Source organism: Petromyzon marinus, chromosome 37 (assembly GCF_048934315.1).
Source record: "Petromyzon marinus isolate PM22_M1 ecotype Great Lakes invasive population chromosome 37, UKy_Petmar_22M1.pri1.0, whole genome shotgun sequence".
Taxonomy (NCBI): Eukaryota; Metazoa; Chordata; class Hyperoartia; order Petromyzontiformes; family Petromyzontidae; genus Petromyzon; species Petromyzon marinus.
This window is the reverse complement of record NC_133703.1, coordinates 20,855,016-20,970,035: the sequence shown is the minus strand read 5'-3', so window position 1 is coordinate 20,970,035 and position 115,020 is coordinate 20,855,016. Positions and strand designations below refer to the sequence as shown.

The 115,020-nt window shown below is 46.4% G+C and overlaps 4 protein-coding genes and 86 non-coding genes across 93 annotated transcripts; 23 read left to right on the top strand and 67 right to left on the bottom strand.

Moving 5' to 3' along the window:
- Positions 1-9,735: 9,735 nt before the first annotated feature.
- On the top strand, positions 9,736-20,834 carry LOC116949641 (uncharacterized). Its single transcript, XM_032967183.2, has 5 exons — positions 9,736-11,068; positions 13,511-13,678; positions 14,422-14,546; positions 16,218-16,494; positions 17,777-20,834. The coding sequence occupies exons 1-5, from the start codon at positions 10,547-10,549 to the stop codon at positions 18,632-18,634; spliced, it is 1,950 nt and encodes a 649-aa protein (XP_032823074.1). The 5' UTR covers positions 9,736-10,546; the 3' UTR covers positions 18,635-20,834.
- Positions 20,835-26,271: 5,437 nt separating this feature from the next.
- On the top strand, positions 26,272-31,099 carry NDUFB10 (NADH:ubiquinone oxidoreductase subunit B10). Its single transcript, XM_032967185.2, has 4 exons — positions 26,272-26,541; positions 29,051-29,186; positions 29,801-29,940; positions 30,872-31,099. The coding sequence occupies exons 1-4, from the start codon at positions 26,394-26,396 to the stop codon at positions 30,967-30,969; spliced, it is 522 nt and encodes a 173-aa protein (XP_032823076.1). The 5' UTR covers positions 26,272-26,393; the 3' UTR covers positions 30,970-31,099.
- A 73-nt stretch (positions 31,100-31,172) lies between these two features.
- Positions 31,173-36,814, bottom strand: RPS2 (ribosomal protein S2). Its single transcript, XM_032967184.2, has 8 exons — positions 36,792-36,814; positions 34,717-34,854; positions 34,099-34,188; positions 33,849-33,956; positions 33,029-33,202; positions 31,925-32,084; positions 31,602-31,693; positions 31,173-31,323 (listed from the first exon to the last, which is right to left on the bottom strand). The coding sequence occupies exons 2-8, from the start codon at positions 34,849-34,851 to the stop codon at positions 31,261-31,263; spliced, it is 822 nt and encodes a 273-aa protein (XP_032823075.1). The 5' UTR covers positions 34,852-34,854; positions 36,792-36,814; the 3' UTR covers positions 31,173-31,260.
- A 3,297-nt stretch (positions 36,815-40,111) lies between these two features.
- Positions 40,112-40,183, top strand: TRNAA-CGC (transfer RNA alanine (anticodon CGC)). The gene has a single exon. It is a non-coding gene; the product is annotated as a tRNA-Ala (tRNA).
- A 1,607-nt stretch (positions 40,184-41,790) lies between these two features.
- Positions 41,791-41,862, bottom strand: TRNAA-CGC (transfer RNA alanine (anticodon CGC)). Its single transcript has one exon. It is a non-coding gene; the product is annotated as a tRNA-Ala (tRNA).
- Positions 41,863-42,658: 796 nt separating this feature from the next.
- TRNAA-UGC (transfer RNA alanine (anticodon UGC)) lies at positions 42,659-42,730 on the bottom strand. The gene has a single exon. It is a non-coding gene; the product is annotated as a tRNA-Ala (tRNA).
- A 636-nt stretch (positions 42,731-43,366) lies between these two features.
- TRNAA-UGC (transfer RNA alanine (anticodon UGC)) lies at positions 43,367-43,438 on the bottom strand. Its single transcript has one exon. It is a non-coding gene; the product is annotated as a tRNA-Ala (tRNA).
- A 797-nt stretch (positions 43,439-44,235) lies between these two features.
- On the bottom strand, positions 44,236-44,307 carry TRNAA-CGC (transfer RNA alanine (anticodon CGC)). The gene has a single exon. It is a non-coding gene; the product is annotated as a tRNA-Ala (tRNA).
- A 578-nt stretch (positions 44,308-44,885) lies between these two features.
- TRNAA-CGC (transfer RNA alanine (anticodon CGC)) lies at positions 44,886-44,957 on the bottom strand. Its single transcript has one exon. It is a non-coding gene; the product is annotated as a tRNA-Ala (tRNA).
- A 796-nt stretch (positions 44,958-45,753) lies between these two features.
- On the bottom strand, positions 45,754-45,825 carry TRNAA-UGC (transfer RNA alanine (anticodon UGC)). Its single transcript has one exon. It is a non-coding gene; the product is annotated as a tRNA-Ala (tRNA).
- Positions 45,826-46,619: 794 nt separating this feature from the next.
- TRNAA-UGC (transfer RNA alanine (anticodon UGC)) lies at positions 46,620-46,691 on the bottom strand. The gene has a single exon. It is a non-coding gene; the product is annotated as a tRNA-Ala (tRNA).
- A 1,243-nt stretch (positions 46,692-47,934) lies between these two features.
- Positions 47,935-48,006, bottom strand: TRNAA-UGC (transfer RNA alanine (anticodon UGC)). The gene has a single exon. It is a non-coding gene; the product is annotated as a tRNA-Ala (tRNA).
- A 235-nt stretch (positions 48,007-48,241) lies between these two features.
- On the top strand, positions 48,242-48,314 carry TRNAR-CCG (transfer RNA arginine (anticodon CCG)). The gene has a single exon. It is a non-coding gene; the product is annotated as a tRNA-Arg (tRNA).
- A 486-nt stretch (positions 48,315-48,800) lies between these two features.
- TRNAA-CGC (transfer RNA alanine (anticodon CGC)) lies at positions 48,801-48,872 on the bottom strand. Its single transcript has one exon. It is a non-coding gene; the product is annotated as a tRNA-Ala (tRNA).
- Positions 48,873-49,450: 578 nt separating this feature from the next.
- On the bottom strand, positions 49,451-49,522 carry TRNAA-CGC (transfer RNA alanine (anticodon CGC)). The gene has a single exon. It is a non-coding gene; the product is annotated as a tRNA-Ala (tRNA).
- A 796-nt stretch (positions 49,523-50,318) lies between these two features.
- On the bottom strand, positions 50,319-50,390 carry TRNAA-CGC (transfer RNA alanine (anticodon CGC)). The gene has a single exon. It is a non-coding gene; the product is annotated as a tRNA-Ala (tRNA).
- Positions 50,391-51,184: 794 nt separating this feature from the next.
- On the bottom strand, positions 51,185-51,256 carry TRNAA-UGC (transfer RNA alanine (anticodon UGC)). The gene has a single exon. It is a non-coding gene; the product is annotated as a tRNA-Ala (tRNA).
- A 636-nt stretch (positions 51,257-51,892) lies between these two features.
- Positions 51,893-51,964, bottom strand: TRNAA-CGC (transfer RNA alanine (anticodon CGC)). The gene has a single exon. It is a non-coding gene; the product is annotated as a tRNA-Ala (tRNA).
- Positions 51,965-52,199: 235 nt separating this feature from the next.
- TRNAQ-CUG (transfer RNA glutamine (anticodon CUG)) lies at positions 52,200-52,272 on the top strand. Its single transcript has one exon. It is a non-coding gene; the product is annotated as a tRNA-Gln (tRNA).
- A 474-nt stretch (positions 52,273-52,746) lies between these two features.
- On the bottom strand, positions 52,747-52,818 carry TRNAA-CGC (transfer RNA alanine (anticodon CGC)). The gene has a single exon. It is a non-coding gene; the product is annotated as a tRNA-Ala (tRNA).
- Positions 52,819-53,592: 774 nt separating this feature from the next.
- Positions 53,593-53,665, top strand: TRNAR-CCG (transfer RNA arginine (anticodon CCG)). The gene has a single exon. It is a non-coding gene; the product is annotated as a tRNA-Arg (tRNA).
- A 474-nt stretch (positions 53,666-54,139) lies between these two features.
- TRNAA-CGC (transfer RNA alanine (anticodon CGC)) lies at positions 54,140-54,211 on the bottom strand. Its single transcript has one exon. It is a non-coding gene; the product is annotated as a tRNA-Ala (tRNA).
- Positions 54,212-54,713: 502 nt separating this feature from the next.
- Positions 54,714-54,785, bottom strand: TRNAA-UGC (transfer RNA alanine (anticodon UGC)). The gene has a single exon. It is a non-coding gene; the product is annotated as a tRNA-Ala (tRNA).
- A 782-nt stretch (positions 54,786-55,567) lies between these two features.
- TRNAA-CGC (transfer RNA alanine (anticodon CGC)) lies at positions 55,568-55,639 on the bottom strand. The gene has a single exon. It is a non-coding gene; the product is annotated as a tRNA-Ala (tRNA).
- A 502-nt stretch (positions 55,640-56,141) lies between these two features.
- TRNAA-UGC (transfer RNA alanine (anticodon UGC)) lies at positions 56,142-56,213 on the bottom strand. The gene has a single exon. It is a non-coding gene; the product is annotated as a tRNA-Ala (tRNA).
- A 782-nt stretch (positions 56,214-56,995) lies between these two features.
- TRNAA-CGC (transfer RNA alanine (anticodon CGC)) lies at positions 56,996-57,067 on the bottom strand. Its single transcript has one exon. It is a non-coding gene; the product is annotated as a tRNA-Ala (tRNA).
- A 502-nt stretch (positions 57,068-57,569) lies between these two features.
- Positions 57,570-57,641, bottom strand: TRNAA-UGC (transfer RNA alanine (anticodon UGC)). The gene has a single exon. It is a non-coding gene; the product is annotated as a tRNA-Ala (tRNA).
- A 196-nt stretch (positions 57,642-57,837) lies between these two features.
- Positions 57,838-57,910, top strand: TRNAR-CCG (transfer RNA arginine (anticodon CCG)). The gene has a single exon. It is a non-coding gene; the product is annotated as a tRNA-Arg (tRNA).
- A 474-nt stretch (positions 57,911-58,384) lies between these two features.
- Positions 58,385-58,456, bottom strand: TRNAA-CGC (transfer RNA alanine (anticodon CGC)). The gene has a single exon. It is a non-coding gene; the product is annotated as a tRNA-Ala (tRNA).
- A 502-nt stretch (positions 58,457-58,958) lies between these two features.
- Positions 58,959-59,030, bottom strand: TRNAA-UGC (transfer RNA alanine (anticodon UGC)). Its single transcript has one exon. It is a non-coding gene; the product is annotated as a tRNA-Ala (tRNA).
- Positions 59,031-59,813: 783 nt separating this feature from the next.
- On the bottom strand, positions 59,814-59,885 carry TRNAA-CGC (transfer RNA alanine (anticodon CGC)). The gene has a single exon. It is a non-coding gene; the product is annotated as a tRNA-Ala (tRNA).
- A 502-nt stretch (positions 59,886-60,387) lies between these two features.
- On the bottom strand, positions 60,388-60,459 carry TRNAA-UGC (transfer RNA alanine (anticodon UGC)). The gene has a single exon. It is a non-coding gene; the product is annotated as a tRNA-Ala (tRNA).
- Positions 60,460-60,655: 196 nt separating this feature from the next.
- Positions 60,656-60,728, top strand: TRNAR-CCG (transfer RNA arginine (anticodon CCG)). Its single transcript has one exon. It is a non-coding gene; the product is annotated as a tRNA-Arg (tRNA).
- A 474-nt stretch (positions 60,729-61,202) lies between these two features.
- On the bottom strand, positions 61,203-61,274 carry TRNAA-CGC (transfer RNA alanine (anticodon CGC)). Its single transcript has one exon. It is a non-coding gene; the product is annotated as a tRNA-Ala (tRNA).
- Positions 61,275-61,776: 502 nt separating this feature from the next.
- Positions 61,777-61,848, bottom strand: TRNAA-UGC (transfer RNA alanine (anticodon UGC)). The gene has a single exon. It is a non-coding gene; the product is annotated as a tRNA-Ala (tRNA).
- A 783-nt stretch (positions 61,849-62,631) lies between these two features.
- TRNAA-CGC (transfer RNA alanine (anticodon CGC)) lies at positions 62,632-62,703 on the bottom strand. Its single transcript has one exon. It is a non-coding gene; the product is annotated as a tRNA-Ala (tRNA).
- A 502-nt stretch (positions 62,704-63,205) lies between these two features.
- TRNAA-UGC (transfer RNA alanine (anticodon UGC)) lies at positions 63,206-63,277 on the bottom strand. The gene has a single exon. It is a non-coding gene; the product is annotated as a tRNA-Ala (tRNA).
- A 782-nt stretch (positions 63,278-64,059) lies between these two features.
- On the bottom strand, positions 64,060-64,131 carry TRNAA-CGC (transfer RNA alanine (anticodon CGC)). The gene has a single exon. It is a non-coding gene; the product is annotated as a tRNA-Ala (tRNA).
- A 502-nt stretch (positions 64,132-64,633) lies between these two features.
- On the bottom strand, positions 64,634-64,705 carry TRNAA-UGC (transfer RNA alanine (anticodon UGC)). The gene has a single exon. It is a non-coding gene; the product is annotated as a tRNA-Ala (tRNA).
- A 234-nt stretch (positions 64,706-64,939) lies between these two features.
- On the top strand, positions 64,940-65,012 carry TRNAQ-CUG (transfer RNA glutamine (anticodon CUG)). Its single transcript has one exon. It is a non-coding gene; the product is annotated as a tRNA-Gln (tRNA).
- A 474-nt stretch (positions 65,013-65,486) lies between these two features.
- Positions 65,487-65,558, bottom strand: TRNAA-CGC (transfer RNA alanine (anticodon CGC)). Its single transcript has one exon. It is a non-coding gene; the product is annotated as a tRNA-Ala (tRNA).
- Positions 65,559-66,058: 500 nt separating this feature from the next.
- TRNAA-UGC (transfer RNA alanine (anticodon UGC)) lies at positions 66,059-66,130 on the bottom strand. The gene has a single exon. It is a non-coding gene; the product is annotated as a tRNA-Ala (tRNA).
- A 235-nt stretch (positions 66,131-66,365) lies between these two features.
- TRNAR-CCG (transfer RNA arginine (anticodon CCG)) lies at positions 66,366-66,439 on the top strand. Its single transcript has one exon. It is a non-coding gene; the product is annotated as a tRNA-Arg (tRNA).
- Positions 66,440-66,913: 474 nt separating this feature from the next.
- TRNAA-CGC (transfer RNA alanine (anticodon CGC)) lies at positions 66,914-66,985 on the bottom strand. Its single transcript has one exon. It is a non-coding gene; the product is annotated as a tRNA-Ala (tRNA).
- Positions 66,986-67,487: 502 nt separating this feature from the next.
- Positions 67,488-67,559, bottom strand: TRNAA-UGC (transfer RNA alanine (anticodon UGC)). Its single transcript has one exon. It is a non-coding gene; the product is annotated as a tRNA-Ala (tRNA).
- Positions 67,560-67,794: 235 nt separating this feature from the next.
- Positions 67,795-67,868, top strand: TRNAQ-CUG (transfer RNA glutamine (anticodon CUG)). The gene has a single exon. It is a non-coding gene; the product is annotated as a tRNA-Gln (tRNA).
- A 474-nt stretch (positions 67,869-68,342) lies between these two features.
- Positions 68,343-68,414, bottom strand: TRNAA-CGC (transfer RNA alanine (anticodon CGC)). Its single transcript has one exon. It is a non-coding gene; the product is annotated as a tRNA-Ala (tRNA).
- Positions 68,415-68,916: 502 nt separating this feature from the next.
- Positions 68,917-68,988, bottom strand: TRNAA-UGC (transfer RNA alanine (anticodon UGC)). The gene has a single exon. It is a non-coding gene; the product is annotated as a tRNA-Ala (tRNA).
- A 235-nt stretch (positions 68,989-69,223) lies between these two features.
- TRNAQ-CUG (transfer RNA glutamine (anticodon CUG)) lies at positions 69,224-69,296 on the top strand. Its single transcript has one exon. It is a non-coding gene; the product is annotated as a tRNA-Gln (tRNA).
- A 474-nt stretch (positions 69,297-69,770) lies between these two features.
- On the bottom strand, positions 69,771-69,842 carry TRNAA-CGC (transfer RNA alanine (anticodon CGC)). The gene has a single exon. It is a non-coding gene; the product is annotated as a tRNA-Ala (tRNA).
- A 502-nt stretch (positions 69,843-70,344) lies between these two features.
- Positions 70,345-70,416, bottom strand: TRNAA-UGC (transfer RNA alanine (anticodon UGC)). Its single transcript has one exon. It is a non-coding gene; the product is annotated as a tRNA-Ala (tRNA).
- Positions 70,417-70,651: 235 nt separating this feature from the next.
- Positions 70,652-70,724, top strand: TRNAQ-CUG (transfer RNA glutamine (anticodon CUG)). Its single transcript has one exon. It is a non-coding gene; the product is annotated as a tRNA-Gln (tRNA).
- Positions 70,725-71,198: 474 nt separating this feature from the next.
- On the bottom strand, positions 71,199-71,270 carry TRNAA-CGC (transfer RNA alanine (anticodon CGC)). Its single transcript has one exon. It is a non-coding gene; the product is annotated as a tRNA-Ala (tRNA).
- Positions 71,271-71,772: 502 nt separating this feature from the next.
- On the bottom strand, positions 71,773-71,844 carry TRNAA-UGC (transfer RNA alanine (anticodon UGC)). The gene has a single exon. It is a non-coding gene; the product is annotated as a tRNA-Ala (tRNA).
- A 235-nt stretch (positions 71,845-72,079) lies between these two features.
- Positions 72,080-72,152, top strand: TRNAQ-CUG (transfer RNA glutamine (anticodon CUG)). Its single transcript has one exon. It is a non-coding gene; the product is annotated as a tRNA-Gln (tRNA).
- Positions 72,153-72,626: 474 nt separating this feature from the next.
- Positions 72,627-72,698, bottom strand: TRNAA-CGC (transfer RNA alanine (anticodon CGC)). Its single transcript has one exon. It is a non-coding gene; the product is annotated as a tRNA-Ala (tRNA).
- Positions 72,699-73,200: 502 nt separating this feature from the next.
- On the bottom strand, positions 73,201-73,272 carry TRNAA-UGC (transfer RNA alanine (anticodon UGC)). Its single transcript has one exon. It is a non-coding gene; the product is annotated as a tRNA-Ala (tRNA).
- Positions 73,273-73,507: 235 nt separating this feature from the next.
- On the top strand, positions 73,508-73,580 carry TRNAR-CCG (transfer RNA arginine (anticodon CCG)). The gene has a single exon. It is a non-coding gene; the product is annotated as a tRNA-Arg (tRNA).
- A 474-nt stretch (positions 73,581-74,054) lies between these two features.
- Positions 74,055-74,126, bottom strand: TRNAA-CGC (transfer RNA alanine (anticodon CGC)). The gene has a single exon. It is a non-coding gene; the product is annotated as a tRNA-Ala (tRNA).
- Positions 74,127-74,628: 502 nt separating this feature from the next.
- TRNAA-UGC (transfer RNA alanine (anticodon UGC)) lies at positions 74,629-74,700 on the bottom strand. Its single transcript has one exon. It is a non-coding gene; the product is annotated as a tRNA-Ala (tRNA).
- Positions 74,701-74,935: 235 nt separating this feature from the next.
- On the top strand, positions 74,936-75,008 carry TRNAQ-CUG (transfer RNA glutamine (anticodon CUG)). Its single transcript has one exon. It is a non-coding gene; the product is annotated as a tRNA-Gln (tRNA).
- Positions 75,009-75,482: 474 nt separating this feature from the next.
- Positions 75,483-75,554, bottom strand: TRNAA-CGC (transfer RNA alanine (anticodon CGC)). The gene has a single exon. It is a non-coding gene; the product is annotated as a tRNA-Ala (tRNA).
- Positions 75,555-76,056: 502 nt separating this feature from the next.
- On the bottom strand, positions 76,057-76,128 carry TRNAA-UGC (transfer RNA alanine (anticodon UGC)). The gene has a single exon. It is a non-coding gene; the product is annotated as a tRNA-Ala (tRNA).
- A 235-nt stretch (positions 76,129-76,363) lies between these two features.
- On the top strand, positions 76,364-76,436 carry TRNAR-CCG (transfer RNA arginine (anticodon CCG)). The gene has a single exon. It is a non-coding gene; the product is annotated as a tRNA-Arg (tRNA).
- A 474-nt stretch (positions 76,437-76,910) lies between these two features.
- Positions 76,911-76,982, bottom strand: TRNAA-CGC (transfer RNA alanine (anticodon CGC)). The gene has a single exon. It is a non-coding gene; the product is annotated as a tRNA-Ala (tRNA).
- A 1,088-nt stretch (positions 76,983-78,070) lies between these two features.
- Positions 78,071-78,142, bottom strand: TRNAA-UGC (transfer RNA alanine (anticodon UGC)). Its single transcript has one exon. It is a non-coding gene; the product is annotated as a tRNA-Ala (tRNA).
- A 782-nt stretch (positions 78,143-78,924) lies between these two features.
- Positions 78,925-78,996, bottom strand: TRNAA-UGC (transfer RNA alanine (anticodon UGC)). Its single transcript has one exon. It is a non-coding gene; the product is annotated as a tRNA-Ala (tRNA).
- A 236-nt stretch (positions 78,997-79,232) lies between these two features.
- On the top strand, positions 79,233-79,305 carry TRNAR-CCG (transfer RNA arginine (anticodon CCG)). The gene has a single exon. It is a non-coding gene; the product is annotated as a tRNA-Arg (tRNA).
- A 474-nt stretch (positions 79,306-79,779) lies between these two features.
- TRNAA-CGC (transfer RNA alanine (anticodon CGC)) lies at positions 79,780-79,851 on the bottom strand. Its single transcript has one exon. It is a non-coding gene; the product is annotated as a tRNA-Ala (tRNA).
- Positions 79,852-80,353: 502 nt separating this feature from the next.
- Positions 80,354-80,425, bottom strand: TRNAA-UGC (transfer RNA alanine (anticodon UGC)). The gene has a single exon. It is a non-coding gene; the product is annotated as a tRNA-Ala (tRNA).
- A 638-nt stretch (positions 80,426-81,063) lies between these two features.
- TRNAA-CGC (transfer RNA alanine (anticodon CGC)) lies at positions 81,064-81,135 on the bottom strand. Its single transcript has one exon. It is a non-coding gene; the product is annotated as a tRNA-Ala (tRNA).
- Positions 81,136-81,929: 794 nt separating this feature from the next.
- Positions 81,930-82,001, bottom strand: TRNAA-UGC (transfer RNA alanine (anticodon UGC)). The gene has a single exon. It is a non-coding gene; the product is annotated as a tRNA-Ala (tRNA).
- A 935-nt stretch (positions 82,002-82,936) lies between these two features.
- Positions 82,937-83,009, top strand: TRNAR-CCG (transfer RNA arginine (anticodon CCG)). The gene has a single exon. It is a non-coding gene; the product is annotated as a tRNA-Arg (tRNA).
- Positions 83,010-83,483: 474 nt separating this feature from the next.
- Positions 83,484-83,555, bottom strand: TRNAA-UGC (transfer RNA alanine (anticodon UGC)). Its single transcript has one exon. It is a non-coding gene; the product is annotated as a tRNA-Ala (tRNA).
- A 1,088-nt stretch (positions 83,556-84,643) lies between these two features.
- Positions 84,644-84,715, bottom strand: TRNAA-UGC (transfer RNA alanine (anticodon UGC)). Its single transcript has one exon. It is a non-coding gene; the product is annotated as a tRNA-Ala (tRNA).
- A 782-nt stretch (positions 84,716-85,497) lies between these two features.
- Positions 85,498-85,569, bottom strand: TRNAA-UGC (transfer RNA alanine (anticodon UGC)). Its single transcript has one exon. It is a non-coding gene; the product is annotated as a tRNA-Ala (tRNA).
- A 236-nt stretch (positions 85,570-85,805) lies between these two features.
- Positions 85,806-85,878, top strand: TRNAR-CCG (transfer RNA arginine (anticodon CCG)). The gene has a single exon. It is a non-coding gene; the product is annotated as a tRNA-Arg (tRNA).
- A 474-nt stretch (positions 85,879-86,352) lies between these two features.
- Positions 86,353-86,424, bottom strand: TRNAA-CGC (transfer RNA alanine (anticodon CGC)). The gene has a single exon. It is a non-coding gene; the product is annotated as a tRNA-Ala (tRNA).
- Positions 86,425-86,926: 502 nt separating this feature from the next.
- TRNAA-UGC (transfer RNA alanine (anticodon UGC)) lies at positions 86,927-86,998 on the bottom strand. Its single transcript has one exon. It is a non-coding gene; the product is annotated as a tRNA-Ala (tRNA).
- A 638-nt stretch (positions 86,999-87,636) lies between these two features.
- Positions 87,637-87,708, bottom strand: TRNAA-CGC (transfer RNA alanine (anticodon CGC)). The gene has a single exon. It is a non-coding gene; the product is annotated as a tRNA-Ala (tRNA).
- A 794-nt stretch (positions 87,709-88,502) lies between these two features.
- TRNAA-UGC (transfer RNA alanine (anticodon UGC)) lies at positions 88,503-88,574 on the bottom strand. The gene has a single exon. It is a non-coding gene; the product is annotated as a tRNA-Ala (tRNA).
- A 935-nt stretch (positions 88,575-89,509) lies between these two features.
- Positions 89,510-89,582, top strand: TRNAR-CCG (transfer RNA arginine (anticodon CCG)). Its single transcript has one exon. It is a non-coding gene; the product is annotated as a tRNA-Arg (tRNA).
- Positions 89,583-90,056: 474 nt separating this feature from the next.
- Positions 90,057-90,128, bottom strand: TRNAA-UGC (transfer RNA alanine (anticodon UGC)). Its single transcript has one exon. It is a non-coding gene; the product is annotated as a tRNA-Ala (tRNA).
- Positions 90,129-90,630: 502 nt separating this feature from the next.
- Positions 90,631-90,702, bottom strand: TRNAA-UGC (transfer RNA alanine (anticodon UGC)). The gene has a single exon. It is a non-coding gene; the product is annotated as a tRNA-Ala (tRNA).
- Positions 90,703-91,484: 782 nt separating this feature from the next.
- TRNAA-CGC (transfer RNA alanine (anticodon CGC)) lies at positions 91,485-91,556 on the bottom strand. The gene has a single exon. It is a non-coding gene; the product is annotated as a tRNA-Ala (tRNA).
- Positions 91,557-92,058: 502 nt separating this feature from the next.
- TRNAA-UGC (transfer RNA alanine (anticodon UGC)) lies at positions 92,059-92,130 on the bottom strand. Its single transcript has one exon. It is a non-coding gene; the product is annotated as a tRNA-Ala (tRNA).
- Positions 92,131-92,925: 795 nt separating this feature from the next.
- TRNAA-CGC (transfer RNA alanine (anticodon CGC)) lies at positions 92,926-92,997 on the bottom strand. Its single transcript has one exon. It is a non-coding gene; the product is annotated as a tRNA-Ala (tRNA).
- A 745-nt stretch (positions 92,998-93,742) lies between these two features.
- Positions 93,743-93,814, top strand: TRNAA-CGC (transfer RNA alanine (anticodon CGC)). Its single transcript has one exon. It is a non-coding gene; the product is annotated as a tRNA-Ala (tRNA).
- A 1,554-nt stretch (positions 93,815-95,368) lies between these two features.
- Positions 95,369-95,441, bottom strand: TRNAR-CCG (transfer RNA arginine (anticodon CCG)). The gene has a single exon. It is a non-coding gene; the product is annotated as a tRNA-Arg (tRNA).
- Positions 95,442-98,037: 2,596 nt separating this feature from the next.
- On the top strand, positions 98,038-107,756 carry LOC116949643 (importin subunit alpha-1-like). Of its 4 annotated transcripts, none has more exons than XM_032967187.2 (11): positions 98,038-98,139; positions 99,234-99,396; positions 100,451-100,606; positions 100,941-101,029; positions 102,305-102,573; positions 102,681-102,775; positions 102,920-103,183; positions 104,490-104,723; positions 105,286-105,468; positions 106,142-106,288; positions 106,804-107,756. In XM_032967187.2, the coding sequence occupies exons 1-11, from the start codon at positions 98,084-98,086 to the stop codon at positions 106,900-106,902; spliced, it is 1,755 nt and encodes a 584-aa protein (XP_032823078.2). In that variant the 5' UTR covers positions 98,038-98,083; the 3' UTR covers positions 106,903-107,756. The 4 variants fall into 4 exon arrangements, with proteins under 4 accessions (XP_032823078.2, XP_075928541.1, XP_032823079.1 ...); XM_076072426.1 differs by having other exon boundaries at positions 98,059-98,139; positions 99,263-99,396; XM_032967188.2 differs by lacking the exon at positions 98,038-98,139 and adding an exon at positions 98,163-98,226.
- The last annotated feature ends 7,264 nt before the right edge of the window (positions 107,757-115,020 follow it).

Here is a 115,020-nt window from a genome sequence, read left to right as displayed (position 1 = left end):
TGTTTAGCAAAACCTCTTCCAATTCCAGAATAATTCAGAAATATGTCATTTCATGGGTGGCGTTATGCTATAAATGTCCAAATGATGGGGCCACTTTGTCATTGAGCTGTAATGTTGTGACCAGGTCGCTTCTGAAAAATAAATTGATACCTCAGTGGGTTTTACCTGGTAGGATGGGGATGGTTCAGCGTTGTATTTGGATGTGTGATTTGTTTACATTTCCTATACTTTGCACTCATATCGTGTTCTTTGTAATGTTTGTTGTTGTAACGCTCTTACCCGTCCCGACTGGACATCTGTGAAAAAGAGCTTTATAGCTCATCAGATTCCTCCTGCAGTATAAATATTCTGATTCATTATTGGTTTATTTTGGGTTAGGCCGTTTAAGAGTGTGTCATTAACCCGGCAAAAACAACCCCCTACCTCGTTGGTGCCGGGCGGCAACGCTGTGGTGGGCAATGCCGTGGGGGGGAGGGCTAATTTAGATTTGCCATTCTCCTCGTGGCGTTTGTAACCACCACAGCGGCCAAATGGGGGCTCTGTCCGGGTGCGAGGGGCTGGTAACCCCTCCACCTTTAATTAATTACCACCCAACCACAATTACAAGTTTTAATTAAGCTTGTCCTGGAGGCCCCGGGGGACAGGCGTCTTTGACTTCTCCTGGCCAAACCCCATTTGGCAGAACCAGGAGACTGAATCCTTACCCTCGGGGCTCCTCCAGAAACAACAAAGCCACTATGGGTGGCCACGTGGAATGTTCGAACGCTCAATGCGAAGAAGAGGCTGCCACTCCTCTGTTGGGAGCTGGACCGGTACCGCCTGGATCTCTGTGGTATTCAGGAGGTCCGGTGGACAGGCTCTGGCTCCTGCCACCATGAGGGGTGGACAGTCCTCTACTCGGGGCAGGAGACTGCCAAAAAACAGGAAGTGGCTCTTCTTCTGAACAAAATAATGAAGGGGGCGTGGGAGCGTGGCAGTGAGGTGTGGGAAGCTGTAAGCCCCAGCCTACTTTGGGCTCACCTTTCCATCAACCGGAGGCGAGGAGTGGTGGTCATGGTTACTTATGCCCCCACTGATGACGAACATCCGTGGAGGGATACAGGCAAAGCCGATCAGTCAGATGCCTTCTATGACCTGTCACAGGTGCTAGCTAAAGTGGCCCCTCGGGATAGAGTCATTTTGTTGGGAGACTTCAATGCCCGAGTTGGTCATGATGCTGGCACCTGGTCTGGAGTGATTGGAAGGCATGGGGCAGATCAGCTCAATAACAACGTCAGGAGGCTGCTAGATTTTTCTGCAGCCCATGGGCTTGTAATTACCAACACGCTGTTCCGGCATCGGCGCATCCACACAACATCATGGATGCATGCCGGGTCCAAGCAAGAAGATCTGCTGGACCACATAATGACGGAACAGCGGATGCGGGCCCATGTCCTTGACACCAGGACATACCGTGGAGCTGATCTGCCCACTGATCATCGACTTGTCATGTGTAAGATGCGCCTGCCATTCTTCCAATCCGGTGGTGGGTGTACACCCAGGACCCCATTCAAACCCATAGTGGCATGGTCTCATCTAGCTGATGAATGTTGCAAGCGAGAATTTCATCATCGCTTGCGGCTGGGGTTGGCATTGTTCCCCACTCCTTCTGATGTCGAGGGGAAATGGGCGAGGTTTAGGACTGTGGCTCATGCAGCTGCAATGGCTTCTTTGGGTACACGGTCAAGACTTCCCCAGAGACCCTTGCTGACAGAGGAAGTGTTCAGGCTGGTTCAGAAAAAGCGACAGGCCCACTCTCATCGTCTACAGCATCCAACTTCAGAGAATGAGGAGGTTTACCACAGCCTTCGCTCGGAGGTTCGGAGAGCCATGAGGCACTGCAAGGATGGGTGGTGGTCGCAGGTTTCTGAGGAGATGGAGTCTGCCTCAACGGCCCGCGATCACAAATCGCTCTTTAACTCCATTAAAAAAGTATCCTGCAGCGCCACACCTATTACCATCATTAGGGGAAAGAACGGTGATCCAATCTCTGACCCCCAGGAACAGATTTGCAAATTTGTTGAGTATTTCTGTGAGGTCCTGGGGGAGGGGGAATCCTTCAGCCTGGAAAACATCGTGGGACAAAGTGAAGATTACCCTGTTGAGGCTTCGGTGCCTCAAATATTGGAAGAAGTCGCCCCCTGTGAGTGGCAGGCTGAGGTGCCATCTGTTGAGGAAGTACTGAAGGCGATCTGGAGTCTGAGACTAGGAAAGGCACCGTGCAGAGATGATCTCCCAAGCGAAATGCTGAGGGAGGGTGGCGTTTGTGCACAGACTGCCCTACATGACATCATAACAACAGTCTGGACCACTGGACAGGTTCCGCAAGATTGGAAGTATGCCCTGGTGGTCCTCCTTTTTAAGAAGGGGGACCGCACAGACTGTAACAACTACAGGGGCATCTCACTCCTCAGTGTGCTAGAGAAGGTCCTGGCAAGGATTCATCAACATCGCCTTGCCAGGCATGCTGAGGAGAGGCTTGTGGAGCCCCAATGCGGTTTCAGGAAAGGGCAGTCCTGCACAGATGCCATATTTTTTGTCCGCCTGCTACAGCAGATGTGTAGGGAATTCCAACAAGCTCTACATCTCTGCTTTATTGACCTGGTCAATACCTATGATACCATTAGTAGTACTGGGCTCTTGGTTGTTCTTCGTGCTTTCGGTGTCCCTGACCCTCTGCTCATGATCATTAAGGACCTTCATGATGGTGAGCGGGCCCGGGTAAAACTACGTGGCCGGGAGTCGAAGCCATTCCCTGTTCACCTTGGGGTACGATAGGGATGTCCTCTGGCTCCCACATTATTTAACATCTATTTAGACCACGTAGTTTGTGAAGCCTTCAATAGCTGTACCGGAGGAATTTCCATCTGGTACAGATACAATGGGAGGCTGGTCGATGCCCGGGTGCAGTCACGGGATGGCTCCCTATTGCTCAACCATGTTATGTATGCCGATGATCTGGTAATTGATGCTCGCACAGAGGAGTTGGAGGTGCTACTGCTGAACCTGGAGCTTTCCACTAATTGGTGGGGCCTTACCATCAGCCCCACCAAAACTAAGCACATGGCTGGGTATTTTGTACCATCGGACACTCCACCCCCATAACTCATAATTGGTGATAGGGCAGTTGTGGAGAGAGTGGAGAGTTTCCCATACCTGGGCAGTGCGCTCATGACCGGCTCTGGTTTGACAGCAGAGATCTCACTCTGAATCAGTCGAGCGGCATTATCTTTTCACCGGTTGCGTAACGCTGTGTGGAAGCTCCCTGATCTGTCGCTCCGCACGAAGCTTCAGGTCTTCCAGACCACAGTCATTCCCTCCCTTCTCTACGCTTGCGAAACGTGGACCCCCCTAATGCAACATCTTCGCTGGTTAGAAACATTTAGGCTGGCCTGCCCACGATCCATCCTGGGTTTAACCAGGCTGGATTGTGTGAGGAGCTCACAAATCCTTGAAAGATCTGGACAAAGTCCCATCGGTGAGCTCCTCCGGCAGGCAAGTCTGCGTTGGCTGGGTCATGTAGCCCGCATGCCTAGCCACTGCATGCCTAAACAGCTTTTGTTTGGCCGGATCGAGGGGGTGAAACGGGTGTGGCTCAGGCTAGAGAAGAGATGGAGTGATGTGGTACAGGAGGACGTGGAGTTGAGTGAACTTGCCAAAGTCTGGTACCAGCGGTGTCAAGATCGGCCTGTGTGGAGGAGGCTCATGAAGGACGCTACTGGGCAGTTGGAGGCAGTCGCCCTACAACAACGGAGGGCGGAGGAGCAACGCTCACAACATCGTGTGGAGCGCCGGGTGGCTAAAGCACAGCAAGTTATCACATTAGGGGGCACAGGTGGTGCATCAGCCAGTCATCTCAGTCGACCCGTGGCACCTGGGTCTGTCCCGTGACCTCGTGCCAGAGGGCGTTCGACACTTCACGTGGCCTCAACGTGCACATAGCCTGGCACAAGCATCGTGGTGACGTCACCGCCACTTAGTGGCGAATGGCGGTTGATGTCGTTAACCCTCCTCCACCCGACACAAGTCGATTAATAAAAAGTGTCGCGGTAAACCAGACGTGCCCACATTTCTCTTTGCAGCAGCGGCACCACCGGTGTGTGTGAGGTTACTCTCCAACAAGTGACACTTTTATTAATTGGCTGTCCCGCGTCGGGGTGGCGGAGGGTTTAACAGACACGCGTTTTTACACGACCCAACCCAAAATAACACAATTATGAATAGGGGGAAATGTAACTTAAATGTAACTTATGTTCCCTGCAACGACGCTGATGATTATTCTGTCATGTATTTTTCGGTTTGTGTCAAACTCGGACCTATATCTAATAGAGCGCCATTGTCTCCGACTAGCACGGTTGGATGCGTCCGTAAGGGTGCGAAAAAAAGTTTTACACACATTGAGTACTTAAGCATCCAGCAGTTCTCCAGAATTGAATCAAGTGAGCCCTGACTCTGCTGATGAGACACTCAAGTGTCAAAACCGGTGAGTGATGGATTGCAGGCCACGTACAGTGAGGGAAAAAAGTATTTGATCCCCTGCTGATTTTGTACGTTTGCCCACTGACAAAGAAATGATCAGTCTATAATTTTAATGGTAGGTTTATTTGAACAGTGAGAGACAGAATAACAACAAAATAATCCAGAAAAACGCATGTCAAAAATGTTATAAATTGATTTTCATTTTAATGAGGGAAATAAGTATTTGACCCCCTCTCAATCAGAAAGATTTCTGGCTCCCAGGTGTTTTTATACAGGTAACGAGCTGAGATTAGGAGCACACTCTTAAAGGGAGTGCTCCTAATCTCAGCTTGTTACCTGTATAAAAGACACCTGTCCACAGAAGCTATCAATCAATCAGATTCCAAACTCTCCACCATGGCCAAGAACAAAGAGCTCTCCAAGGATGTCAGGGACAAGATTGTAGACCTACACAAGGCTCGAATGGGCTACAAGACCATTGCCAAGCAGCTTGGTGAGACGGTGACAACAGTTGGTGTGATTATTCGCAAATGGTAGAAACACAAAAGAACTGTCAATCTCCCTCGGCTTGGGGCTCCATGCAAGATCCCACCTCGTGGAGTTGCAATGATCATGAGAACGGTGAGGAATCAGCCCAGAACTACACGGGAGGATCTTGTCAATGATCTCAAGGCAGCTGGGACCATAGTCACCAAGAAAACAATTGGTAACATACTATGCCATGAAGGACTGAAATCCTGCACCGCCCGCAAGGTCCCCCTGCTCAAGAAAGCACATATACATGCCTGTCTGAAGTTTGCCAATGAACATCTGAATGATTCAGAAGACAACTGGGTGAAAGTGTTGTGGTCAGATGAGACCAAAATGGAGCTCTTTGGTATTAACTCAACTCGCCGTGTTTTGAGGAGGAAGAATGCTGCCTATGACCCCAAGAACACCATCCCCACCGTCAAACATGGAGGTGGAAACATTATGCTTTGGGGGTGTTTTTCTGCTAAGGGGACAGGACAACTTGACTGCATCAAAGGGACGATGGACGGGGCCATGTACCGTGAAATCTTGGGTGAGAACCTCCTTCCCTCAGCCAGGGCATTGAAAATGGGTCGTGGATGGGTATTCCAGTATGACAATGACCCAAAACACACGGCCAAGGCAACAAAGGAGTGGCTCAAGAAGAAGTACATTAAGGTTCTGGAGTGGCCTAGCCAGTCTCCAGACCTTAATCCCATATAAAATCTGTGGAGGGAGCTTAAGGTTCAAGTTGCCAAACGTCAGCCTCGAAACCTTAATGATTTGGAGAAGATCTGCAAAGAGGAGTAGGACAAAATCCCTCCTGAGATGTGTGCAAACTTGGTGGCCAACTACAAGAAACGTCTGACCTCTGTGATTGCCAACAAGGGTTTTGCCACCAAGTACTAAGTCATGTTTTGCAGAGGGGTCAAATACTTATTTCCCTCATTAAAATGAAATCAATTGATAACATTTTTGACATGCGTTTTTCTGGATGTTGTTGTTATTCTGTCTCTCACTGTTCAAATAAACCTACCATTAAAATTATAGACTGATCATTTCCTTGTCAGTGGGCAAACGTACAAAATCAGCAGGGGATCAAATACTTTTTTCCTTTACTGTACATAGCCACAGCTGCCCGGTTTGGACCAATGTTGCTGGAGTTATGCATTCACAGATGGCTGTATTTTTGATGGGTTGTGTAAATATATTTATATTATACATGCGGAGTGACAAATTACGTGAAGGAGGCGTGTTGTGTGTGATTATTTATTCAGTAGAGAAGATGCATTTACGTGGTTAATTAAATATCCTTCATGTATAACCAGTCTAAGAACTGGAATACATAAACCTGCAAGGTGAAAATAATACAAAAGCCATACGCATGCAACAAATTTGCGAAACACATTCTGGCTGGTCCCTCAATCCCTCTCAATATTTGCTGTGACTCCTGCCCTCCCTCAGAAAACATGCAAAGTTGTTGGGCCAACATTGGTTGTTGACGTTGAGCTGACGTCAGGAAACGTCGGGCCCCCAACGTTGCATGTTTACTGCGAAGTTTAAAATCGTAGTGCTTGTTTGGGTGACCACCAGGGCTCGCCAGGTGTTGTAGGTGTGTGGTTCTGACGTGTGGCGAAGAGAGAGTTCTGCAACTTTATTCTCCTCATGTGTGTGACGGGGTTTTCTCCGCGTACTCTGCCTCCTTTTTTTCTCCTCCCACACGAAGCCAAAACAACTCATTCATGGAACCGGCTAAACATCCCTAATCCAGCAGGACCTTTCCTGGGAGATACCCTTCATAATCTTCACCCCACCAGTAAACACGCAAAGGTTCGTTGGGCCAACGCATACCTGTCAACCCCTTATCAGTGCCTACCTTAGTACAACCAATACAGACTTTAAATACCCCTAAATACTACCAAATACAACTGTCAGCAGCAGAACACGCGTGCCAACAAGGACACTCAATTGATTTTGATAATACTCTCTGGTTCTATTGGGTACAGTCACGTAGGTAAAAAAAATACCTACGTGACTTTACCCAATAGAACCAGAGAGTATGGATCCTTGCAGTCACGAAAGCTTTAAATCTAGAATTAATTTTGATCATGTTGAAGTTCTGTGCAAAACTAGCTACGACTGGCCAAGACTAATTGGAGAATATATCGAAATTTAAAGAAGTAAAAATAACTTAACCGCTCGGATAGCTACCGCCTCAGTGCTGCGTGGAAGCGAATCATCAAATAATACATTGTTTAAATGCATGCCTATAAATGCCACCAAATTTCAATAGGGATTACTGTTGGTACGGCTATTTTAGTACACACAATGGACAGGAAGGACAAGATCAATGGGCACGCATAATGCGCGTGCATTATGCGTGCCCACGTTGACTCAGTAATCCCCCCCACCCCCCACCTTGCGCAAGATCGCAGAAGCGTGGTCACCACATCTACGCCTCTACGTAAGGAACGAAACGGGTGGACTTCTACACAAATCTGTCTGTCGCCTGATGAAGCTGGTTGTAATTACTTGCGAAACGCCGTACTCAGATTGTAAATGTTGTGGCTTGGCTCTCCAACACACCGGTTAGTGCTGTGCTAGTAACGAATTGGCCACGTTCTGTTTACGTGACAACCCTTACTAGTTGGCTACGTCGGGTGGTGGCGGGTTTTAACGACACATTTAAATAGTTACGCGCTCTAACCCAAAACAACCTCTATTATTATGAATTCAGACCTTATTGGTCACCCCGTGCCCTTATAAATCTCAACGTTCATCCTACAAAGTCCCATCACAAGGGAGAGACACAAACAAATCGACATTGTATTTTTGCCCGTATTAAAACGTCTGTACGCCGTGTGGACCTGAAAACTCAATTTCCCTGTTCAAGAACACGGGATGAACCCGAATGGCTTGACAACGATATGGTTGAAACAGTTGAACCCCCACCCCAAAGTTCCACGTTTACTGGGACGAACACGCAGAGCGACTGTGCACGTGGCCACCACCAACCCTGCCCCCAGGGCTTCAGAGTGTCCGGCTCCGCGTCGACCTTCGCGAGACGCGGGCACCCGAAGGCACCGGCAGTCGCGGCGCGGTGTGGAATGTGAAATGGGAGCCGTGCCCTGAAAAAACTTCACAGAAGCATCGGGCGAGTGGCATCCTGTCCGCCCCCCCCCCCCGACTGCTGTGGTTGCGGGGCGTTTGGGTGGTTCGCTGCTAGTTGCGGGACGGCGACGATCGGTCAGCCGTGTGGGAGGCATGCCACAACATCCATGGGGCTTCGTAGATTCAAACAGATAAATGTTTTCCGTTCCAAACGCACGCCCCCCCCCCCCCTCCAACAAACTCACCAAGTATATGAATAAAATGGCTCAGAAAATGCCATTAGCGTCGTTGTGGTGTGTATAAATAACTAAGTAAATATGGGGATACGTCTCCTTCCCATGTCCGTCCCTCCACTTACACAATATAAAATTATTTTTCTGCACGACCCATCATCAGACTCACGACCATGACTCTATAGGAGTGCATTATTTCAGCACGATTAATTCCAGACAAGCAAAGCTCTGGACCGGTTTCCCCTCACTGCCTCATCAACAATGCTGCTGAAATGATCCCGCATTATGGGTAATTTAAGAAATACTCTGATATTTTTTGGAGACACTGCTTATTGATTTGGTTGTTTCTAAACGACATTTTGACTTAAAGCTTTCGTGACTGCAGGAATTCATATTCTTTGGGTCTTTCGGTAAAGTGACGCAGATAGGTTGAAAGAAAATAACCAAAAACTACGTTTCGATCACAACACAAGCGATCGCCATCATGAGGACGATCGCTTGTGTTACGATCGAAACTTCGTAGTTTTTGTTATTTTCTTTCTGCCTATCTGCGTGACTTTACCGAAAGACCCAAAGAATCTACATTATTTACATGTTATTCAAATTATGTACTACTGTTCACCTACCTACTGTGACATATGGTTCAGAAACATGGCCATTTATGAAAACATCGACGCACAAATGGAAATGTGCGCAAATAACCACGCAGAGAGATGCATGCCATGACTTACATTGAGAGACAGATAGAGGAATGTGTGGATTAGAAAACATACATCTTTTAACAACATCATCCAAACTATGAGGGCAAGTGGGCCGAGACAAGACATGGCGATAGAAGGGATAACGGACAATGCTCAATTATAATATTAGAGTGGTATCGAATTAATATAACGCGAAAAAGGAAATAATTTCCTGCGCAGGTGCTAAGTGGACGATTACATTGCAAGATCGTGAAAGGTGGCAGCGGATTGGGTCTCTGTATTTCTCTCTCTCTCTCTGCGTCTCTGGGTTTACTGGTTTACGATATGGTCAAAAGTTTGGATTGCATGGCCACAATCGCACTCCGACTGGGGCTCGTCTGTAATTTTCCAGAATATAATTGTAATACTTACAATTTTCTCTGAAGTATAATACACACGTGTGTCACCGTGGACACCGGGCACATACTTGCAGTGCGTCTTATAATCGGGAGAATACGATGCACATTTTTTGTTACTGCAATCTACACAATGGACGAATGTATATCTTTACCGAAAGCCATTGTTGCATGTTACCCTACGCCCCAACTGTCATGCCGTTTGTTGCAGTATGCACCCGTGGTCTTAACATTTTTCATTTCTCAGCTCAGCCCGACATGCCCTGCAGTGCCTCCTCCACTCAAAACAGGTTATCCCGGAAATTGCCTTCACCTGTGTGTGTGTGCAGGGCTGGTGGGTGGTTTACAAAGATTGTTTGTTTGTCCTTCTTCACTCAACGAACCCCACGGCAAGGCACGGTTAACTTCATTAGTGTATCACACTGATTATTTAACATCTCTTACTCGCACACACACACACCCAGACACCTTTAGTCGTGTCACACAATTATTCAACAGCAGCAGCAGCAGAGGCGGACGCACTGTTCAATTAGTTTTTTTTTCATCTCCAAGATAGTTTGAAGACATTCGAGGAAGCTGCGTTAGTTGCCTCACAAACGAAGAAAAGGGAAAAAAATTGACATCGTTTTAGACACAACAACCATCGCAACAGACGCGCAGTTTACTTCTTCTTTACTCTAAAGCCAGGTCTGAAAGATAGTTTCAGTCGCGCTCATTATCTCACACTCGCACACACTCGCACACACCGAGAGGCATTTGACATTTTCGAGAGTAAAGTCACGGACGACGACGACGACTACTGAACAATCACGTAGGCGCGGTGTTTCGTGCCAAGTCGCATTGGAGAGGGGTGGAGGGGGGGTACAAACACTTAAATGTAGTGGCACACATAATTAATTACACTCTTCTCACACACACACATCGACAAACATTTGACATTTTATTCAGTCAACAGTCACAACAATTAAACAACAGGAGGCGCGCCGTTTTTTGGGAGGTGGTTGGTTGGTTGGTGGTAGTGGTTGTTGTTGTTGGTGGTGGTTGACATTTCTGGTGACGACTTTGGCTCCGGCGGGCGATGGCCGAGTCTCAGATCGCCTGTCTGGAGGACAATTTCGGCTGGCGTCCTGGCGAGACCCACAAGGAGACGAACCACAGCGAGGAGCAACGCCTGGCGCTGGAAGCTCTCCTCCGCGGTGGGACCTCGGAGTACCTCGGGTACACGAACACAGCCAAGGTGAAGCCATTCCTGTCTGACAAGGAACTCGCTCTGCTCCTGCACGAAGGCGACCCCACTCGAAGAAAGCAGCGAGGGGGTCACGGCCCCTCCTCCGTCGGATCGTCCGAGCGACGTCTGCCGGGGTCCGCGTTTGGTTCGCCGGCGGACGGCGGAGCAGCGGCGCTGTCCACCACGGGGTCGCTGACTTACTGGCCCGATCGCTCGGATGCCCCCACGCCTGACCTTGAGTTGGGATGGCCGGCGGCGGGCAGGTACCGCGGTGTGACCCGGGTCCAGGCCGTCCACGCTCAGCCTCCGCTGGGACCCAACTCGCCCAGCATCAAGGAGGCGGCGCGGGCTATGGTTCACGGTGCCCACCAGGTGAGGCCATGAAGACGTTTGGTAGTAGTGTGGGGTTTTTTGCAACCGTATTTTGCGGATTATTAAACGCGCTTCAATCCCTCCCCCCCCATGTAATTGAAGTAAACAATTGAGAGTGTCTTCTTTGGTTCTTTCGGTAAAGTAACGTAGAATGAGAATAAAATAATAAAATAAAACAATAAATTTTCACGACGTTTCAGTCACGAAAGCTTTAAATCGAAAAAATTGAGTGTATGTGTGTAACTTTGTTGATACACAATGCGCAAAAGTTTGGGGTGGCGTCTTATTTTCCGGAGCGTTTTATTACGGGAGGATACGGTGGTGAGTATACTCTTTGGTTCTTTCGGTAAAGTCACGTAGGTAGAAAAATAATAGATCACGAAGTTTCGATCGCAACACAAGCAATCGTCATCAGGTGGAACAACCACAGCAAGAAAAAAACTGCTGAAGTTAGTTTTTTTTTCTCTATGGTTGCCCCACCTGATGAAGATTGCTTGTGTTTTGATCGAAACTTCGTGATCTATTATTTTACTACCTACGTGACTTTACCGAAATAACCAAAGAGTATGGATTCCTGCAGTCACGAAAGCTTCAAATCAAGGTAGTGGGTATGTGTTTCTCTGTCCGTGTTTCTCTCCATCTTCGTCCATCCATCCGCCTTTCGGTTCGTGTCTTGCCTTTTCTGTCCGTTGATGTTTCTACATGTTCGTCTCTCTGTCCATCTGTGTGTCCGTATCTGCATCGTTTACTCTGTCCGTTCGTTCATCCGACTGTCCGTCAATAACGTTGTCCTAAAGTTATTCTGCACAACGTTCCGCGAGTCAATCTTGTTCATTATCCATCTTAAAATCTGTTTGCCGATCGTTCTGTAAGTCCTTCCGTTAAACCAATTTGTCCCTCCTTCCATAACTATGTCCACCTCTAATTTTATTGGTCTGTTCATCATTCTGTGAGTTAGTTGTCCGTCTGTTGTCCTTCTCCCGCACCTCCGATGAGCACGGTTGGCTACGTACGGCGCGAAAGAAGTTGTACACGCATGACGTCTGTCTGTTTATCCGTCTTTCCGTGAATGTGTCCATCTCTAAATCTATTACCTGCCCAGTTGTTGATGATCTGAGACTACATTTTCGGCAGTGGGCAGCACAGCAACAACATCCGTTGCTCAAACGCCTGTGCTCTCCGCCTTCACCAGCCGATCCCGACCATCGTGATAAATTGCGGTCAAATAACCCTCACTACCCACACAGCATGGGGAGGCCTTCATCCAGCGGTGGACTGACAAAAGGGCCTCTCCATGGCCCTCTTGGGTCATGAAGATAGCAGCACATTTTGACCACAAAAATGGGACGTAAAAGGGAACATTCTTCAACTTGCGAATTTACTCCCGAGACGACATGGCCCTCTTGAAAGACTTCCCCCTTCAGTGACCACGTGGCTGAGGAAGCAAATATTGTCAGAGTAACTGAGCCGGCACTGCCGAGATCCAGGGGTTTACGAGTGGTGTCAACCACCCCGTGATTTTAAACCGGGCTTTCAAGTGGAGCAACTAAAGTTGATTGTGCCATACCCGTCAACAGTAACTGCATAAAAAACTCGTTATGTAAAATGCGTTTTACACTTTGGCATTACAAGAGCCCTGAAGTATTGCAAAACGTTAGGCTTGCTTAACCTTTTTTTAATTAAACTTTTTTTTATATATAGCAGGGCAAGTTAGAATTACGGAGCTCATCTTCCCATGACTACAGAGAGAGAGAGGGGAGGGGGCAGGAGTGGGGGGGCAGGCAGGTGACATGCAGTTATCCCCAGGCCTCTGGTCACAAAGAGGGCCTTAGAAAGGGCTGAGAGCGGGAGGGGGCTTCAAAGGGGCCCTGATCTGGGGCCTCCACTATCATTTTGGCAGCCCTGCATTGTGTTTTTTCAAGGTTGTTCACTAAGATGTTGCACAGGGGGGAGGGATAAATATTGCGATATGTAAATGAAAACCCATCCACCCGCTCAACCGCTCACCCGCCCACTCACTTCAGAATCAGAAGTCTATTTCCCCGATTAAAGCCCACCGAGCTAAGAAGCTCTTTGTTAAGGGCGAATCGGGCGGCAGACAACATCGAAGGATTTCACAATTACACATTCTCACTCACACTTACTGGCCCACTCACACAAGCACTCAACTGCCCACCCACACACAAACTCGCCCACCTACCCAAACACTCACTCACGCACCCACTCATTAATTCGTCCACCCAATCGCTCACTCTCCCACCCATTCGCCCACTCACACGCCCACGCATTTCAGAATCAGACGTGTATTTTCCCGAATAAAGCCCACTGAGCTAAGAAGCTCTTTGCCAAAGGCGACTCGGCTGGCAGACAACATCACAGCCTTCCTTTCACTCCGCGTGTTCACGTGCGATGACCACGGTCCTGCCCGCCCACCTGTTCCAGTTAATCGCCGTGGTGATGGACGAGTTCTCCGACGTGGACATCCTGAAGGACGTGGCGGACGCGGCGGTGAGGCGCCGGGTGCCAGTCTACGTGCTCGTCGACGAACTGAACGTGGCATCCTTCCTCGCGGCGTGCCGTGCCGTGTCCATCAACATCTTTTCCATGCGGGTGTGTGTGCCGTGCTGTGCTGTGCCAGCCTTCATAGGTGCTCGATGTTTGTCTTTGTGTGTGGGGAGCGTGGTGCTGGCCACCCACCCCTCCTCGTGTGCCGTGCTGGCCGCCATAGATGCTCGCTAAGAGCACTTGCCCCAAGAGTATGTTGAGGCTATATGGGGGATCTTTGTCTTTGTGGGGAGCACAGGTGTGTGATGAGCGGTAGTGTAGTGATTAGTATGCTCCGCTGCGAACGCGGCGGCCCCAATTCGATTCCCACTCACGGCCACTGACATTAGTGACGATTGTGTTAACTGGTCCTGGGTCTCCACAAGGTCGACTCGGCCCCAAATGAGTACCTGGTGCAATGTGTAAACATCGCCACTGGGGAGACAAAGGCGACCGGGCATGGTGCTGGTCACCCACCCCCTCGTATGCTGTGCCGACATTTATCGGTGCTCGCTAACAGCAATTGACCAAAAAGTCTGTTAAGGCTATACGGTGGATCTTTGTCTTTTTCTATAGGGTGCACATGTGGAGCAGTAGTTAGCTTGCTGCACTCGAGGACCGGTACGAAACCGGTCCTCTAGGTGGACTCTGCCTTAAATGAGTACCTGCGCAGTGTGCAAACATCAATACTAGGGAGACAATGACGGCCGGGCATGGTTCTGTCCACCCAGCGACTCGTGTGCTGTCTGTATGTCTTGTCATGTATGGCTGCTGCTGTTGCTGCTGCTGCTCCTGCCTGTGGTGTGCAGAACATGCGCGCTCGATCCCTCGAGGGCCTCAGCTTCTGCTCGCGCAACGGCGCTCGCATCACGGGCCGCATGCAGGAGCGCTTCATGATCATCGACGGAGACCAGGTGCTCACGGGTACCTACAGGTGCGGTCATCACCACCACAGCCTACATACAACACCACCAATGGTTACCACCACCACAGCCTATAGCCAACGCTACCACAGCCTACAGCCAACAACACCACCACCACGACCACCACTGTTACCACCACCACAGCCTATAGCCACCACCACCACAGCCCACGGCCACCACTACCACAGCCCACGGCCACCACGACCACAGCCTACACCCTCTACCACCACTACCATCACTGTTACCACCACAGCTTACGGCCAACACCACCACCAATACCTATAGCCACCATCACCGTCACCGTTGCCACCACCGCCACCGTACGTGTGACAGCTGTCACAGCCACATCACCCTCGTTGGCACACACCGGTAATCCTGCACTGTAGAGGTGAGCGTATGTCAGTACAGCAAGTGATTTAATCTCCATCTGTATTCCATCTGTACGACGATTGAGTGTTACTCCCCCAAATTTGCACGAGAGGGTATTTTCCCCGGGTGCGCCAGTGTCTTCCCACATGTCTAAATGGAGTTTAACACGTAGGCTTTCGTGACCAATATCATCCATAATTGAGGGTTTTTTTGGGTTAGATCGTGTAAATATATAAATGTGCTGTGTCTGGTGGTGGTGGCTTTTAAAGACACATTTATATATTTACGCGATCTAACCCCCGAAAAAAACCCCCAAAAAACTTCTATTATGGGGTTAATAGAGTTGGTTAAAACATCGCAATGTTGGGCCACAGATTTTGAGCAACGGTTGGTAGCGCCGGTTCTGGCTGCCTTCCCGCTTATCTGTGTTTTCCTGTGCCTCTGAATCTAACGGAAACTGTGTAGCACGTAAAAAAATGTGTGTACTTATTTATTTATCATCCATGGAGGTTGGACACCGCCATCACCATCACCACCACACATATTGTGGGAAGTTTTTCATGAGCACAAAGACAACGATCCCCCGTATAGCCTCACAAGACTGTTGGGGCAAGTTCTGTTAGCGAGTAACTCTCATGAAGGCGGGCATGGCACACAAGGGGTTTGGGTGGCCAGCACCACGCCTGGCCGCTTTTGTCTCCTCAATGGCGATGTTTGCACACCGCACCAGGTAATAATTTCATGCTGACTCGACCTAGGGGAGGCCCAAGACCGGTTATGATAATTATCACTAGTGTTGGCCGTGAGTGGGAATCGAACACGGGTCGTCAGGTTCATAGCGCAGCGCGCTAATGACTACGCTACTGCTCCCCACAAGCACCATCATCAGTCATCTTCATACCTACAGGTGCAGCCAACGCCACTGATTTCTGAGCCACACGGCCACCTAGAATGACCACACATCCCCTAACAAAAGCCCCTACCAAATGTAGCTGCTGCCCCAAAATTTTGGAACCACCTAATGTCATCTCCTTGGCATCTCTATTCAGCAATCTCTGTCCTGACTTCAAACGACTCTATTAAAATCCATAAAGTTTAAGTGTCAATGTAATTTTAACAACATAATTGCTCTTATTAAGTTGGTTTCTTTAGAATCTGTAATTTTGGAATGCTTTGCTGTTGTCCTGAAAGAGAGCTCAGCTCAGTGGCCTTTACTCGTGGGGGGGGGGGGGGGGGAAATAAACTCTTGATTTCTGAATCACTCATCCGTTGTCTTGATTTACTATACCCCCCCTCCCTCTCACGTCGTCAAGTTTCACGTGGTGGGCATCGCGGATGGACAGGCACATCGTCACGTCGCTGTCAGGCCAGGTGGTGGAGACGTTCGACATGGAGTTCAGATTCCTCTACGCGCAGTCCAAACCCCTGCAGGAAAAGCAGCAGCAGCAGCCAGGGGCGGCAGCTGTCGCACGCCCACTTCTCCAGCTGCCGATGTTCAGCTTCTCCCCTTCGCCGGCTGCGAGGGCCCAGGCTGTCAACGCACAGCCGCCGGAGCCGCCGCTGCAGGCCACCTCGAAGCCTGGCGTGCAGGTAAATATCGGAGTTGTCGACGAGTTACCCATGGTTATCGACGGTTACATTTGAATGTGCAGTGTAATCGAGGGACTGTAGTGTAGTGTTGTTTGTCTCGGTGTGGTCTGGGACTTGTTTGGCTGCCTCGCCCCCAAGATTGCATTTGGTGTTGACAAATCGTCAGGAATTTATGTACTTGTGCAATTTGTACTTATAGGCTTTATATATATTTATTTATAGAGGACTTGCTTACCTCTTTCCCTATCTTACTCTTATATCGTGCTTTTGTCATTCTTTGTTGATGCAACTCGCTGAACCCACACCCCGACTGGACATCTGTGGAAAAGAGCTTCATAGCTCATGGGATTCCTCCAGTCTAAATAAAGATTCTGACTCTGTCATGAAAATATCACTACAAGACTCCTCTGTGGTGGGGAAACGCCGGCCAGGGGTGAGAAACGATGTTAAAGTTGCTCTATATACGCGTTTTGGTCCAGCCCCAAATACAGGTTCATATCTGTCCTTTTGTGAGCTCCTGGCAAAAGGACAGAGGCCTCTTGCAGTGCTGTTTCCATCACATTTTCTCCACCACGTCTTCAAGTGTTCTCTCAAATTTAAATGCTTTTTTTAAAGAGCTATGTATGTGAAATGAGCATTACTGTAAGACAATGTCACTTAGTTTAGTACACACGATCATACAAAGACCCATCGGTATAGCCTCGCTCGTTCGTTGAGGACAGTGCTGTTGGCAAGCACCTATTAAGGTCCACACACTCAAGGTGATTTCCTGCCCAGTTGAGTTATTCTGGCAGTGCTTATCTCCTGCTTACAACCTTGAGGGGTGTTGACAATTCCACGTTCCTATGGTGGGGGGGGGGGGGGGCAAGCATATCCATAGAGCAGCCACTGTCTACTTCTCCACAAAGTGGAACAACCTCCTCGTATGAAGCAGGTCGTGGGTTCAACCCCGACCCTGACATCTGCTGTATATTTGGAGTTTGCATGTCTCTCTCACTCTCTGTGGTTGGGTGGATTTTTCTCTGGGTCCTCCAGTGTTTTCCCTCCACATTTAGAATCAACGTGTGTTCAGAGTATTTGTCTGCTATAAATGTCCATGTGACACTAAGCCACTTCGTTGAGCTTTCATTTGTGGCCAAGTTGTTTCTGGAAAAAAAAGCTATACATCTTATTAGACTTTACTTGGTAAATAAAATATTGTAAAATTTCTCAAAAATGTAGAAAAAAAACCCTATTTTCACGACAGACACATTTTTTCCCTGCCCAACAAAAAACCACGCAGGCATTGCCGAAGCTCTTCATGCCGCCCGTGAACCCGCTGTATGCGCTCGTGAAGCAAGGCCACCGCTCTCCGGCCACCACCCTCGAGCCGCCACCGCCGGCGTCACCCGTGGCCCGCAGCGAGGGCGGCGGCGGCGCCGGCCCCGGCGGCAGCCCGGACTCCCGGCTGCTTCGCAACTCTCAGCTTCTGACCCAGCAGCCGAGCCGCAGCGTCCAAGGCCCCGACGCAGCGAAATCCCGCGAGCAGGACGTCCAGCCTCCGCTGTCGCCGGCCAACGCGGTCGCTCCGGAGGGGGCCCACCGCGAGATCTGCAAAGCGGCGCTGCGCAAGGTGAACCTCCCCGACCACGTCGCGCGCCACAAGGTGGACTCGTGCCTCCTGTTCGAGGGGGACAAGGAGCGGGGCGAGGCGGCGCCTGCACGCAGCGCCATCGAGGAGAGCTCCTTCGCGCTCAAACGACGGGCGACGCTCTCGTACGGCCCGCTCGCCACCCAGGAGGACAGCCTCTTCAAGTCGCGCTCCACGTACGACCTCAGTACCGCTGCTGGCGATCATTTTGATGAGGAGGAGGATGATGAGGAGCCTCCCCACGCCGAGCAGGGAGAAGAGGGCGACAAGGCGAAGAAGGATCAGGCGGAGTTGGAGAAGGAGAAGGAGGGGGCGGCACCTCCGTCATCGGTGGCGGGGGATGACGACGAGCAGCGGCAGACAGAAGAGCAGCCTGGCTCCAAGCGACGCCTGTCCATCCTCAAGATGATGAAGAGCATCTTCAGGAGGAGCGTCAGCAAGGACGTGCCGCAGAGACGCACCTCGACGTTCTACCTGCAGCCGATGACGGCTCCAGAAAACGCTTCATGAGGGGGATGGAGGAGTACAGCCCTTCTCACGTTAACGAATGAAAGCTGGCTCCGTATATATTAGTAGTTTAGTACACTTGGCATTTGCACCATTCCAATAGCACAAGGCTACCACAAAGGTGCTATGTTTCACAGATGGATATGGTTAAACCGGTAGGGGTCAATCTTGCTGTACGGTTTTACCCAATTATGTAATTTTCAGGTTATTCCTCAAATTTAGACCGTGACGTCGGCACACGTGGCCCCATTCTTTAAAATTGTAAAAATAACGTCACCACATGGTCTTGTAACGTCCATTGTGACGTATTTTATGGTTGATACCTGCAGTATTAACTAGGGCGGCCGCTGGGTTTCGAACCACGGACCTCAGCAACGGCTCGACCACGTCACGGCCCTTGTGAGGCTGTTTGACCTGAAACGTCTCAGAAAAATAAGCTACCTCCTTCGGGTGGATCTGTTTTTTTTCTTTTTAGTTTGCAACCTCTTGAGAGCAGAATATTGTAGAGTAATTTTTTGTCGCGTTGTGGTTTAATTTCCATTAGTCCCCCCCACCCCCTCCCTCAATTATAATGAAATGATTCTGCGAACAGTTTGACTGCTCGCACCTCTCGCTTGTTGCATTTTTTTAAATGTTAGGCTGCTGCCGTGGTGAAATGGTTCGCAGCACAATGCTGGACTTGCAATCCAGAGGTCGCTGGGTTCAATCTCCCCGGGAGTTGAAACAATGGGGCAAGTTTTGATTTAAAGCTTTCGTGACTGCAGGGATTCATATTCTTGGTTCTTTCGGTAAAGTCACGTAGAAGGGAAACAATAAAATAATAAAAATATAAAACAATAAAATTCTCACGACGTTTCGACTGCAACACAAGCAATCATCATCAGGTGTGAAAACCAGAGCAAGAAAATATGAAATTGCTGTGGTTTTCACACCTGATGATGATTGCTTGTGTTGCAGTCGAAACGTCGTGAGAATTTTATTGTTTTATATTTTTATTTTTTATTGTTTCCCTTCTACGTGACTTTACCGGAAGAACCAAGAATATGATGGGGTAAGTTTTTTTAAATCGCTCCTCTGGCTTCTACCCACCGAGCAATGTAAAAAAGTGTGCGTATTTCCACCTCTTCCAAGACGGCTGACCAGCGTGGAAGATTAGCCCAAGCAGTGCCGGCCTAAGCTAGTGCGGGGCCTGTAGCATATGTTATAAAGGGGCCCTAAATAAAAAAAACACGTAAATATTAAAACAGATTTTGTTTTTTTTTACTTGCATAGTAGAGTAATTGTATGTTTTCATTTTCTATACAGCCAGATAATACGACAAATCTCTAACCTTAAACACCCAGTCGTCGTTCATGAAAGTTGAAGGCGGTATAGTACTTTAGTAATGGAGCAAGTGCAGAATCACTGAACCGGAATTGATAGCTTGAAAGCATTTAGTGCAGGGCCTTTGAAAGTGCAGGGCCCGTAGCATGTGTAGCTACTTTTGCTACTAGGATATACCGGCACTGAGGCCAAACACTCACTGGAGGGGCTCTCTAGAGCTCCGTCTCGCAAAGACCCTTCCACTAACAGTGGCGTGAGCAAAAAATTGCAGGGCTCCACCTTTGCCGTTTAAACTTGAGCTCTGTCTTAATTGGAAAACGAATTCGTGTATTAACATGTTGGGATAATGACGCGATGAAACACCAAAGGTAGATAGACATTTAACACAGTGGATTTAGAAATGTAGGAATTATATTATTTGGTAAAGATATGTTGCACGTTTTATATTTTTAATATTCTTAATGGATAGAAAGACTTGAAAAGCAAGCTTTAATGAAAAGGTTTCTCATGCTAATTGTTCGATTCTTCAAAATATGTTTAAGCCAGGGACTCATAAAACCGTGCCCACAGGCACGAGAGTGCTCGGTTCACAAAATCCCCAGCGTGCGTTTCCATTTCCCCTTATTGTATATCGGTGTTTAACACACAGAACCCTACACACACAGATATTGTACAGTAGTGTTCAACACTTCATCACGTAATTTTATTTGACACTTCTCACTGTGGCTGGATTTTATTTTATTTTTACGTCCGTATGAGGCTGTGGTCTAAAGCTATGTTGGCACTTGCGTCTCCTTGTAAATCTGATTATGAACTTAAAATCGGTTTTACCAAATACCATCGCTCACTCTTAATAAAGGAAAATTGTTTTGGTACACAACTGCGCAAGTGAAACGAGTCGTGATTAGTGAAATGGGTCTTTATTTAATACCAAAGTGACAGCTTCTGGAAACAAAACAATCATAGAATTTAAGCTGTACAGTATTTAGTTTTTTAAGAGAAAACTGGAAATTTTATTTGCTCTTGAATAGTCCAAATGTCAATCTGTTTGCTGGCTGAGGACCTCCTCATGCTCCCGTTGGGCCATATTGGTTGTTTGACCATACTTCACCGCGCTGGTCAGTATGAGTAGGTGAAGCGGGAGGAGGGCGAGGGGGACGGCCCTGTGTGTACTGTTGAACTTCTTCCGCACCGTACGTGGCCAACCGTGCGAATCGGGAGCTGCAGATGAAGGACAACAAACGAAACGCACAAACTGTTTTGAAGAAATGAGTTTTCAATCTAGATGATTTCAAAGTGCGTAGTTCCAGTGGCTTCCTAATATCGGAAGGGAAAGCGTTCTAAATGAGCGCAGAAGCGCATCCAAAAGCGAGCAATGCAGTTAATCGTCTTTGTTGGACGGCTCGCCAAAAGATGCTGCGATGATGACCTGATCTTCTTTGGTTCTTTCGGTAAAGTCACGTAGAATGAGAATAAAATAATAAATTGATAAAATAAAATAACACAATAATATTCTCACGACGTTTCGGCCACAACACAAGCGGCCTTCATCAGGTGAAGGGGCGAGACTGTCTGGTAGGACAGTGCTGGAGTGAAAGAGCCACGTTCAGATCACGGCCTTTAAGCTTAGAGTCGCGACTCGCCAAACGCTTGTCACGTGCTGTGTGTGGGAATGGGCAGGATGGTGAAAGCATTGTTATATTTGTAAACTTACTCAGCCCACCAACCACTTCACACACAAAAAAAAATCAATAATTACATTCGTTTCGTCTTGGTTTGGCTTAAGTTTAGTGTGGGAAATTGCGCCCCCTTGCTGTGTTAAATTATAACCAATATCTTCAACATCGGTTAATAACACTGCCGCCTTAAAAGGAAACCTATATGATAGGCGACGTTTCGGGCAATGGCCCTTCTTCAGAGCACATGAGGCCACTTCAAGGATTTTTTTTCTGGAGAACAATATACCAAAATATTACGTTTTGGGGGGTCACAAGACAACTGGACCACCCTGTACATTCAAGACAAGCCCACAGGTAGTGCGACCATGGCCATGCAACCCAAACTTTTGGACCATTTAGCAAAACCAACTTGCAGTGTTTTTTTATTGGGTGCAATTGTGAACAATGGCCATATCAGACGTTCGTAAATCCAATCGGCATTATTATCGGTTCACTGCAGCTCAAAGACTGCCCCTTCAAGGCGTGCGGTGTAGTTCGGAGATGTCCACGTTTCAGTTTATTTGTTTCAGTTTATTTATTTTGGTATAGCCCTGTAAGCCATTCGGCTCTTGAATCGGGTGCAACCACAACAAACAAACAAAAAAACAAAACCACGAACAAGAAAATCATCTTAAAGTGACTGTGTGACTGTGCAAAACAGAAAATCCATGAAAAAACAGCAAAATATTCCTGAAAAAAGCACCGTACACCAACGCCGTGTGCAAAAAAAATCCCAGTGGGATGCAAGTCAAACAACAACAACAACCACAAGAAAACTTAGATTAAGGCCGTCAGTCTAACTCCGTACTACAACAAAACAAACATGTCCAAACCAAAAAACTTTTCGAAATCACCAAAAAATAAAGCCATAATTGCAACGTATTTGATCATAGGGACTGTGACCGAATTTTTACAATAAACTACATAACATGTAACACCAAATCCTAGAGCCATAGCTGGCTGCATGAGTTACTCCACACCAACAGAAGCATCAGTCGGAGTATCAAACTTTTCAATGCACCTTTAAGATCAGCACGCTAAATCAAAATACAGGTAATACTTTGCAGCGTCATCCGGAGCGAAACATTTTATTTTATTTTACGCCAATGAATAGCGGTGGCAGCTAGAGGTGTACAACTCCTCTAGAGCATACTCTTTGGTTCTATTGGGTAAAGTCACGTAGGTGAAAATAAAATAAGAAAAATCACGACGTTTCGGCCACAACACAAGCGGCCTCCAGAGAGTCTCGTCCCTTCACCTGATGAAGGCCGCTTGTGTTGTGGCCGAAACGTCGTGATTTTTTCTTATTTTATTTTCACCTACGTGACCTTACCCAATAGAACCAAAGAGTATGGATCCTAGCAGCCACGAAAGCTTTAAATCTAGAATCCTCTAGAGCAGCTTTGAGAGAATATCTCATTGGTAGCGATTTAAGTTGTAGTTTATTGGCAATAGCATTCCAGACCCTGGGGGCATCAATAGCAAAGGCCCTTCCTCCAGTTTTTGTACGGCAATAGGGAATGTGAAGCTGGTAAATGAGCGAAGACCTGAGGTCAAATTTGTTCTTTGAAACAGTGAGGAGATCCAGCAGGTAGTCTGCGGATTTTTTTGTAAGTACATCGTGAATAAATAAGATCTGGTGCACAAGCCGTCGAACATTAAGATACGTTAAGTTTGACCCAATGTAGAGATCACAGTGGTGAGTCCTATATGGGCAGTTCAATGTAAATATTAAAGCCGAGTGATAGATGGAATCAAGCTTCTTCAGTACGGTACTTGGGGCTGATTTATACACGATGTGCGTGTTTCGGCATTTAAAGGCCCAGAATCAGCGATCTCGCCGACAATGTTGTTGATGAGGTAGGAGGCACTTCCAAATTCCGACAGCAGAGTGAAGGTGGGAGCTTCTGGCCAGGGAGCAACGTTCTGGAGACTTTGGTGCGGGGAAATGGTCGAGGCTTGGCAAGGGTTGGAGGCCGTCCATAAATGACGTCACGCACCAAGGTGGGGGGGGGGGGGGTCAGACATTTGTCACGATGTGTGACGAGGAGGGGGGGGTAGAGAAATGTGACGTCACATAAAAATGCGCAACTTTAAATACATATAGACAACACGTTCTACTTGTATTATATTCTTGGTTCTTTCGGTAAAGTCACGTAGAAGGGAAACAATAAAATAATAAAAATATAAAACAATAAAAAAATGTGTGTTTCCCTTCTACGTGGTGACTTTAACGAAAGAACCAAGAATATGAATCCCTGCAGTCACGAAAGCTTTAAATCAAAATTTTCCGTTCTACTTAATTAAATAGACTTTTTAATAAATGTTTTCTCCTACAACATCAGAGTGCAGCGTCACATTCAATATGAGTACTACAATGACAATAGTTTAAAGCTATTTGAAGCATGTTTTATATATTTTTTTTGGGGGGGGGGGCAGAGCTTTGTGACGTCAAATTTGAGGGGGGGGGGTCTGACTTTCTGTGACGTCGTGTGACGAGGGGGGTCAAAAATCGCGTGACGTCATTTATGGACGGCCCCCTTAGGAGATGTCCAGGAGGGAGCTTCTGTCCAGGGAGTAACGTTCTGGCGACTTTGGTGCGGGGGCAATTGTCGAGGCTTGGCAAGGGTATGTGCATCATCATCATCGGGTGGCACTGCATCTTTCGTATGTGGGTGGAAGTTTGTGCTCCTTCGGAGGAGGAACAGCAAAACTCCACGAACTCTCCCTCCCTCTCTCCCCGTCTCTCCCCGTCTCTCCTGAAGTCTTCTCGTCGTGGCCGACAGCCGACCTCGACATTGCCAATTTTTGCTCCTGAACTTGCATCGCTGATGTTGCTGCTGGCTGATGCGATCACACACACACAAGGATGGAAATAGCTTCCCCTGTGCTGCAGGCGCTGGTTGGATAATGGTAACACTGCAGCGACTGTTTTGGGGTGGTCGTCATTCAGCAGTGGATTGATCATGGTAGATAATGATGATATGCACGTACGATGAACTTCTTTCGCACCGTACGCGGCCAGACATGCTAATACTGCGGTCTTTGTTTTTAGTTTGATTCTGGAAGTTGTGATTCGGTGGTAAATCCAAAGGAGGAGTGGTTGTTAAAAGGTTTGCTTGCTTTATTTGCCGGTAACCGCGTGAAAAAAGGGTTACCGGTTTTTGCGGCAAATATAGAAATGTCCAGCAAATAAGCAAACATCACATTTTACCTTTTTAAAACCGAAAAACTACGTGAGTTTCCGTGGAATAGTTTATATGATAAACTTGCGATCCAGATGCCGTTGATTCTATTCCATCTCTGAGCGTGGTAGTTAAAACAATGTATTTGCTGTTAGTGAGCACCTATGAAGGCCGGAGCGGTACACGTGGGGAAGTGGGTGACCAGCACCACGCCCGGCCGCCTTTGTCTCTCCAAGTGGCGATGTTTACTACACACCAGGTGCTCATTTGAGGCCGAGTCGACCTAGGGGAGGCCCAGGACCTTGTTCAGATAATCGTCACCGGTGTTGGCCGTGAGCGGGAATATCGAATTTGGTCACCACATCTACGCCTCTATATAAGCAACGAAACGGGTGGACTTCTACACAAATCTGGCTGTCCGCCTGATGAAGCTGGTTGTAATTACTGGCGAAACGTCGTACTCAGATTGTAAATGTCGTGGCTTGGCTCTCCAACACACCGGTTAGTTCTATACTAGTATACTACACTATACACTACACTACTATACACTAAACTATACACCACACTACTATACACTATACACTACACTATACACTACACTACTATACACTATACTACTATACACTACACTATACACTACGCTACTACACACTATACCACTATACACTACACTATACACTACTATACACTACACTACTATACACTATACTACTATACACTACACTACTATACACTATACTATAATACTATACACTACACTATACACTACACTACAATACTATACACTACACTATAATACTATACACTACTATACACTACAATACACTACTATACACTACTACTATACACTACACTATACACTACACTATACTATACACTACACTATACACTATACTACTATACACTACACTACTATACACTACACTATAATACTATACACTACACTATATACTACACTATAATACTATACACTACACTATACACTACACTATAATATTATACACTACACTACTATACACTACACTATACACTACACTATACACTAGTGCTGTACTAGTGACGAATTGGCCACGTTCTGTTTACGTGACAACCCTTACTAGTTGGCTGTGTCGGGTGGTGGCGGGTTTAACGACACATATATTTACGCGATCTAACCCCCACCCAAAAATACAACCTCTATTATGGATGATATTTGTCGCTAAAGCCTGCCACGTGTTAAACTGTGAATATCGAACTCGGCTCGTCGGGGTTCCTGGCGCGTTAACCGCTGCGCCACCGCTCCCCCGTCCCCACCTACTGACAGCCCCTCCAACTCAGGCACGGCACCTGTCGACTCGCCACTCGCCCTGGGGGCAGAGACCAACAACGCGGGCGGCTTCACGCGCGCGCGCAAAGCGGCTCTCGGGGCGTCTGTCGCTCTCACAGCCTCACCCCAAGCCGCCCGTCTCCAATCGCTCCCATTGCTCTGCAGGGCTTCTGCGTCTCTCCCCGTCTCTCGCTCTCTGTCTCATCGCCGTCGTCTCCTTGTCCCCCGCCATGCCGGAAGGCGTGGACAAGGAGGTTTACCCGGAGGCCCCGAGCCGCACTCCGGCGGCAGAGAGGACCACCACGCTACCCGACCCGGGATTAATCGTGGCCCAGCTGTACCACCTCGCCATCGACCTCCCCGTCACGACCTTGCGGGGTACGGCCATTCGCAGTCACCTTCGTGGTGGCACAACACAGACACACACTACACACACCACACACACTACACACACACACATATACACACTACACACACACACCACACACAGACACACACACTACACACACCACACACAGACACACCACACACCCCCACACACACGAGCTGTCTGGCCGAGGAGGACGAGCTGAAGTGACACGGGGATTTGGTGGCGCACGCCTCTGTGTAGACCGCGCAGTCTGTGTGTGTTGTGCTGTGTAGACTAAGGACGATGTGATGTGTGTGTGTTGTTGCATGCGGGGTACCACCATTCACAGCCACACACGAGAGCTCTTCTACATTTGAAGCTTTCGTGACTGCAAGGATCCATACTCTTTGGTTCTATTCGGTAAAGTCACGTAGGTAAAAAATAAAACAACAAGTAGCATGAGCAGAAGTAACGCGGGGATGGGTGGTGCATGTGTGTGTGTACTGTACAGTGGGTGTGTACTGTACAGTGGGTGTGTACTGTACAGTGGGTGTGTACTGTACAGTGGGTGTGTACTGTACAGTGGGTGTGTACTGTACAGCGGGTGTGTACTGTACAGCGGGTGTGTGCTGTGCAGCGGGTGTGTGCTGTGCAGCGGGTGTGTGCTGTGCAGCGGGTGTGTACTGTACAGCGGGTGTGCACTGTACAGCGGGTGTGTACTGTACAGCGGGTGTGTACTGTACAGTGGGTGTGTACTGTACAGTGGGTGTGCTGCACAGGGTATACTGTACAGTGCGTGCGCGGTACAGTGCGTGTATTGAACAGTGCGTGTACTGTGCAGTGTGCGCGCGCGCTGTACAGTGTGTGCGCGTGCTGTACAGTAGTATATGCTCCGTGTGTGTTTTGTATGCGGGGTTCCGTCAACCACAGCTGTAAGTTCGGGATGCATCTCTCGATTGAAGGTTCAGAATATTTTATTTATCCGGAGTTAATGTCCGTTATTAACCTTCATACGTAAATATATAGCTGATGTATCAGTGCCCCAAATGTGTGTAGACTGCAGAGTGGATCTTTGTGTGCGTGAGTGCAAGATCGTTGCAGCGGTTAGCACGCTGCACTACACACCCGGGAACCCAAGTTCGATTCCCGCACACGGCCAATATCTGAACCGGTCCTGACCCTCCCCTAGGTCGACTAGGCCTCGAATTAGTACCCTTGGTGCGGTGCGTAGTAAACATCGCCACCGGAGGAGACAAAGGCGGCCGGCCGTGGTGCTGGCCACTCGCCGCCTCGTGTGCCGTGCCGGCCGTCATGACAGCACTTGGCCCAACAGTCGGTGAAGGCTATACGGGGGATCTTTATCTTTGTAAGATCGTGTCTACTGGACTAGTTGACCACAGGACTGCTGTAGTTTTTATTGTACGGTGTATGGCCTTTGCACGTGAGTTTTAGTCAACCCACTGGTGGATGAAGGCCTTCCCACGCCTCGCGAATAATTGGACCCGAACTCGCCACGTTGGTCAATGAGTTGTCACAAACCGTACCGTGTAGCGCCGTTGCGTCTCGTTCAATTCCATTGATCAATTCTCTTCGATGATTGCGTTCGGCGATACGTTCGGGAGTTAGAATGCCAACGTGTTGAGGTCTTGTCAGCAACGGTGGGGGCTTCAGGACAGAGAGACAGAGAGTTCGTGTCGTCTTGCTGTTCGTCCTTCGTTGAAGAAGCGCGGACCGCAGTGGGTTTTACTTTCGTGGTCCATAGTTTGCATTGCCACGGCCACAGTCGCCCTGCTCTGGCTCGTCCTTGTTCTATTGCCATTCACGAAGATGGTGTGCACGGGCGTGTTGTTCTGATGCGATTGATGGTTATTATACCCGTGCCTTTTGAGGAATGTCAGAAGCCAGGCAGGTGCGATATTTGGGTCTCGGAATGAGGCGTCTGTTCTGGACGTCCGCATTTTTCCATTTGTACAAATTGCAAAGCAAAACTTGATGCGGGCAATGCGACGCCGGAATCCATCATGACCGTAAGTATTCGTTACGGTTGACCTGATCTTGTTTTGGGTGATTTGTTTACCTTTCTTATACTCTGCACTACCATGTTTCTGTACTGCTTGTTGTTGTAACGTTCTTACCCCGTGCCCCTACTGGACATCTGTGAAAAAGAGCTTTATAACTAATCGGATTCCGCCAGTATATTCAGATTTAATTCAGCCACATCGTGGCTGTGTGTCCGTGTATGGCTGTGTGCACGTGCGTGGCTGTGTGCGCGTGCGTGGCTGTGTATGTCCGTGCATGGCTATGTGTGTGTGCGTGGCTGTGTGTGTGCCCGTGCCTGGCCGTGTGTGCCCGTGCGTGCCCGTGCGTGGCTGTGTGCACGTGAGTGGCTGTGTGTGTGTGCCCGTGCGTGGCTGTGTGCACGTGAGTGGTTGTGTATGTCCGTGCATGGCTATGTGTGTGTGTGTGTGGCTGTGTGTGTGCCCGTGCCTGGCTGTGTGTGCCCGTGCCTGGCTGTGTGCGCGCGTCTTGCCAACGCAGAGTGGGTGGAGCGCCAGCAGCAGAACAACAACGTCTACTACCATCGCCAGTACCGCCGCGTGCCCATGCTCACCGAGTGCACTGTCGGGGACCTGCTGTGCAACTACGAGGCCGACCGGCAGTGGAAGCGTGACCTGTGCGTAACGTTTGCACCTTGAAGCCGCACCCCCCCCACCACCACCATCATCCAGGGCCGGATTAAGGTTCTTGTAGGCCAGATTAACACGCTTGGCTCGCAAGTGACATCACAATTTATCCCTCTTTAAGACCGAAACAGGAGGATTTCCCCACAAATCTGGCTGTCCGCCTGATGCTCGTAATTATTGGCGAAACGTTGTAATCGAATGTTGTGGGTTTGCTCTCTAAGACACCGGTGTGCTGTACTAGTAACGCATTTCCATGTTTTGTTTATGTGACAAACCTTACTAATTGGCTGTCGGGTGGTGGCAGGTTTTAACGACACATTTGTTTACGAAATCTAGTCCAAAAACCTCTTATGGATTGTAGGCCTTTCAGTGATAATTTATATTTGAAGTTTCAGTGCTCACTTTCTATTTGTTGGTACTGCTGCCCCCAAGTTACTACCGCCACTGTCACTCTGCTTGTTTCAAGCGTACTTCATCCAGCCACTGAACAAATGTCGTTATCGATACTCATTATTTAGTCTGTGCCCTAATTCGATTGAAACGTGCTGTGTGCCGCAGATCACCAATAAACCTTCACCTGGTCCTCTTGCTACCGCCCCCGCAGGAAAGTGGACCGAGAGGTTGTGAAAATCATGCAGCAGCGCATGCAGGCGTGCGTCACTCGCGAGGGAGAGAACCACCAACAGAACTGCTTCGAGGAAATGCAGAAGTACAAGGAAGTGAACGCCGCCTTCGATTCGCGTTGTGAGTGATGTACCAGTTCTTTGCACATGGCAGAGTGGGGGGAATCTACCGGACGACCCCTTTGCCGCACTGCCATCTCGGTATATTGGGAGATGGGCAGGGCAGCTCGGCAGTTGATTTGATCCACGGCTAAGTTTTTATGCATAATGAACCATGCAAACGTTATGCTGTAAAAATAAACTAATGTAGCACTTCTCTTCTAGAGTTATTTATAAGCGAGTTTATAATTTACACCAGTGTAAATGCAACATAACAGGTGCGATTATTTACCCCAGAAATATTAATTTGGATCTCTGGCATGGATGGCAAATGTGAAGCCACAGCTACTTCTGAAATCTCTGGAAGTGACATCTGGTCCACACAGCAGTGGTCAGCACTGGCACCCACTCTGCTGAGAGTAAATGTTCTACACATCAGTGTTTTAATTGCCAGAGCTGAACTTTCAGCAAATTTGATAACAGAATAAAAATGTTGTGCAGTCCAATAACTGGATGCGAAAATAGTATCTCAGCAGCTGTAAACCAAGGCATATGGCCATTAGATACAGTATATATTTAAGCAGTATACAACATTTGGCTGAAATCACTAGTCTAACAGACTTGATCATACCAAGACCTGTCTGTACAGCCTAGTCTGAAGGACAGTGCTGCGAGCACCTGGTAAGGTTCACAGCGATTTCCTGCTCAAATGAGAATTCTGGCAGAGGTCTTTTTTTATAACCCTGTGCCAGTGGTGGAACAAGTTTCAACCACATTTCCCGAGGGTTCCTCATTTTATCACCCTCTAAACAGAATTTCAACTTGTACCCTTCTGATTGGGAGTGTCTGATCGCTCTTTTGCTGGGCCATCAGACCAGACACATTTTCAAATACAACACTGTTTCATTGCAGGTGGCTGGGTAGCTAATTTGTTTGTTGCTCGATGTGCACAGATGGCGACCTGGGCGTCCTGGGGAATGCACGCAGATGCCTGATGAAGCAGAAGCATCGCATGATCAAGGAGAGGCACCAGGCAGCTGAAAATGAGTAGTGGAGTGGCAGCAATATAATAGAGCTCTGTTTCAGATCCTTTAAACGTCTTTCTCGCTGGCGCAGATGGCACCAGCCAAAGCAAGCCAACACGCCACCTCTGTACATTCTAATAAAGATGTAAAAATATGCCTGTGCGAGACTGTCCGAATATACACACCACCCATTACATACCCACGCACAATGAAATTAAGCGCACGAAGATTCAACGCTTTTTTTCCTGGGGTGGTTTTATTGACTACGACCACAGCAACGCAGAGAAATCCGTGTAGCTTCCCTGAGAAGCAGCGTTTTACGCTGTGGGCTTGGCCACGGCCACCCTCGTGTGGTTCTTGGCCAAGTGGTCGCTGTACTCCTGCAGAGGGAATAGTCACAAAGGGGGGGGAGGATTACACATCACCGACTCTTCACAGCAGGTATATAATTCAAATGAAGTGGGTAAAAAATAGCACAATAGCTTGTTTTATTCTCATCTGTTGTGTATATCATTACTCTTTGTACGTTGTATTTGCTCCAGGATATGGAGATGTATTTGATGGGAAGCGCGGTACAAATAATATGCGCACTCGACGAAGAGGAAAGCATTTATATGGCGTGATTCCAGAACAATTCTAGTACACTTCCACCAGGTACCTGGTAAGGAGACTTGATGAACACCGTCTCCTTCCAGAGGTCCGGAGTCAGGTAGCTGTACGTCTTTGAGATGGCATCAAACGTAGCCTTGGCTGTGGATGCAAGCAGTGCGGTGGGTTAGACAAGACGACAGGATGTGAGAGCAAATGCTGTTACATTGAGCAAAGCTTGCTATTAAGCTTTCCAAACTCAATGCAGGGCACAAACTACTGCACCACCGCTGTGCCCCTTTAAACAAATTATCAAAACCCGACGGCACAATCAACAAGACTAACAATAGTGCAACAGCGGCCTTAAGTCTCTGCATCGGCAAGAGCGTTTACCAAAGTTTCCCAGCGTGGCGGTGCAACCGCGTGCCGACGTGTAGCAGTCGTCAATGCCGGCCATGGTCAGCAGCTTCTTGGGCACAGGGGCCGACACGATGCCAGTACCGCGAGGCGCCGGGATGAGGCGCACCAGCACGGAGCCGCAACGGCCTGTGACCTGTCGAGAACAGTCACAACAGCAGCTTATCACTCTGCGCGCAAGGGCCTCTCCGGTCGAGCGGCGTGGGGATAGGTGCGACACCGGGTGTGGGATAACGTGTATTATGTTGAACTTCTTTCGCATTGTACCTAGCCAACCGTGCTAATCGTAGGTGCAGGGTAAGGGCAACAAACGAAAGAAAAAGCAGTTCTAAGGAATCTAGATTTAAAAGTGCACAGCTTCAGTGGCTTCCAAATATCGGAAGAGCCTTGCGTGTGTACGGGGGTAGCCACTGAATCCGAGACTTCCCATTATATTGTATAATCTGGTGGTTGGAAAGGGTCCCCGTGAGTTGCGGAGCATGGTGAATGACTGAAGGTCAGGTGTCGTGCAAATGCGTAGTCACCCATGCCTTGAGGGCAATTGGACGACCCACTCGTGTTATAGGAGTCTAAACAATGCCAACGGCGTGCTACATTGAACAGTGACAATGTGGCAGTAGTGATGACTTCATGAGGTATTGTAGAATGCTAAAAGGTGTGCTTCATAAGGCACTATGCAATAATAACGGTAAACTACGTAACAGTACAATGCTAACAGTTTCCTATGTTTTAGTGTCATCTATTGTTAGGCAATGAGAGTGGTGACGGCGTTCAGGAAGTGCAAGAAAACTAATAGCATGCCTCACACAACTGTACAATGCAAAGGGTGTAGCTACTCGGATTGAGCTACGGGTCAAAAACAAAAACACGATAGGAATGCAAAGTATAGGGAAGGTAAACAAATCACTTACAATTATACAAATAAAACGTAACTTTTTTTTAATCTCGCCAGGTAAAACTCACGCAGGTATTAGCTTATTTTTCAGAAGCGACCTGGCCACAAATGATAGCTGAAAAAAGTGGCTTATGTGGAAACGGGGTCTGCAGGGCACGGCGGTGGAGTGCTGTGGTAGGGCTTACCTTGCAGGGCACGGTGTGCGGTTTGCTGATCTTGTTACCCCAGTAGCCACGGCGCACCGGCACGATGGAGAGTTTGGCGAGGATAATGGCGCCGCGGATGGCGGTCGCCACCTCCTTGGAGCACTTCACGCCGAGACCGATGTGTCCGTTGTAGTCGCCGATCGCAACAAACGCCTGGCGGAGGGGTAATCATGACAACGCATGCTTACATTACCATGACATTCACGGGCAGTGTCGCTGCAACACAGCCACGTAACTTTATGTTCAGGTGAAGAAATTCACAACCCCTGGAATTGATTAATTGTCACAAGGTAAACGTGCAACTTATAAATGTATTGAAAAACAGTCTTGCACAATTCAACTACTCGAGCTTGAGAGTCAATATCGATTAATCAATGCAACAATGTACCCCTACTAAAATGTATTTTACAACCATCTTGTTCCGATTATTTCCACATCGTCGGGAATTGGCAACCTCCCACTTATGTTTTTAATACTGTATTCCACTGCCTGTGCTCCTGTGCAATCGAATGGTTCGATCCCGACCCTCACGCCTGTAAATCTGAGTTTGCATTTTCTTCCCGTGAGCGTATGGTTTTTTTTTCACCGGATCCTCTGATTTTTTCCCTCCACATTGAGAAAAATGCGTTTAAGAGTATTTAGCTGCTATTAATGTCCATGTGATAATCCACTTCATTGGGCTATCATTTGTGGCCAGGTCACTTGTGAAAAAGAGCCATATAGCTCAGTGGGCCTTACCGGGTAAAATAAAAAAAGTTTTAATAGTGAACCTCTTACTCCCCCAGCTACAACCACTCACCTTGAACCTGGTGCGCTGCCCGGCACGTGTCTGCTTCTGCACGGGCATGATCTTGAGCACCTCGTCCTTCAGAGCCGGGCCCAAGAACAGGTCGATGATCTCAAACTCCTGCAAGGGGGCAGCCAAAACATGTCAAGTTAATAAAGGGCACAGTCGTCGCGACGAGGAAGGTGCACGACAATGCACCAACGAGCTGGCGAGAGGAAAATGTTTTGGGGGTTACCCCCCCTACACTTTTTCAATCCAATACCTTGATGGGCAGAGAGAAGAGGTAGATCTCCTCCAGGGACTTGATCTTCATGTCCTTCACCAAACGACCCAGCTTGGTAACAGGATTCCACTGCGGCCAAGGAGACGTTGGGCATTACTATCCGGTGCTCATTTTGCATGACATCAATTGCCCGTAACGGTGGATGCCACGTGGGCGCGTGTCTGCTTGGATGTGTAGGTGAATGTATGCGCCATGGCACATCGGTTGTGCAAGGCACCGCACTACAAGTGTGGCGACTCGAGTTGGACTTTTGGCAAAACTGGTTGAGATGGCGACAGTTTGGGGCGAGGCCTCATCCAGCAGTGAACTGATCATCGACTCATGATTATGAAATTAACACTGTTTGTCAATGTAGGCGATGTTTGCAGAGGTCAGTGCAGTTCTTTTAACGACTTCACCACTGTTCCAGCCTGTTGCAATTACATGAACTGGCTAAAAATGAGTACCTGGTGCTGTGTGCAAATATCAGCACTGGACAGTCGGCCGGTATTGTTCTGGCCACACCATAACAGTGCTTGCCCCTACAGTCTATAAAAGGCTATATGGGGGATCTTTGTCATGTACGCAGGTGAGTTAGTGTGCATGTGTCGCTCCCACCTCCTTGTCCTCGCTCTTCCCTCCACGTCCACGACCCCGGCCACGACCCCGACCTCGGCCGCGACCTCGACCCCGGGCCCCAGAGCCGAACCCCCCGCGGAAGCCGCCCCGATTACCACCGGCGTCGTCCGCCATTTGCTGCACGTGCACACACACACACGGCACGATACTTACATTTGGGATTTACATAGCACGCGAGGGTAAAACCAGAAGATAAGTTTGCATGCGGCTCTCCTCCCAGTGCCCTTTCAAGGATGATTGTCCCAATGGGCTGCAATGCTCAAGTACACAAACTATCAGGAGTGCTGCGTTAGACCTCGTTAAAATGTCATAACAAGAGGGGGGGGGACCTTTTTCTGAGTGAGGGATGAATAAGGACTTGCAGATACATTTTGGTGGGCCACACATTTTGGCGTTATCCAATAATAAAGCAAAACAAAAGTATCTCAATCTTTATTTCTGAATCAGAATCCGTATTTAGACCGGATGAATCCGATGGTCTATGAAGCTCTTTTTCACAGATGTCCAAAAACCAAGGGCACACTTTTACTATTGTTGCGAGGTTGAAAATTTCCCCCCTAGTACCCAACTAGTGGTGTTAAAATGCTTGCAGTGAAAGGCGTCTGCAGGCCGATTTGAAGTGATAGGCCCTCGTGATCGCGGACCTAATCATGTATCATCGGGGGTAGCATGCGAACCAGGTGACGTAGGTTATCTATTCGTGCCTTTAAGTTGAAAGCCGGCGTACCCGGATAAAGTTTAACACGAATGCTTTCGCGACCATTATCATCCATCATATACTACCCGGAGAAACCTCACAAAAAGGAGATAACACTAAACGCTCCCGCACGATGTATCGTGGATGAACTTTCCGTCTCTAGGCCACCTTGTAGCCCAAACATAAAAACGCCTGGTATTCCGCATCAACCTCCAACCCTGCTACAATACTAACCAACTCCGCTTAGCTTTCGAAATAGAATATATTCCGGGTGATTTGGTCGTAGATTAGCCCCCAACAAAGGGTTAATGGTAAATGATAACTCTACAGGGGGCACAGTGGGCGCCGAAAACGGGCGATCAGAGTTGGATTTCCAACCACGGCTAACATCAGTGGCGAGTTACATCTGAACCGATCCAAAGGTCTCAACCCCCCTCCCCTTTTCACCTTTCCGCACTAACCAGCGTGGCGAAGTATGGTCAAACAACCCACGTGACCAACACTTTCGGGACGGGGGAGGGCTTCATCCAACAGTAGAATGACAAAATTAATAAATCACCATCATACAACTACTGAAAATAAGAACCATGCCTCGCATACCTTAATAATAAAACAGGCGCCGTTTCGGGCAACGGCCTTTAATCAGAGTACAAAGGCCATTCGTTTTGTGTGACCCGTGGGCACAAGAGCGCTCATAAGCACAACCGTGCATTTATAAACGTTGACAAGTTTCTCATCAGCCATCATCAATCCACTGCTAGATGAAGGCAAGTTGTTGCCATTCTCCACAGCCCTGCCATGCACAAGGGCTGATTTCACCACTTCCATCTCCGCGATTGACGTCCCGACTACCTTTTGTCTAAGTGTATAGTTTTACGAAACTTGTAATTTTTATTGAAACGTTTTCCCAATCATTAATCAAAATCCCTTCCTATGCTGTGGCCTAGGCCAGGCTTTACTCGAACACAAGTTACACGTTGGTTTATAAATTAAATTTACAATTACAAACATTCGAGTTATCATCGCGTATCTATACCAGCCAACAGATAACTTTACATCGCGTTCGACCCTTTGAAACTCACAGCGATCGCGGCAAAGTGAACGCGCACAATCCACGCCGCACCGAACACGCCATTACCACCAGCGGTAACCCTTATCGGCGCGACCGCACGGCACACTAAACCTAAACAACGAGCGAACTTTACAAACGAAAGTCGCAAATAGTGCAATGGCAGCCTCCAGCAACGTTCGAGGAATCGTAATCTACTCGATTAAAGATCGCGCGGGGTCGGATGGCCGGAATGTGCGGCGGATTGCGTCAAGTCAACAGGAGCGAAAGCGAGGCGCCATGACTTACGTGATGTCTCTGGGAGAAGAGGGGGCGCCAGTGCGCATGCGCGGCTATCAACGGCCCTCTCCGAAGTCAAGGCGTTGCCATGTAAGGGAGGATTTACCTCTAGATTCGGAGGATTTACCTCTAGGTTCGGAGGATTTGTCTCTAGATTCAGAGGATTTGGCTTTAGATTCAGAGGATTTCCCTCTAGATTCAGATGATTTATCTCTAGATTCAGAGTATTTGTCTTTAGATTCAGAGGATTTAACTCTAGATTCAGAGGATTTCCCTCTAGGTTCGGAGGATTTTCCTCTAGGTTCGGAGGATTTGCCTCTAGATTCGGAGGATTTGCCTCTAGATTCTTGCCGATATTAACTATGTCACCCCTATTTGTATTTTTTTAATTTTTAAATTATATCTTAAAGCTATTTTATATTCGATATTTATTTAATTTTATATACTTCAGCCCTTTGGTGTTAGACTTTTAACCCTTATTATAGTAAGACTTGTTAAAAACTTATTTAAGATTTTAGATTCCTATATGTTGAATGTATGCACCATCCTGCCAAAGTAAATTCCGTGTCGGTGTGAACTTACATGGCGAATAAAACCCTTTCTGATTCTGATAGATTCGGAAGATGTGCCTCTAGATTCAGAGGATTTGTCTTTAGATTCAGAGGATTTTCCTCTAGATTCAGAGGATTTCCCTCCATATTTAGAGGATTTGTCTTTAGATTCAGAGGATTTAACTCTAGATTCAGAGGATTTCCCTCTATATTAAGAGGATTTGACTTTAGGTTCAGAGGATTTAAATCTAGATTCAGAGGATTTGTCTCTACATTTTTTTAATAAACTTCCAGATCCAGATTTTTAGAACGCTTTGGAAAATAATGGGGCTATTGCCCGAAACGTCGCGCGATTATATGTTTAAAAAAACATCTATTTAGTGTTTATAGTTTTTGTTGATCGTTTGTGCTTAAGCTCAATTGCCAATCGCAGTTTAACTGAATAATACGTCGTGTTTTATACGGGTTTATTTCCAGGTATAAATTAATTTTATTTGTCACATTTATCCTGAGCCCAACCCTTGCAGGCCTTCTTTCTTACGTTTCCGCATTACTCGTGTTATAATTAGCATAGTTCATTCCCATTGGAGCTTACCATCCCTGTAAATCTTCTTGGTTCTTTCGGTAAAGTCACGTAGAAGGGAAATCATAAAAATAAAACATAATAAAATAACATTCTCACGACGTTTCAGCCACAACACAAGCAGCCGTCCTCAGGTGAAGAAACAGACCTGTAGGAAAGACAGCGCTCCAATGAACACATCTTGCTAATCTCTCACATTAATATAGCTAAATTATTTTGTTGATATGTAAACTCCTTTGTCAAGGCGCTCTGCTCCTCCCACCCAGCTTAAAATACGCTGACAGCTTGGCAGTGTTCATTGGAGCGCTGTCTTTCCGACAGCTCTTTTTCTTCACCTGAGGACGGCTGCTTGCGTTGTGGCCGAAAAGTCGTGAACATTTGATTGTATTATGTTTTATTTTTATTATTTTATTATTTCCCATCTACATGACTTTCCAGAAAAACAAGAAGATTAATCCCTGCAGTCACGAAAGCTTTAAATCGAAATCCCTGTAAAGCCACGTTCAATAAGTTCATGAAACAGCTGGAGACGCACACAAGTGGAAAACAGCAATGTTCCCGTTTCAGTTTCATTTGTTAGGTATAGCCCTGTGAGCAGGATTTTCAGCCCGGGGTGACATTCAACAAATTTTATTTTCAAGAATGATTAGAGAGTCAGGCTGTTGAACTAGACGCCATCGGTTGGCGACACACTGACAATGCAGTTGCACGGAGTCCGCCAGACCAAGTGTCGTACACTTATACGCAGAATGTTTCAGATTTTCGATTTTTTATTTTTTTGTTCGGGGGTGACAATTGTCTACCCTGTCACCCCCCTGGCTCCGCCTCTGCCTGTGAGCCAATCGGCTCTTGAATCGGGTGCAACCGCAACAAACAAAAATATGAACAAGAAACATCTTAAAGTGACTACGCGCAAACAGAAACATCCAGGAAAAAACAGCAAAGTCTTCCAAAAAAGCACCGAACGTTGGCCAAACGTTCAGAAACGGTTCCAACCGCATTTGAACGTTCGACCAACGTTGGATTTTTTTTGATTGGGGTCTACCTCGGACAGTTATTGAAAGGCGCCCGGGTTCAACTGGATTGATTAAAGAGATTTAACGATATTCTTAGTTTTTTCGGTAAAGTCACGTTGAAGGGAAACAACAAAATAATAAAATATATATAAAACAATAAAAAAATTCTCACGACGTTTCGACCATAACTCAAACGGTCACCTGATGACGATTGCTTGTGTTGCGATCAAAACGTCGTGATCTATTATTTTTCTACCTACGTGACTTTACCGAAAGAACCAAAGAGTATGGATTCCTGCAGTCACGAAAGCTTCAAACCAAGATTGAACTATTGAATAGTTATGCAATCTGTGGCGAACACATCCGAGATCACTCGAAAGCCATGCGAGAGGCGGGCCCTTGAGTGAGGAGGTGGCGTCTTTAAGAATGCGCAAGGGCCTTCAGGGAAGAGGGCCTCTCAGAATTAGATCGGGCTTGGTAACGACGCACGCCGGCGCCTTCGAGGAGGTGGAATGTCAAAAGCCGGATGGGGGCGATGTCTATGGGGGGGGGGTAGGGCGGAGAAGGGGGTAGGGCGGGTGGGGGTAGGGCGGGGGGATAGGGCGGGTGGCGGTAGGGCGGGTAGGGCGGGAGGGGTAGGGTCCGGGGGAGGCGTAGGGCGGGTGGGGTAGAGGGTAGGGCGGGGGGGCGTATGGCGGGTGGGGGTAGGGCGGGTGGGGTAGAGGGTAGGGCGGGGGGGGGGCGTATGGCGGGTGGGGGTAGGGCGGGGGGGGGGTAGGGCGGGGGTGGGTATGGCGGGTGGGGTAGAGGGTAGGGCGGGTGGGGTAGAGGGTAGGGCGGGGGGGGGGTATGGCGGGTGGGGGTAGGGCGATGGGGGTAGGGCGGGTGGGGGTAGGGCGTGGGGGTAGAGGGTAGGGCGGGTGGGGTAGAGGGTCGGGCGGGGGGGGGAGGTATGGCGGGTGGGGGTAGGGCGATGGGGGTAGGGCGGGTGGGGGTAGGGCGGGGAGGTAGAGGGTAGGGCGGGGTGGGGGCGTATGGCGGGTGGGCTAGGAGGGTAGGGCGGGGAGGCGTATGCCGGGTGGGGGTAGGGCGAGGGGGGGTCGGGCGGGTGGGGCGATCTCGTGTGTTGTTTGCAGACTGACGACCATTAGCCCTGCAGAGGGCGCGTCGCACGTGGCAGGGGATGTAGCTCAGTGGTAGAGCGCACGCTTCGCATGTGTGAGGCCCCGGGTTCAATCCCCGGCATCTCCACGCTTGAGCGGTATTTTTTTTTATTTCAAAACGTCTTTTTTATAATCTTTCATTCAACATGCCTTAGTTTCAAGAAAGGCGCTGAACAGTATAATGGTATAATAACATATTCTTAGTTCTTTCGGTAAAGTCACGTAGAAGGAAAACAAAACACCTGATGATGATTGCTTGTGTTGCAGTCGAAACGTCGTGAGAATTTTATTGTTTTATATATTTTTATTATTATTTTATTGTTTCCCTTCTACGTGACTTTACCGAAAGAACCAAGCATATGAATCCCTGCAGTCACGAAAGCTTTAAATCAAAGGTATAATAACAGTATAATAACAGCATAATGATAATTTAGTATAATGGTAGCGTTGTTCAGGTTATAAGTGCTGGCAAGTAGAGCAACACACGCGTCCACATGTGCATAAACGCATGCAAAAATATACTCAATTGAGACGAGACGCAAAAAAATGAATCGCCCTCACCACGCTGCTTGCCAAACGAATGCGCCAGGGCACTCTTGTAAATGAGACACTATCCTGGACTCTAGAGTTCTCACGTGGTTAAACGAAACAACACTTCATAGACGCATGTGTGTTGTGCTGTGTTGAAGGAATGCTCGTATGTGCAGCTCGGCAGTGCTGGTTATGGATTGGCGCGCAGCAGGACTGTGAGTAACCGCTTGGGAAGGCTTTCATCCAGCAGTGGATAGCCATGAGACTAACAAACCATTCTGAACTCACGCAGAGCCGTGCAACCAATTCCCCCACAACACCCACCACCCCTGGCTAGCGAATGGCCCGTGGAAGCGATCATTACAGAGCTGCTAATGAGATGTCGACCGGTGATTTATCGTTGCTGACGTCACCGCGCAGCATCTGCGTCACTGAGGTCACCAGAATCCCCAAACCTCATTCCATCCCCGGCCGTGCATCCCGCCGGCAAATGCGCGGGCAGGGGTGAATCTAGACGTAAATCATCTGGATCAAAAGGAAAATCATCTGTATCTGGTACGTGGTGAAACTTCGTCATCAGCTCCTTCCTCTCACTTGTCACCCTAGTCACTCTCCTGTTGGCCCTGGGCCCTGGTACCCATCGAGTCTGCGCAGAGTCCGAGCAAAATGTATTTTCTTTGAAACAAAAAGAAATAACAAGAATACATGTGGATGGATACTATAATGCTTTCCCAATTAATTTATCCTTAACATTTAATTCGGAAATAAAAGTGTTCTGGATACTCTTAAGCACTTGTTTTCATCTCCAAATGTTGAAGTAAACCATTTGATCACTACGTTTCGATCGCAACACAAGCAAATCGTCATCAGGTGGGACATCCACAGCAAGAAAAAACTGCTGAAGTATCGGCTTCATCCACGCACCGTTCGAATTTGGAAGTCCATGCTGCGATATCAAATCTAATAACGTTTCTAATTTCTATAAATATGTTAACTCTTATATACTACAACTGTGTTTGCAGTGCTGTTTATTGTTGACCGTATGACATGTTGGGCTTCTGGATCTGTGCTCTGCAACCATAAAGAATGAAAATAAGGAGCATTTTGTCCAGGCCTCGCATATTCCTTTTGTGTAAATTTTTGCACTGGCAAAATGTCACCACGTGGAGATGCCGGGGATTGAACCCGGGGCCTCACACATGCGAAGCGTGCGCTCTACCACTGAGCTACATCCCCACCACATTAGAACCAACTCTGAATCCAGTAACGTGACCTCGCTGTGTAAGGGGGCTATCGGGGTCATGGCCTGAGTTGAAGAATCTTCTCGGAAATCTCGCAGATCTGTTCTTTATACCGGTTGTTAGATAGCGGCACTTGGAAGCGAGCATTTCCCGGGCTACTTGAGAAGACCATGAAAGTGACATTTCATGCAGATTAGGGGTCATCACAAAAAACACACGAATTGATGAATATGGCCCAGTGGCATAATGGATAAGGCACCAGCTTCTGGAGCTGGGAATTGTGGGTTCGAGTGCGATCTGGGTCTTTTGTGCTTTGGTCAAAATTCAACGATCATCTTTCTTCTTCAAATTACAAGTTGATTTCCCATTCAATTACCTAGGCATAATTGATCTCTACTCTTCTAAAGAAAAATTTCCAAGTATCCTGATATAATTCCGATCGTTGAGTTATCCTTCAACGAAGATGACTCCAGAATGATTTTTATCTCACCCACTCTGTTCAACCACGACTTGGCAGGTCACAACACTTTTCTCTCGGCTTCTTCCACGCACTGCTCGAATTTGGATGTCATGCTACGATATCAAGTCTCATAGCATTTCTAATTTCTATCAATATGTTAACTCTTAACGACAACAACTTTGATTGTCGTGCAGTTCATTGCTGAGCGTGTGATACGTTGGGCTTCTGGATCTGTGCTCCACAACCATAATGAATGAAAACAAGGAGGCGCTTTGTCCAGGCCAGGCATATTCCGTCGAATAAAATTGGCCACTGGCAAAATGTCACCACGTGGAGATGCCGGGGATTGAACCCGGGGCCTCACACATGCAAAGCGTGCGCTCTACCACTGAGCTACATCCCCATTCTGGCATTTACTGGGCGCAGTTCCACCCAGGTACGGAGTGAAACTTCGTCACCAGCTTTTTCCTCTCCCTTGTCACCCCACTCACTCTCTTGTTGGCCCTGGGCCCTGTACCCATCGAGTCTGCACAGAGTTCGAGCAAAATGTATTTCTTTGAAACAAAAAGAAATAACAAGAATACATGTGGATGGATACTATAATGCTATCCCAATTAATTTTTTCTTCAAATTTAATTCGGAAATAAAAGTTATGGATACTTTAAGCACTTGTTTTCATCTCCAAATGTTGAAGTAAACCATTTGATGACTACGTTTCGATCGCAACACAAGCAATCGTCATCAGGTGGGACATCCACAGCAAGAAAAAACTGCTGAAGTATCGGCGTCAACCACGCACTGTTCGAATTTGGAAGTCCATGCTACAATATAAAATCTAATAACGTTTATAATTTCTATAAATATGTTAACTCTTATATACTACAACTTTGTTTGCAGTGCTGTTTATTGTTGACCGTATGACATGTTGGGCATCTGGATCTGTGCTCAGCAACCATAAAGAATGAAACCAAGGAGCATTTTGTCCAGGCCTCGCATATTCCTATTGTGTAAATTTTTGCACTGGCAAAATGTCACCTCGTGGAGATGCCGGGGATGGAACCCGGGGCCTCACACATGCAAAGCGTGCGCTCTACCACTGAGCTACATCCCCACCACATTAGCCCACTCTGAACCCAGTAACGTGACCTCGTTGTGTAAGGGGGCTATCGGGGTCATGGCCTGAGTTGAAGAATCTACTCGGAAATCTCGCAGATCTGTTCTTTATACCGGTTGTTAGATAGCGGCACTTGGAAGCAAGCATTTCCCGGGCTACTTAAGAAGACCATGAAAGTGACATTTCATCCAGATTAGGGGTCATCACAAAAAACACACGGTTTGATGAATATGGCCCAGTGGCCTAATGGATAAGGCACCAGCTTCTGGAGCTGGGGATTGTGGATTCGATTCCCAGCTGTTTTTTTTTTGTGTTTTGGTCATAATCCAACGATCATCTTTCTTCTTCAAATTACAAGTTGATTTCCCATTCAATTACCTAGGCATAATTGATCTCTACTCTTCTAAAGAAAAAATTCCAAGTATCCTGATATAATTCCGATCGTTGAGTTATCCTTCAACGAAGAGGACTCCAGACTGATTTTTTATCTCACCCAATCTGTTCAACCACCACTTGGCAGGTCACAACACTTTTCTCTCGGCTTCTTCCCCGCACTGCTCGAATTTGGACGTCATGCTACGATATCAAGTCTCATAGCATTTCGAATTCCTATCAATATGTTAACTCTTAACGACAACAACTTTGATTGTCGTGCAGTTCATTGCTGACCGTGTGATACGTTGGGCTTCTGGATCTGTGCTCCACAACCATAAAGAATGAAAACAAGGTGGCGTTTTGTCCAGGCCAGGCATATTCCTTCGAATAAAATTGGCCACTGGCAAAATGCCACCACGTGGAGATGCCGGGGATTGAACCCGGGGCCTCACACATGCGAAGCGTGCGCTCTACCACTGAGCTACATCCCCATTCTGGTTTTTATTGGGCGCAGTTCCACCCAGGTACGGAGTGAAACTTCGTCAGCAGCTTTTTCCTCTCCCTTGTCACCCCACTCACTCTCCTGTTGGCCCTGGGCCCTGTACCCATCGAGTCTGCACAGAGTTCGAGCAAAATGTATTTCTTTAAAACAAAAAGAAATAACAAGAATACATGTGGATGGATACTATAATGCTATCCCAATTAATTTATTCTTCACATTTAATTCGGAAATAAAAGTTCTGGATACTTTAAGCACTTGTTTTCATCTCCAAATGTTGAAGTAAACCATTTGATCACTACGTTTCGATCGCAACACATGCAATCGTTATCAGGTGGGACATCCACAGCAAGAAAAAACTGCTGAAGTATCGGCTTCATCTACGCACTGTTCGAATTTGGAAGTCCATGCTACGATATCAAATCTAATAACGTTTCTAATTTCTCTAAATATGTTAACTCTTATATACTACAACTTTGTTTGCAGTGCTGTTTATTGTTGACCGTATGACATGTTGGGCTTCTGGATCTGTGCTTGTGTAAATTTTTTCACTGGCAAAACGTTACCACGTGGAGATGCCGGGGATTGAACCCGGGGCCTCACACATGCGAAGCGTGCGCTCTACCACTGAGCTACATCCCCACCACATTAGCCCACTCTGAACCCAGTAACGTGACCTCGTTGTGTAAGGGGGCTATCGGGGTCATGGCCTTAGTTGAAGAATCTACTCGGAAATCTCGCAGATCTGTTTTTTATACCGGTTGTTAGATAGTGGCACTTGGAAGCAAGCATTTCCCGGGCTACTTGAGAAGACCATGAAAGTGACTTCTCATCCAGATTAGGGGTCATCACAAAAAACACACGGCTTGATGAATATGGCCCAGTGGCCTAATGGATAAAGCACCAGCTTCCAGAGCTGGAGATTGTGGGTTCGAAGTGCCATCTGGGTCTGTTGTGTTTTGGTAAAAATTCAACGATCATCTTTCTTCTTGAAATGACAAGTTCATTTCCCATTCAATTACCTAGGCATAATTGACCTCTCCTCTTTTAAAGAAAATTTCCCAAGTATCATGATATTATTCCGCTCGTTGAGTTATCCTGCAGCGATGAGGACTCCAGACTGATTTTCGTCTCACCCACTCCGTTCGACCACCAATCGGCAGGTCTCAACATATTTTTCTCAGCCTCTTCCACACACTGCTCGAATTTGGAAGTCCATCCTACGATATCAAGTGTAATAGCCTTTCTAACTTCTATAAATATGTTAACTCTTATCGCCTACAACTTTGATTGTTGTGCTGTTTATTGATGACCGTATGACATGTAGGGCATCTGGATCTGTGCTCTGCAACCATAAAGAATGAAAACCAGGAGCATTTTGTCCAGGCCTCGCATATTCCTTTTGTGTAAATTTTTGCACTGGCAAAATGTCACCACGTGGAGATGCCGGGGATTGAACCCGGGGCCTCACACATGCAAAGCGTGCGCTCTACCACTGAGCTACATCCCCACCACACTAGCCCACTCTGAACCCAGTAACGTGACCTCCTTGTGTAAGGGGGCTATCGGGGTCATGGCCTGAGTTGAAGAATCTACTCGGAAATCTCGCAGATCTGTTCTTTATACCGGTTGTTAGATAGCAGCACTTGGAAGCAAGCATTTCCCGGGCTACTTGAGAAGACCATGAAAGTGACATCTCATCCAGATTAGGGGTCATCACAAAAAACACACGGCTTGATGAATATGGTCCAGTGGCCTAATGGATCAGGCACCAGCTTCTGGAGCTGGGGATTGTGGATTCGATTCCCAGCTGGGTTTTTTGTGTTTTGGTCATAATCCAACGATCATCTTTCTTCTTCAAATTACAAGTTGATTTCCCATTCAATTACCTAGGCATAATTGATCTCTACTCTTCTAAAGAAAAAATTCCAAGTATCCTGATATAATTCCGATCGTTGAGTTATCCTTCAACGAAGAGGACTCCAGACTGATTTTTATCTCACCCAATCTGTTCAACCACCACTTGGCAGGTCACAACACTTTTCTCTCGGCTTCTTCCACGCACTGCCCGAATTTGGACGTCATGCTACGATATCAAGTCTCATAGCATTTCTAATTTCTATCAATATGTTAACTCTTAACGACAACAACTTTGATTGACGTGCAGTTCATTGCTGACCGTGTGATACGTTGGGCTTCTGGATCTGTGCTCCACAACCATAATTAATGAAAACAAGGAGGCGTTTTGTCCAGGCCAGGCATATTCCGTCGAATAAAATTGGCCACTGGCAAAATGTCTCTTCGTGGAGATGCCGGGGATTGAACCCGGGGCCTCACACATGCAAAGCGTGCGCTCTACCACTGAGCTACATCCCCATTCTGGCTTTTACTGGGCGCAGTTCCATCCAGGTACGGAGTGAAACTTCGTCAGCAGCTTTTTCCTCTCCCTTGTCACCCCACTCACTCTCTTGTTGGCCCTGGGCCCTGTACCCATCCAGTCTGCACAGAGTTCTAGCAAAATGTATTTCTTTGAAACAAAAAGAAATAACAAGAATACAAGTGGATGGATACTATAATGCTATTCCAATTAATTTATTCTTCACATTTAATTCGGAAATAAAAGTTCTGGATACTTTAAGCACTTGTTTTCATCTCTAAATGTTGAAGTAAACCATTTGATCACTACGTTTCGATCGCAACACAAGCAAATCGTCATCAGGTGGGACATCCACAGCAAGAAAAAACTGCTGAAGTATCGGCTTCATCCACGCACTGTTCGAATTTGGAAGTCCATGCTGCGATATCAAATCTAATAACGTTTCTAATTTCTATAAATATGTTAACTCTTATATACTACAACTTTGTTTGCAGTGCTGTTTATTGTTGACCGTATGACATGTTGGGAATCTACTCGGAAATCTCGCAGATCTGTTCTTTATACCGGTTGTTAGATAGCGGCACTTGGAAGCAAGCATTTCCCGGGTTACTTGAGAAGACCATGAAAGTGACATTTCATCCAGATTAGGGGTCATCACAAAAAACACACGGCTTGATGATTATGGCCCAGTGGCCTAATGGATAAGGCACCAGCTTCGGGAGCTGGGGATTGTGGATTCGATTCCCAGCTGTTTTTTTTGTGTTTTGGTCATAATCCAACGATCATCTTTCTTCTTCAAATTACAAGTTGATTTCCCATTCAATTACCTAGGCATAATTGATCTCTACTCTTCTAAAGAAAAAATTCCAAGTATCCTGATATAATTCCGATCGTTGAGTTATCCTTCAACGAAGAGGACTCCAGACTGATTTTTATCTCACCCGATCTGTTCAACCACCACTTGGCAGGTCACAACACTTTTCTCTCGGCTTCTTCCACGCACTGCCCGAATTTTGACGTCATGCTACGATATCAAGTCTCATAGCATTTCTAATTTCTATCAATATGTTAACTCTTAACGACAACAACTTTGATTGTCGTGCAGTTCATTGCTGACCGTGTGATACGTTGGGCTTCTGGATCTGTGCTCCACAACCATAATGAATGAAAACAAGGAGGCGTTTTGTCCAGGCCAGTCATATTCCTTCGAATAAAATTGGCCACTGGCAAAATGTCACCACATGGAGATGCCGGGGATTGAACCCGGGGCCTCACACATGCAAAGCGTGCGCTCTACCACTGAGCTACATCCCCACCACACTTGCACAGTCTGAACCCAGTAACGTGACCTCGTTGTGTAAGGGGGCTATCGGGGTCATGGCCTTAGTTGAAGAATCTACTCGGAAATCTCGCAGATCTGTTCTTTATACCGGTTGTTAGATAGCAGCACTTGGAAGCAAGCATTTCCCGGGCTACTTGAGAAGACCATGAAAGTGACATCTCATCCAGATTAGGGGTCATCACAAAAAACACACGACTCGAAAAAAATGGCCCAGTGGCCTAATGGATAAGGCACCAGCTTCCGGAGCTGGGGATTGTGGGTTCGAGTCCCATCTGGGTCTTTTGTGTTTTGGTCAAAATTCAACAATCATCTTTCTTCTTCAAATTACAAGTTGATTTCCCATTCAATTACCTAGGCATGATTGATCTCTACTCTTCTAAAGAAAAATTTCCAAGTATCCTGATATAATTCCGATGGTTGAGTTATCCTTCAACGAAGAGGACTCCAGACTGAATTTTATCTCACCCATTCTGTTCAACCACCACTTGGCAGGTCACAACACTTTTCTCTCGGCTTCTTCCCCGCACTGCTCGAATTTGGACGTCATGCTACGATATCAAGTCTCATAGCATTTCGAATTCCTATCAATATGTTAACTCTTAACGACAACAACTTTGATTGTCGTGCAGTTCATTGCTGACCGTGTGATACGTTGGGCTTCTGGATCTGTGCTCCACAACCATAAAGAATGAAAACAAGGTGGCGTTTTGTCCAGGCCAGGCATATTCCTTCGAATAAAATTGGCCACTGGCAAAATGCCACCACGTGGAGATGCCGGGGATTGAACCCGGGGCCTCACACATGCGAAGCGTGCGCTCTACCACTGAGCTACATCCCCATTCTGGTTTTTATTGGGCGCAGTTCCACCCAGGTACGGAGTGAAACTTCGTCAGCAGCTTTTTCCTCTCCCTTGTCACCCCACTCACTCTCATGTTGGCCCTGGGCCCTGTACCCATCGAGTCTGCACAGAGTTCGAGCAAAATGTATTTCTTTAAAACAAAAAGAAATAACAAGAATACATGTGGATGGATACTATAATGCTATCCCAATTAATTTATTCTTCACATTTAATTCGGAAATAAAAGTTCTGGATACTTTAAGCACTTGTTTTCATCTCCAAATGTTGAAGTAAACCATTTGATCACTACGTTTCGATCGCAACACATGCAATCGTTATCAGGTGGGACATCCACAGCAAGAAAAAACTGCTGAAGTATCGGCTTCATCTACGCACTGTTCGAATTTGGAAGTCCATGCTACGATATCAAATCTAATAACGTTTCTAATTTCTCTAAATATGTTAACTCTTATATACTACAACTTTGTTTGCAGTGCTGTTTATTGTTGACCGTATGACATGTTGGGCTTCTGGATCTGTGCTTGTGTAAATTTTTTCACTGGCAAAACGTTACCACGTGGAGATGCCGGGGATTGAACCCGGGGCCTCACACATGCGAAGCGTGCGCTCTACCACTGAGCTACATCCCCACCACATTAGCCCACTCTGAACCCAGTAACGTGACCTCGTTGTGTAAGGGGGCTATCGGGGTCATGGCCTGAGTTGAAGAATCTACTCGGAAATCTTGCAGATCTGTTTTTTATACCGGTTGTTAGATAGTGGCACTTGGAAGCAAGCATTTCCCGGGCTACTTGAGAAGACCATGAAAGTGACTTCTCATCCAGATTAGGGGTCATCACAAAAAACACACGGCTAGATGAATATGGCCCAGTGGCCTAATGGATAAAGCACCAGCTTCCAGAGCTGGAGATTGTGGGTTCGAAGTGCCATCTGGGTCTGTTGTGTTTTGGCAAAAATTCAACGATCATCTTTCTTCTTGAAATGACAAGTTCATTTCCCATTCAATTACCTAGGCATAATTGACCTCTCCTCTTTTAAAGAAAATTTCCCAAGTATCATGATATTATTCCGCTCGTTGAGTTATCCTGCAGCGATGAGGACTCCAGACTGATTTTCGTCTCACCCACTCCGTTCGACCACCAATCGGCAGGTCTCAACATATTTTTCTCAGCCTCTTCCACACACTGCTCGAATTTGGAAGTCCATCCTACGATATCAAGTGTAATAGCCTTTCTAACTTCTATAAATATGTTAACTCTTATCGACTACAACTTTGATTGTTGTGCTGTTTATTGATGACCGTATGACATGTAGGGCATCTGGATCTGTGCTCTGCAACCATAAAGAATGAAAACCAGGAGCATTTTGTCCAGGCCTCGCATATTCCTTTTGTGTAAATTTTTGCACTGGCAAAATGTCACCACGTGGAGATGCCGGGGATTGAACCCGGGGCCTCACACATGCGAAGCGTGCACTCTATCACTGAGCTACATCCCCACCACACTAGCCCACTCTGAACCCAGTAACGTGACCTCCTTGTGTAAGGGGGCTATCGGGGTCATGGCCTGAGTTGAAGAATCTACTCGGAAATCTCGCAGATCTGTTCTTTATACCGGTTGTTAGATAGCAGCACTTGGAAGCAAGCATTTCCCGGGCTACTTGAGAAGACCATGAAAGTGACATCTCATCCAGATTAGGGGTCATCACAAAAAACACACGGCTTGATGAATATGGTCCAGTGGCCTAATGGATCAGGCACCAGCTTCTGGAGCTGGGGATTGTGGATTCGATTCCCAGCTGGGTCTTTTGTGTTTTGGTCAAAATTCAACAATCATCTTTCTTCTTCAAATTACAAGTTGATTTCCCATTCAATTACCTAGGCATAATTGATCTCTACTCTTCTAAAGAAAAAATTCCAAGTATCCTGATATAATTCCGATCGTTGAGTTATCCTTCAACGAAGAGGACTCCAGACTGATTTTTATCTCACCCAATCTGTTCAACCACCACTTGGCAGGTCACAACACTTTTCTCTCGGCTTCTTCCACGCACTGCCCGAATTTTGACGTCATGCTACGATATCAAGTCTCATAGCATTTCTAATTTCTATCAATATGTTAACTCTTAACGACAACAACTTTGATTGTCGTGCAGTTCATTGCTGACCGTGTGATACGTTGGGCTTCTGGATCTGTGCTCCACAACCATAATTAATGAAAACAAGGAGGCGTTTTGTCCAGGCCAGGCATATTCCGTCGAATAAAATTGGCCACTGGCAAAATGTCTCTTCGTGGAGATGCCGGGGATTGAACCCGGGGCCTCACACATGCAAAGCGTGCGCTCTACCACTGAGCTACATCCCCATTCTGGCTTTTACTGGGCGCAGTTCCATCCAGGTACGGAGTGAAACTTCGTCAGCAGCTTTTTCCTCTCCCTTGTCACCCCACTCACTCTCTTGTTGGCCCTGGGCCCTGTACCCATCCAGTCTGCACAGAGTTCGAGCAAAATGTATTTCTTTGAAACAAAAATAAATAACAAGAATACAAGTGGATGGATACTATAATGCTATTCCAATTAATTTATTCTTCACATTTAATTCGGAAATAAAAGTTCTGGATACTTAAGCACTTGTTTTCATCTCTAAATGTTGAAGTAAACCATTTGATCACTACGTTTCGATCGCAACACAAGCAAATCGTCATCAGGTGGGACATCCACAGCAAGAAAAAACTGCTGAAGTATCGGCTTCATCCACGCACTGTTCGAATTTGGAAGTCCATGCTGCGATATCAAATCTAATAACGTTTCTAATTTCTATAAATATGTTAACTCTTATATACTACAACTTTGTTTGCAGTGCTGTTTATTGTTGACCGTATGACATGTTGGGCTTCTGGATCTGTGCTCTGCAACCATAAAGAATGAAAACAAGGAGCATTTTGTCCAGGCCTCGCATATTACTTTTGTGTAAATTTTTGCACTGGCAAAATGTCACCACGTGGAGATGCCGGGGATTGAACCCAGGGCCTCACACATGCGAAGCGTGCGCTCTACCACTGAGCTACATCCCCACCACATTAGCCTACTCTGAACCCAGTAACGTGACCTCGTTGTGTAAGGGGGCTATCGGGGTCATGGCCTGAGTTGAAGAATCTACTCGGAAATCTCGCAGATCTGTTCTTTATACCGGTTGTTAGATAGCGGCACTTGGAAGCAAACATTTCCCGGGCTACTTGAGAAGACCATGAAAGTGACTTCTCATCCAGATTAGGGGTCATCACAAAAAACACACGGCTTGATGATTATGGCCCAGTGGCCTAATGGATAAGGCACCAGCTTCTGGAGCTGGGGGTTGTGGGTTCGAGTCCCATCTGGGGCTTTTGTGTTTTGGTAAAAATTCAACGATCATCTTTCTTATTCAAATCACAATTTGATTTCCATTCAATTACCTTGGCATACTTTACCTCCCCTATTTTCAAGAAAATGTCCCAAGTATCCTGATATAATTCTGCTTGTTGAGATATCCTTCAACGATGAGGACTCCAGACTGATTTTGTCTCACCCAATGCGTTCGACCAACACTCGGCAAGTCACAACACTTTTCTCTCGGCTTCTTCCACGCACTCCTCGAATTTGGATGTCCATCCTACGATATCAAGTCTAATAACCTTGCTAATTTCCAAAAATTTGTCAACTCTTATCGACTCCAAATTTGATTGTAGTGCTGCTCACCACATGAAATGTTGGGCTATTGGATCTGTGCTCAGCAACCATAACGATTGCAAACAAGCGTTTTGTCCAGACCACGCATATTCCTTTGAGTAAAATTGGCAACTGGCAAAAGGTCATCTCATGGAGATGCCGGGGATTGAACCCAGGGCGTCACACATGCGAAGCATGCGCTCTACCACTGAGCTACATCCCCATTCTGGTGCTAACTGGGCGCAGTTCCATCCAGGTATGGGCTGAAACTTCGTCATCAGCTTCTTCCTCTCCCTTGTCACCCCACTCACTCTCCTGTTGGCCCTGGGCCCTGTACCCATCGAGTTTGCAGAGTCCAAGCAAAATGTATTGCTTTGAAACTAAAATAAATAACAAGCATAAATGTGGATGGATACTCTAATGCTTTCTCAATTTATTTATTCTTCGAAGTATTAACTTCGGAAATAAAAGTGTTCTGGATACTTGTAAATATTTGTTATCATCTCCAGATGTTTAAGTAAACCATTTGATCACTGTGTTCATCGTGAGTTATACAAATAGCATGATCCAGAAATCACCACAAATTCATCCTAAGGTATCCTTCAAATAGGGTAATATTTTCGAGCGTTAATGTGCACCCCTATTACAGGGACATGGACACAGCCAATTGATCTTGGAATTCAACCTTTTTTGAGGATAATGGAATAAAATGAAAGTTTACAACATGGAGATGCCGGGGATTGAACCCTGAGCTACATCCCCACCACACTGGCACAGTCTGAATCCAGTAACGTGACCTCGTTGTGTAAGGGGGCTATCGGAGTCATGGCCTGAGTTGAAGAATCTACTCGGAAATCTCGCAGATCTGTTACTTTTCCCGGTTGTTAGATAGCGGAACTTGGAAGCAAGTATTACCAGGGCAACTTCCGCGGACCTTTAAAGTGACATCTCATCCACATTAGGGGTCATCACAAAAAACACACGACTCGAAAAAAATGGCCCAGTGGCCTAATGGATAAGGCACCAGCTTCCGGAGCTGGGGATTGTGGGTTCGAGTCCCATCTGGGTCTATTTGTGTTTTGGTAAAAATTCAACGATCATCTGTCTTATTCAAATAACAATTTGATTTCCATTCAATTACCTTGGCATAATCTACCTCCCCTATTTTCAAGAAAATTTCCCAAGTATCCTGATATAATTCTGCTTGTTGAGATATCCTTCAACGATGAGGACTCCAGACTGATTTTGCTCACCCAATGCGTTCGAACAACACTCGGCAGGTCACAACACTTTTCTCTCGGCTTCTTCCACGCACTCCTCGAATTTGGATGTCCATCCTACGATATCAAGTCTAATAACCTTGCTAATTTCCAAAAATTTGTCAACTCTTATCGACTCCAAATTTGATTGTAGTGCTGCTCACCACATGAAATGTTGGGCTATTGGATCTGTGCTCAGCAACCATAACGATTGCAAACAAGCGTTTTGTCCAGACCACGCATATTCCTTTGAGTAAAATTGGCAACTGGCAAAAGGTCATCTCATGGAGATGCCGGGGATTGAACCCGGGGCGTCACACATGCGAAGCGTGCGCTCTACCACTGAGCTACATCCCCATTCTGGTGCTAACTGGGCGCAGTTCCATCCAGGTATGGGCTGAAACTTCGTCATCAGCTTCTTCCTCTCCCTTGTCACCCCACTCACTCTCCTGTTGGCCCTGGGCTCTGTACCCATCGAGTCTGCAGAGTCCAAGCAAAATGTATTGCTTTGAAACTAAAATAAATAACAAGCATAAATGTGGATGGATACTCTAATGCTTTCTCAATTTATTTATTCTTCGAAGTATTAACTTCGGAAATAAAAGTGTTCTGGATACTTGTAAATATTTGTTATCATCTCCAGATGTTTAAGTAAACCATTTGATCATTGTGTTCATCGTGAGTTATACAAATAGCATGATCCAGAAATCACCACAAATTCATCCTAAGGTATCCTTCATATAGGGTAATATTTTCGAGCGTTAATGTGCACCCCTATTACAGGGACATGGACACAGCCAATTGATCTTGGAATTCAACCTTTTTTGAGGATAATGGAATAAAATGAAAGCTTACAACATGGAGATGCCGGGGATTGAACCCGGGGCCTCACACATGCAAAGCGTGCGCTCTACCACTGAGCTACATCCCCACCACACTGGCACAGTCTGAACCCAGTAACGTGACCTCGTTGTGTAAGGGGGCTATCGGAGTCATGGCCTGAGTTGAAGAATCTACTCGGAAATCTCGCAGATCTGTTACTTTTCCCGGTTGTTAGATAGCGGAACTTGGAAGCAAGTATTAACGGGGCAACTTCCGCGGACCATTAAAGTGACATCTCATCCACATTAGGGGTCATCACAAAAAACACACGACTCGAAAGAAATGGCCCAGTGGCCTAATGGATAAGGCACCATCTTCCGGAACTGGGGATTGTGGGTTCGAGTCCAATCTGGGTCTTTTATGTTTTGGTAAAAATTCAACGATCATCATTCTTATTCAAATCACAATTTGATTTCCATTCAATTACCTTGGCATAATTTACCTCCCCTATTTTCAAGAAAATTTCCCAAGTATCCTGATATAATTCTGCTTGTTGAGATATCCTTCAACGATGAGGACTCCAGACTGATTTTGTCTCACCCAATGCGTTCGACCAACACTCGGCAGGTCACAACACTTTTCTCTCGGCTTCTTCCACGCACTCCTCGAATTTCAACGTCCATCCTACGATATCAAGTCTAATAACCTTGCTAATTTCCAAAAAATTGTCAACTCTTATCGACTCCAACTTTGATTGCAGTGCTGCTCACCATATGAAATGTTGGGCTATTGGATCTGTGCTCAGCAACCATAACGATTGCAAACAAGCGTTTTGTCCAGACCACGCATATTCCTTTGAGTAAAATTGGCAACTGGCAAAATATCATCTCATGGAGATGCCGGGGATTGAACCCGGGGCCTCACACATGCGAAGCGTGCGCTCTACCACTGAGCTACATCCCCATCCTGGTGCTACCTGGGCGCAGTTCCATCCAGGTATGGGCTGAAACTTCGTCATCAGCTTCTTCCTCTCCCTTGTCACCCCACTCACTCTCCTGTTGGCCCTGGGCCCTGTACCCATCGAGTCTGCAGAGTCCAAGCAAAATGTATTGCTTTGAAACTAAAATAAATAACAAGCATAAATGTGGATGGATACTCTAATGCTTTCTCAATTTATTTATTCTTCGAAGTATTAACTTCGGAAATAAAAGTGTTCTGGATACTTGTAAATATTTGTTATCATCTCCAGATGTTTAAGTAAACCATTTGATCATTGTGTTCATCGTGAGTTATACAAATAGCATGATCCAGAAATCACCACAAATTCATCCTAAGGTATCCTTCATATAGGGTAATATTTTCGAGCGTTAATGTGCACCCCTATTACAGCGACATGGACACAGCCAATTGATCTTGGAATTCAACCTTTTTTGAGGATAATGGAATAAAATGAAAGCTTACAACATGGAGATGCCGGGGATTGAACCCGGGGCCTCACACATGCAAAGCGTGCACTCTACCACTGAGCTACATCCCCACCACACTGGCACCGTCTGAACCCAGTAACGTGACCTCGTTGTGTAAGGGGGCTATCGGAGTCATGGCCTGAGTTGAAGAATCTACTCGGAAATCTCGCAGATCTGTTACTTTTCCCGGTTGTTAGATAGCGGAACTTGGAAGCAAGTATTAACGGGGCAACTTCCGCGGACCATTAAAGTGACATCTCATCCACATTAGGGGTCATCACAAAAAACACACGACTCGAAAGAAATGGCCCAGTGGCCTAATGGATAAGGCACCATCTTCCGGAACTGGGGATTGTGGGTTCGAGTCCAATCTGGGTCTTTTATGTTTTGGTAAAAATTCAACGATCATCATTCTTATTCAAATCACAATTTGATTTCCATTCAATTACCTTGGCATAATTTACCTCCCCTATTTTCAAGAAAATGTCCCAAGTATCCTGATATAATTCTGCTTGTTGAGATATCCTTCAACGATGAGGACTCCAGACTGATTTTGTCTCACCCAATGCGTTCGAACAACACTCGGCAGGTCACAACACTTTTCTCTCGGCTTCTTCCACGCACTCCTCGAATTTGGATGTCCATCCTACGATATCAATTCTAATAACCTTGCTAATTTCCAAAAATTTGTCAACTCCTTTCGACTCCAACTTTGATTTTAGTGCTGCTCACCATATGAAATGTTGGGCTATTGGATCTGTGCTCAGCAACCATAACGATTGCAAACAAGCGTTTTGTCCAGACCACGCATATTCCTTTGAGTAAAATTGGCAACTGGCAAAATGTCATCTCATGGAGATGCCGGGGATTGAACCCGGGGCCTCACACATGCGAAGCGTGCGCTCTACCACTGAGCTACATCCCCATTCTGGTGCTAACTGGGCGCAGTTCCATCCAGGTATGGGCTGAAACTTCGTCATCAGCTTCTTCCTCTCCCTTGTCACCCCACTCACTCTCCTGTTGGCCCTGGGCCCTGTACCCATCGAGTCTGCAGAGTCCAAGCAAAATGTATTGCTTTGAAACAAATAGAAATAAAAAGCATACATGTGGATGGATACTCTAATGCTTTCTCAATGTATTTATTCTTCGAAGTATTAACTTCGGAAATAAAAGTGTTCTGGATACTTGTAAATATTTGTTATCATCTCCAGATGTTTAAGTAAACCATGTTATCACTGTGTTCATCGTGAGTTATACAAATAGCATGATCCAGAAATCACCACAAATTCGTCCTAAGATATCCTTCATATAGGGTAATATTTTCGAGCGTTAATGTGCACCCCTATTACAGGGACATGGACACAGCCAATTGATCTTGGAATTCAACCTTTTTTGAGGATAATGGAATAAAATGAAAGCTTACAACATGGAGATGCCGGGGATTGAACCCGGGGCCTCACACATGCAAAGCGTGCGCTCAACCACTGAGCTACATCCCCACCACACTGGCACCGTCTGAACCCAGTAACGTGACCTCGTTGTGTAAGGGGGCTATCGGAGTCATGGCCTGAGTTGAAGAATCTACTCGGAAATCTCGCAGATCTGTTACTTTTCCCGGTTGTTAGATAGCGGAACTTGGAAGCAAGTATTGCCGGGGCAACTTCCGCGGACCATTAAAGTGACATCTCAAGAAATGGCCCAGTGGCCTAATGGATAAGGCACCAGCTTCCGGAGCTGGGGATTGTGGGTTCGAGTCCCATCTGGGTCTTTTGTGTTTTGGTAAAAATTCAACGATCATCTTTCTTATTCAAATCACAATTTGATTTCCATTCAATTACCTTGGCATAATTTACCTCCCCTATTTTCAAGAAAATTTCCCAAGTATCCTGATATAATTCTGCTTGTTGAGATATCCTTCAACGATGAGGACTCCAGACTGATTTTGTCTCACCCAATGCGTTCGACCAACACTCGGCAGGTCACAACACTTTTCTCTCGGTTTCTTCCACGCACTCCTCGAATTTCGATGTCCATCCTACGATATCAAGTCTAATAACCTTGCTAATTTCCAAAAAATTGTCAACTCTTATCGACTCCAACTTTGATTGCAGTGCTGCTCACCATATGAAATGTTGGGCTATTGGATCTGTGCTCAGCAACCATAACGATTGCAAACAAGCGTTTTGTCCAGACCACGCATATTCCTTTGAGTAAAATTGGCAACTGGCAAAATATCATCTCATGGAGATGCCGGGGATTGAACCCGGGGCCTCACACATGCGAAGCGTGCGCTCTACCACTGAGCTACATCCCCATCCTGGTGCTACCTGGGCGCAGTTCCATCCAGGTATGGGCTGAAACTTCGTCATCAGCTTCTTCCTCTCCCTTGTCACCCCACTCACTCTCCTGTTGGCCCTGGGCCCTGTACCCATCGAGTCTGCAGAGTCCAAGCAAAATGTATTGCTTTGAAACTAAAATAAATAACAAGCATAAATGTGGATGGATACTCTAATGCTTTCTCAATTTATTTATTCTTCGAAGTATTAACTTCGGAAATAAAAGTGTTCTGGATACTTGTAAATATTTGTTATCATCTCCAGATGTTTAAGTAAACCATTTGATCATTGTGTTCATCGTGAGTTATACAAATAGCATGATCCAGAAATCACCACAAATTCATCCTAAGGTATCCTTCATATAGGGTAATATTTTCGAGCGTTAATGTGCACCCCTATTACAGGGACATGGACACAGCCAATTGATCTTGGAATTCAACCTTTTTTGAGGATAATGGAATAAAATGAAAGCTTACAACATGGAGATGCCGGGGATTGAACCCGGGGCCTCACACATGCAAAGCGTGCGCTCTACCACTGAGCTACATCCCCACCACACTGGCACAGTCTGAACCCAGTAACGTGACCTCGTTGTGTAAGGGGGCTATCGGAGTCATGGCCTGAGTTGAAGAATCTACTCGGAAATCTCGCAGATCTGTTACTTTTCCCGGTTGTTAGATAGCGGAACTTGGAAGCAAGTATTAACGGGGCAACTTCCGCGGACCATTAAAGTGACATCTCATCCACATTAGGGGTCATCACAAAAATACACACGACTCGAAAGAAATGGCCCAGTGGCCTAATGGATAAGGCACCATCTTCCGGACCTGGGGATTGTGGGTTCGAGTCCAATCTGGGTCTTTTATGTTTTGGTAAAAATTCAACGATCATCATTCTTATTCAAATCACAATTTGATTTCCATTCAATTACCTTGGCATAATTTACCTCCCCTATTTTCAAGAAAATGTCCCAAGTATCCTGATATAATTCTGCTTGTTGAGATATCCTTCAACGATGAGGACTCCAGACTGATTTTGTCTCACCCAATGCGTTCGAACAACACTCGGCAGGTCACAACACTTTTCTCTCGGCTTCTTCCACGCACTCCTCGAATTTGGATGTCCATCCTACGATATCAATTCTAATAACCTTGCTAATTTCCAAAAATTTGTCAACTCCTTTCGACTCCAACTTTGATTTTAGTGCTGCTCACCATATGAAATGTTGGGCTATTGGATCTGTGCTCAGCAACCATAACGATTGCAAACAAGCGTTTTGTCCAGACCACGCATATTCCTTTGAGTAAAATTGGCAACTGGCAAAATGTCATCTCATGGAGATGCCGGGGATTGAACCCGGGGCCTCACACATGCGAAGCGTGCGCTCTACCACTGAGCTACATCCCCATTCTGGTGCTAACTGGGCGCAGTTCCATCCAGGTATGGGCTGAAACTTCGTCATCAGCTTCTTCCTCTCCCTTGTCACCCCACTCACTCTCCTGTTGGCCCTGGGCCCTGTACCCATCGAGTCTGCAGAGTCCAAGCAAAATGTATTGCTTTGAAACAAATAGAAATAAAAAGCATACATGTGGATGGATACTCTAATGCTTTCTCAATGTATTTATTCTTCGAAGTATTAACTTCGGAAATAAAAGTGTTCTGGATACTTGTAAATATTTGTTATCATCTCCAGATGTTTAAGTAAACCATGTTATCACTGTGTTCATCGTGAGTTATACAAATAGCATGATCCAGAAATCACCACAAATTCGTCCTAAGATATCCTTCATATAGGGTAATATTTTCGAGCGTTAATGTGCACCCCTATTACAGGGACATGGACACAGCCAATTGATCTTGGAATTCAACCTTTTTTGAGGATAATGGAATAAAATGAAAGCTTACAACATGGAGATGCCGGGGATTGAACCCGGGGCCTCACACATGCAAAGCGTGCGCTCAACCACTGAGCTACATCCCCACCACACTGGCACCGTCTGAACCCAGTAACGTGACCTCGTTGTGTAAGGGGGCTATCGGAGTCATGGCCTGAGTTGAAGAATCTACTCGGAAATCTCGCAGATCTGTTACTTTTCCCGGTTGTTAGATAGCGGAACTTGGAAGCAAGTATTGCCGGGGCAACTTCCGCGGACCATTAAAGTGACATCTCAAGAAATGGCCCAGTGGCCTAATGGATAAGGCACCAGCTTCCGGAGCTGGGGATTGTGGGTTCGAGTCCCATCTGGGTCTTTTGTGTTTTGGTAAAAATTCAACGATCATCTTTCTTATTCAAATCACAATTTGATTTCCATTCAATTACCTTGGCATAATTTACCTCCCCTATTTTCAAGAAAATTTCCCAAGTATCCTGATATAATTCTGCTTGTTGAGATATCCTTCAACGATGAGGACTCCAGACTGATTTTGTCTCACCCAATGCGTTCGACCAACACTCGGCAGGTCACAACACTTTTCTCTCGGTTTCTTCCACGCACTCCTCGAATTTCGATGTCCATCCTACGATATCAAGTCTAATAACCTTGCTAATTTCCAAAAAATTGTCAACTCTTATCGACTCCAACTTTGATTGCAGTGCTGCTCACCATATGAAATGTTGGGCTATTGGATCTGTGCTCAGCAACCATAACGATTGCAAACAAGCGTTTTGTCCAGACCACGCATATTCCTTTGAGTAAAATTGGCAACTGGCAAAATATCATCTCATGGAGATGCCGGGGATTGAACCCGGGGCCTCACACATGCGAAGCGTGCGCTCTACCACTGAGCTACATCCCCATCCTGGTGCTACCTGGGCGCAGTTCCATCCAGGTATGGGCTGAAACTTCGTCATCAGCTTCTTCCTCTCCCTTGTCACCCCACTCACTCTCCTGTTGGCCCTGGGCCCTGTACCCATCGAGTCTGCAGAGTCCAAGCAAAATGTATTGCTTTGAAACTAAAATAAATAACAAGCATAAATGTGGATGGATACTCTAATGCTTTCTCAATTTATTTATTCTTCGAAGTATTAACTTCGGAAATAAAAGTGTTCTGGATACTTGTAAATATTTGTTATCATCTCCAGATGTTTAAGTAAACCATTTGATCATTGTGTTCATCGTGAGTTATACAAATAGCATGATCCAGAAATCACCACAAATTCATCCTAAGGTATCCTTCATATAGGGTAATATTTTCGAGCGTTAATGTGCACCCCTATTACAGGGACATGGACACAGCCAATTGATCTTGGAATTCAACCTTTTTTGAGGATAATGGAATAAAATGAAAGCTTACAACATGGAGATGCCGGGGATTGAACCCGGGGCCTCACACATGCAAAGCGTGCGCTCTACCACTGAGCTACATCCCCACCACACTGGCACAGTCTGAACCCAGTAACGTGACCTCGTTGTGTAAGGGGGCTATCGGAGTCATGGCCTGAGTTGAAGAATCTACTCGGAAATCTCGCAGATCTGTTACTTTTCCCGGTTGTTAGATAGCGGAACTTGGAAGCAAGTATTAACGGGGCAACTTCCGCGGACCATTAAAGTGACATCTCATCCACATTAGGGGTCATCACAAAAATACACACGACTCGAAAGAAATGGCCCAGTGGCCTAATGGATAAGGCACCATCTTCCGGACCTGGGGATTGTGGGTTCGAGTCCAATCTGGGTCTTTTATGTTTTGGTAAAAATTCAACGATCATCATTCTTATTCAAATCACAATTTGATTTCCATTCAATTACCTTGGCATAATTTACCTCCCCTATTTTCAAGAAAATTTCCCAAGTATCCTGATATAATTCTGCTTGTTGAGATATCCTTCAACGATGAGGACTCCAGACTGATTTTGTCTCACCCAATGCGTTCGACCAACACTCGGCAGGTCACAACACTTTTCTCTCGGCTTCTTCCACGCACTCCTCGAATTTCGATGTCCATCCTACGATATCAAGTCTAATAACCTTGCTAATTTCCAAAAAATTGTCAACTCTTATCGACTCCAACTTTGATTGCAGTGCTGCTCACCATATGAAATGTTGTGCTATTGGATCTGTGCTCAGCAACCATAACGATTGCAAACAAGCGTTTTGTCCAGACCACGCATATTCCTTTGAGTAAAATTGGCAACTGGCAAAATGTCATCTCATGGAGATGCCGGGGATTGAACCCGGGGCCTCACACATGCGAAGCGTGCGCTCTACCACTGAGCTACATCCCCATCCTGGTGCTACCTGGGCGCAGTTCCATCCAGGTATGGGCTGAAACTTCGTCATCAGCTTCTTCCTCTCCCTTGTCACCCCACTCACTCTCCTGTTGGCCCTGGGCCCTGTACCCATCGAGTCTGCAGAGTCCAAGCAAAATGTATTGCTTTGAAACTAAAATAAATAACAAGCATAAATGTGGATGGATACTCTAATGCTTTCTCAATTTATTTATTCTTCGAAGTATTAACTTCGGAAATAAAAGTGTTCTGGATACTTGTAAATATTTGTTATCATCTCCAGATGTTTAAGTAAACCATTTGATCATTGTGTTCATCGTGAGTTATACAAATAGCATGATCCAGAAATCACCACAAATTCATCCTAAGGTATCCTTCATATAGGGTAATATTTTCGAGCGTTAATGTGCACCCCTATTACAGGGACATGGACACAGCCAATTGATCTTGGAATTCAACCTTTTTTGAGGATAATGGAATAAAATGAAAGCTTACAACATGGAGATGCCGGGGATTGAACCCGGGGCCTCACACATGCAAAGCGTGCGCTCTACCACTGAGCTACATCCCCACCACACTAGCACAGTCTGAAGCCAGTAACGTGACCTCGTTGTGTAAGGGGGCTATCGGAGTCATGGCCTGAGTTGAAGAATCTACTCGGAAATCTCGCAGATCTGTTACTTTTCCCGGTTGTTAGATAGCGGAACTTGGAAGCAAGTATTAACGGGGCAACTTCCGCGGACCATTAAAGTGACATCTCATCCACATTAGGGGTCATCACAAAAAACACACGACTCGAAAGAAATGGCCCAGTGGCCTAATGGATAAGGCACCATCTTCCGGAACTGGGGATTGTGGGTTCGAGTCCAATCTGGGTCTTTTATGTTTTGGTAAAAATTCAACGATCATCATTCTTATTCAAATCACAATTTGATTTCCATTCAATTACCTTGGCATAATTTACCTCCCCTATTTTCAAGAAAATGTCCCAAGTATCCTGATATAATTCTGCTTGTTGAGATATCCTTCAACGATGAGGACTCCAGACTGATTTTGTCTCACCCAATGCGTTCGAACAACACTCGGCAGGTCACAACACTTTTCTCTCGGCTTCTTCCACGCACTCCTCGAATTTGGATGTCCATCCTACGATATCAATTCTAATAACCTTGCTAATTTCCAAAAATTTGTCAACTCCTTTCGACTCCAACTTTGATTTTAGTGCTGCTCACCATATGAAATGTTGGGCTATTGGATCTGTGCTCAGCAACCATAACGATTGCAAACAAGCGTTTTGTCCAGACCACGCATATTCCTTTGAGTAAAATTGGCAACTGGCAAAATGTCATCTCATGGAGATGCCGGGGATTGAACCCGGGGCCTCACACATGCGAAGCGTGCGCTCTACCACTGAGCTACATCCCCATTCTGGTGCTAACTGGGCGCAGTTCCATCCAGGTATGGGCTGAAACTTCGTCATCAGCTTCTTCCTCTCCCTTGTCACCCCACTCACTCTCCTGTTGGCCCTGGGCCCTGTACCCATCGAGTCTGCAGAGTCCAAGCAAAATGTATTGCTTTGAAACAAATAGAAATAAAAAGCATACATGTGGATGGATACTCTAATGCTTTCTCAATGTATTTATTCTTCGAAGTATTAACTTCGGAAATAAAAGTGTTCTGGATACTTGTAAATATTTGTTATCATCTCCAGATGTTTAAGTAAACCATGTTATCACTGTGTTCATCGTGAGTTATACAAATAGCATGATCCAGAAATCACCACAAATTCGTCCTAAGGTATCCTTCATATAGGGTAATATTTTCGAGCGTTAATGTGCACCCCTATTACAGGGACATGGACACAGCCAATTGATCTTGGAATTCAACCTTTTTTGAGGATAATGGAATAAAATGAAAGCTTACAACATGGAGATGCCGGGGATTGAACCCGGGGCCTCACACATGCAAAGCGTGCGCTCAACCACTGAGCTACATCCCCACCACACTGGCACCGTCTGAACCCAGTAACGTGACCTCGTTGTGTAAGGGGGCTATCGGAGTCATGGCCTGAGTTGAAGAATCTACCCGGAAATCTCGCAGATCTGTTACTTTTCCCGGTTGTTAGATAGCGGAACTTGGAAGCAAGTATTACCGGGGCAACTTCCGCGGACCATTAAAGTGACATCTCATCCACATTAGGGTCATCACAAAAAACACACGAATCGAAAGAAATGGTCCAGTGGCCTAATGGATAAGGCACCAGCTTCTGGAGCTGGGGATTGTGGGTTCGAGTCCCATCTGGGTCTTTTGTGTTTTGGCAAAAATTCAACGATCATCTTTCTTATTCAAATCACAATTTGATTTCCATTCAATTACCTTGGCATAATTTATCTCCCCTATTTTCAAGAAAATTTCCCAAGTATCCTGATATAATTCTGCTTGATGAGATATCCTTCAACGATGAGGACTCCAGACTGATTTTGTCTCACCCAATGCGTTCGACCAACACTCGGCAGGTCACAACACTTTTATCTCGGCTTCTTCCACGCACTCCTCGAATTTGGATGTCCATCCTACGATATCAAGTCTAATAACCTTGCTAATTTCCAAAAAATTGTCAACTCTTATCGACTCCAACTTTGATTGTAGTGCTGCTCACCATATGAAATGTTGGGCTATTGGATCTGTGCTCAGCAACCATAACGATTGCAAACAAGCGTTTTGTCCAGACCACGCATATTCCTTTGAGTAAAATTGGCAACTGGCAAAAGGTCATCTCATGGAGATGCCGGGGATTGAACCCAGGGCGTCACACATGCGAAGCGTGCGCTCTACCACTGAGCTACATCCCCATTCTGGTGCTAACTGGGCGCAGTTCCATCCAGGTATGGGCTGAAACTTCGTCATCAGCTTCTTCCTCTCCCTTGTCACCCCACTCACTCTCCTGTTGGCCCTGGGCCCTGTACCCATCGAGTTTGCAGAGTCCAAGCAAAATGTATTGCTTTGAAACAAATAGAAATAAAAAGCATACATGTGGATGGATACTCGAATGTTTTTTAATAATTTATTTTTCGAAGTATTATCTTCGGAAATAAAAGTGTTCTGGATACTTGTAAATATTTGTTATCATCTCCAGATGTTTAAGTAAACCATTTGATCACTGTGTTCATCGTGAGTTATACAAATAGCATGATTCAGAAATCACCACAAATTCATCCTAAGGTATCCTTCATATAGGGTAATATTTTCGAGCGTTAATGTGCACCCCTATTACAGGGACATGGACACAGCCAATTGATCTTGGAATTCAACCTTTTTTGAGGATAATGGAATAAAATGAAAGCTTACAACATGGAGATGCCGGGGATTGAACCCGGGGCCTCACACATGCAAAGCGTGCGCTCTACCACTGAGCTACATCCCCACCACACTGGCACAGTCTGAACCCAGTAACGTGACCTCGTTGTGTAAGGGGGCTATTGGAGTCATGGCCTGAGTTGAAGAATCTACTCGGAAATCTCGCAGATCTGTTACTTTTCCCGGTTGTTAGATAGCGGAACGTGGAAGCAAGTATTACCGGGGCAACTTCCGCGGACCATTAAAGTGACATCTCATCCACATTAGGGGTCATCACAAAAAACACACGACTCGAAAGAGATGGCCCAGTGGCCTAATGGATAAGGCACCAGCTTCCGGAGCTGGGGGTTGTGGGTTCGAGTCCCCATCTGGGGCTTTTGTGTTTTGGTAAAAATTCAACGATCATCTTTCTTATTCAAATCACAATTTTATTTCCATTCAATTACCTTGGCATACTTTACCTCCCCTATTTTCAAGAAAATGTCCCAAGTATCCTGATATAATTCTGCTTGTTGAGATATCCTTCAACGATGAGGACTCCAGACTGATTTTGTCTCACCCAATGCGTTCGACCAACACTCGGCAGGTCACAACACTTTTCTCTCGGCTTCTTCCACGCACTCCTCGAATTTGGATGTCCATCCTACGATATCAAGTCTAATAACCTTGCTAATTTCCAAAAAATTTTCAACTCTTTTCGACTCCAACTTTGATTGTAGTGCTGCTCACCATATGAAATGTTGGGCTATTGGATCTGTGCTCAGCAACCATAACGATTGCAAACAAGCGTTTTGTCCAGACCACGACTATTCCTTTGAGTAAAATTGGCAACTGGCAAAATGTCATCTCATGGAGATGCCGGGGATTGAACCCGGGGCCTCACACATGCGAAGCATGCGCTCTACCACTGAGCTACATCCCCATTCTGGTGCTGACTGGGCGCAGTTCCATCCATGTATGGGCTGAAACTTCGTCATCAGCTTCTTCCTCTCCCTTGTCACCCCACTCACTCTCCTGTTGGCCCTGGGCCCTGTACCCATCGAGTTTGCAGAGTCCAAGCAAAATGTATTGCTTTGAAACAAATAGAAATAACAAGCATAAATGTGAATGGATACTCTAATGCTTTCTCAATTTATTTATTCTTCGAAGTATTAACTTCGGAAATAAAAGTGTTCTGGATACTTGTAAATATTTGTTATCCTCTCCAGATGTTTAAGTAAACCATTTGATCACTGTGTTCATCGTGAGTTATACAAATAGCATGATCCAGAAATCACCACAAATTCATCCTAAGGTATCCTTCATATAGGGTAATATTTTCGAGCGTTAATGTGCACCCCTATTACAGGGACATGGACACAGCCAATTGATCTTGGAATTCAACCTTTTTTGAGGATAATGGAATAAAATGAAAGCTTACAACATGGAGATGCCGGGGATTGAACCCGGGGCCTCACACATGCAAAGCATGCGCTCTACCACTGAGCTACATCCCCACCACACTGGCACAGTCTGAACCCAGTAACGTGACCTCGTTGTGTAAGGGGGCTATTGGAGTCATGGCCTGAGTTGAAGAATCTACTCGGAAATCTCGCAGATCTGTTACTTTTCCCGGTTGTTAGATAGCGGAACGTGGAAGCAAGTATTACCGGGGCAACTTCCGCGGACCATTAAAGTGACATCTCATCCACATTAGGGGTCATCACAAAAAACACACGACTCGAAAGAAATGGCCCAGTGGCCTAATGGATAAGGCACCAGCTTCTGGAGCTGGGGGTTGTGGGTTCGAGTCCCCATCTGGGGCTTTTGTGTTTTGGTAAAAATTCAACGATCATCTTTCTTATTCAAATCACAATTTTATTTCCATTCAATTACCTTGGCATACTTTACCTCCCCTATTTTCAAGAAAATGTCCCAAGTATCCTGATATAATTCTGCTTGTTGAGATATCCTTCAACGATGAGGACTCCAGACTGATTTTGTCTCACCCAATGCGTTCGACCAACACTCGGCAGGTCACAACACTTTTCTCTCGGCTTCTTCCACGCACTCCTCGAATTTGGATGTCCATCCTACGATATCAAGTCTAATAACCTTGCTAATTTCCAAAAATTTGTCAACACTTATCGACTCCAAATTTGATTGTAGTGCTGCTCACCACATGAAATGTTGGGCTATTGAATCTGTGCTCAGCAACCATAACGATTGCAAACAAGCGTTTTGTCCAGACCACGCATATTCCTTTGAGTAAAATTGGCAACTGGCAAAATGTCATCTCATGGAGATGCCGGGGATTGAACCCGGGGCCTCACACATGCGAAGCGTGCACTCTACCACTGAGCTACATCCCCATTCTGGTGCTAACTGGGCGCAGTTCCATCCAGGTATGGGCTGAAACTTCGTCATCAGCTTCTTCCTCTCCCTTGTCACCCCACTCACTCTCCTGTTGGCCCTGTGCCCTGTACCCATCGAGTCTGCAGAGTCCAAGCAAAATGTATTGCTTTGAAACTAAAATAAATAACAAGCATGAATGTGGATGGATACTCTAATGCTTTCTCAATTTATTTATTCTTCGAAGTATTAACTTCGGAAATAAAAGTGTTCTGGATACTTGTAAATATTTGTTATCCTCTCCAGATGTTTAAGTAAACCATTTGATCACTGTGTTCATCGTGAGTTATACAAATAGCATGATCCAGAAATCACCACAAATTCATCCTAAGGTATCCTTCATATAGGGTAATATTTTCGAGCGTTAATGTGCACCCCTATTACAGGGACATGGACACAGCCAATTGATCTTGGAATTCAACCTTTTTTGAGGATAATGGAATAAAATGAAAGCTTCCAACATGGAGATGCCGGGGATTGAACCCGGGGCCTCACACATGCAAAGCGTGCGCTCTACCACTGAGCTACATCCCCACCACACTGGCACCGTCTGAACCCAGTAACGTGACCTCGTTGTGTAAGGGGGCTATTGGAGTCATGGCCTGAGTTGAAGAATCTACTCGGAAATCTCGCAGATCTGTTACTTTTCCCGGTTGTTAGATAGCGGAACGTGGAAGCAAGTATTACCGGGGCAACTTCCGCGGACCATTAAAGTGACATCTCATCCACATTAGGGGTCATCACAAAAAACACACGACTCAAAAGAAATGGCCCAGTGGCCTAATGGATAAGGCACCAGCTTCTGGAGCTGGGGGTTGTGGGTTCGAGTCCCATCTGGGGCTTTTGTGTTTTGGTAAAAATTCAACGATCATCTTTCTTATTCAAATCACAATTTTATTCCCATTCAATTACCTTGGCATACTTTACCTCCCCTATTTTCAAGAAAATGTCCCAAGTATCCTGATATAATTCTGCTTGTTGAGATATCCTTCAACGATGAGGACTCCAGACTGATTTTGTCTCACCCAATGCGTTCGACCAACACTCGGCAGGTCACAACACTTTTCTCTCGGCTTCTTCCACGCACTCCTAGAATTTGGATGTCCATCCTACGATATCAAGTCTAATAACCTTGCTAATTTCCAAAAATTTGTCAACACTTATCGACTCCAAATTTGATTGTAGTGCTGCTCACCACATGAAATGTTGGGCTATTGGATCTGTGCTCAGCAACCATAACGATTGCAAACAAGCGTTTTGTCCAGACCACGCATATTCCTTTGAGTAAAATTGGCAACTGGCAAAATGTCATCTCATGGAGATGCCGGGGATTGAACCCGGGGCCTCACACATGCGAAGCGTGCGCTCTACCACTGAGCTACATCCCCATTCTGGTGCTAACTGGGCGCAGTTCCATCCAGGTATGGGCTGAAACTTCGTCATCAGCTTCTTCCTCTCCCTTGTCACCCCACTCACTCTCCTGTTGGCCCTGGGCCCTGTACCCATCGAGTCTGCAGAGTCCAAGCAAAATGTATTGCTTTGAAACTAAAATAAATAACAAGCATAAATGTGGATGGATACTCTAATGCTTTCTCAATTTATTTATTCTTCGAAGTATTAACTTCGGAAATAAAAGTGTTCTGGATACTTGTAAATATTTGTTATCCTCTCCAGATGTTTAAGTAAACCATTTGATCACTGTGTTCATCGTGAGTTATACAAATAGCATGATCCAGAAATCACCACAAATTCATCCTAAGGTATCCTTCATATAGGGTAATATTTTCGAGCGTTAATGTGCACCCCTATTACAGGGACATGGACACAGCCAATTGATCTTGGAATTCAACCTTTTTTGAGGATAATGGAATAAAATGAAAGCTTCCAACATGGAGATGCCGGGGATTGAACCCGGGGCCTCACACATGCAAAGCGTGCGCTCTACCACTGAGCTACATCCCCACCACACTGGCACCGTCTGAACCCAGTAACGTGACCTCGTTGTGTAAGGGGGCTATTGGAGTCATGGCCTGAGTTGAAGAATCTACTCGGAAATCTCGCAGATCTGTTACTTTTCCCGGTTGTTAGATAGCGGAACGTGGAAGCAAGTATTACCGGGGCAACTTCCGCGGACCATTAAAGTGACATCTCATTAACATTAGGGGTCATCACAAAAAACACACGACTCAAAAGAAATGGCCCAGTGGCCTAATGGATAAGGCACCAGCTTCTGGAGCTGGGGGTTGTGGGTTCGAGTCCCATCTGGGGCTTTTGTGTTTTGGTAAAAATTCAACGATCATCTTTCTTATTCAAATCACAATTTTATTTCCATTCAATTACCTTGGCATACTTTACCTCCCCTATTTTCAAGAAAATGTCCCAAGTATCCTGATATAATTCTGCTTGTTGAGATATCCTTCAACGATGAGGACTCCAGACTGATTTTGTCTCACCCAATGCGTTCGACCAACACTCGGCAGGTCACAACACTTTTCTCTCGGCTTCTTCCACGCACTCCTCGAATTTGGATGTCCATCCTACGATATCAAGTCTAATAACCTTGCTAATTTCCAAAAATTTGTCAACACTTATCGACTCCAAATTTGATTGTAGTGCTGCTCACCACATGAAATGTTGGGCTATTGGATCTGTGCTCAGCAACCATAACGATTGCAAACAAGCATTTTGTCCAGACCACGCATATTCCTTTGAGTAAAATTGGCAACTGGCAAAATGTCACCTCATGGAGATGCCGGGGATTGAACCCGGGGCCTCACACATGCGAAGCGTGCGCTCTACCACTGAGCTACATCCCCATTCTGGTGCTAACTGGGCGCAGTTCCATCCAGGTATGGGCTGAAACTTCGTCATCAGCTTCTTCCTCTCCCTTGTCACCCCACTCACTCTCCTGTTGGCCCTGGGCCCTGTACCCATCGAGTCTGCAGAGTCCGAGCAAAATGTATTGCTTTGAAACTAAAATAAATAACAAGCATAAATGTGGATGGATACTCTAATGCTTTCTCAATTTATTTATTCTTCGAAGTATTAACTTCGGAAATAAAAGTGTTCTGGATACTTGTAAATATTTGTTATCCTCTCCAGATGTTTAAGTAAACCATTTGATCACTGTGTTCATCGTGAGTTATACAAATAGCATGCTCCAGAAATCACCACAAATTCATCCTAAGGTATCCTTCATATAGGGTAATATTTTCGAGCGTTAATGTGCACCCCTATTACAGGGACATGGACACAGCCAATTGATCTTGGAATTCAACCTTTTTTGAGGATAATGGAATAAAATGAAAGCGTCCAACATGGAGATGCCGGGGATTGAACCCGGGGCCTCACACATGCAAAGCGTGCGCTCTACCACTGAGCTACATCCCCACCACACTGGCACCGTCTGAACCCAGTAACGTGACCTCGTTGTGTAAGGGGGCTATTGGAGTCATGGCCTGAGTTGAAGAATCTACTCGGAAATCTCGCAGATCTGTTACTTTTCCCGGTTGTTAGATAGCGGAACGTGGAAGCAAGTATTACCGGGGCAACTTCCGCGGACCATTAAAGTGACATCTCATCCACATTAGGGGTCATCACAAAAAACACACGACTCAAAAGAAATGGCCCAGTGGCCTAATGGATAAGGCACCAGCTTCTGGAGCTGGGGGTTGTGGGTTCGAGTCCCATCTGGGGCTTTTGTGTTTTGGTAAAAATTCAACGATCATCTTTCTTATTCAAATCACAATTTTATTTCCATTCAATTACCTTGGCATACTTTACCTCCCCTATTTTCAAGAAAATGTCCCAAGTATCCTGATATAATTCTGCTTGTTGAGATATCCTTCAACGATGAGGACTCCAGACTGATTTTGTCTCACCCAATGCGTTCGACCAACACTCGGCAGGTCACAACAATTTTCTCTCGGCTTCTTCCACGCACTCCTCGAATTTGGATGTCCATCCTACGATATCAAGTCTAATAACCTTGCTAATTTCCAAAAATTTGTCAACACTTATCGACTCCAAATTTGATTGTAGTGCTGCTCACCACATGAAATGTTGGGCTATTGGATCTGTGCTCAGCAACCATAACGATTGCAAACAAGCGTTTTGTCCAGACCACGCATATTCCTTTGAGTAAAATTGGCAACTGGCAAAATGTCATCTCATGGAGATGCCGGGGATTGAACCCGGGGCCTCACACATGCGAAGCGTGCGCTCTACCACTGAGCTACATCCCCATTCTGGTGCTAACTGGGCGCAGTTCCATCCAGGTATGGGCTGAAACTTTGTCATCAGCTTCTTCCTCTCCCTTGTCACCCCACTCACTCTCCTGTTGGCCCTGGGCCCTGTACCCATCGAGTCTGCAGAGTCCAAGCAAAATGTATTGCTTTGAAACTAAAATAAATAACAAGCATAAATGTGGATGGATACTCTAATGCTTTCTCAATTTATTTATTCTTCGAAGTATTAACTTCGGAAATAAAAGTGTTCTGGATACTTGTAAATATTTGTTATCCTCTCCAGATGTTTAAGTAAACCATTTGATCACTGTGTTCATCGTGAGTTATACAAATAGCATGATCCAGAAATCACCACAAATTCATCCTAAGGTATCCTTCATATAGGGTAATATTTTCGAGCGTTAATGTGCACCCCTATTACAGGGACATGGACACAGCCAATTGATCTTGGAATTCAACCTTTTTTGAGGATAATGGAATAAAATGAAAGCATACAACATGGAGATGCCGGGGATTGAACCCGGGGCCTCACACATGCAAAGCGTGCGCTCTACCACTGAGCTACATCCCCACCACACTGGCACCGTCTGAACCCAGTAACGTGACCTCGTTGTGTAAGGGGGCTATCGGAGTCATGGCCTGAGTTGAAGAATCTACTCGGAAATCTCGCAGATCTTTTCTTTTTCCCGGTTGTTAGATATCGGCACTTGGAAGCAAGTATTACCGGGGCAACTTCCGCGGACCATTAAAGTGACATCTCATCCACATTAGGGGTCATCACAAAAAACACACGACTCGAAAGAAATGGCCCAGTGGCCTAATGGATAAGGCACCAGCCTCCGGAGCTGGGGATTGTGGGTTCGAGTCCCATCTGGGTCTTTTGTGTTTTGGTAAAAATTCAACGATCATCTTTCTTATTAAAATCACAATTTGATTTCCATTCAATTACCTTGGCATAATTTACCTCCCCTATTTTCAAGAAAATGTCCCAAGTATCCTGATATAATTCTGCTTGTTGAGATATCCTTTAACGATGAGGACTCCAGACTGATTTTGTCTCACCCAATGCGTTCGACCAACACTCGGCAGGTCACAACACTTTTCTCTCGGCTTCTTCCACGCACTCCTCGAATTTGGATGTCCATCCTACGATATCAAGTCTAATAACCTTGCTAATTTCCAAAAATTTGTCAACACTTATCGACTCTAAATTTGATTGTAGTGCTGCTCACCACATGAAATGTTGGGCTATTGGATCTGTGCTCAGCAACCATAACGATTGCAAACAAGCGTTTTGTCCAGACCACGCATATTCCTTTGAGTAAAATTGGCAACTGGCAAAATGTCATCTCATGGAGATGCCGGGGATTGAACCCGGGGCCTCACACATGCGAAGCGTGCGCTCTACCACTGAGCTACATCCCCATTCTGGTGCTAACTGGGCGCAGTTCCATCCAGGTATGGGCTGAAACTTCGTCATCAGCTTCTTCCTCTCCCTTGTCACCCCACTCACTCTCCTGTTGGCCCTGGGCCCTGTACCCATCGAGTCTGCAGAGTCCAAGCAAAATGTATTGCTTTGAAACTAAAATAAATAACAAGCATAAATGTGGATGGATACTCTAATGCTTTCTCAATTTATTTATTCTTCGAAGTATTAACTTCGGAAATAAAAGTGTTCTGGATACTTGTAAATATTTGTTATCCTCTCCAGATGTTTAAGTAAACCATTTGATCACTGTGTTCATCGTGAGTTATACAAATAGCATGATCCAGAAATCACCACAAATTCATCCTAAGGTATCCTTCATATAGGGTAATATTTTCGAGCGTTAATGTGCACCCCTATTACAGGGACATGGACACAGCCAATTGATCTTGGAATTCAACCTTTTTTGAGGATAATGGAATAAAATGAAAGCGTCCAACATGGAGATGCCGGGGATTGAACCCGGGGCCTCACACATGCAAAGCGTGCGCTCTACCACTGAGCTACATCCCCACCACACTGGCACCGTCTGAACCCAGTAACGTGACCTCGTTGTGTAAGGGGGCTATTGGAGTCATGGCCTGAGTTGAAGAATCTACTCGGAAATCTCGCAGATCTGTTACTTTTCCCGGTTGTTAGATAGCGGAACGTGGAAGCAAGTATTACCGGGGCAACTTCCGCGGACCATTAAAGTGACATCTCATCCACATTAGGGGTCATCACAAAAAACACACGACTCAAAAGAAATGGCCCAGTGGCCTAATGGATAAGGCACCAGCTTCTGGAGCTGGGGGTTGTGGGTTCGAGTCCCATCTGGGGCTTTTGTGTTTTGGTAAAAATTCAACGATCATCTTTCTTATTCAAATCACAATTTTATTTCCATTCAATTACCTTGGCATACTTTACCTCCCCTATTTTCAAGAAAATGTCCCAAGTATCCTGATATAATTCTGCTTGTTGAGATATCCTTCAACGATGAGGACTCCAGACTGATTTTGTCTCACCCAATGCGTTCGACCAACACTCGGCAGGTCACAACAATTTTCTCTCGGCTTCTTCCACGCACTCCTCGAATTTGGATGTCCATCCTACGATATCAAGTCTAATAACCTTGCTAATTTCCAAAAATTTGTCAACACTTATCGACTCCAAATTTGATTGTAGTGCTGCTCACCACATGAAATGTTGGGCTATTGGATCTGTGCTCAGCAACCATAACGATTGCAAACAAGCGTTTTGTCCAGACCACGCATATTCCTTTGAGTAAAATTGGCAACTGGCAAAATGTCATCTCATGGAGATGCCGGGGATTGAACCCGGGGCCTCACACATGCGAAGCGTGCGCTCTACCACTGAGCTACATCCCCATTCTGGTGCTAACTGGGCGCAGTTCCATCCAGGTATGGGCTGAAACTTTGTCATCAGCTTCTTCCTCTCCCTTGTCACCCCACTCACTCTCCTGTTGGCCCTGGGCCCTGTACCCATCGAGTCTGCAGAGTCCAAGCAAAATGTATTGCTTTGAAACTAAAATAAATAACAAGCATAAATGTGGATGGATACTCTAATGCTTTCTCAATTTATTTATTCTTCGAAGTATTAACTTCGGAAATAAAAGTGTTCTGGATACTTGTAAATATTTGTTATCCTCTCCAGATGTTTAAGTAAACCATTTGATCACTGTGTTCATCGTGAGTTATACAAATAGCATGATCCAGAAATCACCACAAATTCATCCTAAGGTATCCTTCATATAGGGTAATATTTTCGAGCGTTAATGTGCACCCCTATTACAGGGACATGGACACAGCCAATTGATCTTGGAATTCAACCTTTTTTGAGGATAATGGAATAAAATGAAAGCATACAACATGGAGATGCCGGGGATTGAACCCGGGGCCTCACACATGCAAAGCGTGCGCTCTACCACTGAGCTACATCCCCACCACACTGGCACCGTCTGAACCCAGTAACGTGACCTCGTTGTGTAAGGGGGCTATCGGAGTCATGGCCTGAGTTGAAGAATCTACTCGGAAATCTTGCAGATCTTTTCTTTTTCCCGGTTGTTAGATATCGGCACTTGGAAGCAAGTATTACCGGGGCAACTTCCGCGGACCATTAAAGTGACATCTCATCCACATTAGGGGTCATCACAAAAAACACACGACTCGAAAGAAATGGCCCAGTGGCCTAATGGATAAGGCACCAGCCTCCGGAGCTGGGGATTGTGGGTTCGAGTCCCATCTGGGTCTTTTGTGTTTTGGTAAAAATTCAACGATCATCTTTCTTATTAAAATCACAATTTGATTTCCATTCAATTACCTTGGCATAATTTACCTCCCCTATTTTCAAGAAAATGTCCCAAGTATCCTGATATAATTCTGCTTGTTGAGATATCCTTTAACGATGAGGACTCCAGACTGATTTTGTCTCACCCAATGCGTTCGACCAACACTCGGCAGGTCACAACACTTTTCTCTCGGCTTCTTCCACGCACTCCTCGAATTTGGATGTCCATCCTACGATATCAAGTCTAATAACCTTGCTAATTTCCAAAAATTTGTCAACACTTATCGACTCTAAATTTGATTTTAGTGCTGCTCACCACATGAAATGTTGGGCTATTGGATCTGTGCTCAGCAACCATAACGATTGCAAACAAGCGTTTTGTCCAGACCACGCATATTCCTTTGAGTAAAATTGGCAACTGGCAAAATGTCATCTCATGGAGATGCCGGGGATTGAACCCGGGGCCTCACACATGCGAAGCGTGCGCTCTACCACTGAGCTACATCCCCATTCTGGTGCTAACTGGGCGCAGTTCCATCCAGGTATGGGCTGAAACTTCGTCATCAGCTTCTTCCTCTCCCTTGTCACCCCACTCACTCTCCTGTTGGCCCTGGGCCCTGTACCCATCGAGTCTGCAGAGTCCAAGCAAAATGTATTGCTTTGAAACTAAAATAAATAACAAGCATAAATGTGGATGGATACTCTAATGCTTTCTCAATTTATTTATTCTTCGAAGTATTAACTTCGGAAATAAAAGTGTTCTGGATACTTGTAAATATTTGTTATCCTCTCCAGATGTTTAAGTAAACCATTTGATCACTGTGTTCATCGTGAGTTATACAAATAGCATGATCCAGAAATCACCACAAATTCATCCTAAGGAATCCTTCATATAGGGTAATATTTTCGAGCGTTAATGTGCACCCCTATTACAGGGACATGGACACAGCCAATTGATTTTGGAAGTCAACCTTTGTTGGAAAAATGAATAAGATAAACGCTTTCAACATGGAGATGGCTGGGATTGAACCCAGGGCCTCACATATGCAAAGCGTGCACTCTACCACTGAGCTACATCCCCATTCCCCATTCCCCATTCTGGTGCTACCTGGGCGCAGTTCCATCCAGGTATGGGCTGAAACTTCGTCATCAGCTTCTTCCTCTCCCTTGTCACCCCACTCATTCTCCTGTTGGCCCTGGGCCCTGTACCCATCGAGTCTGCAGAGTCCGAGCAAAATGTATTGCTTTGAAACTAAAATAAATAACAAGCATAAATGTGAATGGATACTCTAATGCTTTCTCAATTTATTTATTCTTCGAAGTATTAACTTCGGAAATAAAAGTGTTCTGGATACTTGTAAATATTTGTTATCATCTCCAGATGTTTAAGTAAACCATTTGATCACTGTGTTCATCGTGAGTTATACAAATAGCATGATCCAGAAATCACCACAAATTCATCCTAAGGTATCCTTCATATAGGGTAATATTTTCGAGCGTTAATGTGCACCCCTATTACAGGGACATGGACACAGCCAATTGATCTTGGAATTCAACTTTTTTTGAGGATAATGGAATAAAATGAAAGCTTACAACATGGAGATGCCGGGGATTGAACCCGGGGCCTCACACATGCAAAGCGTGCGCTCTACCACTGAGCTACATCCCCACCACACTGGCACCGTCTGAACCCAGTAACGTGACCTCGTTGTGTAAGGGGGCTATCGGGGTCATGGCCTGAGTTGAAGAATCTACTCGGAAATCTCGCAGATCTGTTACTTTTCCCGGTTGTTAGATAGCGGAACTTGGAAGCAAGTATTACCGGGGCAACTTCCGCGGACCATTAGAGTGACATCTCATGCACATTAGGGGTCATCACAAAAAACACACGACTGGAAAAAAATGGCCCAGTGGCCTAATGGATAAGGCACCTGCTTCCGGAGCTGGGGATTGTGGGTTCGTGTTCCAACTGGGTCTTTTGTGTTTTGGTAAAAATTCAACGATCATCTTTCTTATTCAAATCACAATTTGATTTCCATTCAATTACCTTGGCATAATTTACCTCCCCTATTTTCAAGAAAATGTCCCAAGTATCCTGATATAATTCCGCTTGTTGAGATATCCTTCAACGATGAGGACTCCAGACTGATTTTGTCTCACCCAATGCGTTCGACCAACACTCGGCAGGTCACAACACTTTTCTCTCGGCTTCTTCCACGCACTCCTCGAATTTGGATGTCCATCCTACGATATCAAGTCTAATAACCTTGCTAATTTCCAAAAATGTGTCAACTCTTATCGACTCCAACTTTGATTGCAGTGCTGCTCACCACATGAAATGTTGGGCTATTGGATCTGTGCTCAGCAACCATAACGATTGCAAACAAGCGTTTTGTCCAGACCACGCATATTCCTTTGAGTAAAATTGGCAACTGGCAAAATGTCATCTCATGGAGATGCCGGGGATTGAACCCGGGGCCTCACACATGCAAAGCATGCGCTCTACCACTGAGCTACATCCCCACCACACTGTAACAGTCTGAACCCAGTTATAGTGACCTCGTTGTGTAAGGGGGCTATCGGAGTCATGGCCTGAGTTGAAGAATCTACTCGGAAATCTCGCAGATCTGCTACTTTTCCTGGTTGTTAGATAGCGGAACTTGGAAGCAAGTATTACCGGGGCAACTTCCGCGGACCATTAAAGTGACATCTCATGCACATTAGGGGTCATCACAAAAAACACACGGCTCGAAAGAAATGGCCCAGTGGCCTAATGGATAAGGCACCAGCTTCCGGAGCTGGGGATTGTGGGTTCGAGTCCCATCTGGGTCTTTTGTGTCTTGGTAAAAATTCAACGATCATCTTTCTTATTCAAATCACAATTTGATTTCCATTCAATTACCTTGGCATAATTTACCTCCCCTATTTTCAAGAAAATTTCCCAAGTATCCTGATATAATTCTGCTTGATGAGATATCCTTCAACGATGAGGACTCCAGACTGATTTTTTCTCACCCAATGCGTTCGACCAACACTCGGCAGGTCACAACACTTTTATCTCGGCTTCTTCCACGCACTCCTCGAATTTGGATGTCCATCCTACGATATCAAGTCTAATAACCTTGCTAATTTCCAAAAAATTGTCAACTCTTATCGACTCCAACTTTGATTGTAGTGCTGCTCACCATATGAAATGTTGGGCTATTGGATCTGTGCTCAGCAACCATAACTATTGCAAACAAGCGTTTTGTCCAGACCACGCATATTCCTTTGAGTAAAATTGGCAACTGGCAAAATGGCATCTCATGGAGATGCCGGGGATTGAACCCGGGGCCTCACACATGCGAAGCGTGCGCTCTACCACTGAGCTACATCCCCATTCTGGTGCTAACTGGGCGCAGTTCCATCCAGGTATGGGCTGAAACTTCGTCATCAGCTTCTTCCTCTCCCTTGTCACCCCACTCACTCTCCTGTTGGCCCTGGGCCCTGTACCCATCGAGTCTGCAGAGTCCGAGCAAAATGTATTGCTTTGAAACTAAAATAAATAACAAGCATAAATGTGAATGGATACTCTAATGCTTTCTCAATTTATTTATTCTTCAAAGTATTAACATCGGAAATAAAAGTGTTCTGGATACTTGTAAATATTTGTTATCCTCTCCAGATGTTTAAGTAAACCATTTGATCACTGTGTTCATCGTGAGTTATACAAATAGCATGATCCAGAAATCACCACAAATTCATCCTAAGGTTTCCTTCATTTAGGGTAATATTTTCGAGCGTTAATGTACACCCCTATTACAGGGACATGGACACAGCCAATTGATCTTGGAATTCAACCTTTTTTGAGGATAATGGAATAAAATGAAAGCTTACAACATGGAGATGCCGGGGATTGAACCCGGGGCCTCACACATGCAAAGCGTGCGCTCTACCACTGAGCTACATCCCCATTCTGGCTTTTGCTGGGCGCAGTTCCACCCAGGTACGGAGTGAAACTTCGTCAGCAGCTTTTTCCTATTCCCTTGTCACCCCACTCACTCTCTTGTTGGCCCTGGGCCCTGTACCCATCGAGTCTGCACAGAGTTCGAGCAATATGTATTTCTTTGAAACAAAAAGAAATAACAAGAATACATGTGGATGGATACTATAATGCTATCCCAATTAATTTATTCTTCACATTTAATTCGGAAATAAAAGTTATGGATACTTTAAGCACTTGTTTTCATCTCCAAATGTTGAAGTAAACCATTTGATCACTACGTTTCGATCGCAACACAAGCAAATCGTCATCAGGTGGGACATCCACAGCAAGAAAAAACTGCTGAAGTATCGGCTTCATCCACGCACTGTTCGAATTTGGAAGTCCATGCTGCGATATCAAATCTAATAACGTTTCTAATTTCTATAAATATGTTAACTCTTATATACTACAACTTTGGTTGCATTGCTGTTTATTGTTGACCGTATGACATGTTGGGCTTCTGGATCTGTGCTCTGCAACCATAAAGAATGAAAACAAAGAGCATTTTGTCCAGGCCTCGCATATTCCTTTTGTGTAAATTTTTGCACTGGCAAAATGTCACCACGTGGAGATGCCGGGGATTGAACCCGGGGCCTCACACATGCGAAGCGTGCGCTCTACCACTGAGCTACATCCCCACCACATTAGCCCACTCTAAACCCAGTAACGTGACCTCGTTGTGTAAGGGGGCTATCGGGGTCATGGCCTGAGTTGAAGAATCTACTCGGAAATCTCGCAGATCTGTTCTTTATACCGGTTGTTAGATAGCGGCACTTGGAAGCGAGCATTTCCCGGGCTACTTGAGAAGACCATGAAAGTGACATTTCATGCAGATTAGGAGTCATCACAAAAAACACACGAATTGATGAATATGGCCCAGTGGCATAATGGATAAGGCACCAGCTTCTGGAGCTGGGAATTGTGGGTTCGAGTGCCATCTGGGGCTTTTGTGTTTTGGTCAAAATTCAACGATCATCTTTCTTCTTCAAATTACAAGTTGATTTCCCATTCAATTAACTAGGCATAATTGATCTCTACTTTTCTAAAGAAAAATTTCCAAGTATCCTGATATAATTCCGATCGTTGAGTTATCCTTCAACGAAGAGGACTCCAGAATGATTTTTATCTCACCCACTCTGTTCAACCACCACTTGGCAGGTCACAACACTTTTCTCTCGGCTTCTTCCCCGCACTGCTCGAATTTGGACGTCATGCTACGATATCAAGTCTCATAGCATTTCTAATTTCTATCAATATGTTAACTCTTAACGACAACAACTTTGATTGGGGTGCAGTTCCTTGCTGACCGTGTGATACGTTGGGCTTCTGGATCTGTGCTCCACAACCATAATGAATGAAAACAAGGAGGCGTTTTGTCCAGGCCAGGCATATTCCGTCGAATAAAATTGGCCACTGGCAAAATGTCAGCACGTGGAGATGCCGGGGATTGAACCCGGGGCCTCACACATGCAAAGCGTGCACTCTACCACTGAGCTACATCCCCATTCTGGCTTTTACTGGGCGCAGTTCCACCCAGGTACGGAGTGAAACTTCGTCAGCAGCTTTTTCCTCTCCCTTGTCACCCACTCACTCTCTTTTTGGCCCTGGGCCCTGTACCTATCGAGTCTGCACAGAGTTCGAGCAAAATGTATTTCTTTGAAACAAAAATAAATAACAAGGATACAAGTGGATGGATACGATAATGCTATCCCAATTTATTTATTCTTCACATTTAATTCGGAAATAAAAGTTCTGGATACTTTAAGCACTTGTTTTCATCTCCAAATGTTGAAGTAAACCATTTGATCACTACGTTTCGATCGCAACACAAGCAAATCGTCATCAGGTGGGACATCCACAGCAAGAACAAAACTGCTGAAGCATCGGCTTCATCCACGCACCGTTCGAATTTGGAAGTAAATGCTGCGATATCTAATCTAATAACGTTTCTAATTTCTATAAATATGTTAACTCTTATATACTACAACTTTGTTTGCTGTGCTGTTTAGTGTTAACCGTATGACATGTTGGGCTTCTGGATCTCTGCTCTGCAACCATAAAGAATGAAAACAAGGAGCGTTTTGTCCAGGCCAAGCAGATTCCTTTTGTGTAAATTTTTGCACTCGCAAAATGTCACCACGTGGAGATGCCGGGGATTGAACCCGGGGCCTCACACTTGAACCCGGGGCCTCACACTACATCCCACCACACTAGCCCACTCTGAACCCAGTAACGTGACCTCGTTGTGTAAGGGGGCTATCGGGGTCATGGCCTGAGTTGAAGAATCTACTCGGAAATCTCGCAGATCTGTTACTTTTCCCGGTTGTTAGATAGCGGAACTTGGAAGCAAGTATTACCGGGGCAACTTCCGCGGACCATTAAAGTGACATCTCATCCAGATTAGGGGTCATCACAAAAAACACACGACTCGAAAGAAATGGCCCAGTGGCCTAATGGATAAGGCACCAGCTTCCGGAGCTGGGGATTGTGGGTTCGAGTCCCATCTGGGTCTTTTGTGTTTTGGTAAAAAATCAACGATCATCTTTCTTATTCAAATCACAATTTGATTTCCATTCAATTACCTTGGCATAATTTACCTCCCCTATTTTCAAGAAAATTTCCCAAGTATCCTGATATAATTCTGCTTGTTGAGATATCCTTCAACGATGAGGACTCCAGACTGATTTTGTCTCACCCAATGCGTTCGACCAACACTCGGCAGGTCACAACACTTTTCTCTCGGCTTCTTCCACGCACTCCTCGAATTTGGATGTCCATCCTACGATATCAAGTCTAATAACCTTGCTAATTTCCAAAAATTTGTCAACTCTTATCGACTCCAACTTTGATTGTAGTGCTGCTCACCATATGAAATGTCGGGCTATTGGATCTGTGCTCAGCAACCATAACGATTGCAAACAAGCGTTTTGTCCAGACCACGCATATTCCTTTGAGTAAAATTGGCAACTGGCAAAATGTCATCTCATGGAGATGCTGGGGATTGAACCCGGGGCCTCACACATGCAAAGCATGAGCTCTACCACTGAGCTACATCCCCATTCTGGTGCTAACTGGGCGCAGTTCCATCCAGGTATGGGCTGAAACTTCGTCATCAGCTTCTTCCTCTCCCTTGTCACCCCACTCACTCTCCTGTTGGCCCTGGGCCCTGTACCCATCGAGTCTGCAGAGTCCAAGCAAAATGTATTGCTTTGAAACTAAAATAAATAACAAGCATAAATGTGGATGGATACTCTAATGCTTTCTCAATTTATTTATTCTTCGAAGTATTAACTTCGGAAATAAAAGTGTTCTGGATACTTGTAAATATTTGTTATCCTCTCCAGATGTTTAAGTAAACCATTTGATCACTGTGTTCATCGTGAGTTATACAAATAGCATGATCCAGAAATCACCACAAATTCATCCTAAGGAATCCTTCATATAGGGTAATATTTTCGAGCGTTAATGTGCACCCCTATTACAGGGACATGGACACAGCCAATTGATTTTGGAAGTCAACCTTTGTTGGAAAAATGAATAAGATAAACGCTTTCAACATGGAGATGGCTGGGATTGAACCCAGGGCCTCACATATGCAAAGCGTGCACTCTACCACTGAGCTACATCCCCATTCCCCATTCCCCATTCTGGTGCTACCTGGGCGCAGTTCCATCCAGGTATGGGCTGAAACTTCGTCATCAGCTTCTTCCTCTCCCTTGTCACCCCACTCATTCTCCTGTTGGCCCTGGGCCCTGTACCCATCGAGTCTGCAGAGTCCGAGCAAAATGTATTGCTTTGAAACTAAAATAAATAACAAGCATAAATGTGAATGGATACTCTAATGCTTTCTCAATTTATTTATTCTTCGAAGTATTAACTTCGGAAATAAAAGTGTTCTGGATACTTGTAAATATTTGTTATCATCTCCAGATGTTTAAGTAAACCATTTGATCACTGTGTTCATCGTGAGTTATACAAATAGCATGATCCAGAAATCACCACAAATTCATCCTAAGGTATCCTTCATATAGGGTAATATTTTCGAGCGTTAATGTGCACCCCTATTACAGGGACATGGACACAGCCAATTGATCTTGGAATTCAACTTTTTTTGAGGATAATGGAATAAAATGAAAGCTTACAACATGGAGATGCCGGGGATTGAACCCGGGGCCTCACACATGCAAAGCGTGCGCTCTACCACTGAGCTACATCCCCACCACACTGGCACCGTCTGAACCCAGTAACGTGACCTCGTTGTGTAAGGGGGCTATCGGGGTCATGGCCTGAGTTGAAGAATCTACTCGGAAATCTCGCAGATCTGTTACTTTTCCCGGTTGTTAGATAGCGGAACTTGGAAGCAAGTATTACCGGGGCAACTTCCGCGGACCATTAGAGTGACATCTCATGCACATTAGGGGTCATCACAAAAAACACACGACTGGAAAAAAATGGCCCAGTGGCCTAATGGATAAGGCACCTGCTTCCGGAGCTGGGGATTGTGGGTTCGTGTTCCAACTGGGTCTTTTGTGTTTTGGTAAAAATTCAACGATCATCTTTCTTATTCAAATCACAATTTGATTTCCATTCAATTACCTTGGCATAATTTACCTCCCCTATTTTCAAGAAAATGTCCCAAGTATCCTGATATAATTCCGCTTGTTGAGATATCCTTCAACGATGAGGACTCCAGACTGATTTTGTCTCACCCAATGCGTTCGACCAACACTCGGCAGGTCACAACACTTTTCTCTCGGCTTCTTCCACGCACTCCTCGAATTTGGATGTCCATCCTACGATATCAAGTCTAATAACCTTGCTAATTTCCAAAAATGTGTCAACTCTTATCGACTCCAACTTTGATTGCAGTGCTGCTCACCACATGAAATGTTGGGCTATTGGATCTGTGCTCAGCAACCATAACGATTGCAAACAAGCGTTTTGTCCAGACCACGCATATTCCTTTGAGTAAAATTGGCAACTGGCAAAATGTCATCTCATGGAGATGCCGGGGATTGAACCCGGGGCCTCACACATGCAAAGCATGCGCTCTACCACTGAGCTACATCCCCACCACACTGTAACAGTCTGAACCCAGTTATAGTGACCTCGTTGTGTAAGGGGGCTATCGGAGTCATGGCCTGAGTTGAAGAATCTACTCGGAAATCTCGCAGATCTGCTACTTTTCCTGGTTGTTAGATAGCGGAACTTGGAAGCAAGTATTACCGGGGCAACTTCCGCGGACCATTAAAGTGACATCTCATGCACATTAGGGGTCATCACAAAAAACACACGGCTCGAAAGAAATGGCCCAGTGGCCTAATGGATAAGGCACCAGCTTCCGGAGCTGGGGATTGTGGGTTCGAGTCCCATCTGGGTCTTTTGTGTCTTGGTAAAAATTCAACGATCATCTTTCTTATTCAAATCACAATTTGATTTCCATTCAATTACCTTGGCATAATTTACCTCCCCTATTTTCAAGAAAATTTCCCAAGTATCCTGATATAATTCTGCTTGATGAGATATCCTTCAACGATGAGGACTCCAGACTGATTTTTTCTCACCCAATGCGTTCGACCAACACTCGGCAGGTCACAACACTTTTATCTCGGCTTCTTCCACGCACTCCTCGAATTTGGATGTCCATCCTACGATATCAAGTCTAATAACCTTGCTAATTTCCAAAAAATTGTCAACTCTTATCGACTCCAACTTTGATTGTAGTGCTGCTCACCATATGAAATGTTGGGCTATTGGATCTGTGCTCAGCAACCATAACTATTGCAAACAAGCGTTTTGTCCAGACCACGCATATTCCTTTGAGTAAAATTGGCAACTGGCAAAATGGCATCTCATGGAGATGCCGGGGATTGAACCCGGGGCCTCACACATGCGAAGCGTGCGCTCTACCACTGAGCTACATCCCCATTCTGGTGCTAACTGGGCGCAGTTCCATCCAGGTATGGGCTGAAACTTCGTCATCAGCTTCTTCCTCTCCCTTGTCACCCCACTCACTCTCCTGTTGGCCCTGGGCCCTGTACCCATCGAGTCTGCAGAGTCCGAGCAAAATGTATTGCTTTGAAACTAAAATAAATAACAAGCATAAATGTGAATGGATACTCTAATGCTTTCTCAATTTATTTATTCTTCAAAGTATTAACATCGGAAATAAAAGTGTTCTGGATACTTGTAAATATTTGTTATCCTCTCCAGATGTTTAAGTAAACCATTTGATCACTGTGTTCATCGTGAGTTATACAAATAGCATGATCCAGAAATCACCACAAATTCATCCTAAGGTTTCCTTCATTTAGGGTAATATTTTCGAGCGTTAATGTACACCCCTATTACAGGGACATGGACACAGCCAATTGATCTTGGAATTCAACCTTTTTTGAGGATAATGGAATAAAATGAAAGCTTACAACATGGAGATGCCGGGGATTGAACCCGGGGCCTCACACATGCAAAGCGTGCGCTCTACCACTGAGCTACATCCCCATTCTGGCTTTTGCTGGGCGCAGTTCCACCCAGGTACGGAGTGAAACTTCGTCAGCAGCTTTTTCCTATTCCCTTGTCACCCCACTCACTCTCTTGTTGGCCCTGGGCCCTGTACCCATCGAGTCTGCACAGAGTTCGAGCAATATGTATTTCTTTGAAACAAAAAGAAATAACAAGAATACATGTGGATGGATACTATAATGCTATCCCAATTAATTTATTCTTCACATTTAATTCGGAAATAAAAGTTATGGATACTTTAAGCACTTGTTTTCATCTCCAAATGTTGAAGTAAACCATTTGATCACTACGTTTCGATCGCAACACAAGCAAATCGTCATCAGGTGGGACATCCACAGCAAGAAAAAACTGCTGAAGTATCGGCTTCATCCACGCACTGTTCGAATTTGGAAGTCCATGCTGCGATATCAAATCTAATAACGTTTCTAATTTCTATAAATATGTTAACTCTTATATACTACAACTTTGGTTGCATTGCTGTTTATTGTTGACCGTATGACATGTTGGGCTTCTGGATCTGTGCTCTGCAACCATAAAGAATGAAAACAAAGAGCATTTTGTCCAGGCCTCGCATATTCCTTTTGTGTAAATTTTTGCACTGGCAAAATGTCACCACGTGGAGATGCCGGGGATTGAACCCGGGGCCTCACACATGCGAAGCGTGCGCTCTACCACTGAGCTACATCCCCACCACATTAGCCCACTCTAAACCCAGTAACGTGACCTCGTTGTGTAAGGGGGCTATCGGGGTCATGGCCTGAGTTGAAGAATCTACTCGGAAATCTCGCAGATCTGTTCTTTATACCGGTTGTTAGATAGCGGCACTTGGAAGCGAGCATTTCCCGGGCTACTTGAGAAGACCATGAAAGTGACATTTCATGCAGATTAGGAGTCATCACAAAAAACACACGAATTGATGAATATGGCCCAGTGGCATAATGGATAAGGCACCAGCTTCTGGAGCTGGGAATTGTGGGTTCGAGTGCCATCTGGGGCTTTTGTGTTTTGGTCAAAATTCAACGATCATCTTTCTTCTTCAAATTACAAGTTGATTTCCCATTCAATTAACTAGGCATAATTGATCTCTACTTTTCTAAAGAAAAATTTCCAAGTATCCTGATATAATTCCGATCGTTGAGTTATCCTTCAACGAAGAGGACTCCAGAATGATTTTTATCTCACCCACTCTGTTCAACCACCACTTGGCAGGTCACAACACTTTTCTCTCGGCTTCTTCCCCGCACTGCTCGAATTTGGACGTCATGCTACGATATCAAGTCTCATAGCATTTCTAATTTCTATCAATATGTTAACTCTTAACGACAACAACTTTGATTGGGGTGCAGTTCCTTGCTGACCGTGTGATACGTTGGGCTTCTGGATCTGTGCTCCACAACCATAATGAATGAAAACAAGGAGGCGTTTTGTCCAGGCCAGGCATATTCCGTCGAATAAAATTGGCCACTGGCAAAATGTCAGCACGTGGAGATGCCGGGGATTGAACCCGGGGCCTCACACATGCAAAGCGTGCACTCTACCACTGAGCTACATCCCCATTCTGGCTTTTACTGGGCGCAGTTCCACCCAGGTACGGAGTGAAACTTCGTCAGCAGCTTTTTCCTCTCCCTTGTCACCCACTCACTCTCTTTTTGGCCCTGGGCCCTGTACCTATCGAGTCTGCACAGAGTTCGAGCAAAATGTATTTCTTTGAAACAAAAATAAATAACAAGGATACAAGTGGATGGATACGATAATGCTATCCCAATTTATTTATTCTTCACATTTAATTCGGAAATAAAAGTTCTGGATACTTTAAGCACTTGTTTTCATCTCCAAATGTTGAAGTAAACCATTTGATCACTACGTTTCGATCGCAACACAAGCAAATCGTCATCAGGTGGGACATCCACAGCAAGAACAAAACTGCTGAAGCATCGGCTTCATCCACGCACCGTTCGAATTTGGAAGTAAATGCTGCGATATCTAATCTAATAACGTTTCTAATTTCTATAAATATGTTAACTCTTATATACTACAACTTTGTTTGCTGTGCTGTTTAGTGTTAACCGTATGACATGTTGGGCTTCTGGATCTCTGCTCTGCAACCATAAAGAATGAAAACAAGGAGCGTTTTGTCCAGGCCAAGCAGATTCCTTTTGTGTAAATTTTTGCACTCGCAAAATGTCACCACGTGGAGATGCCGGGGATTGAACCCGGGGCCTCACACTTGAACCCGGGGCCTCACACTACATCCCACCACACTAGCCCACTCTGAACCCAGTAACGTGACCTCGTTGTGTAAGGGGGCTATCGGGGTCATGGCCTGAGTTGAAGAATCTACTCGGAAATCTCGCAGATCTGTTACTTTTCCCGGTTGTTAGATAGCGGAACTTGGAAGCAAGTATTACCGGGGCAACTTCCGCGGACCATTAAAGTGACATCTCATCCAGATTAGGGGTCATCACAAAAAACACACGACTCGAAAGAAATGGCCCAGTGGCCTAATGGATAAGGCACCAGCTTCCGGAGCTGGGGATTGTGGGTTCGAGTCCCATCTGGGTCTTTTGTGTTTTGGTAAAAAATCAACGATCATCTTTCTTATTCAAATCACAATTTGATTTCCATTCAATTACCTTGGCATAATTTACCTCCCCTATTTTCAAGAAAATTTCCCAAGTATCCTGATATAATTCTGCTTGTTGAGATATCCTTCAACGATGAGGACTCCAGACTGATTTTGTCTCACCCAATGCGTTCGACCAACACTCGGCAGGTCACAACACTTTTCTCTCGGCTTCTTCCACGCACTCCTCGAATTTGGATGTCCATCCTACGATATCAAGTCTAATAACCTTGCTAATTTCCAAAAATTTGTCAACTCTTATCGACTCCAACTTTGATTGTAGTGCTGCTCACCATATGAAATGTTGGGCTATTGGATCTGTGCTCAGCAACCATAACGATTGCAAACAAGCGTTTTGTCCAGACCACGCATATTCCTTTGAGTAAAATTGGCAACTGGCAAAATGTCATCTCATGGAGATGCTGGGGATTGAACCCGGGGCCTCACACATGCAAAGCATGAGCTCTACCACTGAGCTACATCCCCATTCTGGTGCTAACTGGGCGCAGTTCCATCCAGGTATGGGCTGAAACTTCGTCATCAGCTACTTCCTCTCTCTTGTCACCCCACTCACTCTCCTGTTGGCCCTGGGCCCTGTACCTATCGAGTTTGCAGAGTCCAAGCAAAATGTATTGCTTTGAAACTAAAACAAATAACAAGCATAAATGTGGATGGATACTCTAATGCTTTCTCAATTTATTTATTCTTCGAAGTATTAACTTCGGAAATAAAAGTGTTCTTGATACTTGTAAATATTTGTTATCATCTCCAGATGTTTAAGTAAACCATTTGATCACTGTGTTCATCGTGAGTTATACAAATAGCATGATCCAGAAATCACCACAAATTCATCCTAAGGTATCCTTCATATAGGGTAATATTTTCGAGCGTTAATGTGCACCCCTATTACAGGGACATGGACACAGCCAATTGATCTTGGAATTCAACCTTTTTTGAGGATAATGGAATAAAATGAAAGCTTACAACATGGAGATGCCGGGGATTGAACCCGGGGCCTCACACATGCAAAGCGTGCGCTCTACCACTGAGCTACATCCCCACCACACTGGCACCGTCTGAACCCAGTAACGTGACCTCGTTGTGTAAGGGGGCTATCGGGGTCATGGCCTGAGTTGAAGAATCTACTCGGAAATCTCGCAGATCTGTTACTTTTCCCGGTTGTTAGATAGCGGAACTTGGAAGCAAGTATTACCGGGGCAACTTCCGCGGACCATTAGAGTGACATCTCATGCACATTAGGGGTCATCACAAAAAACACACGACTGGAAAGAAATGGCCCAGTGGCCTAATGGATAAGGCACCAGCTTCTGGAGCTGGGGATTGTGGGTTCGTGTTCCATCTGGGTCTTTTGTGTTTTGGTAAAAATTCAACGATCATCTTTCTTATTCAAATCACAATTTGATTTCCATTCAATTACCTTGGCATAATTTACCTCCCCTATTTTCAAGAAAATGTCCCAAGTATCCTGATATAATTCTGCTTGTTGAGATATCCTTCAACGATGAGGACTCCAGACTGATTTTGTCTCACCCAATGCGTTCGACCAACACTCGGCAGGTCACAACACTTTTCTCTCGGCTTCTTCCACGCACTCCTCGAATTTGGATGTCCATCCTACGATATAAAGTCTAATAACCTTGCTAATTTCCAAAAATTTGTCAACTCTTATCGACTCCAACTTTGATTGTAGTGCTGCTCACCATATGAAATGTTGGGCTATTGGATCTGTGCTCAGCAACCATAACGATTGCAAACAAGCGTTTTGTCCAGACCACGTATATTCCTTTGAGTAAAATTGGCAACTGGCAAAATGTCATCTCATGGAGATGCCGGGGATTGAACCCGAGGCCTCACACATGCGAAGCATGCGCTCTACCACTGAGCTACATCCCCATTCTGGTGCTACCTGGGCACAGTTCCATCCAGGTATGGGCTGAAACTTCGTCATTAGCTTCTTCCTCTCCCTTGTCACCCCACTCACTCTCCTGTTGGCCCTGGGCCCTATACCCATCGAGTCTGCAGAGTCCAAGCAACATGTATTGCTTTGAAACTAAAATAAATAACAAGCATAAATGTGGATGGATACTCTAATGCTTTCTCAATTTATTTATTCTTCGAAGTATTAACTTCGGAAATAAAAGTGTTCTGGATACTTGTAAATATTTGTTATCATCTCCAGATGTTTAAGTAAACCATTTGATCACTGTGTTCATCGTGATTTATACAAATAGCATGATCCAGAAATAACCACAAATTCATCCTAAGGTATCCTTCATATAGGGTAATATTTTCGAGCGATAATGTGCACCCCTATTACAGGGACATGGACACAGCCAATTGATCTTGGAATTCAACCTTTTTTGAGGATAATGGAATAAAATGAAAGCTTACAACATGGAGATGCCGGGGATTGAACCCGGGGCCTCACACATGCAAAGCGTGCACTCTACCACTGAGCTACATCCCCACCACACTGGCACAGTCTGAACCCAGTAACGTGACCTCGTTGTGTAAGGGGGCTATCGGAGTCATGGCCTGAGTTGAAGAATCTACTCGGAAATCTCGCAGATCTGTTACTTTTCCCGGTTGTTAGATAGCGGCACTTGGAAGCAAGCATTTCCGGGGCTACTTGAGAAGACCATGAAAGTGACTTCTCATCCACATTAGGGGTCATCACAAAAAACACACGGCTTGATGAATATGGCCCAGTGGTCTAATGGATAAGGCACCAGCTTCCGGAGCTGGGGTTTGTGGGTTTGAGTCCCATCTGGGTCTTTTGTGTTTTACCAAAAATTCAACGATCATCTTTCTTATTCAAATCACAATATGATTTGCCAATCAATTACCTAGGCATAATTTACCTCTCCTCTTTTCAAGAAAATCTCCCAAGTATCCTGATATAATTCTGCTCGTTGAGTTATCCTGCTGCGATGATGACTGCAGACTGATTTTCGTCTCACCCACTCCGTTCGACCACAACTCAACAGGTCACTACACTTTTCTCTCGGCTTCTTCCACGCACTGTTCGAAATTGGAAGTACATCCTACGATATCATGTCTAATAGCCCTTTCATTTTCTATGAATGTGTTAACTCTTATCGACTCCAACTTTGATTGTAGTGCTGTTCATTGCTGACCGTGTGATACGTTGGGCTTCTGGATCTGTGCTCCACAACCATTATTAATGAAAACAAGCAGGCGTTTTTTCCAGGACACGCATATTGCTGTGAGTAAAATTGGCCACTGGCAAAATGTCACCCCGTGGAGATGCCGGGGATTGAACCCGGGGCCTCACACATGCGAAGCGTGCACTCTACCACTGAGCTACATCCCCATTCTGGTTCTATCTTGGCGCAGTCCCACCCAGGTACGGGGTGAAACTTCGTCACCAGCTTCTTCCTCTCCCTTGTCACCCCACTCACTCTCCTGTTGGCCACCCTTTGCAATATACGTTCAAGGTTTCTGTAACTTAAATGCAATTGTGCTTCGATCAGCCTAAATTAATCTGCCCGGACCATCTTACACTGTACAGTACAGGGAAATGTATGAGAGTATTCAACATTGATTTACGTTTAAATTTTGATGGGTCCAATAATACCGTTGTGTTGTTTTTTTTCTCTGATTTATATTTGCTTCGCTGTTGTGGTTACATTTGTCATCTGTTTTGGTTTGATCATTCTTCAACTCAGGCAACAACCCCGACAGGGGGCGCCGTGGTGTCGAGATGTTAACTACCTCGCTGGGTCGGCAGGTGGTCGTGGGTTCGATCCCCACCCTGACGCCTGCTGCTGAATATTTGGGGTTTACGTGTCTCTCTTTCTCTCCCCGTGGGTTTCTTTTTTGTCCGGCTCCGTCAGGTTTTCCCTCCACATTTAGAAACGCGCGCTTAGAGTAATTGGCTGCTGCTATACTATTCCACGTGACGATAAGCCACTGTCGTTGAGCTATCACTTGTGGCCAGGTCGCTTCTATATAAAGAGCTATTTCGCTCAGTGGTCCTGGCCTGGTAAATTAAAAAAAAAGTTGAAAGGTCAAAATAACAACGTCACGTTACTGGGTTCAGATTGTGCCAGTGTGGTGGGGATGTAGCTCAGTGGTAGAGCGCACGCTTCGCATGTGTGAGGCCCCGGGTTCAATCCCCGGCATCTCCACGTGGGATTATTTTTTTTAATGTTCATTTGAAGCTTTTAAACGAAAGTTGAATGCGGAAACTGAATGACCTCTTTCCCTGTAATGGGGGGGCAGGGGAGGGGAGACGCGGCACATTGATTATCGTGAACGTGAGCCAATAAGAACTAAACTTTTAGGATAAATGTGTTTGCTATCACGAACTTGCTCTTGCTCCAGTAACATACAATGCACGCTGTTGGGGTCTCTCTCACCGTGGTTGAACATTGACTCGACTCGTTTGTAAAATCGGAACACGTCTCCCTCTGCTGGTCGTAGTAGGAAACTCCGAATGGAACTCAAAACAGATCAGAGTCGGGAATCTTTATATTTATACCGGAGGAATCCGATGAGCTATCAAGCCATTTTTCACCGATGTCCAGCAGGGCTGGGCCAGAAGGACTTCACGACCCGCCGAGACAAGAGGACACGAGTTTCCAGCAAGGCATCGTGCGGAGGATCCTTTCGCCCATCGCGCGCGCTTGGGAGGCTCAGACAATCGTATGCATTCGGAGTGCCCGTGCACGAACATCTACAATGTATTGGTGCAAAGGTGCAGCCCTGCCATTTCTCGTTCCCGTCACCGTTGGCGGATGGCGCATTCGCAGGAGAGAGAACCCCTGCAGGAGGTATTTTGGGTCTGTTCGTCGATGCTCCGGGTAAAGTAACGTAGGGCAAAATTGAAGCGCTTCCTTCATCCATCAATGGATAGATCACGGCTGATGATGGTGGTGGTACATGCTTCAACGTTCACAGTATCATCTATCTCTCTGGTGCGTGTAAACCGAGTAACAATTTGTGGAAAGTAGTCAGCAGTTGTCCCGCGGAGTCAACTGTTATGCACCATGGGAATGTGGAGTTTCCACCGCTGTGGCTCAGGACTCCGAACGGAGTTCTGATTCCCATCGACTTGCACGTCAACTGTTGAGTTTGTTTCAACAGAGAAGCGTATTAAAAAAAAAACATTTCTGCGCGTAAATATTTACAACTAATGCTGTTACGGTAAACGCGTCATTTGGTGGTGGTGGTGGTGATGCTCCGTTGGCAATGGTGCATGAGCAGAGTTAACTGTTGACCCGGCCCACACTAAACATCTGTAGAAAAATAGCTTCATGGCTCATCAGGATTCCTCCAGTCTAAATCAAGATTCTGATTTTGTTCACAACAGCCTCAACTAATTCTTCAACAACAACACTGTGTGGCCCTCAAGTGGAAAATATGTTACTGGCTACGTTTAGGGTAGCGGCACTTCTTGGTAACATATGACGAAGGGTCGTTGCCCGAAACGTCACCTCTAACTTTTTATTTTATTTTAATGCTACGGCGTTATTGACGAACGTGTTGAGTTTTTTGTATATATTGTATCGTAAATAAAAAAAATCACATGTTGAATTATAGTAATGTATAAAACTTGTAATTGCTTTCATAAACATCTAGCTATTAACAGTAACGTATAAAGCTGTGGTCTATATTCCTCACGGACTTGTGTTTAATATCAAGTTAAACTGTATACGTAATTATAATAAAATAAAAAAGAACGACCCAGATGGGACTCGAACCCACAATCCCCAGCTCCGGAGGCTGGTGCCTTATCCATTAGGCCACTGGGCCAGGCATTGGCAAGGTGTCTCATTTGGGTCATCATCACCACCAGCCATGATCAATCCACTGCTGAATGAAAATGTTCCCGAGCCGTCGTCAAAGCATCACGGTTGCGAGATGTTAACTTCCTCGCCTGGTATGCAGGATGTCGTGGGTTCGATCATGACCCTGACGCCGGTTTGTTTTGGGGTTTGCGTGTCTCTTTTTCCGTGTTCGCGTAGATTTTTCTCCCGGGTCCTCCGGGGTTTCCCCTCCACATTTAGGATCGACGCGCGTTTAGAGTGTTTGGGCTCCTGCTAGAAATGTTCACGTGATGATAAACCACTTCGTCGCGCTGCCATTTGTGGCCGGGTCGCTTCTATGAAAGAGCTTCATAGCTCAGTGAGCCTTACGTGGTAAAATAAAATGTTTATTGTGGTCATCGCAAAATGTCAATGCGTTGTAACAATCCACGTGGCAAGTCAATTTTCTGGGCGCTCCCTCCATTGGCTGGCACTCCGCTGTTAGTCTCGCGACCTTCGGGCTATCGTCTCTCACTGGCCGGAACGCGTCCCGCTTCTCCAAGCACCGTTGACTTCTCTGAGCAGTAAATGTTTCAATTTCATTTATTTGGTATAGCCCTGTAAGCCATTTGGCTCTTGAATCGGGTGCAACCGCAACAAACAAAAAAACTAAAAATATGAACACGAAAACATCTTAAAGTGACTACGCGCAAACAGAAAAATCCAGGAAAAAAACCAGCAAAAACTTCCAGGAAAAGCACGGTATACCAACGCTGTGTGCAAAAATCCCAGTGGGATGCAACTCAACAACAACCACAAGAAAATTTATATTAAAGCCATCAGTCTAGTTCCGTACTACAACAAACAAAAATGGCCAAACCAAAAAAACTTTTTGAAATCACCAAAATAAAGCCATAAAAGCAATGTAACAGTGATCAAAGGAACTGTGACCGAAATTTCACAATAAACGGCATAAACAACATGTACCACCAAACCCTGCAGACAATAGCTGGCTGCATGAGTCACTCCACAATAGCAGGAGCATCAGTAGGAGTATCAACATTTTTCAATGCAGATCAGCACACTAAATCTCATCCACGTGTTCTTCTTCCTGTCTCTCTCTCTCAGTGTCATCACCACTATCCACTGCTGGATGCATATCAGCGCGACGATGATGTCTCTACCCTGCACGTGCGTGTTCTCTCATCCACGTGTTCCTCTTCCTGTATCTCCCAGTGTCATCACCACGATCCACTCCTGGATGAATATCAGCGTGACGACGATGTCTCTACCCTGCGCGTGCGTGTTCTCTCGTCATCCACGTGTTCCTCCTCCACCCCCTCATGTGCTGTGCGGGCCTTCATTGATGCTGCCCGCTGCTAACAACACATGCCCCAACAGTCTGTTAAAGGCTATACAGTGGGGGGGGGAGGGGATATTTGTCTTTGAGTGTGGTAGACAACGCTGATTGGAAATGATGGACGTGCTGCGTGGGTACGTGTGCACGCGTGTGCGTGTGTGTATATATGCGTGGGTGTTCCAACTGGAGCGGTAGTGCAGCTGCGCTTCGAACCCGGACGAAACGGCTACCAACACCGGGGACGATTATCTGAACCAGTCCTGGACCTCCCCTAGGTCGACTTAGCCTCAAATGAGTACCTGGTACGATGTGTAAACATCGCCACTAGGGAGACAAAGGTGGCCGGGCGTGGTGTTGGCCACCAACCCCCTCGTGTGTTGTACCGGCCTTCATAGGTGCTCGCTAACAGCACTTGCCCCAACAGTCTGTGAAGGCTATAGGGCGATCTTTGTCTTTGTTACAATGAGCCTCAAAGTGCACCGAGCCTGGCGCACTTTCGTGAATGTCGGCTGTTGACGCGTTAATCAACGTACAGGTAGGTGGCCGATTCAAGCTCTCTCTGGCAACGTGAGACCTGTTTTGCAATCATCAGGCGCGTGCAGCGCCTCGCGACTGAATTCGCATATCAACGGAGAGCAAGGTGATAGTGGTGCAGTCCATGACCCTGGATCAGATATTTCGGCTACCAGCTGCACGAGGCGGCAACAGCACATCCGATTAGCACGGTTGGCTACGTACGGTGAGAAAGAAGTTCTACATACATAGTATCAGCGATTCCAATGCTTTGCTGTGGCCAATAATAGTGAATTATGCGATTCCCGTGTGAAATGAGTGGGAGGGGGTTATCAAATACTGAATTCATATTAACCGTGTAAAATGTATGTATACGTGTGTTTGTTGAACTTATTTCGCCCCGTACGTAGTTGGCCGTGCTAATCGGAGGTGCGGAATATCCATCGCGACCACTCACGACGCAAGATGCGGCCGCTCATCTTTCGGATGGTCGCAATTTCTGCTCCGGCCCGTGTACTAATCATAAATAATCAAGACCGACTGCGAGACGCTGGAGTCTTGATGAACCACGTGCGCTGGTTACTTATAGAACCACGTCCCCCCCACCCACCTCCATCTCCCTCCACCCCCACCCCTCTTTCCAAGTTTCATCAAAATTGCGGCCAGGCGTGAAAAACCAGAATCTCCGACTCGCCAATCGGTACACCGAGCCGAGGTGTCGGCCAATCGGGGGCGAGCAGTGGGGTATTTAAATTCCACGTGGCCGGGGGGGGGGAATGGCCCACGTGGCTTATTGCTGGTTCAACTCACGTAGGCGTACCCCCCGTGCCCGGTAAGACGATAATAGCCCCTTGTCCAAAGTGTATCTAGCCTGGCACAAGGAGGGGGAAGAGAGGGTGTGTGTGTGTGTGTTGGCCGTGTAAGTAAGCCCTTCTCGATTTTTTTTCCTAGTACTTTCCACAGAACGAGGACATTGTCAATCCACTGCTGGATGTGTGCCTCCCTCCACGCGTTGCTATGCGTTTTTTGTATGGGTCGTGTTGGTGGCGGCGGAATGAGCATACGTCTCGCTGGTCCGTGCTTGCTTGGAGACGTTGGGAAGGGAAGCCGTAGACGGTCAATTACAGTACAACACAACATTGGATTTTGCAGCACAGCACCGTAGCCGCTTGTACTATGAGTGGTGCATGGTGATCACGCGTCTGCAATGCACCGTCCACGTACAACACCTGACTTTGGCTTCCGAGAATCGAACGGATCGGGTCCGAGCAACTCCATCAGAGGCGAAACGCAGCCAAATAATCGATGACAAATGTCGATGTTTGAGCTCGTGTGTAATGTGACGCGTTGCGTGGGGTTTTTGTTGCAAGTTCCGAAACGTTGTGTAATGGGCGGTGGAGACTCCGCCAACCGCTAGTGGCCGCTATTACTGGTAGGAATGAAGTTGTAAACTGAGTGTACCGGCCTGCAATAGATTAATGTGTCCGGCCGTCCCCTTTCAATACTTTAACGAAGTGAAATCTCGTGCTGTTGGGTGTAAAAATTCCAATGTTCCTACCATCCCACCCTGCAGGGACCTGTATTAAGAATGTTGCAAGAAAAGACGGTGCGAGTCGAATCCGTAGCAATCGCGTCGTGGTCGTAAAATTACTGTGACACCTGGCGAACATTAGGTTAACTTTGTAAAAAAAGTATAACATCCAAATTTGTGTTCGTAACCCCATTGTGGGCAACCTTTTAAAGCGTTTGGAGAAACGGGCCGCGCGGAAGCGGGTATCGTAGAGCTACGTCCGAGACGCGCCCACCCACCCCCTCGCCCGTTTCCCTTCCCTTGGGTGGCGCCGTTTGAATTTTTGGCGCGGTCACACTGCGGGCGGGAGGTGTATTGTTTGCGGTTTTTGAGCCCCCCCCCCCCCACAACTGCAGACGGACCCGACTGCTTGCTGCTACTCCAGCAGGTTTAAGCTACTTGTGGCTGCCCAAAAACCAACCCCGCTCGCCGCCGCCACTCGCCACCACCATCATGTCCCGGATGAAGGTCCCCAACACGCGCATCAATCGGTTCAAGTACAAGGGGAAGGATATGGACGTGAGTTTCCCCATCTTGGTCTCCGCTCGCCTTCGTGGCTCCATAGTTAGGAGGAGGTGGTGGAAGTCTGACTTGGTGGGGGAAGGGTGTAGCTGCAGGCAGGGCCTCATTTAAGGTTATTGTAGGCCCTAGAAGGCACTGCTGTTTTGTTAGGCCGTCTGTGATTAACTCTCTAGACAGCTGCTACTGCCTCCATGTCACTACCGCCGCAATCACTCGCTAAAGCTGATGCCAAAAAAAACTCTGATCAACCGTAGGGACTGCAACAACGCCGCCTTGTTTTCACCTGCACTACTCTCCCATTTGAGAATGAGATTTGTGCGAAAAACACCGTTTGGAGGTGTTGCTTATTTCTGCAATTAAAACATCTCGGTTTATCTCCCGGTGTTAATTTATCACCATGGGGGGGGGGAAGTTGACGTGACACTGCCGCTTTTGCTTACACACTGCCTATCTTTGCTATACAAGTATATCAATTCAAGAAAATATCTTTGTCGTACAAATAAAAACATGGTCAAATATATTTTTTCGTCGGTCGTAGGCTGTGCCCACTGTGCCTATTGGGAAATACGTCCCTGGCTGTGTCTGATGCGTTGCTTAAACTAATTTTGGCGTGGTGAATTTTGCCAGGTGAAGCCCACTGAGCTGAATTGTTGTTTTCCTTGCCACAGGCGACCCAGCTACAATCCATAATAGCTCCATCGAAGTTGCTGCATCATCACACGTGGACATTGTATAGGCACTGCCAAAAAATCTAAACGCATGGTTTGGATTCCTGCGCTCATTAACCCGATCCAATACGAGCAACCCCCCCCTCCCCCCCTCGTGTCACGTTTGTCGCCGTGGGGGGGGGGGGGGGACGCGTGGCGCATTTAACCACCGCATGGAGAGACCCCCCCCCCCCCCCCCGGTACTTCCCCGGAGACGGACCCACAAAACAAACACGCCGTGTAATACGGTCATCGCCTCTCGAGCTGCGCTTTCTTCTCGTGCACGGTTTTTCTTCCTTAGTCGGGTTCTCTCTATGCAATTTGCCCCCCTCCCCCCCGGTCAGGAGCTGAGGCGGCAGCGGATGGAGGCGACTGTGGAGCTTCGCAAGAACAAGAAGGAGGAGGGCCACATGAAGCGTCGCAACCTGGGCTCCTCGCCGGTGGAGCCGCCCGGCGACCTGGACGACCGCTACTCGTCCGTCTTGGACGACACCAAATGTGTACGGGTGGCGGTGCCATGGACTTTGGCGTGTGCGAGTGTCCGCGCACGCGCGTGAACGCTAAGCGAGGGGGGTCTGCCTGTGATCTGGTAGGGGGTTGTTGTTGGGGTTAATCATCTGGGGGGGGGGGGGGGGTGGTGGAGTGTTAAAATCGCATACGTGTGCGCGTTGAACTTCTGTCGTATGGTACCTAGCCATACAGGCGCGTGCGTTTGCAAAAAACCGAAGCCCACTCGTGGTGGTGTACCCTGGTCAACTTGCAAAAAAACCAAAGCGCTAAACAAGTCTAACCGTGAAACGTCGACTTTTGTTGTTGCGTGGATCGCAAGAAAAGCTCCCCAACATCATGACCGTCGCCGACATCCTATGCGGAGTGAAGAGCGGCAACTCTGAGCAACTGCTGCATGCGACACAGGCGGCGCGGTGAGGAAGGGATTCGACTCTGCCGGGGGTTGGCGGATCGCAGCGGCGAGGGGAGGTGTTCGGTCACCGGAGCGGAGGAGCCGGGTTCTGATCTTGCTGCTGGCTGCCTGTTGTTTGTGGCGCTGCTCTCTGAGTCCAGTGCTGTGTTTATGGTACTGTGGGTGGGTCTGCAGGTCTGCGTGTGGTGGGGTAGAGGTGTGAGTTGAGTACCTCCCGAGTGTTAGCTCATACCTTGCATGGGGTGCTCTCTTACCAGGACTTGCCCCAAGAATGTTCAGGCTATAATGGGGGGGGAGGGGGGGGGGTTGTCTACCCAGTGTGGAAGCATAGTCAAAGTGCAGTGTTCACGAATTTTTAGCAGCGGAGGGAGGGGCATCCTTTCGCTGATGAGACCTCGTCCGTGTGAGGTGCAAACACATTTTAAACCATGGGGGGGGGGGGGGGGGGTTGACAACACGATGAGGGTCTGTGCTTCACATTTTGTGTTGGGGGGGGGGGGTCAGGGCGGGGGTGCGCACGGCAGGGACTGCCGGGAGCTCGCAGGCCCATCGATGAAGAACACTTTAGTTCGTGGGTCTGCAACAACAAAAATAACAAAGGGCCATTTTTTTGTTCGAATTCGGTGAGAAACTCCCTATTTTCAAGAGCCGCAATGCCACGTGGTGAACACTAGACTGTGGTCCTTAATAAAATACCATCACGGAGCAGTCCTTAAAGAGCCACGCGTGGCTCCGGAGCCGCAGGTTGCCGACCCCTGGTGGTCTAGTTGGAGGCTCGGCCTAATTGCCGGCAAGTCTCGTGGGCCTGCAGTCCCTTTTTAATATTACAATAATATCCAAGCATCTTTTATACACCGTGCAACGTAGGCGTTCGACGCTACATCATTCGTCGGCCGGCAATTGTGTAAAATCATCCATTCGTGGATTGTGCTCTCTCCCTGGTGAAGTCTGCACGAATCGTGGTCTGGTGCAGGATGGCACCGACCTCTTAACCTCGACCTCTTTACTTTTGCCTCGTCTCTAGTCCAGGCCCGACCTGCTGCGTTTGCACGGTCTAGTGTCAGGCTTTATGAACAAGTATAGATAGTCTCATCTCGTGATTTATTATTATTTTTATTTCCTAATTAATGTGGCGAGTTCAGTGAAATTTGTGCTAGATGTACCTCCTGTGTAAAGCTGACGTAAAATTGACGACACTTTGAAATTTCACATCACACTTCATTTAGTTTTGAGCTTGTCGTGTTGGTTAACTCGCACCCCCCCCCCGCCCCCGCAGGAAGATGCTATCCCGTGAGAAGCACCCACCCTTCAACGACATAATCGCGGCGGGGCTGGTGCCGGAATTCGTGGCGTGCCTGGATCGCGATGACTGCCCGCTGCTGCAGTTCGAGGCGGCGTGGGCCCTCACCAACATCGCCTCTGGCACCGGCGAGCAGACGGCCATCGTGGTGGCGGCCGGGGCCGTCCCGGCGCTTGTGCGCCTCGTCTCCTCGCCGCACTCGCACATCAGCGAGCAGGCCGTCTGGGCGCTGGGCAACATCGCCGGTGCGTGGTTTGGTGCCGGGATAGGGTGGTGGAGGGCGGTGCAGGTGGTGGCGAAGTTGCTGAAGGAGCGTTCTCTCTGTCGCGTTCTATGCTGGGTGCTGCTGCAGGTGATGGGGCGGAGCACCGAGACCTCGTGGTCAACAGCGGCGCCGTGGGTCCGTTGGTCGCCCTGCTGGAGAACTGCAACATCGACGAATTTCACGTGCGTGGCACTCCCCGCTCTGGCCTATCGTCTTCTCTCCGTCGAACGAACAATCTGCATAATAAAACTGGGATAACGGGTTTATTGTAAATGTTTCCAAAGCAACCCACGTCGTTTTTGGGCCATTCTATGCCCCCACCCCAGGTGGGCCTGCTCCGGAACCTGACGTGGACTCTGTCGAACCTGTGCCGGAACAAGAACCCGGCGCCGAGCGTAACGACGGTGCTGATGCTGCTGCCCACAATGGTGCGACTGCTGCACCACGCCGACCACGAGATCGAGGCGGACGCTGCCTGGGCCCTCTCCTACCTCACGGACGGCACCAACGAGCGCATCCACCTGGTGCAGGCGCAAGGGGTCACGCCGCGCCTCGTCCAACTGCTGGGCTGCGACGTGCCGGCCGTCGTGGTGAGTGGTGGTGGTGGTGGTGACGCTGCTGGTCGGATGGGAGGCAGTCGCCCTCGCAACAGAGGGCGGGGGAGCGACGCCTGCGACCAACGCGCGAAGGCGCTGGGCGGCTAAAACTTGGTGAGTTGCCACAGCAGGGGAGCACGGCTGGTGCATCTGCCAGTCATCTCGGTCGGTCAACCCATGGCACCTGGGTCTGTCCCGTGACCCCCCCCCCCCCCGCCACTTGGAGGCGAATGGCAGTTGAGTGGTGGTGGTGGTGGTGCAGATGGCCAGTTTGGGGTGGGTGGTGTGAATGGACTGATGGTTCATGTGGTGGTGGACAGCAATTTTCTCTGGCTTTTAATGACCACATTTTTACAATGAGATTATCAGCGTTCCAGTGCTGTGGCGCAACTCTTTTCTAAAGCTGCATGTGATGCCCTCCACAATCGGAATCCTTTACACTCGAGGAGGAATCTGAGCTATAAAATATATTTTTCGGATGTCCGGTAGGGGTAGCATCGGCAAGTTACAACGACAAACTATTCTAAAACATGATAGGAGTGCAAAGTATAGGAAAGGTAAGCCAGTCACTTCTTATTAAAAAGTATAAAAGTACAAATTGGTATGCAAGTGTGGGTTCTCAATTCCTAGGCCCTGGACTACACTGCCTAAGCTGCCCCTTAATGAACCTGGCAGGGGGTGGCTGTTAAACTCTGCCGTGATGTTTTAAGGTTTTGTGCTCGCGGTCTTTTTTATTTTTCTGGGACGATGTAAGGTGGGTGCCGCCCTTTCAGCAACTGTGCGGGTAACGCATCTGCAGGGGTCTCTTCCCCTTGTAACCTACAGCACCTCCACCCTGCAGGAATGACACTTGCATTGCGTGGCCGTGAATGACGTTACATTATGCTCGGACGATGCAACGGTTTTTTTCTAAATTTAAAATCGATGTTTTATTTGTATCCATATTGTGGGCACCCCTAACGTGTTTTTCGGAACAGGCTGTGTGTAAGTGGGTATCGCAGAGCTACGTCTGAGATGCACCTCCCCCAAACCCGTCCATTTGGTTGTGCTGCTTAATGCCATGGTCACACTGCAGGGCTGAGTTGGTTTGTTGCATTTTTAAGACCCGGGCAGACGACCAGACCTGCTTGTTACACTCGTAGGTTTGGAGAGACTTCGGCTGCCCAAACGATCCCGTCAACCACCACCACCGGGATATGGTCTCCAACAACACTCGCATCTATCGGTTCAAGTACAAGGCGAAAGACATAACCGCGAGTTTCCTTCATGTCTGCTGCCGCCCTCCCCCGACCACCACTAGACCCCATGCCTGCGTGCGATCGGAAACATGGTGACAGGCACTGACGAGCAGACGCAGGTGGTGTTGAAGGCCGGTGCCCTCGATATGTTCCCCATGCTGCTGCGCCACCCCAAGAGCAACATCCAGAAGGAGGCCACGTGGGCCGTGTCCAACGTGGCGGCTGGCCCCATAGACCAGATCGAGCAGATCATCGCCGCCGGCCTTGTGCCCCACCTCATTCACGTCCTCGACAAGGTGGGTGCGTGTTGGGCTTGAACGGTCAGCTTGGTCAGTCCCAATACATACCTGGGTCTGTCCCATGACCTGTCGGGGAGCCTTCGATCCTTCATGTGATGTTCTTGGTACACCTGGCACAGGCACCGTGGTGATGTCGCCATCACGTAGTGGCGAGTGGTGGATATTATTGACTGTCGTGTAGTGGGGAGCCGCCGAGTATTAGTGGTTAGCGTGCTGCACTGTACCCCCGGTATCCTTAGTTAAGATTCCTGCTCTACCGCCAACACAGATGACAATTATCTGAACCGGTCCTGGGCCGCCTCCCCTAAGTCGACTTCGGCCTCAAATGAGTACCTGGTGCGGTGTGTAAAAACATCGCCATTGGGGAGACGAAGGCGGCCAGGCGTGGTGCTGCCCCCCCCCCCATCCCCTCATGTGCCGTGCCAGCCGTCATAGGTGCACCTAACAGGACTTGTGCCAACAGTCAAAGGCTGTATGGGGGGGGGGGGGTGGTGGGTCTTTGTCATTGCCTTTTGTTTGAGGGTGGGGGGGGGGCTGTGTCCATCCATTCCCTCCACAGGGCGACTTCAAGTGTCAGCGCGAGGCCATCTGGGCAGTGACGAACTTCACGAACGGCGGCTCGGTGGAGCAGATCGTGTACCTCGTGCAGGAGGGCGTGCTCAAGCCCATCCTGAACCTCTTCTGTTCCAAGGACAGCAGGAACGTGCAGGTGGCGCTCAACGCGCTGGGGAACCTCTTCCTGGTGGGTTTTTCCCGCGTGTCATCGTCGCCGCCACGGCTGCCCTCCCCACCGGGGGGGGTGGCCCCGTTTGCCGGTTAGGTCCACTCGCCCGCTCCCACCGCCATGCGTGCTCTCTTCATTCTCATTAAAATCATTGTGCCATCTCTGATCGCGGTGGCTTTCGGCTCTGTCCTCTAACAAAGATGGGGTCGGCGCATTGCACGGTGCTTTCAGATGCGCTATCGCGGCCGTCTTGAACGCTCTTCCAATATTGGGAAGCCACTGGGAGCTATGTACTTTTAAATAATCTGGATTTAACTATTTGTGTTCAGTTTGTCCTGCCCCCGCACCTCCGATTTTTAACACGGTTGGCTACGTAAGAAGAAAGACGTTCAACATACACTCCTATCCTCCCTCCATTGCATCCAGCTGCATACTCCGATCTGTTATTGCGCATTTTATTTTGGCATAACGTCTGACGCGTTGCCGAGCTTCAGATTCGTGAAACAACAACTTGATACATACTTTAAAAACCTACTTGCCCGCAAAGCTGTTTAACTAAACGTTCTTGTTGCGAGGTGGATTCTTCTCAATGCGACCACCCAGTGGTACAATTTGATGACGACACTGGGGTTGACCGCAACAGAGCCGTTTTACAAACCGGACCCCCGTCCTTGTTCGCTGTGGTGCGAAGGCCGCGGAGAAGATTGGCGAGGTGGAGAACATGACGCTTATGGTGGAGGAGAGCGAGGGGCTGGAAAACCTGGAGATGCTCCAGATGCACGAGAACGAGACCATTTACAAGACGGCGCTCGCACTCCTCGACAAATACTTTAGCACCGTGAGTACTCTTCTAGCCTCCAGTGTCGCCCTGCTCTGAGCAATCGATGGGAGCAGTTGTGCTGAAGGGGGGGGGGGGGTGGGCACAAAGTGTACTTTATGGCACTCTAACAGCTGCAAGTTGGTGGGCCAGAGCAGCAATCATATCTACCTTCACGACGCAAAACCGCAGTAGCACAAATTGTTTATACATGGCCCGTACGAACAAATTGTTAATAGTCCACTTATAGCCATTTTACCAGGTAAAATCCTCCTGCGCTAATAGCGTTTTCAGAAGCGACCTGGCCACAAATGATAGCGCAACGAAGTGGCTCGTGGAAATGTATAGCAGTCGCAAAATACACTGTACAAACCCAGGAGGATTCGGACATTGACATGACCATGGAGTGAAACCACTCCAACTCCAACTATACAGCAGGTATAAAGGTTGGGATTGGAACCCATGGCCTCCTGTATGCCAGGAAAGGTCGTTAACATCTTGCCACTGTTGTGCTTTCTTCCCCGCACCCCATGGAGGAGGAGGATGGGAAAGAGCTGGTGGGACCGACGGTGACTGGGAGCCTGTACATGTTCACTCAGCCCAGTAACGAACACGACGGTGGCTTCGGCTTCTGAGCTGCCAACAGGGAGGAGGGACGGCGGAGGTAGTGGGAACTATGCACCTCCCGTCGCGTGACTTGGAAGTGCGAAACAGAGGTTTTAATGCCGCCGGCAAGTCGTCTCTCTCTAAAGCGTGCGTGTTCGGCGCCAAGAGGTGGGTGGAGGTGGTGGGAATATAGGGGTGAGGATGTCTTTCTGTTTGTGCAGTGGAGTGAGGTTGAACATCACCTTCGCTGGAAAATATGGCACGATGTCAAATTCCGATCCTCCCTAGTCCATGGACCACAGCAGAATTTTGGGGCTGCACGTTTCTGTTTATGACTAATATGTGGGTTGTGATGTCATGATTCATACATAAGGTCGTTTACAAATTGGCTTTTTTATTGGCTTTTTAAAGACGGTTGGTGTAACTTCGGTCTTGCCGTCTCTCCCTGGTGGTACCAACGGAGGAAACTAGTTCATCTGGGCCCGTGGTGCCACTCCGCTCGCAAGAGCTCAGTGTGGAGTCTTGGTGATCATCGGATGTCTTTAAATCGGCGTTGCAGTTGCATGTTCCATGTATTCTGGGTAATGTTTCCAGACTGAGAAGTCTCAACTTTAATGGTTGACGAGGTGCTTTTTCAGTCCTTTTTTTCCTGTGCGAGTCTCGCCGCATCTTTGTGTTTGTTCATCGAAACTGGCACGTTTTGGAGCTTGTGGTTAAACGCTCAATGCACATTAAACACAAAGCTGTCTGCGCTAATGCAACGGTGTTAAACAGCTTTGAAATCCGAGCACATATTTAAGTTTAAATTATAACAAAGCTCTATTGACTGTTTTAAGTATCCTGAAGTTTTACTGTTAATGACAAATAAAGATTGCTACTTGAATGTTTACATCTACAATGGGTTTTTAATTTAAGTGGTGGCCAGATTTTGACCTAGAATGTGAAATGGCTTTCCCCAATCAACTCTGCCTTGGTGTCCCACTCTCCAACCTGCAGTGACCAGTGTGGTGAAGTATGGTCAAAGAGCTGTGCGAGTCGGCTGTCTCGTGCGGTTTCCAATTTGTGCCCTATTTTGGAAAGCATCTACTGCGCGTCAACTGAGGGGAAACCCCCCGGACAGTACTCCGTTAATAATTTTTGACCAAGTTCCAATCCCTCCCCTCCTGTTTTATGGATTTGTGGGCAATTCGTTCAGCTTTTTAAAATCACTCTACGTACTCTGAGATGGTAATGACTTGTAAAGAGCTGCCACTTCTAAGGTAGGAAAACAAAACAGTACTTATTGCGATAAAAGGGGGGGGGGGGGTGAGAGAACTACAGGTAACCGCATACATACCCTTGAGTAATACATTCTCACACGATAGACGACCACAAACTTTAATATTTAATATTGTGGGAAATTCTGGTACCGATATTCTTTTCCCAGAATGGCTCCTACACTCAAACGATGACTATCCTGGGAAAACAGGACACGTGGTAACCCTCGTATTCGTGTTTTTAAATATTACATTTTATGGAGGGCGTGTGCCATTAGAGCATTGCTACGCTGCCGTTCAGGAGAATTTGTGGCATTTTGTAAAGCGAGGCGAGTGTCAATATTCACCCAGACAACTTCCCCCTGGGTTTTCAGAATTTTTACCGGAAATAACCCCGCGTTGGTCTTGGGCCAATTCCGTGACGATGAATGTAGGAAAGTTAATTTTCTAAATTCGAATGTTAAAGTGGCAGCTTCATTTTATGGGGTTTCCAAAAAATATCCACATTGAAATAAACAGTACCGTAAGAGATCTATGCTAATTATCTGATGGCACCGTGAGTCTTGAGTGACCGATGTAGAATCTAATGATCTTCAGGCGGCAGGGTTGGAAGATTTTAAGGGGTGGGGGGTCACCCTTAAGATAGTCGAGAGGAAACGCTTCGCAGATGCGTTAAAATGTTGCTCGTTTGGCGTGCGGCTGGTGACGCTAACGGCGACCTTTCCCCAAAAAAGTCGAACCCGGCCACCCGAGTTCGATTACCGCTCGCGGGCCCACACGAGTGACCGGTTTATTCAAACCGGTCCTGCGCCTCCTCGCGGGTTGACTCTGCCTCCATGAGAACCTGGTGTGGTGCGTGAACGTCGCTGCTTGGGGAGACAAAGGCGGCCAGCGGTGTTGGCCACCCAACCCCCCCCCTCCCCCCCGTGTGCCGTGTCGGCCTTCGTAGGTGCTACTCGCTAACAGCACCTGCCCCGGGTCGTTGGCTTTGTTTTGGTGACTATTGAACCTGGTGCTGCCCCTTTTTTTTTACCCAACCCTGCATTGATCCGCAACGGTGGCGCACGAGCAAACAAACTCGTGCGGTGGAGGAAAGAAAACTCCGGTGTGGTGTCCTTTGTGTTTTCAGTTTTAATTTACTTTTTTATTTCAAATGTTGAATTCAGCCGGGACCTCCATGCTCAATCTGGTGCTCGTGTTTAGTTTGTTTTTTAAACGTGCACATTTCTATCAACGTTATCAAGTAGTTAACTTTAATCGCCCATTTTATTGGATAATTTTCGGATTTAAATATCTAAGTTGGATTTTCGATATATTTTTTTTAGGATCGATCTTATAGTTTTACAATGTTCGGTTCTTTCGCGGCTTTATCAAATGTGCCTCGTGCTAGCAAGGATGACGTCACCCGATGCCACGTGACGCCCATAATTGGCGGGAAAAGCCCGGAAGTGATGTAATTCAATGACGTCACGCGTTCGTGTATTTCGGATTCCGAAATTTCTTATGCAGGCCCCGATTTTCTGGGGGGGGGGGGGGGGGGGGGGGGGGTTATCTCAAGATTATTAAAAACATTTGGAAGATCTCCCGAGTGCTTAAAATATCGGGGGTAACGAAAAATATCACGAGTGAAAAAAATGTCGGTTCCGTCTACTGGACTTCAGAAAAAAGGCTTTGCGTACGCTAATGACCTTATATTATTGGTTCTTTCGGTAAAGTCACGTAGAAGGAAAATAATAAAATAAAACAATAACATTATCACGACGTTTCGACTGCAACACAAGCAATCATCATCAGGTGTGAAAACCACAACAATTTTTTTCTTCCAAATTTTCTCTTGCTGTGGTTTCCACACCTGATGATTGCTTGTGTTGCAATCGAAACGTCGTGATAATTTTATTTTATTATTTCCCTTCTACGTGTGGTGACTTTACGGAAAGAACCAAGAATATGAATCCCCTGCAGTCACGAAAACTTTAAATCGAAAGCTGATGACCTTATTATGCAGTACAATTATTATAATAAGGCTTCGTGAGTGTCAAAGATATCATCGGTTGCCAAAAAAAAAATGCCGCCGTAGCAACGATTCGTGACCCCCAAATGCTTTGCAATTGACGGCCGTAACCAGTTTTACAACGCATTTGTTTGCATTGTTGTTTCTGCAATGTGCCTCGGAGGTAGGCGTGGTTGATGGCACGGATGGCGATAGTCGTAAAAACTTCGCGTGTTTTGTAAAGTGATCTGCCCACCGAGGGAGGGGAGGGAGTCCCGTCACGAGTTCATTGGCCGTAGCGATGGTTGACGAACGTTACAAGGTCGCACTCCACACACACACACAAAAAGGGGCTTTGCCGAAAATTAACAATTGTTTTATATATTTGTATTTATTATTTTAGTGTGTTTCCCTTTCTACGTGTGGTGACTTTACCGAAAGAACCAAGAATATGAATCCCTGCAAGTCGCGAAAGCTTTAAATCAAAATTCATTGCAATACCCTTTGGGTTTTTTTTCGGTAAAGTCACGTAGGTAAAAATAATAATAAAGTAAATGAAAAACAACTACATTTTTTCTTTTTACTTTTTCAAAATTTTTTTTTTACCTACGTGACTTTACCGAAAAAACCCAAACGGTATGAATCCTTGCAGTCACGAAAGCTTCAACTCTAGAATCATTGCAATACCTTTGTTAACCTCGTCAAGGCGCATATATCGTCACGCGAACTCCGGTAAACCTTAAAAGCAGCGACTTTTGGCTGGCCATCGAACAGGGACTGTCACCGCATCGCGCGCGCGCTTTCAGATGCGCTTCTGCGGCTGTCTGGTTAACGCTCTTCCTTCCGCTATTAAGATTCCAGTTTTTTTAAAAATCTAGATTGACAGACTCTCTTCTTTTTAGAACTCTTTTTTTGGTGTGTTTTGGTTCGTTCTGTATCCACTGTCTCTGCTGCTGTGTCATAACCGCATGCAAATGGGGTGGCAGCTGCACGCATGAGTTCATAGTTCCATTTATTTGGTATAGCCCTGTGAGCCATTCGGCTCTTGAATCGGGTGCAACCGCAACAAACAAAACTAAAACATGAACAACAAATATTCATGAAATAGCACCGTACACCAACGCTGTGTGCAAAAATCCCAGTGGGATGCAAGTCAAACAACAACCACAAGACAACTAAGATTAATGCCATCGGTCTAACTCCGTACTACAATAAACAAAAACATGGCCAAACCAAAAGACTTTTCGAAATCACAAATAAAGCCATAAATGCAATGTAACAGTTATCATAGAGACTGACCGAATTTTTAAAAATAAACGACATAAACAACATGTAACACAACCCTAGAGCCATAGCTGGCTGCATGAGTCACTCAACAACAGAAGCATCAGTCGGAGTATCAAATGTTTCAATGCACCTTTAAGATCAGCACGCTAGATCAAAATACAGATAATACTTTGCAGCGGTCATCCGGAGTGAAACATTTTATTTTAGGCCACTGAATAGCAGTGGCAGCTAGGGGTGTACAATTCCTCTAGAGCAGTCACAACCGATAACGAACGTGAGAAGGTTTTACCCACCCGCATATCCGATGATCGCTTTTAATGGGACCCCAGCATTTGTTAACGCGACCGGAGTGCGATTTACATTCGTGCTGAATCTGCGAACCCCAGAAATGAGATGGGTGAAATCAGTCGGTGTCGGTCGTAGGGCGGAGACATTTCGTCAAAATGAATGCTTTTTTTTGTACGCAGTGCGCATTACATGTCGTGGCAAACAACATAAAGGGCCTCGTGAACCTATCACTTCATTATAGTTGGTCCGAGTCGGCGGTCTTGCTGACAACGCAATAAAACTTGCCCGCGTTCCGACTACACAGGGCTCTTCAGCCTGAGCAAGAGCGTACCGCTACGACTCGGAGGCGTGGGGTGGAACCACAGATGAGCGAGACGTGCAGCAATATTCATGTGGTGAGCTGGTGCCCGATTCCTCCCGGAAGCTCTGCAGTCCTCATAAGGCGTTATCAGCCGATTAATAGGTGCCGACGTGTAAAGAAACCGGAGCACCCAAAGAAAATCCATGCATGCGAGGGGGCAACACTCCATCCCGAACAAATGGGAGATTATTCCACACTTGCTGTACTGACCTCCACTGCTGGATTGCAGGCATGGAATAAGCTGAAGAGTGTGCAAAGACACGTGGAGAGATGCACGCTGGGAATTACACTGAAAGACGAAGAGTAACACATGCATCGGGGAACACGTACAAATCAGAGACATTGATGTCTATGTAAATGAAGTGGGCTTGGGCATGGGACATCCTGATGAGGTATGATAATTATTGGTGGATGAGAGCCGGTGATGAAATGACGGTCAAATGAGGGCATCCACCTGGGATGGTGATTGCAGAGGAGAAGCGGTGATGTGATGTGCCCAAGGATTGTGGATTTTGGCACCACAGCGTCACGAGCATTGGCAAAAAGGGCTGGATTTCTGTTCATCTAAATTTATTAAATCCACCACCGTTACACGTGCAGTGACATAGCGCCGACTGCTGTCCAGCAGTGGCAACTGCGGTGGGCAAAGTGCACACGCTGTTGAGCATATACTGGGTGTGCCGGCAGGGCGGAGGAACTGGGACAAGGGTCACGGAAGACCTCATCTGGAAGCCCCTGGAACCCGCTCGTGGGTTCGAGAAGGGAGGCGTGGCCAGGGCGGAGCCAAGCAACAGCTCTGGGCTGCCGGTTCTGGGAATGGACTCATCGTGTCGTTGCTGCCGTCTTCACGAGATCATTGCGCGGCCCGGATAGTTGTTGGCTGTCTCGTTCGACGTCGGTGGAACACGGTTAGGGTTGCATCTAGGCTAGGCGATATGACATCGGAATGAACCTGTGAACCTAAGAGTCAATAAAGAAGGTGCCTCCTGCAACTACCTTGTCTCCAATTTTTGCTAAACTGCACACGTATTTAGTTTTGTACATTTTTGCAAAGTGGTGCTTGCACATAAACTGTGAAATTAGCTTATTTTTATTTGAAATCCGAGTTAATAAATAAGTCGATTCATGAACTTGGTGAATCAGCAGCTTCCCAGTAATACATCGTTTTTGTGTTTAGTTTGTCCCCCCCCCCACCTCAGATTAGCACGGTTGGCTACGTACGGCGCGAAAAAAGTTCAACACAAAGTCAGTCGGCAGGTCCCCATTAAACGTGGGAATCGTTGGGTCAACATTGGTCCAACGATTTACAATTTGATGCCGACGTTGGCCCAACGTTGCATGTTTACTGGGTTGGCCAAAATACCCCCTACCTCGAGGGTTCTGTAGAGCTCCCTCGAGGGGTGGGGAAGTATTTTCAAGGGGCTGCACCTTCGCATGTTGGTTTTAGTAGCTCAGGTACTAAACCAAACTTTTATTTTATTTTACTAGGTAAAGCCCACTGGACTACATGGTCGCAACAGATAGCTCGACAAAGTGGCTTACGTGGGAATGTACAACAGCCAAATATTCTAAACGCACGATATGTGAAGGTGGAAACCGGAGGACCCGGAGTAAAATCCAGGCGATAAAGAAATGCGAACTCTAAACATACAGCACGCATCAGCGTCGACTTCGAACTCGCGACCTCCTGTATACCAAGCGAGGTAGTTAACATCTTGCCATGGTGGTGACCAACTAACACAGGACTCGAATATCTAAGTACAATATGTGTATCGTGTACAGCATTGTATTGTTTATTGTACTGCTTACAAGAATTCCCTGACATTGCTCCTGGTGTCTGAACAGCTTAAAAAATATATCACTCAGCCAAAAAAGGGGAATGTTAATGACATTGTTTTTTTACTTTTATAAAATGTAAAAAAATTCAACGTTCTATTTCAAAGTTCAAGACAACAATAATAATAATAATAAAAAGTTCATACAACGTTGCATTGTTGTGTATGGTACTGGAATTTATTGTACAAAACCGTGTTCATCAGAACAAGGGCAACGAATTAAATAATTTCTGATAACTTGGCCACATTTAAATTCTTATTCACAACTTGGACCGAACGGGAGAGTTACAAAATTTCATTAATTTCACCCGTACCGGTATTTCCACTTTACGCAACATGTGGGTGTGTGTTCACTATATTACCTGCGTCTTATTCGAAGGACGTTAAGCCCTGGGTAAATTTAAATACTTGATGTGGTTGTCACGGTGTGGGCTGGATGTCAAGTCGATAAAACGTGGTCAGGGTGAGCATTCAGAATCTAACAAGTACACGGGTGAATGAGCTAGGGACTTCGGTGAGTAAGCGTTGTGTGTGGTGTGTGGTTTATAAGTGGGTGTAAAGATAGCACAAGGTGGGACAGAGTACTATAATTACGTGTACAGCAATTGTTTGCGGTGTATGAATGGTACGTTGGGCCGGTCTCTTGTAATCGATCACGGTACCGAGATGTTAACTACCTCGCGTGGGATACAGGAGGTCGTGAGTTCGATCCCGAACCTGACGCTTATATATTTGGAGTTTCCACGTCTCTCTCCCCGTGATCGGGTGGATTTTTCTCCGGATCCTCCACATTTAAAAACATGCGTTTAGAAGTAGGCTGCTGCTTTGAGCAATAATTTGTGGCCAGGTCGCTTTTGAAAAAAAAAGCTCAGTGGGCCTTACCTGGTACAAAATAAAAATGGTTTAGTTTTACATTTTTAGTTTCATAAACACTGCTGAGCTGTATCATCGTGATCATCATCAGCCATCATCTATCCACTGCTAGATGAAGGCCTCCACAAGCCATCGCCATTCCTTTAGGGTATCGCGATGCCACAATCAGCGTAAATCTTGCCACAGGAAGCTGATGTCATCACTCCGTCTCTGCAGCGGTCGTACTCTCGGCTGTCTCCCATCCTTTGGCTGCTATT

Bases quoted from the DNA above. Each gene is read 5' to 3' on its own strand.
- LOC116949641 (XM_032967183.2), top strand. From the start codon at position 10,547: ATGGCCGAGTCTCAGATCGCCTGTCTGGAGGACAATTTCGGCTGGCGT. The intron at 11,069-13,510 runs GTGAGGCCATGA...CACCTGTTCCAG, and splicing joins TGGTTCACGGTGCCCACCAG to TTAATCGCCGTGGTGATGGA. The intron at 13,679-14,421 runs GTGTGTGTGCCG...TGTGGTGTGCAG, and splicing joins TCAACATCTTTTCCATGCGG to AACATGCGCGCTCGATCCCT.
- NDUFB10 (XM_032967185.2), top strand. From the start codon at position 26,394: ATGCCGGAAGGCGTGGACAAGGAGGTTTACCCGGAGGCCCCGAGCCGC. The intron at 26,542-29,050 runs GTACGGCCATTC...TTGCCAACGCAG, and splicing joins CCCCGTCACGACCTTGCGGG to AGTGGGTGGAGCGCCAGCAG. The intron at 29,187-29,800 runs GTGCGTAACGTT...CCGCCCCCGCAG, and splicing joins CGGCAGTGGAAGCGTGACCT to GAAAGTGGACCGAGAGGTTG.
- RPS2 (XM_032967184.2), bottom strand. From the start codon at position 34,851: ATGGCGGACGACGCCGGTGGTAATCGGGGCGGCTTCCGCGGGGGGTTC. The intron at 34,189-34,716 runs GTGGGAGCGACA...CCTTGGCCGCAG, and splicing joins GGAAGAGCGAGGACAAGGAG to TGGAATCCTGTTACCAAGCT. The intron at 33,957-34,098 runs GTATTGGATTGA...GCCCCCTTGCAG, and splicing joins TCTTCTCTCTGCCCATCAAG to GAGTTTGAGATCATCGACCT.
- LOC116949643 (XM_032967187.2), top strand. From the start codon at position 98,084: ATGGCCCACGTGGCTTATTGCTGGTTCAACTCACGTAGGCGTACCCCC. The intron at 103,184-104,489 runs GTGAGTGGTGGT...GACCACCACTAG, and splicing joins GCGACGTGCCGGCCGTCGTG to ACCCCATGCCTGCGTGCGAT. The intron at 106,289-106,803 runs GTGAGTACTCTT...CACCCCATGGAG, and splicing joins TCGACAAATACTTTAGCACC to GAGGAGGATGGGAAAGAGCT.